Source organism: Oncorhynchus mykiss, chromosome 17 (assembly GCF_013265735.2).
Source record: "Oncorhynchus mykiss isolate Arlee chromosome 17, USDA_OmykA_1.1, whole genome shotgun sequence".
Taxonomy (NCBI): domain Eukaryota; kingdom Metazoa; phylum Chordata; class Actinopteri; order Salmoniformes; family Salmonidae; genus Oncorhynchus; species Oncorhynchus mykiss.
Genome location: NC_048581.1, coordinates 22,466,694 through 22,576,249, shown reverse-complemented (window position 1 = coordinate 22,576,249; position 109,556 = coordinate 22,466,694). Strand labels below are relative to the sequence as shown.

At 44.1% G+C, this 109,556-nt stretch overlaps 5 protein-coding genes across 7 annotated transcripts; 3 read left to right on the top strand and 2 right to left on the bottom strand.

The window, feature by feature from the left end:
• Positions 1 to 3,970: 3,970 nt before the first annotated feature.
• On the top strand, positions 3,971 to 20,196 carry LOC110493486 (germ cell-specific gene 1-like protein). 2 transcript variants are annotated; one of them, XM_036949410.1, is made up of 4 exons: positions 3,971 to 4,619; positions 9,758 to 9,805; positions 18,217 to 18,328; positions 19,192 to 20,196. In XM_036949410.1, the coding sequence occupies exons 1-4, from the start codon at positions 4,331 to 4,333 to the stop codon at positions 19,484 to 19,486; spliced, it is 744 nt and encodes a 247-aa protein (XP_036805305.1). In that variant the 5' UTR covers positions 3,971 to 4,330; the 3' UTR covers positions 19,487 to 20,196. The 2 variants fall into 2 exon arrangements, with proteins under 2 accessions (XP_036805305.1, XP_036805306.1); XM_036949411.1 differs by lacking the exons at positions 3,971 to 4,619; positions 9,758 to 9,805 and adding an exon at positions 17,240 to 17,506.
• A 702-nt stretch (positions 20,197 to 20,898) lies between these two features.
• LOC110493487 (transmembrane channel-like protein 5) lies at positions 20,899 to 55,350 on the bottom strand. 2 transcript variants are annotated; one of them, XM_021567789.2, is made up of 21 exons: positions 55,097 to 55,350; positions 49,298 to 49,483; positions 48,568 to 48,824; positions 42,790 to 42,867; positions 41,169 to 41,285; positions 40,659 to 40,761; positions 38,525 to 38,606; positions 37,833 to 38,093; positions 37,500 to 37,648; positions 32,123 to 32,267; positions 31,244 to 31,396; positions 29,839 to 30,014; positions 28,268 to 28,343; positions 28,061 to 28,158; positions 27,802 to 27,897; positions 27,423 to 27,498; positions 23,693 to 23,826; positions 23,112 to 23,285; positions 22,500 to 22,578; positions 22,139 to 22,222; positions 20,899 to 21,795 (listed from the first exon to the last, which is right to left on the bottom strand). In XM_021567789.2, the coding sequence occupies exons 2-21, from the start codon at positions 49,372 to 49,374 to the stop codon at positions 21,154 to 21,156; spliced, it is 3,057 nt and encodes a 1,018-aa protein (XP_021423464.2). In that variant the 5' UTR covers positions 49,375 to 49,483; positions 55,097 to 55,350; the 3' UTR covers positions 20,899 to 21,153. The 2 variants fall into 2 exon arrangements, with proteins under 2 accessions (XP_021423464.2, XP_021423463.2); XM_021567788.2 differs by having other exon boundaries at positions 49,298 to 49,476.
• Positions 25,871 to 27,350, bottom strand: LOC118940363 (probable LRR receptor-like serine/threonine-protein kinase At4g36180). Its single transcript, XM_036949409.1, has 2 exons — positions 25,983 to 27,350; positions 25,871 to 25,946 (listed from the first exon to the last, which is right to left on the bottom strand). The coding sequence occupies exons 1-2, from the start codon at positions 27,298 to 27,300 to the stop codon at positions 25,882 to 25,884; spliced, it is 1,383 nt and encodes a 460-aa protein (XP_036805304.1). The 5' UTR covers positions 27,301 to 27,350; the 3' UTR covers positions 25,871 to 25,881.
• A 560-nt stretch (positions 55,351 to 55,910) lies between the features above and the next one.
• LOC110493489 (transmembrane channel-like protein 7) lies at positions 55,911 to 68,995 on the top strand. Its single transcript, XM_021567790.2, is given in 16 exon segments — positions 55,911 to 56,074; positions 56,670 to 56,937; positions 57,492 to 57,640; positions 57,956 to 58,111; positions 60,488 to 60,573; positions 60,706 to 60,851; positions 61,051 to 61,198; positions 61,489 to 61,665; positions 62,829 to 62,974; positions 63,228 to 63,342; positions 64,568 to 64,665; positions 64,751 to 64,934; positions 66,443 to 66,573; positions 66,874 to 67,029; positions 67,216 to 67,294; positions 67,479 to 68,995. Coding segments are annotated over 16 exon segments (2,235 nt in total). The 5' UTR covers positions 55,911 to 56,058; the 3' UTR covers positions 67,659 to 68,995.
• A 166-nt stretch (positions 68,996 to 69,161) lies between these two features.
• Positions 69,162 to 93,312, top strand: nomo (nodal modulator). Its single transcript, XM_036949408.1, has 29 exons — positions 69,162 to 69,408; positions 70,114 to 70,203; positions 71,087 to 71,132; positions 71,216 to 71,316; positions 71,721 to 71,827; positions 72,035 to 72,107; positions 72,337 to 72,489; positions 74,319 to 74,456; positions 74,765 to 74,854; positions 75,003 to 75,108; positions 75,302 to 75,452; positions 75,586 to 75,763; positions 76,091 to 76,232; positions 76,598 to 76,729; positions 77,037 to 77,173; positions 79,208 to 79,295; positions 79,533 to 79,596; positions 79,689 to 79,784; positions 79,966 to 80,267; positions 81,256 to 81,415; positions 81,766 to 81,892; positions 82,200 to 82,313; positions 82,535 to 82,662; positions 82,969 to 83,110; positions 83,338 to 83,532; positions 86,536 to 86,637; positions 90,955 to 91,074; positions 91,362 to 91,454; positions 91,778 to 93,312. The coding sequence occupies exons 1-29, from the start codon at positions 69,253 to 69,255 to the stop codon at positions 91,907 to 91,909; spliced, it is 3,663 nt and encodes a 1,220-aa protein (XP_036805303.1). The 5' UTR covers positions 69,162 to 69,252; the 3' UTR covers positions 91,910 to 93,312.
• The last annotated feature ends 16,244 nt before the right edge of the window (positions 93,313 to 109,556 follow it).

The following is a 109,556-nucleotide window of genomic DNA, read 5'->3' as shown; positions in this document are numbered from 1 at the left end:
ATTCTTATTTACAATGACGGCCTACCCCTGCCACCCAATGGGAATCCCAATCGCAGCCAGATGTGATATAGCCTGGATTCAAACCAGGGACTGTAGTGACGCCTCTTGCACTAAGATGCAGTGCTTTAGATCACTGCGCCACTCGGGAGCCTGGTAATTTACTTCAAAGGGACTTGATCAAATCAGTCGCTTCACTGGGCAGTGAGCAATATGGATCTGCATTCAATATTGGAAAAATAACTAGCACAAAAACATCCCAAAAAAACACAGCAATTTCCACTCTCACACCCAATGTCCCACAGCACATTAAAACCCCATACACAATCCCATCAAAACACAACTGATCAGCGACAACGATGAGAGTCTATAGGGAGGAGGTCAGAAACCTGGCCGTGTGGTGCCAGGACAACAACCTCTCCCTCAACGTGATCAAAGGAGATGATTGTGGACTACAGAAAAAGGAGGACTGAGTACGCCCCCATTCTCATTGACGGGGCTGTAGTGGAACAGTTTGAGAGCTTCAAGTTCCTTGTTGTCCCCAACAAACTAGCATGGTCCAAACACACTAAGACAGTTGTGAAGAGGGCACGACAAAGCCTATCCCCCCTCAGGAAACTAAAAAGATTTGGCATGGGTCCTCAGATCCTCCAGAAGGTTCTACAGCTGCACCATCGAGAGCATCCTGACTGGTTGCATCACTGCCGAGTATGGCAACTGCTCGGCCTCCGACCGCAAGGCACTACAGAGGGTAGTGCGTACGGCCCAGTACAACACTGGAGCCAAGCTTCCTGCCATCCAGGACCTCTGTATCAGGCGGTGTCAGAGGAAGGCCCTAAAAATTGTCAAAGACTCCAGCCACCCTAGTCATAGACTGTTCTCTCTGCTACCACACAGCAAGCGGTACCGGAGCGCCAAGTAGAGGTCCAAGAGGCTTCTTAAACAGCTTCTACCCCCAAGCCATAAGACTCCTGAAGGGATACACAGACCCCTCTTTTACACTGCTGCTACTCTCTGTTTAAAATCAATCCATAGTTAACTCTATCTACATGTACATATTACCTCAACTAACCGGTGCCTCCGCACATTGACTCTGTACTGGTACCCTCTGTACCAGTACAGCAGCATACCACCCTGCATACCACTGCTGGCTTGCTTCTGAAGCTAAGCAGGGTTGGTCCTGGTCAGTTCCTGGGTGGGAGACCAGATGCTGCTGGAAGTGGTGTTGTAGGGCCAGTAGGAGGCACTCTTTCCTCTGGTCTAAAAATGAATAAATCCCAATGCCCCAGGGCACACTGCCCTGTGTAGGGTGCTGTCTTTCGGATGGGACGTTAAGTGGGTGTCCTGACTCTCTGAGGTCATTAAAGATCCCATGGCACGTATTGTAAGAGTAGGGGTGTTAACCCTGGTGTCCTGGCCCTCAAACCATCATGGTCACCTAATAATCCCCAGTTTACAATTGGCTCATTCATCCCCCTCCTCTCCCCTGTAACTATTCCCCAGGTCGTTGCTGCAAATGAGAATGTGTTCTCAGTCAATTTACCTGGTAAAATAACGGATAAATAAAAAATAGCATTGCTTGTTATTTTACTGCTACTGTTGAATTATTTGTTACTTTTATTTTCAATTTTTTTCTTAACATCTTAAAGCATTGTTGGTTTGGGGCTTGTAACTAATCATTTCACTGTAAGTTCTACACCTGTTGTATTTGGCGCATGTGACAAATACAATTTGATTTGAACTCAACAATCAGCCTGTGACAAACAAACACTGTTCTAGAAGCTGATTCTAAAGCGCCCTGCACACCCAGTCAGACAGTTTGATTTCGAGGGTCTGTAAAGTGCAGATTATACTAATCCTTAGTCTCTATCTGTTGAGAGACTAATTCCCCTCCATCTATCAGCTTCAAACGGAAGTCACCAGCATCCAAACACAAGTGAAGCCCCATGTTTATGGCTGTGAACCAAAGGGCAATCTATTCCCTATGTCGCGCACTGCTTTTGACCAGGGCCCATAGGGCTATGTAGGGAATAGGGAGCCATTTGGGATACATATCATATCCGTGCTTACGATGTTGCTCCTCTTAACTCTTTGGAAACACATGTGCTTTAAAAATAAAGGCAGGGCTGGTGGATCCAAAAGATGTCATGCAATGTCATGATCTCTATGCAGTAATCCGCTTGTCATCGACACTCCTGCGTAACATAACGGCGACCATTTAAGCTCTTTTGTGTGTGTGTGTGTGTCCATTTGTTGGGCTATAAATTGCATGGGTATTTAACGTGAGGTCGCAGGGTTGACAGCTGTTGACATGGCTTGAGCATTATTCAACCGAATCGTCATATTTCACTGCCTGATCTCCCCTGCGTCAGTGTATCCATGTTGCAGTGTATTTAAGCTTTGCATGTGTTGATGATTGATATTTGCGTGTCTAGGACATTTTGACCCTTTCTGTCTTTCTTGAAAATGTGTATCAAAGCTTAGAGCCCAAACCTGTAAGAAAGCATTTTTGTCTTGTTTCATGTGCAGTATATGTGAGCGCAATGGAAATATGAATCCGTCCTGACACATACAATTGGCCAATACATGTTCCATTTCAACGTATGTCCTAGACATGTTATGTAAGCAGAATGTATGGAATATGGGTTATACAAAAATGGCCTAGTTGCCTCCTATACAAGGGGAGTAGGGTGACTGACGGGATGAAATACTAACCAAATCAGTTCTGTATGGAAAGAATGACGAGTGCTTTGAACCAGTGGGCGTGGCTAGGACCTACAGTACCTACTAAATATAGGCTATGTACAAACCTGTCACTGACTGTCTAAACATTTCCTCCACCACAGGAGGTTGGTGGCACCTTAATTGGGGAGGACGGGCTCATGGTAATAGCTGGAGTGGAATAGGTGGAATAGTATCAGATATATTAAACACGTGGTTTCCAGGTGTTTTATGCCATTCCATTTGCCATTATGAGCTGTCCTCCCCTCAGCAGCCTCCTGTGTACTCCACCCTAACCCCAATCCACGTTTCCTTCTATTTGTCTGTCTGTTACAACTACTGTAAAGAGTCTATAATACCAAGCTAAGCCTTTTGAAATGTTGAAATAATGCCCCATGAGTACTGCAATCTAGATATCTCCCTCTGCCGTCAGTGGGGATGCTTCATGATCACACATGTATCAGAAGAACTGTTGTGTCCCACCAACGTCATACACACACACACACACACATTTTGGGTGAAGTATCCTGGCTTTCTGTTGTAGCTTATCCAATCGGAGTCTCATGTGAGCGTGCTGTCTCTCAAGCGTAGTAATGAGAAGAGCCGCAGTGCCACCGCCTCTACCAAACCCAGTATCCCAGATTATTGGGAAAACAAATAGCTTATTGGACATTTGTGACAGGCACACGAAAAAAAGGAAGGATGATGCATTATGACGAAAGAAAATCATGTAATACACACATTGGACTTTTTCGTGTCCAATAAGTAATTTGTGTCTATATCACAATATGCTGTGATGGTGTGTTGGCTTTTACACTGTCAGAGGGGAGAGGGAGATCGAGTGAGACGTTTGAGTGATTACCCAGTTGCTGTCGACGTGGCCCTTCAATTAGAACAGAGCCCTCCTTGCAGAACATTATAGATGGACTTTATGGCAACACTTAACTAGTTGACGTCTTAATGGTAACACTGAACAATGGCCACCTATAGATAGTCTTTATGGTAGGCTTGTCTTGTATGTTGTTTAGACTTGATCATTTTGTCATTGCCAATGGAATAGTCCCAAAAGTGCTAATCCTACCCATCTGGCACTCCACCCCAGACAGGCTCATATGAAATATGCTATCAATGAACTGTAATCTCATCATCTCTGAGAGAGGGAAAAAATAGAGAGAGGGAGACTAGAGAGGGAGAGAGAGAGCGGCTCATCACAGATTGAAGGCGAGCATCACCGATACAAATCCCACAGATTTTGTGCGAACAAGCTCTTCAAATCTTTTGACAACGTGACAATCCTTCACCGAATGGATGGGGGTCATTTCAGGGCACTTCGTGTGAAAATTATCTAATGGCTAACGACTCGAACAGATGATAATGGTGGATTGAAGCTAAATTCAAACTCAGATTTTGCCGTCCCTCAAATCGGATAGGGAGAGTAATTTCAATTCAACGGGTTGGAGTGCCAAATTATGTATTTTATTGCCGACATGTTGCACATCAGTTGAAACTTAATTTCGGTGGAGTTTGACCAGTTTTTCATTACCTGTTTTGATTCATATTGGATGGATGGCGAGTGAGTGAGTTATCTAATAAGTGCAGATATCTATGGACAATGAAGACCACTCGCAAGTGCAGGGCACTGCTGTCCGTTAGTATGAATCTTTTAGCACTATTTTTCTCAATAACTGCTTTCATCACAACATACTGGTGCGTCGGCACGCAGCGCGTCCCCAAGCCGAAGTGCACTAAACTTCGCACGCACAACTGCATCGATTATGGAGTGAACGAGACGGACCCCAAAGTAGTGGTGTACAGTTGGGAAACGGGGGACGACCGGTTCCTATTCAGACAGTTCCACACCGGGATCTGGTTCTCCTGTGCGGAGAATATCCATGATGAAGGTGAGGTGATGATGTGTTGTTAAATGACGTTGTCTCGTCTAGTTGTCAATTAATTATAGTGAGGTCTCTGGAGTGTAAAATCTAAAATTATATGGATATTTACAGGAAGGAGGTTTGCAGGTGTGTGTGTGTGTGTGTGTGTGTGTGTGTGTGTGTGTTCAAACTATGCAATCAATACCGGTTTCAAAGCAGGCATTCTTGCCATTCAAAAAGAACACCCTATACATTCAGAAATAGACAAGGGTCTATAAAGGCTTGATTAGATTGTTACACACACACACACACACACACAGTTATGTATAATTGCAGCTATTAAACTCTGCAGTCCTTGCTATAATTCCTTGGTTGTGTCATTATGAGAGCCATTCTCATGTGTCATCATCTTGTGTCACCATAGTAACTAAGCGTCAGTCTCCAGATGGGACACATACATACATATTATCTATAACTGCAAGCTAAGGATATTTACAAAGTTATGAGTTTTTTTAGGGTAATCACCCCCAGTTTATGTAGGCAGACGCCACTAGTCAAAAATGGCATCTTGAATAACGAGTTGTCCTCTCTGGCATGAAGTATTGGATAGCCTAAAGAGCAGTTTATCCCGGCATAAGAATCATTGGAACATGGGATGGGAGTTTCGAGTTACGGTACAGTGAACCCTTGGTAAGAAGTTTTGGGGACATGAGCTTAGTGCTTTTAGAAAGGGTAGTACTTCACCCTAGCATTCTCTCTTCTTACAGGTCTATAGGGTACTAATAATCTACCCTAGCAGTCTCTCTTCTTACAGGTCTATAGGGTACTAATAATCTACCCTAGCAGTCTCTCTTCTTACAGGTCTATAGGGTACTAGTAATCTACCCTAGCAGTCTCTCTTCTTACAGGTCTATAGGGTACTAATAATCTACCCTAGCAGTCTCTCTTCTTACAGGTCTATAGGGTACTAGTAATCTACCCTAGCAGTCTCTCTTCTTACAGGTCTATAGGGTACTAATAATCTACCCTAGCAGTCTCTCTTCTTACAGGTCTATAGGGTACTAATAATCTACCCTAGCAGTCTCTCTTCTTACAGGTCTATAGGGTACTAATAATCTACCCTAGCAGTCTCTCTTCTTACAGGTCTATAGGGTACTAGTAATCTACCCTAGCAGTCTCTCTTCTTACAGGTCTATAGGGTACTAGTAATCTACCCTAGCAGTCTCTCTTCTTACAGGTCTATAGGGTACTAGTAATCTACCCTAGCAGTCTCTCTTCTTACAGGTCTATAGGGTACTAGTAATCTACCCTAGCATTCTCTCTTCTTACAGGTCTATAGGGTACTAGTAATCTACCCTAGCAGTCTCTCTTCTTACAGGTCTATAGGGTACTAGTAATCTACCCTAGCATTCTCTCTTCTTACAGGTCTATAGGGTACTAGTAATCTACCCTAGCATTCTCTCTTCTTACAGGTCTATAGGGTACTAGTAATCTACCCTAGCAGTCTCTCTTCTTACAGGTCTATAGGGTACTAATAATCTACCCTAGCAGTCTCTCTTCTTACAGGTCTATAGGGTACTAGTAATCTACCCTAGCATTCTCTCTTCTTACAGGTCTATAGGGTACTAGTAATCTACCCTAGCATTCTCTCTTCTTACAGGTCTATAGGGTACTAGTAATCTACCCTAGCAGTCTCTCTTCTTACAGGTCTATAGGGTACTAATAATCTACCCTAGCAGTCTCTCTTCTTACAGGTCTATAGGGTACTAGTAATCTACCCTAGCAATCTCTCTTCTTACAGGTCTATAGGGTACTAGTAATCTACCCTAGCAGTCTCTCTTCTTACAGGTCTATAGGGTACTAGTAATCTACCCTAGCAGTCTCTCTTCTTACAGGTCTATAGGGTACTGATAATCTACCCTAGCAGTCTCTCTTCTTACAGGTCTATAGGGTACTAGTAATCTACCCTAGCAGTCTCTCTTCTTACAGGTCTATAGGGTACTAGTAATCTACCCTAGCATTCTCTCTTCTTACAGGTCTATAGGGTACTAGTAATCTACCCTAGCAGTCTCTCTTCTTACAGGTCTATAGGGTACTAATAATCTACCCTAGCAGTCTCTCTTCTTACAGGTCTATAGGGTACTAGTAATCTACCCTAGCATTCTCTCTTCTTACAGGTCTATAGGGTACTAGTAATCTACCCTAGCATTCTCTCTTCTTACAGGTCTATAGGATACTAGTAATCTACCCTAGCAGTCTCTCTTCTTACAGGTCTATAGGGTACTAATAATCTACCCTAGCAGTCTCTCTTCTTACAGGTCTATAGGGTACTAGTAATCTACCCTAGCAGTCTCTCTTCTTACAGGTCTATAGGGTACTAGTAATCTACCCTAGCAGTCTCTCTTCTTACAGGTCTATAGGGTACTAATAATCTACCCTAGCAGTCTCTCTTCTTACAGGTCTATAGGGTACTAGTAATCTACCCTAGCAGTCTCTCTTCTTACAGGTCTATAGGGTACTAGTAATCTACCCTAGCAGTCTCTCTCCCTATAGGTCTATAGGATACTAATAGTCTACCCTAGCAGTCTCTCTCCCTACAGGTCTATAGGGTACTAATAGTCTACCCTAGCAGTCTCTCTCCCTACAGGTCTATAGGGTACTAATAGCCTACCCTAGCTGTCTCTCTCCCTACAGGTCTATACGGTACTAGTAATCTACCCTAGCAGTCACTCTTCTTATAGTTCTATAGGGTACTAGTAATCTACCCTAACAGTCTCTCTCCCTACAGGTCTATAGGGTACTCATAGTCTACAGTAGCAGTCTCTCTCCCTACAGGTCTATAGGGTACTAATAGTCTACAGTAGCAGTCTCTCTCCCTACAGGTCTATAGGGTACTAATAATCTACAGTAGCAGTCTCTCTCCCTACAGGTCTATAGGGTACTGTGAATGTCTGTAACAAGATGTAAAATCGTCACACAGCTTTACTCCTGAGTCTAAACAAATGCACAAGGTGGAAGTGCAACAGCTGGATCCGATGACGTGCCCGCGTAAGCGTGGTTACCATGTTAATGACAACACCATTAAGTCAAAGGTGTCTCTGGAGATTATATACGTAGCTAGATTAGTTACACTGAGTCTGACTCAATCAAGAGCATTTTGCAACATTCCCACCTTTAAAATAGGGGAAATGGCAGCTTTCCCATCTCCAAACATTGGTCTTGACTTCCAGGTTCTCCAACAGTGGTGACATCAGGATCAGAGCCTCTGGTTGGAGACAGTAGACCTGGTCTGGTGATGGCATATTAAAGAGACATTAAGAACAGAAATAAAGCGTCAGAGTTTATGTGAGAATAAATACTGGGAGCGTGTTGTCTCATCAGGCCTGGATCTGGGACTGTGTACACACACACACACACACACACACACACACACACACAAACACACACACACAGTTGAGTTGACTAATGAGGATTACATAACGGCCTTGATGAGTTTTTCCTCTAAACAGCTGTCACCATCTTCCTGATACCTGATTAAGCTTTAGATTTACGACAAATCCAGCAGGCGCAGCGGGCAGCTACAAGCGACAGAGGACGGAAGAATAAATCACGCCTGGAAGAGGGGAGGAAAGGAGGGAGGAAAAAGTGCATCATGTTATCACGTCTTGATCAAGGGACATAAGGTCTTAGGGGGTCCCTGAAGGTCCCAGTAATGTCCAGGAAGAAGAAGTGCTAGAAGGATGTCATTTGGGAAGGATTGAACTGGAATCTCTGTGGGGATGGTCAAGTCATTGACCTCCAGCTGCTTGTACTTGACCACTTTTTATTTATTACCTTTATTTAACCAGGCAAGTCAGTTAAGAACAAATTCTTATTTTCAATGACGGCCTAGGAACAGTGAGTTAACTGCCTGTTCAGGGGCAGAACAACAGATTTGTACCTTGTAAGCTCGGGGGTTTGAACTTGCAACATTCCGGTTACTAGTCCAACGCTCTAACCACTAGGCTATGCCTTTTCTCATGCAAAGGATGCAATGGTTGAACTTTTAACCAAAATAGCTTCTACCGATGCATTAGACTAGGTAGGCAATCAATCAAATGTATTTATAAAGCCCTTTTTACATCAGCCGATGTCACAAAGTGCTGTACAGAAACCCAGCCTAAAACCCCAAACAGCAAGCAATGCAGGTGTAGACGCACGGTGGCTAGGAAAAACTCCCTAGAAAGGCAGGAACCTACGAAGAAATCTAGAGAGGAACCAGGCTCTGAGGGGTGGACAGTCCTCTTCTGGCTGTGCCGGGTGGAGATTATAACAGTACATGGCCAAGATGTTCAAACGTTCATAGATGACCAGCAGGGTCAAATAATAATAATCACAGTGGTTGTGGAGGGGGCAACAGGTCAGCACCTCAGGAGTAAATTTCATTGTGACTCTTGTTTGTTTCTGACCTCTTGATTTGCAGTTTTGCCTCTTGGCTTTGCTCATGCTAAGCACACAATGGCATTTCTTCTTTTAAACCGCCCACAGGGCACTGATGTCATTTCAAAGTCTAGTTTTGATTGACATTTGGTTGAGTTGTCAGCTATTGTGAATTCCCCGTGAGATTAACAAAACATGACATTGGATTTAGGGTCAAAGTTGAAATTCCCTTACATTGATGACTTTCTGCAAATCCAATCAGTTTTCCACACAGATGTTTTGTTGCTGAAATGACCTCGTCGCATTTATTTTTTGTTGTTGAACTTACGTGGGAACAATGTTGATTCAGCCAGTTTTTGTCCAGTGGGTACAATCAAGTAGACCAAATCATCTGAATGACTTGAAGCTTCTATTTAATCTCTATTGTATGCCAAGCTCGCAGTGTGTCTCTTCTTGAACTGTTGAACCTCACCTAAAATAGATTATACGTTACTATCAAGTAGGCTAATAGATACTCTGAATGAGTTGTGGCTAGAAATCAGTGAACTTTACTTCTATTTCACTTATGGGCTTTTCCCTTTTTCTATGCCAAGCACGCAATGTTTCTCTTCTTGAACTTTTGAACTTCCCCAAATTAGGAAAATCAAGTTGTCTAGACACGATACTCTGAGTGAATTGTGGCCCTGAAGAACCCATGCAAGGTATTACAGCTTGATGTGAAACTCAATTTTCTCCATTCGTTCCAGGTGAGAAATGCAGGAGCTTTATCGATCTGGCTCCGGCTTCAGAGAGAGGTGAGTGATCACTGCATATGTCAGGAGGTAAACACATCTACTATAGAGCTGTACATCACCCGTACCAGGGAGATTACTTGTAGAGGGAGAGCAGGGGCAGACTGGGACCAGAAATGGGCCCTGGCATTTCTAACACACCGGCCCATTTTCAGGCCCCCATTATTAGCCAGATAATAATAATTTGTGAAAAGAAAAAAAAAAAGTTTGACAGACCCACTTGACCCACTAGGCAAAAAATGCAAAAATGCCAGACGGCCAATCCACCCCTGGGGACGAGGATATTTTTATGACTACAGCTAGCAAACATTTTCAATTACATGTCTACAGTAGAAAAGAAGCGAATATCGACTTTATTTGTCAACTCCTAATATTGAGCAAATTACACTCCTTGGAGCTAATTACAGTCACTGGAGTATCTACATAGGCTTCTGAAAAGGATACCAGTGCAGCAAGTGCTGATGGTAAGCTTTCTTGACTTGGACATTCACCTTTGCCAACACATGGCTAACCTTTGTTTAACCAGCTAAACAGCTCTTAGTCAAAATAATGAAAAACTATCTACAAAATCTATTCATATTTTTTTGTTGTTGTAATTCTCCTTGCCATTATCATTCCCCTAATGATAAGACAAGACAGCACACGTTTTGCTAACGTATGATGGGGGTCCCTGGGTCGCCGGTTTGCCTGGGAGGGGGTCCCTGGACAAAAAAAGATTGAAGACCCCTGGTCTACAGGGTTGCATAAAGTATAAAAGGATGTTGAGCTATACTCTTGCAGTATGAAGGGGTCTGCATCCTGTCTCAACTGCCATCTTGCACTCAAATGTCATCTTGAGCTGTTCAAATGTTATAACTGTCATGACACCACCAAACAGGAGATGTTTGCAGGGTGCAGTGGCTGTCATGACACCACCATAGAGGAGATGTTTGCAGGGTACAGTGGCTGTCATGACACCACCATAGAGGAGATGTTTGCAGGGTACAGTGGCTGTCATGACACCACCATAGAGGAGATGTTTGCAGGGTACAGTGGCTGTCATGACACCACCATACAGGAGATGTTTGCAGGATGCAATGGCTGTCATGACACCACCATACAGGAGATGTTTGCAGGGTGCAGTGGCTGTCATGGCACCACCATAGAGGAGATGTTTGCAGGGTGCAGTGGCTGTCATGACACCACCATACAGGGGATGTTTGCAGGGTGCAGTGGCTGTCATGACACCACCATACAGGGGATGTTTGCAGGGTGCAGTGGCTGTCATGACACCACCATAGAGGAGATGTTTGCAGGGTACAGTGGCTGAGATCCACCCCCTAGTCGATATGACAAACCACAGATCTTAGGAACCGTTCACTAAGAAATACTTTTACTTGAGAGAGGAGTATACCATAGCCAGATAGCATTAGCTATAAATTATCGTTCAGTTTGCTCTCTAAGACGAGGTTCTACTTCTCGTTCTTGGGTTACCAAAACATTACCTCATCCAATGGCATATATCAATTGTCAATTCGAGATACTCCCATCTCAAATACAACCCACCCCTGGACAAGCTCCCTGAGAAGAGTGAGCCTCTAGGTCATATACTATGAAAGATAAGTTTCAACATCAGAGGGGACATACAATGGTTCCAGACACTGCCTTACTCCTCCCCCCAATGGGAAAAGGAGGGAGTGACTGGAGTACAGACCTTGTGGAGCCCTTAACATGGTTTAACAGATACCCTCACATATGAAGACAAGCCTGACCTCTCCCCTCTCTGGGCCCCAAGTGACTTTTCCCACATAAGCATATTTATGAATGTTGATAAAACATCTTATTTATCAATGTTACCTAACTAATTCTGATTCTGCTACGACACATGACACCACCATAGAGGAGATGTTTGCAGGGTGTAGAGGCTGTCATGACACCACCATAGAGGAGATGTTTGCAGGGTGTAGAGGCTGTCATGACACCACCATAGAGGAGATGTTTGCAGGGTGTAGAGGCTGTCATGACACCACCATACAGGAGATGTTTGCAGGGTGCAGTGGCTGTCATGACACCACCATACAGGAGATGTTTGCAGGGTGCAGTGGCTGTCATGACACCACCATACAGGAGATGTTTGCAGGATGTAGAGGCTGTCATGACACCACCATAGAGATGTTTGCAGGATGCAATGGCTGTCATGACACCACCATACAGGAGATGTTTGCAGGGTGCAGTGGCTGTCATGGCACCACCATAGAGGAGATGTTTGCAGGGTGCAGTGGCTGTCATGACACCACCATACAGGGGATGTTTGCAGGGTGCAGTGGCTGTCATGACACCACCATACAGGGGATGTTTGCAGGGTGCAGTGGCTGTCATGACACCACCATAGAGGAGATGTTTGCAGGGTGCAGTGGCTGTCATGACACCACCATACAGGGGATGTTTGCAGGGTGCAGTGGCTGTCATGACACCACCATAGAGGAGATGTTTGCAGGGTGCAGTGGCTGTCATGACACCACCATAGAGGAGATGTTTGCAGGGTGCAGTGGCTGTCATGACACCACCATACAGGAGATGTTTGCAGGGTGCAGTGGCTGTCATGACACCACCATACAGGAGATGTTTGCAGGGTGCAGTGGCTGTCATGACACCACCATAGAGGAGATGTTTGCAGGGTGCAGTGGCTGTCATGACACCACCATAGAGGAGATGTTTGCAGGGTGCAGTGGCTGTCATGACACCACCATAGAGGAGATGTTTGCAGGGTGCAGTGGCTGTCATGACACCACCATAGAGGAGATGTTTGCAGGGTGCAGTGGCTGTTATGTGTCGTGGTAATTTCCTGTATTACTAAGTGAAAGGAGAGTTTACAAACCACACACAAGTCAGAGTTATACTTCAAACTTCATATTTTAATAATATGAGCTTCACCATAGCCCTGTGACTCTCAGATCAATTCAGTGTCTATAAATGAATTCTGAGAGTGTCAACATAATGGCAACTGAGATCTTTTATAGCAAAGATCCACCCCCTAGTCGATATGACAAACCACAGATCTTAGGAACCGTTCACTAAGAAATACTTTTACTTGAGAGAGGAGTATACCATAGCCAGATAGCATTAGCTATAAATTATCGTTCAGTTTGCTCTCTAAGACGAGGTTCTACTTCTCGTTCTTGGGTTACCAAAACATTACCTCATCCAATGGCATATATCAATTGTCAATTCGAGATACTCCCATCTCAAATACAACCCACCCCTGGACAAGCTCCCTGAGAAGAGTGAGCCTCTAGGTCATATACTATGAAAGATAAGTTTCAACATCAGAGGGGACATACAATGGTTCCAGACACTGCCTTACTCCTCCCCCCAATGGGAAAAGGAGGGAGTGACTGGAGTACAGACCTTGTGGAGCCCTTAACATGGTTTAACAGATACCCTCACATATGAAGACAAGCCTGACCTCTCCCCTCTCTGGGCCCCAAGTGACTTTTCCCACATAAGCATATTTATGAATGTTGATAAAACATCTTATTTATCAATGTTACCTAACTAATTCTGATTCTGCTACGACACATGACACCACCATAGAGGAGATGTTTGCAGGGTGTAGAGGCTGTCATGACACCACCATAGAGGAGATGTTTGCAGGGTGTAGAGGCTGTCATGACACCACCATAGAGGAGATGTTTGCAGGGTGTAGAGGCTGTCATGACACCACCATACAGGAGATGTTTGCAGGGTGCAGTGGCTGTCATGACACCACCATACAGGAGATGTTTGCAGGGTGCAGTGGCTGTCATGACACTACCATACAGGATATGTTTGCAGGGTGTAGAGGCTGTCATGACACCACCATAGAGGAGATGTTTGCAGGGTGTAGAGGCTGTCACATGACACCACCATACAGGAGATGTTTGCAGGGTGTAGAGGCTGACATGACACCACCATAGAAGAGATGTTTGCAGGGTGTAGAGGCTGTCATGACACCACCATAGAGGAGATGTTTGCAGGGTGCAGTGGCTGTCATGGCACCACCATACAGGAGATGTTTGCAGGGTACAATGGCTGTCATGACACCACCATAGAGGAGATATTTGCAGGGTACAGTTGCTGTCATGACACCACCATAGAGGAGATGTTTGCAGGGTGCAGTGGCTGTCATGACACCACCATAGAGGAGATGTTTGCAGGGTGCAGTGGCTGTCATGACACCACCATAGAGGAGATGCTTGCAGGGTGCAGTGGCTGTCATGACGTCACCATAGAGGAGATGTTTGCAGGGTGTAGTGGCTGTCATGACACCACCATAGAGGGGATGTTTGCAGGGTGCAGTGGCTGTCATGACATCACCATAGAGGAGATGTTCGCAGGATATTGGATATTGGATATTATACAGTGCAGATAAAAAAAACAATATGAAGTATTTAGCTGCTACCAATGTTGCAGATTGATGTAATGCATGGAGCAATAGGATTGGTGTAACTTTCTTTGTTAATATATTATAAAGTAAGGAAGGCAGAATAGGTTTAATTGAGCTTCGAAATGAAAAATCCACCAACGTGCTTCTACTGATTGTTGTTAATGAAAATTCTGGAGAAAGTTCTCCTGTGAGACTTATAACTACAGTAAATGCTTTTATGTCAGATCGTATACAGTGCCTTGCGAAAGTATTCGGCCCCCTTGAACTTTGCGACCTTTTGCCACATTTCAGGCTTCAAACATAAAGATATAAAACTGTATTTTTTTGTGAAGCATCAACAACAAGTGGGACACAATCATGAAGTGGAACGACATTTATTGGATATTTCAAACTTTTTTAACAAATCAAAAACTGAAAAATTGGGCGTGCAAAATTATTCAGCCCCCTTAAGTTAATACTTTGTAGCGCCACCTTTTGCTGCGATTACGGCTGTAAGTCGCTTGGGGTATGTCTCTATCAGTTTTGCACATCGAGAGACTGACATTTTTTCCCCATTCCTCCTTGCAAAACAGCTCGAGCTCAGTGAGGTTGGATGGAGAGCATTTGTGAACAGCAGTTTTCAGTTCTTTCCACAGATTCTCGATTGGATTCAGGTCTGGACTTTGACTTGGCCATTCTAACACCTGGATATGTTTATTTTTTAACCATTCCATTGTAGATTTTGCTTTATGTTTTGGATCATTGTCGTGTTGGAAGACAAATCTCCGTCCCAGTCTCAGGTGTTTTGCAGACTCCATCAGGTTTTCTTCCAGAATGGTCCTGTATTTGGCTCCATCCATCTTCCCATCAATTTTAACCATCTTCCCTGTCCCTGCTGAAGAAAAGCAGGCCCAAACCATGATGCTGCCACCACCATGTTTGACAGTGGGGATGGTGTGTTCAGCTGTGTTGCTTTTACGCCAAACATAACGTTTTGCATTGTTGCCAAAAAGTTCAATTTTGGTTTCATCTGACCAGAGCACCTTCTTCCACATGTTTGGTGTGTCTCCCAGGTGGCTTGTGGCAAACTTTAAACGACACTTTTTATGGATATCTTTAAGAAATGGCTTTCTTCTTGCCACTCTTCCATAAAGGCCAGATTTGTGCAATATACAACTGATTGTTGTCCTATGGACAGAGTCTCCCACCTCAGCTGTAGATCTCTGCAGTTCATCCAGAGTGATCATGGGCCTCTTGGCTGCATCTCTGATCAGTCTTCTCCTTGTATGAGCTGAAAGTTTAGAGGGACGGCCAGGTCTTGGTAGATTTGCAGTGGTCTGATACTCCTTCCATTTCAATATTATCGCTTGCACAGTGCTCCTTGGGATGTTTAAAGCTTTTTGTATCCAAATCCGGCTTTAAACTTCTTCACAACAGTATCTCGGACCTGCCTGGTGTGTTCCTTGTTCTTCATGATGCTCTCTGCGCTTTTAACGGACCTCTGAGACTATCACAGTGCAGGTGCATTTATACAGAGACTTGATTACACACAGGTGGATTGTATTTATCATCATTAGTCATTTAGGTCAACATTGGATCATTCAGAGATCCTCACTGAACTTCTGGAGAGAGTTTGCTGCACTGAAAGTAAAGGGGCTGAATAATTTTGCACGCCCAATTTTTCAGTTTTTGATTTGTTAAAAAAGTTTGAAATATCCAATAAATGTTGTTCCACTTCATGATTGTGTCCCACTTGTTGTTGATTTTTCACAAAAAAATACAGTTTTATATATTTATGTTTGAAGCCTGAAATGTGGCAAAAGGTCTCAAAGTTCAAGGGGGCCGAAGACTTTCGCAAGGCACTGTATCTATAGGCTTTGGTCTAGTTCTTACAACTCGTTCTGTATCTCTGGTATACCTTTTCCATATTCATTAAACCTGAACTTTGAGATCACAATAGTTGATTGATTTGTTGACTATATCAGCCTTGATGTACTGGAGGTAAAATAAACTCCCTATTCCAGACGTACGGTGGCTTGTGTTCTCAAACAACCTTGGCATCATCCCCTGTGTTGTCAGGGACACAGGATGTGGGGTTGCTATGGTCACACCCCACTCTGTCAAAGGAGAAGGTTATGATAACAGCTGTGAAATGATCCATGTGCAAATAATGCAGAATGACAACCAATCAAAACAAGATAGAAGCTCTCATACTTCCGCGAGTCATAATGTGTCTCCCCTAGAAAGTGTCTGCGAAACAACTCAATTGAAACAAAACAGAAAAACTACATGGATTGTACTGTAGTTCATATAGCCTACTTTATTTACTACCGTAGCAATAAGTACAACACTTACTACACTCTACTCACAAGAATAGTTAGACAGAAGGCTGTACAGGGTTAATACTGTCTCCAAAGTTAAGTACCACCAAACCGTGTTCCAAAATTCCATTACGATACAAGACACTGTCTCAGTCTTGGGACATTCCTCCCCCAACCCCATCCCCGCCACCGCCACTGACCATCCGTCCTATCCCGTTGAGAGCGTCTCAGGGGAAATACTGGCACCAGCCAATGTTCACTTCCTGCAATGAAGTGTCAAGAAGGATTAATAGCAGACTGGCGAGGTAGGAAGAGATGTCTGACTCCAACCTCCCGTAACGAGACAGTGTGAGGGTTTGACGCTCTGGAAGGTCCGAGAAGATTCCTGATACTTTTTGCGTCAGAGACAAATGACATGAATTGGTTTTGAGTGGCCTGTCGGTCCTGAGATATGTTATCAACAGGTCTGTCGTCAGTATGGATGTCAGATAGGCAGAGACCAAAAACACACAAAAATACAAATGTGTACCTGAGTTTAGGTTAAGTTAGGACACAATCATCAAACATCAGGAATGACTTTTTAGGGAATAAAACGTTTAGTGTCCATGACAGGACTTCAAATAGGCACCTGCCAAATGCAGTCCTATGATTTATGAACGAACAGATGGGTGAAGCATACACGATCAAAGAAATCAACCCTTTTCTCCACAACCATCACACGTCCTTATGAAAATATGATCAGTGATTCAAATTCGACATCATAGCACGGTTGTAGAAAAAATCTCTCACTGATTTCCAATACCCTAACAACTGTTAATGCTCTTGCTTTGTCTGTTGCAGGTGTCCTATGGCTGTCGGTGGTCTCTGAGATGCTGTACATAGTCCTGTTGATAGTGGGTTTCAGCCTGATGTGTCTAGAACTGGTTCACTCCAGCACCAGCAACATGATAGATGGACTGAAACTGAACGCCTTCGCTGCAATCTTCACCGTCCTCTCAGGTACAGAGGGACTGTTGAAAACCACCTCTGCAAGACGGCAAAAACAGATCTGGGACCCAGGCTATTGTTTCGTGTGTAAGGGTCAGGAGTTCTCCCAGGCCTCATGACCTGACCAGGAAAAACTCCATGGCGACCATAGAGCCCAGATGCGTTTTTTCCCTGGCCATATGACGTAATCTATGCAATTCAACAAAAATCTAAGTGTGTCATAAACAGAAAGAACTGTTCATGACACACTTAGATTTTTGTTGAATTGCATAGATTACGTCATATGGCCAGGGAAAAAACGCAGTTGAGTCTGGTCTGGGGAAAACTCCCGGCCCTTTTTATGCCTAATTGGTGGAGCAAAGTAAAGAAATACTTGTATACAGTACTATGCAACTGTTGCCACTAGTAGACATTGAACAAGTCTAACACGGTGGTGAACATGATGAAAAGTGAAGCTAGCAAGGAGAGAAGCTGGTTTTGTAGGTCTTGACTAGGAGATAACCTGCAGCCTCTCCCAATGTAGAAGCATCAGCTATCAGAGAGGGATTTTGAAAAGTCATCCTAGCGGTCACAAGGTCCTAGTGTGTGTGTGTGTGTGTGTGTGTGTGTGTGTGTGTGTGTGTGTGTGTGTGTGTGTGTGTGTGTGTGTGTGTGTGTGTGTGTGTGTGTGCCTACATGTACACTAAACATCTAACTGTATACCGGTATCTGTGTATTTGCAGGGCTCCTGGGTATGGTGGCCCACATGATGTACACACAGGTGTTCCAGGTGACAGTCACCCTGGGCCCTGCAGACTGGAGGCCCTATAACTGGGACTACGGATGGTCCTTCTGGTAGGGAACACACACACACAGACACACACAATCCCACGTCTCCCTTTGTAGCGTCACACTTCTCTAATGAAAACCCCAAAGCTCTCATGTTACCGGGCGGATTAGGCTTTGGTGTCCCAAAGCCCCAATATATATATATGGTCGATGCGATTGGAAAATTGCATAAGGGGATCAAGGGTGAAGTGTAGCCCACAAAGACATATGTACACTGTATGTTCAGACTTTTAATCTTCCAGGCTGAACATCTTAACACTTGTGACATAGCTCTGGATTATAACATGTGCAGTGAGTGAAGATGGGAGCTACAGTGTATAGACTAATGTACAGTAGTGGCCTATTACATTGGGATCTACCCAGATTGACATTCCTACCCTGTTGGGATTGACGGATTGACAATAATCCTGCAAAGCCACGACCCTTCCATTTTTACACGGGAATAATAATATTTACAAAAAGTATGCCAGAAATCCCCAAACTCAAAGTGATTATATGTTTTTCGCAGTGTTTCATAAAAACATCATATTTCCTAGTGTAGTATTTGTCTGAATTACTTGAGCTGTTGTCAAGTGATTGATAACTTCGGTATTTAACGTTTCTTAGCTTTTAAAGCCACTTGTTTCAAGCCATTTGTTTGTTTTAAACCATTTGTTTGTTTTAAAGCCACTTGTCAGTTGTTTTTCATTCAAAGAGCAGCCCTGTGAACTGACCATGAACTGCGAAAGGCCTAAATATGCAGATTGCACCTTCAATTGACTCCTCCTTGCCTTTTCCTCTCTCTGTCCCCATCATTTTCCTCTCCTCTATCTGTTGTCCCTATTTCCTCACTTCTCTCTCTTCCTTCTTTTCCATTTCCTGTTTTCCAGCATGGCCTGGGCATCCTTCACCTGCTGCATGGGTGCATCAGTCACCACCCTCAACTCCTACACCAAGACTGTCATCGAGTTCCGACACAAACGCAAGACCTTCGTGCAGAGCATCCGAAAGGAGCAGGCGCGGCAGGCGTTGGGATACTACCGCGATCACTCCCTGCGCTCCATATCCCAAACCGTGGAGGTGTACACACAGACGCCGTACAGCAGTGGTATTAGGACGCACGTACCGGCCGCGTCGTTAGACCCGAGTGACATATCAGAGACTCTGGGGGAAGACCAGTGCTGAAGGGAGGGATCCCAGCGGGGCAAAACTGGTTACAACTGGTTCCCATGATGTCGCAGTTATGTCATTTTTAACCATTTTCTGGTTGTGCTGATGTTATTTCATCGTCATTTCAACTCGGATGTGTCGAATGTAACTGTGTGAAGTCAGTGCTATCAAATTGTGATCCGTCACCTGTGTTGGGTCTTTTGGGGATTGTGTAGCAACTGAATCCGTTCTGATTGAATTCATCACTGCCTTAATTGAGCCAGGATATTCACTCCCTTGTTCCCAGTTTGGGCGTTGATAGTCATGGAAAGACAGCCGTGTACACACTGATCATACAACTAGATGATCTGACACACAAGGAAAGCCGCAATCAATAACAATAGCGTTTCACCCTGTTTCAGTTAAAAGCTGAGGAATGGAGCTGGAGAAATGTAACCACTCTCAAATTGAGAGACAGAACTATGGATGCAAGGACTGAATATCCATGATATCGACATTATAGTTTTAACCATGTTTTGAGGCTGTGTAGTGTTTGTTTACATTTACTTTGTTTTTCAAACATTGGAGTAAAACAAGCTTCTATTTTGGGTTCTAATGGGGTCAGACAGTTGAACTGATGAGGCATTAATGTTATATTCTTCAATAATTAATTGGTACATATCATTCATTTGTAGGTTCAAAAATGGATGCCCCTTTAAACAAGATTTGTAACAGAATGCCCTCTAATTTTCCTGGGACACCATAGGACTGTTTATGCGATGTTTTTGCATGCTATTAGCCTTACTAAATTTGGAATTAGGAAGGGGGTGACAAACTGCATTTAACTCGTATTTTAAGAATGTGCACCGCAAAATATAGCTATAAGTGTTTGCAGCGTATACAGTGCCTATAACACATAACTATATGAATGTAAATAAATGTCATAAAGTAGAATGGTTTTGATCTGTGAAATCACTGTAAGATGTGTATTATTTTCCTTTTGAAGTTACATATTGTTTGTTGCCTCAGTGGTCTGTTTACTGCACATTACTCAGTATCGGATAAGACAAAAACTGACCACTGGACACCAATGTTACTTGAGTACAATTATGACCAATGACTGTGTATTCTATTTAAAGTACTTTGTGCTTATAGGGATTAAGGATTCTGCAATGAATTACTCAATAAACAAATGTATTCCATAGCAAACTTCAAGAGTGTTTCATTTTGTACAGAAAATATTTGCTGTAGTTTCTTTCATTATGTTCTATATCCGTTTTTACTTTGCTCTGAGAACAATAAGTGTATTCTCAAAGTATATATTTGATATCTATCTACTCAAGTACCTATTCATTGATGAACATCTAGACCAGGTTCAATTCCTACCACTAGAGGACAGTGCTGTTCATGGAAATAATCAACATAGAGTACCATACAATTTTATAGTATTTACAATTTAATACAGATAAGAATATTCCTACATTCATTCATTGACAGTATTTTACAGACTAAGCACATATCATGTATACATACAGTACACAAATATATTAAATATTCAAAAAAAAATTGTACAAAAACAATGTGTTCTTTTATCAAAAGGGAATACATATATCAGATGTATCTTTTCACACCCCATTGGTTACACTCTTTTATGGTCCAATAGAAACAGTCTACACCCCAAGTGGTTCAGTTCTCGGTCATGCTCAGTATCTGTCACCGTACTCCTCCTCTACCTGTTGTCGGGCTAGCATGGCCTGTATCAGAGCACTACCGGTGCCTGACGCATCTGGGTGCTGTGAAGAAGCAGGCGCCCGGTAAAACTCGCTCTCCTCCTCCTCTGCTCTCTGCCTGGCCTGCATGACCTGCATCATCGCACTGGGTGTTGATGACACTGGGTGTTCTGAATGAACTGGCGCCCGGTAAAACTGGTCCTCTTCCTGCTCTGACTCCACCCTCTGCCTGGCTTGCATCACCTGTATCATCGCACTGGGTAACGCGTTTACTGGGTTCTGTGACTGAACTGGCGCCCGGTAAAACTCGTCCTCATTCTGTGACTCCGCCCTTTGCCTGGCTTGCATGGCCTGTATCAGTGCACTGGAGGGCGCAGGTGTTTGGTCTGCAGGAAATGGCACCCCGCGATAACTGGCTACATCCTGGTCCTCTGCGTATTGCCTGGCTAGCATGGCCTGCATCATAGCACTCGATGTCGTGGAGACTGAGTGGCCGGAAGGCATAGGCACACCGAAAGAGCTGCTGCTGTCACCATTCTCTTGCTCCAACCGCTGTCGGGCAATCAGAGCCTGGAGCATGCCAGTGGAGGATTCATTTTCCTGTCTTTTCCTGACCTGATTGAGAGAAAGGGTCATAGTTCAAGTATGACATTTGAAATAACATTGGAGTTTAGGTATTTATTGTAAGTTAGATTGTCTCAAGGTTACGTTAGATAGTCTCAAGGTTAAGTTAGATAGTCTCAAGGTTAAGTTAGATAGTCTCAAGGTTAAATACGATAGTCTCAAGGTTACGTTAGATAGTCTCAAGGATAAATACGATAGTCTCAAGGTTAAGTTAAATAGTCTCAAGGTTAAATACGATAGTCTCAAGGTTACGTTAGATAGTCTCAAGGTTAAATACGATAGTCTCAAGGTTAAATACGATAGTCTCAAGGTCATTTCTCTTTGATCCTCTCACCTGTTTTTTCTTTTTCTGTTTGTTCTGCTTGGATTTCTGAAGGTTCTGTAGCTTCTCCAACAAGAACGCCTTGTCCTTCCCTTCCTAATAAAGGGAGTGAGAGAGAGAAAGAGAGAGAGCGAGAGTGAGAGCGAGACAACCAGAGAGAGAGGGAGTGAAAGAGAGAGATAGTACGTTCTAGACAGTCAATACAATTCATAAAAACAACAAATGAACAACATCAACACTGCACATTCAAATGAAATCAGCTAAATATATTACTCCGGCATTTCAACAACATCATAACGTAGACACAACCACTTCGGACACAACAGCTCTGATGGACGAGACACGTCGGACCAGACAGCTCACCAGAACTCACATTAACAATCTGCTGTCTCAGTAGAATGATAAGCAGCTGGCGTCCCTGAGTGATCTGCCTGAAGATGTAAATGAAGACACTGTGGAAAGGAGGTCAGTCAGTGAGTTTGTATTACAGTATGTGAAAGGGCAAAGTAGGCACACATAAAGTGCCACTAGATTGTATTTGAAGGCTTGATCCGGCAGACAACGCTATAAAAGCTGAATGTATTGCTTGATAGGACTTCAGTATACTGCTTCAAGGCAGGTAGCCTAGCGGTTAAGAGCGTTGGGCCAGTAACCGAAAGGTCGCTGGTTTGAATCACTAAGCTGACTAGGTGAAAAATTGACCGATGTGCCCTTGAGCAAGGCACTTCACCCTAAGTGCTCCTGTAAGTCTATGGATAAGAGTGACTAGCAAAATGTACAAATCAATCTTTTGACAAACAGCTCAAACGATCAATAATTTCTAGGAATCACGATCAAGTTAAGTTTATGACTTAGATGCCTTATATCACGTTTTCAAGACAACTGTCACTTTACCTTAAGACTGTGCTTTAAAACTACTTGCTACCTTCATAAACACAACTTTTACCCAATATAACCACCTCAACATGAACAAAGATGAACTCACAGGATGATGAGGGAGATCAGGAAGTAGAATATCTCACTCCTGATGACGTGCTGGTAGATCCAGACAGTCCACTGAAACGCATCCACCCTGTTCAAATCGTCCATCCAGATCTGTATTGCACTGAAGGTGGTGTTGAGGCCCCTGAAGGGCCCACACTTGTCTGAGGGGGGCAGACTGGGGGAGGGATCAGGGGAGGCATGGCAGTTTGAAATGCTCAGGTCAGAGAAAAGGAGCCAAAGTCAACCAACTTTCAATCATCCAACTTTCAGCACATTTTCAACTTTCTTACTGGAAGGTTTAAGTATAGCGTCATGCTTTTGAATAGCTGCTAATCAAACAGCATGATTCCACGGACTATCTCAGCCCCTAAAATTAAACCAAACTGAATTTTATCAATTAATGGTTATCAATTAATGACAGACTCCAGTTCTTCTGAACAAGCCATATTTATCCAGAACTAGATGGAATCTGAACCACTCCATATATCTACAGGTGTTTGTTTGGCCTTGCCTTAATCTATGACAGCCTTAACATAACATAAGTCCCTAGATTAGCCTTGCCCTGACCGCTTATACACCTACATCCACACGGTGTAGGCCACCATGGACAGAGCCCCCACGAAGGAAGGGAAGAAGAGGATAGCGATGAAGATGGTTTGCATCTGAGCCGCCCTGCCGGCTCGCCTGGGGGGCTGGCAGTTCAGGGTCAGGCTGACCTGGAGGACACAAAGTATAGACCGGGCATTACAGAGCTGGAGAGGGAGATAGAGAGGAGGAGCCTGGTGACGGTGTCTTGGCAACGGCACGATTTGATGAACAGGTAAACAAACAATGACCTTTGACAATAAGGGAGAACTGAGAGTAACAATTAACCTGCACCTTAACCAGGAATAAAGTAATTATTAATTTGTCAGGGAGGTATTTATCAGTATTTTATTTCACCTTCACCTCTCTGGACTTCATGTTACACAATACATGTATGTATCTTCTACTTAACGCAACCACTGTCTCAGATTTCAAAAAGCTTTACCAGAAAAGCACACCATGCAATAATCTGAGTACAGTGCTCAGACAACAAAACAAGCCATACAGATATCCGCCATGTTGTGGAGTCAACAGAAGTCAGAAATAGCATTATAAATATTCACTTACCTTTGATGATCTTCATCAGAATGCACTCCCAGGAATCCCAGTTCCACAATAAATGTTTGATTTGTTCAATAACGTCAATTTATGTCCAAATACCTCCTTTTTAGTTTGCGCGTTTAGTACACAATCCAAACTCACAAGGCGCGGGCAAGTCCAGGCGAAAGTTCAGACGAAAAGTCCTACTACAGTTCGTAGAAACATGTCAAACGATGTATAGAATCAATTTTTAGGATGTTTTTAACATAAATATTCAATAATGTTCCAACAGGAAAATTCCTTTGTCTGTAGAAATGCGATGGATTCAGGTCGCTCTCACACGCGTGATCAGCTCATGTCACTCTGGCAGACGTCTGACTCATTCAGCTCTCATTCCCCCCTCCTTCACAGTAGAAGCATCAAACAAGGTTCTAAAGACTGTTGACATCTAGTGGAAGCCTTAGGAAGTGCAATATGACCCCATAGACACTGTATATTCGATAGGCAATGACTTGAAAAACTACAAACCTCAGATTTCCCACTTCCTGGTTGGATTTTTCTCTCGGGTTTTTGCCTGCCATATGAGTTCTGTTATACTCACAGACATCATTCAAACAGTTTTAGAAACTTCAGAGTGTTTTCTATCCAAATCTACTAATAATATGCATATATTACTGGGCATGGGCAGCATGCAGTTTACTCTGGGCACCTTATTCATCCAAGCTACTCAATAATACTCAATATTTACAATGACGGCCTACCAAAAGGCAAAAGGCCTCCTGCGGGGACGAGGGGCTTGGATTAAAAATAAATATAAATATAGGACAGAACACACATCACAACAAGAGAGACAACACAACACTGCATAAAGAGAGACCTAAGACAACAACAAAGCAAGGCAGCAACACAAGGCACAAGGCAACACAAGGCACACAACATGGTAGCAGCAACATAGTAGCAGTACAAAACATGGTACAAACATTATTGGGCGCAGAACAGCACAAAGGGCAAGAAGGTAGAGACAACATTACATCACGCAAAGCAGCCACAACTGCCAGTAAGAGTGTCCATGATCAAGTCTTTGAATGAAGATATTGAGATAAGACTGTCCAGTTTGAGTGTTTGTTGCAGCTTGTTCCAGTCGCTGGCTGCAGCAAACTGAAAAGAGGAGTGACCCAGGGATGTGTGTGCTTTGGGGACCTTTAACTGGTATCATGTTATTGTATTTGATCAACTAAATCCTTTATTGCAGACACCTTCCACTTGTAGTTTTTTTTCTTCAGATGAATTGATGAACATGTAATGATTTCCCTGTACAGTATATACCACAGGGGAAACAACCTATTTTAATTTCCAGGACACTCATATATGTTTCCTCATTGTATTGGAAAATCCTAGTGACCATCGCTACCATCTATAAATAGAGCTAATTCTATGCCATTCAACCTTGTCATGAAACATTCAGCATCCTCTTCAGAAGAGAGTAACATGAGCCTGGCCCATTCTGCTATGGCATGGTATCTAGGGCAGTGAATCAACACTGTGCTGCGCTAGCAATAACAATTCCTGCTGGGGTCACTTGCCATACTAAAATGTACTCACTTTCTGTACTATAAAATACTTTTTTCACTGTCCTGAATATGTACTCACTGCTTTGGATAAGAAGTGTCTGCTAAGGGGCCTATATTATCTACCGTAATGAACAGGTTACCTTCTTTAGGTAGAAGAACCATACTGAACAGGTTACCTTCTTTAGGTAGAAGAACCATACTGAACAGGTTACCTTCTTTAGGTAGAAGAACCATACTGAACAGGTTACCTTCTTTAGGTAGAAGAACCATACTGAACAGGTTACCTTCTTTAGGTAGAAGAACCATACTGAACAGGTTACCTTCTTTAGGTAGAAGAACCGTACTGAACAGGTTACCTTCTTTAGGTAGAAGAACCATACTGAACAGGTTACCTTCTTTAGGTAGAAGAACCATACTGAACAGGTTACCTTCTTTAGGTAGAAGAACCATACTGAACAGGTTACCTTCTTTAGGTAGAAGAACCATACTGAACATGTTACCTTCTTTAGGTAGAAGAACCGTACTGAACAGGTTACCTTCTTTAGGTAGAAGAACCGTACTGAACAGGTTACTTTCTTTAGGTAGAATAACCATACTGAACAGGTTACCTTCTTTAGGTAGAAGAACCATACTGAACAGGTTACCTTCTTTAGGTAGAAGAACCGTACTGAACAGGTTACCTTCTTTAGGTAGAATAACCATACTGAACAGGTTACCTTCTTTAGGTAGAAGAACCGTACTGAACAGGTTACCTTCTTTAGGTAGAAGAACCGTACTGAACAGGTTACCTTCTTTAGGTAGAAGAACCGTACTGAACAGGTTACCTTCTTTAGGTAGAAGAACCGTACTGAACAGGTTACCTTCTTTAGGTAGAAGAACCATACTGAACAGGTTACCTTCTTTAGGTAGAAGAACCATACTGAACAGGTTACCTTCTTTAGGTAGAAGAACCATACTGAACAGGTTACCTTCTTTAGGTAGAATAACCATACTGAACAGGTTACCTTCTTTAGGTAGAAGAACCATACTGAACAGGTTACCTTCTTTAGGTAGAATAACCATACTGAACAGGTTACCTTCTTTAGGTAGAAGAACCATACTGAACAGGTTACCTTCTTTAGGTAGAAGAACCATACTGAACAGGTTACCTTCTTTAGGTAGAAGAACCGTACTGAACAGGTTACCTTCTTTAGGTAGAAGAACCGTACTGAACAGGTTACCTTCTTTAGGTAGAAGAACCGTACTGAACAGGTTACCTTCTTTAGGTAGAAGAACCGTACTGAACAGGTTACCTTCTTTAGGTAGAAGAACCATACTGAACAGGTTACCTTCTTTAGGTAGAAGAACCATACTGAACAGGTTACCTTCTTTAGGTAGAATAACCATACTGAACAGGTTACCTTCTTTAGGTAGAAGAACCATACTGAACAGGTTACCTTCTTTAGGTAGAAGAACCATACTGAACAGGTTACCTTCTTTAGGTAGAAAAACCATACTGAACAGGTTACCTTCTTTAGGTAGAAGAACCGTACTGAACAGGTTACCTTCTTTAGGTAGAAGAACCACACTGAACAGGTTACCTTCTTAAGGTAGAAGAACCATACTGAACAGGTTACCTTCTTTAGGTAGAAGAGGATGAAGAACTTGATTATCTGTATCACTGGGAGGAGGGGAGAGAAGTAGATTCCGATCCTGCAGACAGAAAAACATGGTTATAAGAATTGACCATATCTCATCCACAGTTGTGTTATGTTTTACTATGAAAATAGATGGAGCTATAGATGAACAGAGATTCGAGTCGAGGACAGCACAGTTCAGTACAGTAGAGTACATTAGAGCACAGTACAGTAGAGTAGAGTACAGTAGAATACAGTACAGTAGAGTACAGTACAGTACAGTAGAGTCCAGTAGAGCACAGTACAGTAGAGTACAGTACAGTAGAATCCAGTAGAGTACAGTACAATAGAGTACAGTGTAATGAAATAACGTCAGTACCATGCCAGGGTCTGTGCATAGATCAGGTCAAGGACATTCCTGGCAACGTCAAACTCTGGAACTCCCAGGCTCTGTATGCATTTAGTCCCAATGACACTGGTGGAGAAAATAACTAACGAGTTACAGAAGAGCATTTTTCACTGAAACTTTCCCTCCAAACAGAAAGATGAGTTACAGTATAGAATTCTACTGCATACTGTAGCATGTTTAGCTTTAAGTGAACACGTTATGGGAAATGTGTTTTGAAAATGCCACTCACTTGCTCAAGAACTCTCCAAAGAAGGATCCTAACATTATGAAGAGGAAGTCCATAATAACCAGTCTGTACAAGGCTTGTCCTACGATGGACTCCCAGCACTAAGACAAACAATTGGAATCACAGTGGTGAATGAACACACAGTACATATCAATGACAATCCCAAAAAATGTTGAAAGCATGAATGTGATTTGGTTTAAAAGGACTTACTGAAAATGTATTGGCCACATCCTTCATCCAGTAGTAGCAGAGAATACCCAGAATGGACATCTTGAGAATGACATTTCTATAAAGGAAAAAGGAATTCAAAACATCATTCAAAACATCAGTCATTGTACAGTATATGACCGTTCTGTTTTTTCCTGATATTGTATTAAGCATATTTAGTCTTTATTTATGCATTACTGTAATATTTAATTAAGGCGTTACTTTAAATTGATCATTGAGCAAATAGATTTGATCAATCGATTTCAATATACTGTACCAGTCAAAGCTTTGGACACACCTACTCCAGGGTTTTTCTTTATTTTTACTATTTTCTACATTGTAGAATCACAGTGAAGACATCAAAACTATGAAATAACACATATGGAATCATGTGGTAACCAAAAAAGTGTTAAACAAATCAAATTGTATCAAGAATATTCATATCCTTGCTTCAGGTCCTGAGCTACTGGCAGTTAGATTTTGTGTATGTCATTTTAGGCAGAAATTGGAAAAAATTGTATGATCCGTTGACATGAAGGTCAGTCAATCTGGAAGATTTCAAGAACTTTCTTCAAGTGCAGTCGCAAAAACCATCAAGCGCTATGATGAAACTGGCTCTCATGAGGACCACCACAGGAAAACAAGACCCAGAGTTTCCTCTGCAACAGAGGACAAGTTCATTAGAGTTACCAGCCTCAGAAATTGCCGCCCAAATCAATTCTTCACAGAGTTCAAGTAACAGACACATCGCAACATCAACTGTTCAGAGGAGACTGCGTGAATCAGACCTTCATGGTTGAATTGCTGCAAACAAATCACTACTAAAGGACACCAATAATAAGAAGAGACGTCCTTGGGCCAAGAAACATGAGCAATGGACATTAAACCGGTGGAAATCTGTCCTTTTGGTCTGATGAGTCCAAATGTGAGATTTTTGGTTCAAACCGCTGTGTTTTGTGAGACGCAGAGTAAGTGAACGGAGGATCTCTGCATGTGTGGTTCCCACTGTGAAGCATGGAGGAGGATTTGTGATGGTGTGGGGGTGCTTTGCTGGTGACACTGTCAGTGATTTATTTAGAATTAAAGGCACACTTAACCAGCATGGCTACCACAGCATTCTGCAGTGATACGCCATCCCATTCTGGTTTGCACTTAGTGGGACTATCATTTTGACCCAAAAACACCTCTAGTCTGTATAAGGGCTATTTGACCAAGAAGGAGAGTGATGGAGCGCTGCATCAGATGACCTGGCCTCCACAATCACCCGACCTCAACCCATTTGAGATGGTTTGGAATGAGTTGGACCGCAGAGTGAAAAGGAAAAGCAGCCAACAAGTGCTCAGCATATTTGGGAACTCCTTCAAGACTGTTGGAAAAGCATTCCCGGTGAAGCTGGTTGAGAGAATGCCAAGAGTGTGCGAAGCTGTCATCAAGGCAAAGGGTGGCAACTTTGAACAATCTAAAATATATTTTGATTTGTTTAACACTTTTTTGGTTACGACATGAGTAGGTGTATCTAAACTTTTGACCGGTAGCGTATGTATTTATTAATGTGTTTTGTATCCATCTCTAACCTGACTATGATGGCATAGACCTGCATGCGAGGGTTGGAGTAGTGCTCTATCTTTTTGAACAGAGAGTAGAAGAGAGGGACGACCAGATTGATCAGGGACACCACAAAGGGGAGGAGGAGAGTAGCGGCCTCCTCCAGGAGAGAGCCGGAAGCTTTGTCCGATGACTGCCTCGTCCGCTGGAAAGATACCATAGTAGGTCAGTTTGTTCTGATCTAAGGACAGTTTTGTGTTTCCCCCATGTTAAAAAGAGGCTTTGGAGAGGGTGAGCTGTTCATAGATCAGTGCCTAGAAGCAACCAGCCTGGAGAAAAGATAAGACACTGAAGTCTGGACAAAATCAATCACAGCTTTAGCAAGATAGTGTCCAGTTTCCATTTGAGATTTACCCCAATGTTTTGCACAAAAGGCTCAGATTTTTCTGTTTCCATCTACGCATGCCGGCACCCATGTCTCACTGGACCATGGCTACGGCTGACCTGCTCTGACTTGGAGCCAAGGCCCTGGGTACTTTTCAGCTGGCATTTACACAACAATGGCTAACTGTGGACTTTAACACCTTGTCACAAAGCAACAGTCTTGATGATGCAGATGTTGTTGATTCTGCTCTCCCCAAGTCTTTATTTAAGTCACACTCCTGATGGAAACACAAACACTTGAGCTTCCATTAACAATAAATCAGTGGTGACACAATGGTGTAGGATAAGTCTTAGGTGCTCCCGAGTGGCGCAGCGGTCTAAGGCACTGCATCTCAGTGTTAGAGACGTCACTACAGGCACCTTGGTTCGAATCCAGGCTGTATCACAACCTGCCGTGATTGGGAGTCCCATAGGGCGGCGCACAATTGGCCCAGCTTCGTCCGGCCTTGGCCGGTGTAGGCTGTCATTGTAAATAAGAAGTTGTGTTTAACTGACTTGCCTAGTTAAATGAAGGTTAAATTGAAAAAAAAAATATTATAATAATTTGGTGGAAGTGTAGCAATGATGTCACACTAACACCGTTATAAAGACCACACCTTGTACAGCCAGGAAAGTAGTATTGTATTGATGCTATATGATTCAGATATGCTCAGGTACACACAGACACAATGACACACTTTGAATTACTGTATACAAGGGTATGTCTTATACCATGGTCATCGACTCTAGTCCCGGAGCTACACATTGTGCAGGCATTTGTTTTAGCCCAGCACTAACACACCTGATTCAACTAATCACCGCCTGGTCTTCATCATACTTAGATGGATCAGGGTCAGCTGATCCCCGGATCATACATTAACAACACAAGCTTTATAAGGAAGCAACGTGCCATCGTGTCACAACGTTTATGTAAGGTCTTCCTTGGGAAAGAGTTCTTCTGACCTCAATGGGACTTCCTGGTTATATGAAAGTTAATAAAATGTACCATACCCATGTGTCATATTGACACAGGAAGTAGACACTGGCGCCACAGCCCAAGGCCATGCCCGTGGAGAGGAGCCAGGTACCCAGGAAGACCCCATAGTGCTTCAGCCTCTCTGTCAGAGGTAGCAGGGCCACCTGGATCTTTTCTGATAAGGACTCCTGGAGGGGAATGGAAACATTATTTCAAAGTTATTTCACAGTTGGTTATCTGAGAGAGATCCTATTTGGGCCCCCTAACAAGTCAGAGAGCAGAGTATTCTATGTATGGAAGAGCAGATCAGTACTGAGTCACAAGTACTGGACATTTATCTAGTCTCTCAAATGTGGGATTTGTTCAGCGATATTACATAATTTCTTGTAACAAAGCTACAGTTATGATTTGGCCATGAGGTCAACAAAGCTCCAGTAATGATATGGCCACGAGGTCAACAAAGCTACAGTAATGATCTAGCCATGAGGTCAACAAAGCTAAAGTAATGATATGGACATGAGGTAAACAAAGCTACAGTAATGATATGGACATGGGGTAAACAAAGCTACAATAATTATATGGCAATGAGATCCACAAAGCTACAGTAATTATATGGCAATGAGATCAACAAAGCTACAGTAATGATCTAGCCATGAGGTCAACAAACCTAAAGTAATGATATGGACATGAGGTCAACAAAGCTACAGTAATGATATGGCAACGAGGTCAACAAAGCTACAGTAATGATATGGCAATGAAGTCAACAAAGCTACAATAATGATACGGCCATGAGTTCAACAAAGCTACAGTAATAGTTTATCAAAAACAGTGACATTAGACGCTTGTAAAAGCCTGATAACCTGCCAGCTCACACAAGATTTGGTTCTGGTTTCCGAGATTACAGTGAAAGTGACCTTGAGTTGGATGCGCAGATTGTTCTTGCGCTGTCGTACGGCTTTCTCGTTAGTCACACTGAAGTCCCAGCTACACAGGAGCTGCCAGGCTCCACCCAAGCCTGAGTCTGCAAGGACATACTTCTTCCTGAACGAGCTGGCCATGCTGCAGAGAGAGAGAGGGGGGAGGTCAACAATCCACAAAAGTGGAGACAAATTTTACCCCAATAACTACTGTGGGATACGAGTCAACAGCAACCTTGGGAAAATCATCTGCATTATGATTGACAGCAGACTCATACATTTCCTCAGTGAAAACAATGTACTGAGCAAATATCAAAATTGGCTTTTTACCAAATGTTTTACAGACAGACCACGTATTCACCCTGCACACCCTAATTGACAAACAAACAAACCAAAACAAAGGCAAAGTCTTCTCATGCTTTGTTGATTGAAAAAAAGCCTTTGACTCAATGTGGCATGAGAGTCTGCTACACAAATATATGGAAAGTGGTGTTGGGGGAAAAACATACGACACTATAAAATCCATGTACACAAACAGTGTGTGCGGTTAAAATTTGCAAAAAACACACACATTTCTTTCCACAGGGCCGTGGGGTGAGACAGGGATGCAGCTTAAGCCCCACCCTCTTCAACATATACATCAACGAATAGGCGAGGGCACTAGAACAGTCCGTAGCTACTAGAATCTGAAGTAAAATGTCTACTGTTTGCTGATGATCTGGTGCTTCTGTCACCAACCAAGGAGGGCCTTCAGCAGCACCTACATCTTCTGCACAGATTCAGCTAGACCTTGGCCCTGACAGTAAATCTCAATAAGACCAAAATAATGGTGTTCCAAAAAAGGTCCAGTCACCAGGACCACACATACAAATTCCATCTAGACAACGTTGCCCTAGATCACACAATAATGTCTGCAGAGCAGAATTAGGCCAATACTCTCTAATTATCAAAATCCAGAAAAGAGCTGTTAAATTCTACAACCACCTAAAAGGAATCGATTCGCAAAGCCATCATCTACAGAGAGATGAAAATGGAGAAGAGTCCCCTATGCAAGCTGGTCCTGGGGCTCTGTTCACAAACACAAACAGACCCCACAGAGCCCCAGGACAGCAACACAATTAGACCCAACCAAATCAAACAAAAAGAGAATTACATTGGAAAAAATTAACAAAACAACAGAGCAAACTAGAATGCTATATGGCCCTAAACAGAGAGTACAGAGTGGCAAAATATCTGACCACTCTGACTGACCCAAACTTAAGGAAAGCTTTGACTATGTACAGACTCAGTGAACATGGCCTTGTTATTGAGAAAGGCCGCCGTAGGCAGACCTGGCTCTCAAGAGAAGACAGGCTATGTGCACACTGCCCACAAAATGAGGTGGAAATTGAGCTTCCTGCCAAATGTATGACCATAGAGACGCATATTTCCTTCAGATTACACAGATCCAGAATTAAAAAACAAACCCAATTTTATTAAACTCCCATATCTACTGGGTGAAATACCACAGTATGCCATCACAGCAGCAATATTTGTGACCTGTTGCCACAAGTAAAGTGCAACCAGTGAAGAACAAATACCATTGTAAATACAACCCATATTTATGTTTATTTATTTTCCCTTTTGTACTTTAACATCGCCACAACACTGTATAATATGACATTTGGAATGTCTTTATTCTTTTGGAACTTATGTGAGTGTAATGTTTACTGTTAATTTTGAATTCAAGATGACGTAGCAGTCAGACGTCTTTGTCTTGTCTCGTATCATGTATATATCTTTTTATATATTTTTCTTCTGATTCTTTAATATTTTTCCTAAACCTCAACTTCAAAATACTCTCCTGCAACCCGCCTCACCCAATGTGGTGTGGATCTGTTTTTTTCTAAAGTATTTATATTCACCTCCGAACTGGAATACCTCAACTGAAGCTAGCTAGCTAACTAGCTTCCAGCTATCAGTCAGCTAACCCTTAGGTCGGAAAGCTCTAGCCAGTTTGTACAACGCGTTTCAAACCAGAGCATACCGGACCTATTTTTCTCTCCATATCCCCAGATTCCTATCGCAAACTCTGAACCCTTTCATTTGGATCATGGCAGCTAGCTAACCGCAACCCGGGTTGACTACTCCTGGCTAACGTTTCCGTCCCGTAGCAAACTAGCCTGGGGCTAGCCCAACACTAGACCCATCTCCCGGCTAGGGCTCCTGGGCTACTCCTGAAGCCCACTCCTCAGCTACAATATCCGGACACCTTCTACTGCCGGTACGGGGCATGGAACCCCCCCCCCCCCCCGCTGTCTTAGCCGTGTCTGAATCCTGGCTTAGGAAAACCACCAAAACCCCTGAAATTTCCATCCCTAAATATAACATTTTCCGCCAAGATAGTACTGCCAAAGGGGGCGGTGATGCAATCTACTGCAGAGAAAGACTGCAGAGTTCTACAGTGGGGCAAAAAAGTATTTAGTCAGCCACCAATTGTGCAAGTTCTCCCACTTAAAAAGATGAGAGAGGCCTGTAATTTTCATCATAGGTACACTTCAACTATGACAGACAAAATGAGAAAGAAAGAAATCCAGAAAATCACATTGTAGGAATTTTAATGAATTTATTTGCAAATTATGGTGGAAAATAAGTATTTGGTCAATAACAAAAGTTAATCTCAATACTTTGTTATATACCCTTTGTTGGCAATGACAGAGGTCAAATGTTTTCTGTAAGTCTTCACAAGGTTTCCACACACTGTTGCTGGTATTTTGGCCCATTCCTCCATGCAGATCTCCTCTAGAGCAGTGATGTTTTGGGGCTGTTGCTGGGCAACACAGACTTTCAACTCCCACCAAATATTTTCTACTCCTTCGTTGCCCGGGCGGTGTGTTTGGGATCATTGTCATGCTGAAAGACCCAGCCACGTTTCATCTTCAATGCTCTTGCTGATGGAAGGAGGTTTTCACTCAAAATCTCACGATACATGGCCCCATTAATTATTTCCTTTACACGGATCAGTCGTCCTGGTCTCTTTGCAGAAAAACAGCCCCAAAGCATGATGTTTCCACCCCCATGCTTCACAGTAGGTATGGGGTTATTTGAATGCAACTCAGCATTCTTTGTCATCCAAACACGACGAGTTGAGTTTTTACAAAAAAGTTATATTTTGGTTTCATCTGACCATTTAACATTCTCCCAATCTTCTTCTGGATCATCCAAATGCTCTCTAGCAAACTTCAGATGGGCCTGGACATGTACTGGCTTAAGCAGGGGGACACGTCTCGCACTGCAGGATTTGAGTCCCTGGCGGCGTAGTGTGTTACTGATGGTAGGCTTTGTTACTTTGGTCCCAGCTCTCTGCAGGTCATTCACTAGGTCCCCCCGTGTGGTTCTGGGATTTTTGCTCACCGTTCTTGTGATCATTTTGACCCCACGGAGTGAGATCTTGCGTGGAGCCCCAGATGGAGGGAGATTATCAGTGGTCTTGTATGTCTTCCATTTCCTAATAATTGCTTCCACAGTTGATTTCTTCAAACCAAGCTGCTTACCTATTGCAGATGCAGTCTTCCCAGCCCGGTGCAGGTCTACAATTTTGTTTCTTGTGTCCTTTGACAGCTATTTGGTCTTGGCCATAGTGGAGTTTGGAGTGTGACTGTTTGAGGTTGTGGACAGGTGTCTTTTATACTGATAACAAGTTCAAACAGGTGCCATTAATACAGGTAACGAGTGGAGGACAGAGGAGCCTCTTAAAGAAGAAGTTACAGGTCTGTGAGAGCCAGAAATATTGCCTGTTTGTAGGTGACCAAATACTTATTTTCCACCATAATTTGCAAATTAATTAATTAAAAATCCTATAATGTGATTTTCTGGATTTTTTTTCTAATTTTGTCTGTCATAGTTGACAGACAAAATGATGAAAATTACAGGCCTCTATCATATTTTTAAGTGGGAGAACTTGCACAATTGGTGGATGACTAAATACTTTTTTGCCCCACTGTATCTTACAATTCAGGTCTGAGCCAAAACAATTCGAGCTTCTACTTCTAAAATTTCACCTTTCCAGAAACATGTCTCTCACCGTTGCCGCTTGCTATAGACCACCCTCTGCCCCCAGCTCTGCCCTGGACACCATATGTGAATTGATTGCCCCCCATCTATCTTGTGCTTCTAGGTGACCTAAACTGGGATATGTGACATGTGCTTCCCATGCCAATAAAGCCATTGAATTGGAATTTTGAGAGAGAGAGAGACAGAGAGACAGAGAGACAGAGAGACAGAGAGACAGAGAGACAGAGAGACAGAGAGACAGAGAGACAGAGAGACAGAGAGACAGAGAGACAGAGAGACAGAGAGACAGAGAGACAGAGAGACAGAGAGACAGAGAGACAGAGAGACAGAGAGACAGAGAGACAGAGACACAGAGAGACAGAGAGACAGAGAGACACAGAGACACAGAGAGACAGAGAGACAGAGAGACAGAGAGACAGAGAGACAGAGAGACAGAGAGACACAGAGAGACAGAGAGACACACAGAGAGACACAGAGAGACACAGAGAGACACAGAGAGACACAGAGAGACACAGAGAGACACAGAGAGACACAGAGAGAGAGAGAGAGAGAGAGAGAGAGAGAGAGAGAGAGAGAGAGAGAGAGAGAGAGAGAGACAGAGAGACAGAGAGAGAGACAGAGAGAGAGACAGAGAGAGAGACAGAGAGAGAGACAGAGAGAGAGACTGATCACCCCAATCCACAAAAGTGGAGACAAATTTGACCCCAATAACTACCGTGGGATGTGTCAACAGCAACCTTGGGGAAATCCTCTGCATTATAATTAACAGCAGACTTGTACACTTGTAAATACAACCAATATTTTATTTATTATTATTTGTATTTATTTTCCCTTTTGTACTTTAACAATTAGCATATCGTTACAACACTATATATATACGTATATATATATGAAATTTGTGATGTCTGTGATGTGTAATGTTTACTGTTCATTTTTATTGTTTATTTCACTTTTGTATATTATCTACTTCACTTGTTTTGGCAATGTTAACATATGTTTCCCATGCCAATAAAGCCCCTTGAATCGAATTGAGAGAGACAGAGAGAAAGAGAGAGAACAAGGGTCCCTTTACTGCACTATTACAACATGAAGGAAAGGTTCAATAAATATCATGAAGGTATGATGTGAATGTCATGTCATTGACATCATACATGTGAGATCAACTGGCTTTGATAAATGATTTACTGGCACTTGAAACCAATGGAGAAGCACATGGAAACCAAAATATGCATGACATAAATGACAGTCCAAAGCAGAGTTAATAGTGGTCAATACAATGTTACTGTTACATGATCACTGTGCAGTCCCATCCCATACTGACCTGTAGATGAGGGCGGCTCCACACAACACCATGTAGGCTGCTACGGTGAAGAAGTAGGCCAGCTGCATGTTGTACTCAGACCGGCCCCCTGTCCCTTGTGTTTTATTACTGTAGCCGCCATAATACATCACTGTGTGGCTGAAATAACCCTGTGGGGAAAATAGATCAAAATAAAACATTTTTACCACACAGTACCTGTTCACTGTATGCTGACTTTACAGTACGGGGAGTCGTATAACACATATGTTGCTCAGATTCGTAGCGTATGCTGCCATGGAATGATTCACTCAAAAGCCTCGACCAGAAGTAGCGTGAATAGTAACAACAACAAACCGCTCCGGTCAGTATCTCTAGCCCTTTGAAGCTGACCCCAGCGGGGATGTCTGGCGTGGGGTGATAGATGAGCTGGGGGATGGTGATGAAACCAAAGTTGACCAGGAAGGAGAAGATGTTGAACATCAGCAGCCATTTTAGGAACTTGAAGTAGGAGAGGACCCCCGTGCCAAATTTACCCCCGACCTCCTTCATGGTACCCCGCCACAGTTCCAGGGTCTGCTTGGCTAAAGTCATGTTAGCACCGCACCTGCGGAACGCCTGAGGGGGAAGACTGGTCTGAGAACAGTGGTGGGGGTCTTGTATGTCACAAATGCACTGTCATAGATTTCATAGCACAGATGTCACAGAATAGGTGTAATTGTCAATAGAGGATGTGGATGATGGAACAGTAATAATGTTTAATGTAAGTAGAAAGTTATTGTATGGCCTGCATGGTGGCAGTCTGTTTCTGCTTTTGCCAATGTTCAAGTGTCGCTGAATGCAGAGACAGAATGTCACCCTGGCAAATTGTATTGCTCATAAAAGGCATAATGATTTAGTGATAGCCAACAACAGGAAGCGTTGCACTTTGCCATAGTCTAATAGGACACTGCTTGTGCAGTACAAGGACACACAGGAAGTAAAGTTGGGCATCAGGACAGGAGGACACACAGAGAGACACAAAGATGTCAGAGAGTCAAACTGCTCACCAGTGAGACAGTCGTTGAGCAGTCCGCAAAGCAGTTCAGTTGCCGGGACTTTTTGAATGATTTCAACGCCAACACTTGGCCCCTAGGAGATAAGAGATCAAACAAACATAAAGATTACAGTCTGATACAGTTATGTAGCGTATGATAATAACATACGCGCATCACAGCGTTATCTCTTCATAAAAATATATGACCTGTCAAAAGTTGCACAGTGCTCTTGGCTGGCTGTGTGGCTGTAAACTTTGGACTTGGCCGATGCGATGCGCTTATGGTAAACACTTCGTCCTTACCTGCATACCGCAAGAAGGTGTGTGTGTGTGTCTGTGTGTGTGACTATTCTCCCCAATGATCTCACATTGCAAGCCTACATAACTGCACACTCGATGCCCAACCTACCCTTGTACATAGTACTTATTTTACTACCCCTGGTAATAAATTAAACTTTCCATAGTAAAACTGAAAGAAAACAGGCACTTTTGGACCTATGACGGTGACATGACAACTATACAGTTGAAGTCTGAAGTTTACATACACCTTAGCCAAATACATTTAAACTCCGTTTTTCACAATTCCTGACATTTAATCATAGTAAAAATTCCCTGTCTTAGGTCAGTTAGGATCACCACTTTATTTTAAGATTGTGAAATGTCAGAATAATTTTTGAGAGAATGATTCATTTCAGATATGATTTCTTTCATCACATTCCCATTGGGTCAGAAGTTTACATACACTCAATTAGTATTTGGTAGCATTGCCTTGAAATTGTTTAACTTGGGTCAAACATTTTGGGTAGCCTTCCACAAGCTTCCCACAATAAGTTGGGTGAATTCTGGCCCATTCCTCCTGACAGAGCTGGTGTAACTAAGTCAGGTTTGTAGGCCTCCTTGCTCGCACACTCTTTTTCAGTTCTGCCCACGCATTTTCTATAGGATTGAGGTCAGGGCTTTGAGATGGCCACTCCAATACCTTAACTTTGTTGTCCTTAAGCCATTTTGCCACAACTTTGGAAGTATGCTTGGGGTCCATTTGGAAGACCCATTTGCGACCAAGCTTTAACTGATGTCTTGAGATGTTGCTTCAATATACCCACATAAATATCCATCCTCATGATGTCATCTATTTTGTGAAGTGCACAAGACCCTCCTGCAGCAAAGCACCCTCACAACATGATGCTGCCACCCCCATGCTTCACGGTTGGGATGGTGTTCTTCGGCTTGCAAACCTACCCCTTTTAACTCCAAACATAACGATGGTCATTATGGCCAAACAGTTCTACTTTTGTTTCATCAGACCAGAGGACATTGCTCCAAAAAGTAAGATCCTTGTCCCCATGTGCAGTTGCAAACCGTAGTCTGGCTTTTTTATGGCGGGTTTGGAGCAGTGTCTTCTTCCTTGCTGACCGGCCTTTCAGGTTATGTTGATATAGGACTCGTTTTACTGTGGATATAGATAGTTTTATACCTGTTTCCTCCAGCATCTTCACAAGGTCTTTTGCTGTTGTTCTGAGATTGATTTGCACTTATCGCACCAAAGTATGTTAATCTCTAGGAGACAGAACACGTCTCCTTCCTGAGAGGTATGACGGCTGCATGGTCCCATGGTGTTTATACTTGCGTACTATTGTTTGTACAGATGAACGTGGTACCTTAAGGAGTTTGGAAATTTCTCCAAGGATGAACCAGACTTATAAAGGCCTACAATTGTTTTTCTGAGGTCTTGGCTGATTTCTTTTGATTTTCCCATGATGTCAAGCAAAGAGGCACTGAGTTTGAAGGTAGGCCTTGAAATACATCCATAGGTCCACCTCCAATTGATTCAAATGATGTCAATTAGCCTATCAGAAGCTTGTAAAGCCATTACATAATTTTCTGGAATTTTCCAAGCTGTTTAATGGCATAGTCAACTTAGTGTATGTAAACTTCTGACCCACTGGAATTGTGATACAGTGAATTATAAGTGAAATAATCTGTCTGTAAACATTTGTTGGAAAAATGACTTGTGTCAAGCACAAAGTAGATGTCCTAACCGACTTGCCAAAACTATAGTTTGCTAACAAGAAATTTGTGGAGTGGTTGAAAGACGAGTTTTAATGAGTCCAACCTAAGTGTATGTAAACTTCCGACTTCAACTAAACCTGATGTGTTTCTTGTCATCAAAGCTCATAGGGAGGTCTCGGATGGCCTTGATTCTGTCCCTCGTTGACATAGCAACCAGCTCTTGGACCAAGTTTTGTTCCTCTGTTGGACAAAGACATGACAAGACAGATCTGTGAGGTTATTATTCATAGTATACCTTTAAAATCAGAGCTGTAATATAATACAAAAAATTATAATATAATAATACATAATATAATGTATAATATATGAGTTTGTCATTGTGATTTAGGATAAGAAGTGATGTAGGGTTAGGATTGAGCTATAAAGTCATTATATAGTAGGAAACGTCTTATACATCAATCAGTGAGTGTATCCAGAATATGACTTCAATGGATAACATTGTCCTGAACCGATTGAAAAGAGAAACATCATATTTCTACAGGGAGAATGGACAGGCATTCTCAACGGTTGTTGTGCCCATAGGAAGGCAATTCTAGTAATTTAATTTCTATGGCTGTGCCCTAGGCTCTCCATTCTTCATCCCTCACCATTTTCCATCTCATTCCTGATGTCGTCCTCAGAAAGGCCCAGATTGCCCAGAGCAGCCTCTCCTACAGGGAATAGACTCATCTTCCTCGACCCCCTGAACCTCATCGAAACATGACCTGGGAGACACGAGGACATCTAATTAAACACAGCTGACAGCCTAGCTATTACTGGGGAATTATGAGCCTAATAACGCGTGTTGAACGAATAGAAAGTCATCCATCATAGGCTTACTATCAGCACTAACAATACGGAGGATATATAATATGTTAAGCTAATAGAAAGCACTACACATCCTATTTATTCATTACAGATCATGTCCACCCATTGACTTGGCAAACACAATTCATTCCCATAATTCCAGTGCAAACAAGTGAACTTACAAAGAACGGCATGCACACACAACTTACAATATATCATGGTTTATTGGTTCACGCACTGACACGGTCCTTGATTGCACAGGGAAGTGGTTTTGGGTGGCTTGAAAGGGGAGACCCCCAATCACATTGCATGGGTGTGTTGTGAGTCAATATTTACAATGTGTAAATAAGCATTAGCCGCTGATGATCAACTTTGATTAAACCAAATGAAATAGAGGTGGTTAACAAAAGGTTTCTAAAAGGTTGTCCCCATAGCAGAACCCTTCTTGGTTCCAGGTAGAACCATTTTAGGTTGCAGGTAGAACCCATTGGGTTCCATGTAGAACCTGAATCCAAAGGGTTCTCCTATATGCAAAGGGTTCTCCTATGGGGACAGCCAAATAACCCTTTTAGGTTCTAGATAGCATATTGTTTTCTAAGACTGTACTATGTTTCACATCCTTTTGCCAAATGCAGTAGCATGACTAGCTGACAATGAAAGAAGATGAATGTGCAAGTAGAGGTACTGGGGAGCAAAGGAGCAAAAAATAAATAACAATATGGAGATGAGGTAGTTGGGTGTGCTATTTACAGATGGGCTGTGTACAGGTGCAATGATCGGTAAGCTGCTCTGACAGCTGATGCTTAAAGTTAGTGAGGGAGATATAAGACTCCAGCTTCAGTGATTTTTGCAATTCGTTCCAGTCACTGGCAGCAGAGAACTGGAAGGCGGCCCAACGAGGAGTTGGCTATGGGGATGACCATAGCAAACACCTAATCATCAGTCCTCGTGATCAGACCGTATTACCTGGATTGTGTTCATTAGGCAACAAATTGAAGAAAACAGACTGAAACAGGGAGGGACTACCTGGACTTGTCCAAAAAGAAATGCTCATTGTAACGTTTCGTTGAAAAATGTTTTGCTACGTTTTGCCCTAATCAATACAGCCCTGTAAACTGTTAGCACCTTAGTTTCCCGATGGTATTTTTCTGCCAACTTCCTTGTGCTGCCTGTTTACCTTTGGGTAATGTTTAAATAGACATTGGATCGTCAAATCATTATCTTAAGGATCTGACCCTTCTTTTCAATTTTCGCCTAAAACGACATACCCAAATCTAACTGCCTGTAGCAAGGATAGTGCAACAACGAACCTCAAAGGTTCTTATGATCAAAGGGACCAACTGAAAGCTAAAGTAGTAAAGTAAGGAAGTAAATATAGAGAGTAATCTACTGTAGGTGCTTTAGAAGTGGTTTGAACAGTACCTGAAGTTGCAGATGGAAGTCGTACAGGAGGCGTTGTGTCATAATGCGTTGCCTGGTCGATCTGGTACCCGCTGTGATCTGAACATCATGGAGAACGAACACTAGATTCATTAATTGCATCCACCTAATTTTCGAACGTTGCTATGGGCACAGCCACACAACGGAAGTGATGGATTCGATTTCTGCTTTACCTACCTAGTGCAGCGTGCACGTGGCACATTTACTAGAGTAAATTATTTGAAGGAGTCAATTTGTAGAGTATAAGAGTCAAGTAAACAAGCGTAAGTGTAATTGTATATGTATTTCATTCAAGTTCTCAAACGTTAGATAGAGCTACTAGTAGTTATGTTGTGATAATTACGTTAACTGTGTTGTGTATGAGATGAAGGCCTCCACAAAGCCAATAACTATAACGATAACTATAATGATAAACTATAGTCTACATAACTATATAACGTTGGTGAGCATCCACACTAGATTAACGTTTCTCGAGTATTGTCCTGCACCTCAATCAACTGATCAACGCATTCTACTGCACACTGCCTGTTAATAAGGTGGTAACACAAGACCATTCACGAGGTCATAAGCACAGATACTGGTTCAGACCATTCACGAGGTCTAACGCACAGATACTGTTTCAGACCATTCACGAGGTCTAACGCACAGATACTGTTTCAGACCAATGCTTTCAGGGTGTGATCATTGTCATAGTGACAACTGCAAATAATACTTCAATGTACATCTAGGCCAAATGAAAAATAATATAGTAACTCGTATTTAAATGTAGCAATTGAACAACAAACGCCGAGCCTGCACATATTTTACAGCATCTCATTGCCTCGTTGCTCAAGTGGTTTGCAAGTGATTTCCATTTTTGTAATGGTTGTCAATTCCTTTGTGTCTTATTTTTCACTGTGCTCATCTAGGCTATGTCCTGTACAACTATTTGCTATGCACCAGTGCAACAATGTTATAATCATAACAGGCCAAACGTGATCAATCACACCAACACACTTTCTCTCTTCAATTTTACCCGAAATTGATTTTCTGTGCTGTAGGCCTGTTTTACTTTCAGCAATTAGTAAAAGCAAGCCTGATTAATTCCCTGAATAGGCTATTAAGAGTAATATTTGTGTTGTGGAGAAATGACCAGGCAGGAGACTGGAGTACAGTTAGTTTTCGTTCAGTCCAAACCCCTCGTGCTCTACAGTTCCCGGCACCCCAGTGCGCATGTGCATTTCCTATTAGGTGTAGTAATGTAACACTGCCGTAATGCATTACTGCTTAGTAACAGCACAGTAACTAATATAAACAGATGTAGATCCCAGATACTACACTCCTCCCCCATAGTGTTTAACTCCCAGAGAACAAGGTAAATATGTTAGGTAACTACTAATGCAATATCTGAACAATGCATTCCTAAACATTTTTCAACTACTGGGTTGAAGCAGACTTTTCAGAGCCCAGCACAAATCCAGGGGATTATTCTGCCCCGAAGATGGAGTTTGTGTCCTAATAACTAACCCAGGTAATGTCCTTTTTCTTTCCTTTTATCTAGGACATATTAAAATGTTTGTTTTACTGTCCGTTACCTCCTTAACCAGCTCAACTCACAGGTCAAGCTTTTGAGGTGCCCTTCGCTGTCGAATAGGATATCTCCGCTCCTCCTGGGCTTCCTGTGGTGGGCCAGGTTCGGGTGGAAGGTCAGGCTCTGTCTCTCCCGTACGTCCACAGTCAGGAGAATAGTCCTGGGGGTCGTTATTGTTCTTGTTCCTCCGGCATGTCTCTGCTGGAGCGTTGGACCGTAGCAGATGATCTACAAGAACGTTGACCTGGCGATGACCAAGGTCCTCTGCGTTGCAAGATCACACCTGAGTTCCACAGGCGCTTGGGGTGTCTGAAATCACGTACCATCACCCTCTCTTCCTCTTTGAATTCTCTGACAGTCTTTGAGTGTCTGTCATGAGCTTTCTTCTACTGTAGCTGGTGCTTTGCCACAGTGCTTGACAAGTCTGGTTTCAACAATGTCAGGCGGGTACGTGGTTGGCGTTTCAGAAACAGTTCAGCTGGTGTACATTCCGTTACTGTGTGTGGGGTGTTACGGTAAGTAAACAGGAACCGCGGAAGCCTTTGGTGGGTGGGCACAGACTGAACCTCGAGTCTAGTCCAGGCCTTCTTAAAGGTTTGCACGGCTCTCTACGCTGCTCTGTTTGATGCCGGATGGTAAGGTGGTGACAGGATGTGCCTTACTCCATTGTTCTTGAGAAACATTTCAAAATCGTTTGACGTGAACGGAGGGCCATTGTCCGATACAAGCTCATTGACTAGTCCAAAGGATGCAAACAGGTGTCTGAGAAGATTGATGGTCTTCTCAGCTGTGGTCAGTTGAGTAGGGAACACTTCCATCCACTTGGAATGGACATCAACGACAACAAGGAAATGTTGCTTGTCAATTTCGGCGTAATCCACATGGATGCGTTCCCAAGGTGTAGCAGCCCAGGACCATGGATGAAGAGGTGCAGCAGCAGGCTTGTTGCGAACAGCTTCACAAGGTGAGCAGTGGCCTACATGCTGTTGAATGTTCTGATCCAGTCCAGGCCACCACAGATAACTGCGAGCGAGTGCTTTCATTCGAGTGATCCCTGGATGTCCCTCGTGCAGGTCAGATAGCAGTCTCCTCTGGAATTTGTGAGGTACCACCACCCTTGATCCCCACAGAACACACCCTTGATCAGTGGACAACTGGCCTTTCTTGTCGATGAATGGACGAAGGTTATCGTCATTTACGAAGGTTGGCCAAATGCCTAATGTTAAGTCCAAGACTTTGGAAAGCACTGGGTCTTTCCTTGTTTCCTCTGCTATGTCAGAAGCAGATATGGGAAATTCATCAATGAGAGAGATCTGGAAGACTGCTCTATCATCTTCACTGTCGGAGTCACTATTGCATGGTAGTCTTGATAGTGCATCGGCATTTGCGTGATCACTGGATCGTCTGTACTCAATCTCGTAGTCGTGGGCTAACAATATCAGAGCCCAACGTTGCATTCGAAGTGCAGCAAGGGTTGGTATAGCTGATTTTGGTCCAAGGATGGCCAACAGAGGCTTGTGATCTGTCAGCAGTTGGAACTTCCTTCCGTAGAGGTATTTGTGAAACTTCTTCACTCCGAATATTATGCTCAGGGCTTCCTTCTCAATTTGAGCATCATTTTTCTCACTTGGTGACAGAGTCCGTGATGCAAATGCAATAGGGTGTTCTTCACCTGACGGTAGAACATGTGAGATGACGGCTCCTACTCCATATGGAGATGCATCACACGCGAGTCTCAGCTTCATCTCTGTGTTGTAGTGGGCAAGCCACTTGCTCTTTAGCAGACGCTGTTTGCAAGTCTTGATTGCTTCTTCCCATTGTGGGGACCAATTCCACTTTGTATCGGCCTGCAGCAGTTGGTGAAGCGGATGCAACAATGTGGACAAGTTTGCTACAAACTTTCCGTAATAGTTCAGGAGCCCCAAAAATTACCTCAGCTCTGAGATATTTGTGGGTGCTGGTGCGTTTACGATTGCTTCCACCTTGCTGTTGGTTGGGTGCAGGCCTTGTGCATCAATCTTGTATCCGAGATACTCCACTGAGTCCTGGAGGAACTCACACTTGCTGTGTTTCATTCTCACTCCATATTTCTCCAGTCTTGACATCACTTTGTCCAGCACTACAAGGTGCTCTCCAATGGTTGTTGCTGACACGAGGATGTCGTCCATGAAGCACACAACATGGTCTATACCGTCCAAGATCTGATCCATTGTGTGTTGGAATATCGCTGGAGCTGTCAAGATTCCATAGGCCAAGCGGTTGAATCTGAATAGCCCTTTGTGTGTATTGATGGTCAGATACTGTTCTGACTCCGGATCCAGCTTCAGTTGCTGATAAGCGAATGCCAGGTCCAGCTTACTGAAAACCTTCCCACCAGCTAGAGTGGCAAACAGATCTTCAGCGTTTGATAGTGGATATTCCTCTGGTAGTATGCAGCGATTTACTGTGACCTTGTAGTCACCGCACATTCTGACGGTCTTGTCTTTCTTTGGGACTACAACAATCGGAGCGGCCCAGTCGCTCCTCGCTACTTTCGTGATTATGTTATTATTCTGTAGGCGTTCCAGTTCCTTCTCTACTGCTTCCTTAAGAGCATAGGGAACCGGACGTGGTTTGTGAAAGATAGGCTTGGTTCCTTCTTGCACTCTGACTTTTGCTGTGAAGTCTTGTATTTCACCGTAGCCATCTTTGAAAAGTTATTTGTGCGTCTCCAGCATGTTAGTGAGTGTAGCCTGACTCACTGGTTTGTCATTTCTGAGACTGAAGATTTCTCCCCAGTTCAACTTGATCTTTTGTAGCCAGTTTCTGCCTAGCAAGTCTAATATGCATCCACTTCTACTTAGGCTATAGGTCTATCTCGAGCCTGTCTGTCTTTGTTCTGTTGTGCAATTACGCACCTGGCTTCTCCACTGACACAGCTATTCCTCTTAAATCTTGAGGAGTCCCAGGAAAAGACAAGAGCACAAAAGCTTTTTGGACCCTTATTTTGACCTTCCTACTAACCGCCTATTAGATGCACGCGTGCACTTGCTTGCTGAATGTAAAATAGGCTACAGAATTAAGAGCGGGGAGTTGGAAAGGAGAAGCCCATATTTTCCTATAGTAGGCCTATCTTAACACCGAGCTACATCCTGACAAAATACACCATATGAGTGGCCTGCTAATGTACATTTCTTGTGCTTCTAAACTGTCGAGAATAGACCTGAACTGATCCAAATGGTTGCATAATCAGGCCTATAGGCTGTAGCGGTTACTTCGGAATGAAACAAAACAGGACGTTTGAGCGGTTATTCAAATGAGCCTACATGACTGCAGTTTACAGCCTATGGACAATAATTGTGTACTCACTTCATAACAATAATACATTCCTCCTTGTACTGTTGTTGTTGCCCAGGTGTGATAATCATTTTGTCTAAAAACGTAGTCCTCTATGCCTAATGAATAATGGAACTTTGCGTGCCCGTGAATCACAGTGCACAACATGGAGGAACGTACTGCTGATTTGCCATTTCATAAACTTGTAACGGACTTTGACAGGTAAATATTTAGCTCTAATTAGTTAGCTAATGCTCTATAGCTCTAATAGTTAGCTAATGCATGGCCCAATATCTAGCTAATATTTAGCTTCTTACTTCAGCTACACATCGCTAGCCTCTCTTTTCCAGCTGTTCCGGTGCGTAACAGGCTATAACAAGCCTCTCTGCAATAGGCGATTCCTCTTCTGGTGAAATCCCAGGAAAGCTATAGGCTACAAAAGCTATTTATACTTTTTTTTAAAGTGGAGCACATATGAATTATGATAAAGCATGAACGTGGAGGAAGTTGTATCACAAGATGTTGGCTCCGAAACAACCTCAAACTTCCTTTATACTGGACTTATGTAAGCATACCAAACGTAACATATTATACTAATTTGAGTGTCACGGATATATATTTACTATGTTACGTCTAGTCTATGCGACCAGGCTGCCATTCCAACAAAATCATGGCCATACTATTCTCTCAGAACCCGGAACCAAATCTTGGAGGAGAGACTAACCTTACTACAGCACAAGAGATCATATTTCTCTGATCTGTTTACAATACAATCTCCCATCAGAAAACGTGTGTACTGCCATTACATCGGTGTGTGGCAGTACATTACTTGTTTCTATTGTCTAATTAATCAATTAAATCAAACATCGACTTACTGAGGTCATGCTGCTGCCATCGTGGGCTCTCCGACCGGGGAGGAAGGAGACCCATGGGAATGCTGTCTCTGCCCCTCCAGCTCCCCTCCTGCCACCCGCCCCAGGGCACTCTCTCCTGGGCATCGTTGTAGCTGGATTGGACCCCTCCTGGGAGCTGCTGAAGATCAGACCTGCCCCTCTCACCCCCGGCTCCATCATCCCTGGGGTAGGGGTTACCATGGGGGTTACTGTGATGGGATTGGGATTTCCTAGAAGGACTTTCGAGAGAAGGACAGAGCAGATAACATTACTGGTGTGTTGTTGTTTAAACCCTGCATCAGTCAGTCCAACACCTTAATCATTACTCATAACGCTGCTGATGGTGTTCTAAGAATCATGCTACAATATTATTATAGACATATGACATCTGTCCTAGACAATAATGTTTTTTTTCTGAGGCGCTATAAAGTGAGTCTTGACGGACAGAGTCTCTCTCTGTCCGTCAACATTTCACTCAGGCCCTCTACCCATTCAGGCCCTCTACCCATTCAGGCCCTCTACCCATTCAGGCCCTCTACCCATTCAGGCCCTCTACCCATTCAGGCCCTCTACCCATTCAGGCCCTCTACTCATTCAGGCCCTCTACTCATTCAGGCCCTCTATTCATTCAGGCCCTCTACCCATGTACCCAGTTAAAGCAGAATTATAACAAACATCCAAACAACACAATCGTACAATTTGACACATATACCTCCTATCTATCTCCAGGGTGTCACTGTCATGATAGGCAGGGTTGTTATATCCTCCAGTGTTATTGTAGTGTGACATATGGATCCTTGGCTTGATCTTCCTCTATAGTGGTTAACCCGGCGGTGATTTCTGTCTGTCCCTCTCTTCTTTCGTCCCCTGGAGGTCTGAAAGGTCCTCCTACTGTATTCTCAGTAAAACAATTAGTGAGAATGAGCTTGCCATTACATAAAATGAGAACTGGAAACGAGACAAACGTGCCACTAGCAACAAGACCCCCTTGGGTATAAAGAAGGGGCAAATACAAGACTTCTGAGACCATACCTCGATGCTATTCCCATCTTCCTTTCACAAATAAAGCTGTGCTATCTAATACACATCACATGTTTTGGATTGAATGGCTGTCTTCAGTAAGTTATTTAACTCCCCTGTCCTATCCCTGTGTATATCATTATTTATTAACACAGGGATATGGTTTCTGTTTTGCCATGGTCTGTGCCTCAGTGCTGCCCTATGGCAGTAAAGTAGGCAAAGTAGAAATAACAAATTCCCGAGCAACAAAGTCTGGAAAGAGATCTGACTAACAAATATGTTGACATGGTAGTTTATTGTGGGAAAAACACAGAAGTTATATGTGACAGTGAATCTTTGTGTTGTCAAATTAAGAGAAATATTGTTATGGTGAGTGAATGAGGACCCAAAAGCGAACTAACTTAAACAGAGCTTCTTTAATAACAAAACATAGGTAGGCTCAGATAGACCGGCAGATTCCGACAGGACAGGACAAGGTTACAGCAAACATGACGATAGTCTGGCTCAGGCATGAAACACAAACAAAAATCCGACAAGGACAGGAACAGAAACAGAGAGAGATATAGGGACCTAATCAGAGGGAAAAAGGGAACAGGTGGGAAACGGGGTGAATGGGTAGTTAGAGGAGACAAGGAACAGCTGGGGGAAAGCGGGGGAGAAAGGTAACCTAATACGACCAGCAGAGGGAGACAGGGTGAAGGGAAAGGACAGAGACAAGACACAACATGACAGTACCCCCCCACTCACCGAGCGCCTCCTGGCGCACTCGAGGAGGAAACCTGGCGGCAACGGAGGAAATCCTCGATCAGCGCACGGTCCAGCACGTCCCGAGAGGGAACCCAACTCCTCTCCTCAGGACCGTACCCCTCCCAATCGACAAGGTACTGGTGACCACGGCCCCGAGGACGCATGTCCAAAATCCTGCGGACCCTGTAGATGGGTGCGCCCTCGACAAGGATGGGGGGGGGGGGGGGGGGGGGGAAGACGAGCGGGGGCGCGAAGAACGGGCTTAATGCAGGAGACGTGGAAGACCGGGTGGACGCGACGAAGGTATCGCGGAAGAAGAAGTCGAACTGCGACAGGATTAATGACCCGAGAAATACGGAACGGACCAATGAACCGCGGGGTCAACTTGCGAGAAGCCGTCTTAAGGGGAAGGTTCTGAGTGGAGAGCCAAACTCTCTGACCGCGACAATATCTAGGACTCTTAGTTCTACGCTTATTAGCAGCCCTCACAGTCTGCGTCCTATAACGGCAAAGTGCAGACCTGACCCTCTTCCAGGTGCGCTCGCAACGTTGGACAAAAGCCTGAGCGGAGGGGACGCTGGACTCGGCGAACTGAGATGAGAACAGCGGAGGCTGGTACCCGAGGCTACTCTGAAAAGGAGATAGCCCGGTCGCAGACGAAGGAAGCGAGTTGTGGGCGTATTCTGCCCAGGGGAGCTGTTCTGACCAAGACGCAGGGTTGCGAAAAGAAAGACTGCGTAAGATGCGACCAATAGTCTGATTGGCCCGTTCTGCTTGACAGTTAGACTGGGGGTGAAAGCCGGAAGAGAGACTGACGGAAGCCCCAATCAAACGGCAAAACTCCCTCCAAAATTGAGACGTGAATTGCGGACCTCTGTCCGAAACGACGTCTGACGGAAGGCCATGAATTCTGAAAACATTCTCGATGATGATTTGTGCCGTCTCTTTAGCAGAAGGAAGCTTAGCAAGGGGAATGAAATGGGCCGCCTTAGAGAACCTATCGACAACCGTAAGAATAACAGTCTTCCCCGCTGACGAAGGCAGTCCGGTGACAAAATCTAAGGCGATGTGAGACCACGGTCGAGAGGGAATAGGAAGCGGCCTGAGACGGCCGGCAGGAGGAGAGTTACCGGACTTAGTCTGCGCGCAGACCGAACAAGCAGCCACGAAACGACGCGTGTCATGCTCCCGGGTGGGCCACCAAAAACGCTGGCGAATGGAAGCAAGCGTACCCCGAACGCCAGGGTGGCCGGCTAACTTGGCAGAGTGAGCCCACTGAAGAACGGCCAGACGAGTAGGAACGGGAACGAAAAGAAGGTTCCTAGGACAAGCGCGCGGCGACGGAGTGTGAGTGAGCGCTTGTTTTACCTGCCTCTCAATTCCCCAGACAGTCAACCCGACAACACGCCCCTCAGGGAGAATCCCCTCGGGGTCAGTGGAGGCTACTGAAGAACTGAAGAGACGAGACAAAGCATCAGGCTTGGTGTTCTTAGAGCCCGGACGATAAGAAATCACGAACTCGAAACGAGCGAAAAACAGCGCCCAACGCGCCTGACGCGCATTAAGTCGTTTGGCAGAACGGATGTACTCAAGGTTCCTATGGTCAGTCCAAACGACAAAAGGAACGGTCGCCCCCTCCAACCACTGTCGCCATTCGCCTAGGGCTAACCGGATGGCGAGCAGTTCGCGGTTACCCACATCATAGTTACGTTCCGACGGCGACAGGCGATGAGAAAAATACGCGCATGGGTGGACCTTGTCGTCAGAGAGGGAGCGCTGAGAAAGAATGGCTCCCACGCCCACCTCTGACGCGTCAACCTCGACAACGAACTGTCTAGAGACGTCAGGTGTAACAAGGATAGGTGCGGATGTAAAACGATTCTTGAGGAGATCAAAAGCTCCCTGGGCGGAAACGGACCACTTAAAGCACGTCTTGACAGAAGTAAGGGCTGTGAGAGGAGCGGCCACCTGACCGAAATTACGGATGAAACGACGATAGAAGTTCGCGAAGCCGAGAAAGCGCTGCAGCTCGACGCGTGACTTAGGGACGGGCCAATCAATGACAGCTTGGACTTTAGCGGGATCCATCTTAATGCCTTCAGCGGAAATAACAGAACCGAGAAATGTGACGGAGGAGGCATGAAAAGTGCACTTCTCAGCCTTCACAAAAAGACAATTCTCTAAAAGGCGCTGGAGGACACGTCGAACGTGCTGAACATGAATCTGGAGTGACGGTGAAAAAATCAGGATATCGTCAAGGTAAACGAAAACAAAGATGTTCAGCATGTCTCTCAGGACATCATTGACTAATGCCTGAAAGACAGCTGGAGCGTTAGCGAGGCCGAAAGGAAGAACCCGGTATTCAAAGTGCCCTAACGGAGTGTTAAACGCCGTCTTCCACTCGTCCCCCTCCCTGATGCGCACGAGATGGTAAGCGTTACGAAGGTCCAACTTAGTGAAAAACCTGGCTCCCTGCAGGATCTCGAAGGCTGAAGACATAAGAGGAAGCGGATAACGATTCTTAACTGTTATGTCATTCAGCCCTCGATAATCTATGCAGGGGCGCAGAGACCCGTCCTTCTTCTTGACAAAAAAAAACCCCGCTCCGGCGGGAGAGGAGGAGGGGACTATGGTACCGGCGTCAAGAGCTACAGACAAATAATCCTCGAGAGCCTTACGTTCGGGAGCCGACAGAGAGTATAGTCTACCCCGGGGGGGAGTGGTTCCCGGAAGGAGATCAATACTACAATCATACGACCGGTGTGGAGGAAGAGAGGTGGCCCTGGACCGACTGAACACCGTGCGCAGATCGTGATATTCCTCCGGCACCCCTGTCAAATCACCAGGCTCCTCCTGTGAAGAAGAGACAGAGGAAACAGGAGGGATAGCAGACATTAAACATTTCACATGACAAGAGACGTTCCAGGAGAGGATAGAATTACTAGACCAATTAATGGAAGGATTATGACAAACTAGCCAGGGATGGCCCAAAACAACAGGTGTAAAAGGTGAACGAAAAATCAAAAAAGAAATGGTTTCGCTATGATTACCAGAAACAGTGAGGGTTAAAGGTAGCGTCTCACGCTGAATCCTGGGGAGAGGACTACCATCCAGGGCGAACAAGGCCGTGGACTCCCTTAACTGTCTGAGAGGAATGTCATGTTCCCGAGCCCAGGTCTCGTCCATAAAACAGCCCTCCGCCCCAGAGTCTATTAAGGCACTGCAGGAAGCTGACGAACCGGTCCAGCGTAGATGGACCGACAAGGTAGTGCAGGATCTTGAAGGAGAGACAGGAGTAGTAGCGCTCACCAGTAGCCCTCCGCTTACTGATGAGCTCTGGCTTTTACTGGACATGAAGTGACAAAATGACCAGCAGAACCGCAATAGAGACAGAGGAGGTTGGTGATTCTCCGTTCCCTCTCCTTAGTCGAGATGCGGATACCTCCCAGCTGCATAGGCTCAGCTCCCGAGCCGGCAGAGGAAGATGGTAGTGATGCGGAGAGGGGGGCAACGGAGAACGCGAGCTCCTTTCCACGAGCTCGGTGACGCAGATCAACCCGTCGCTCAATGCGAATAGCGAGTTCAATCAGGGAATCCACGCTGGAAGGGACCTCCCGGGAGAGAATCTCATCCTTTACCTCTGCGCGGAGACCCTCCAGAAAACGAGCGAGCAAAGCCGGCTCGTTCCAGCCACTGGAGGCAGCAAGAGTGCGAAACTCAATAGAGTAGTCTGTTATGGATCGATTGCCTTGACATAGGGAAGACAGGGCCCTGGAAGCCTCCTCCCCAAAAACAGATCGATCAAAAACCCGTATCATCTCCTCCTTAAAGTCCTGATACTGGTTAGTACACTCAGCCCTTGCCTCCCAGATTGCCGTGCCCCACTCACGAGCCCGTCCAATAAGGAGAGATATGACGTAGGCGACACGAGCAGTGCTCCTGGAGTAAGTGTTGGGCTGGAGAGAAAACACAATATCACACTGGGTGAGGAACGAGCGGCATTCAGTGGGCTCCCCAGAGTAACACGGCGGGTTATTGATTCTGGGCTCCGGAGATTCGAAAGCCCTGGAAGTGGCCGGTGGATCGAGGCGGAGATGGTGAACCTGTTCTGTGAGGTTGGAGACTTGGGTGGCCAGGGTCTCAACGGCATGTCGAGCAGCAGACACTTCCTGCTCGTGTCTGCCTAGCATCGCTCCCTGGATCCCGACGGCTGAGTGGAGAGGATCCGAAGTCGCTGGGTCCATTCTTGGTCGGATTCTTCTGTTATGGTGAGTGAATGAGGACCCAAAAGCGAACTAACTTAAACAGAGCTTCTTTAATAACAAAACATAGGTAGGCTCAGATAGACCGGCAGATTCCGACAGGACAGGACAAGGTTACAGCAAACATGACGATAGTCTGGCTCAGGCATGAAACACAAACAAAAATCCGACAAGGACAGGAACAGAAACAGAGAGAGATATAGGGACCTAATCAGAGGGAAAAAGGGAACAGGTGGGAAACGGGGTGAATGGGTAGTTAGAGGAGACAAGGAACAGCTGGGGGAAAGCGGGGGAGAAAGGTAACCTAATACGACCAGCAGAGGGAGACAGGGTGAAGGGAAAGGACAGAGACAAGACACAACATGACAAATATAACCATGTTCCAAATAATAATAGTATACATTGCTGTTAGATACAGTAACAATTTAAAACTATTGTATCAAACAATTGTTTAAAATAATAAATCCACAGTGTGTAATTACCTGGTTAACGTGCTGCTTATTCAGGGAAATCTGCTGGCTGCTTGAACAGGTTTTGCAGTCCGAGGATGCCTCCCCTTTTCCTTATAATCCAGGTTTGAAGTGCCAACTGTGGTAGCTAGAGTGCATCTCTGAGAGATCTACCTTTGTTGAACTTTATCACTGTGTGTCTGTCAGACTACCCGGAACTGTGCACTTGAAATAAAGGTAAAAGTCCGGTGGTTCTAAATGCCGTATGCAAATCTAATAGGCTGCTATGGTTGGCATAATGACAAGTATTTCCAAATGATTCCCATAGGACGTGAAAATTAATTGTCATTATAAGATATGGGACGGCCAAGGGCTCCACTGTGTTATTACGAATGTGCAATAGGATAGGGAATTGCAATGAAGAGCCATAATGATTCACTTTCGTCTTCCCGACTCTCTATTTAAAACACAATGTCAAACAAAATGTTGAATTCTGTGAATAACAGCATAATAAACGATTCAATTGTTAGTTGGACATTTTTATTATTTAATATTCAAATCATATAACCCCATTTTAAGCGTTAATAATTTTTGATGCTCCATCATTTAAAATGTTTATGGTGGTGGCATTTGAGGACAGTAGAGCGCGACAAATGTTGTTATATAAATATAAAAGCTAGCTAACTAGCTATACAAATAAACGTCAAATTGTTGGTCGGGTCGTTTGTCAGTATTTAATTTTGTTTAAACTCCAGTCATATCCAAAATTAAATAAGCACGATTGTTGTGTATAATTGTGGGAAAGCATGCTATGCCGATCTAGTATTTATACATCTAGCCTCCAGAGTTGCGTCGCTTAAGGATTCTGGAAAGGGAATGCGGCTTTGTTTTCCTTCTGCTGACTGACAGCCAACGTCAGCTAGCTACGCTAGTTAGCTAACAAAGTTGTTAATTAAACTTTCTTTGATATTAAAAGTGCACGAGGACAACTGAAAATGGAGAGAGACTCAGGTAACTAAGCAAACTCAATTTCATATGGACCTTCTCAGCAAGTAAGTTAGTAAATGTTAGTAAACTTTCCTAATGCTAAAAAGCTACCCAGCCAACGTTAGCTAGCTAACGGTAGCTATCTAACTTTTAGCTGAAACTGAGCCAATTGTCGTTGTTATTGAAAGAAAACTTCCCTTACTCTTTGAGTTGTATGACATTAAATAGGAACAGTAACTTGGTTGATGAAGATTTAAGCCCCTGAACAGGCAGTTAACCCACTAGGCCGCCATTGAAAATAAGAATTTGTTCTTAACTGACTTGTCTAGTTAAATAAAGGTAAAATAAAATATGTTTTGATAGATGTAATTATTGAGGTGTGGTTGTTGTAGTTTTTTCAAATGTAGCTGTCTGTTGCAATGACTGTATGGCTACACCACTTCTTGTGCATTCACAGCCAAATAGTTTTGTGAGTTCAACAGTATGATATCAATAAAGTGTATTGCATTCAAGTACTGCTCTTTAAACCCCACATTTTACTTTCACTTTATGAACTTTAACCCCCAGCCTCTTCCCCAAAACATTGTATTTTATTTTTTACTGTATTTCTCTCTGACAGTGTTCCACAATGACCGTCTGGGAGCACCACGTAACCCACTACTGGACCAGCTCCCCAGCTACCAGTCTCTGCTGTACCGCAGAAAGCCCTCCGCCTCGGGTAGTACCAAGCGCCGTGGCAGCTCACGGACCAGGCTGGGCTCCTCCAGCAGTGGGAAATGGGGACAGACCACATTGGCCAGGCAGCATGAGGAGAAACACAGGACTCAGACCCTACAGAGACCAGTCAGGGAACTGCCCAAACCTATGGCGGAGAAACGCAGAGACAAGTCAGATCTCTAATATGTCTTCATGCAGTGTTATACTGCTGTAAAATGTTATATTGTAATGATAATATGAAAAGGGTTGCACTGTGTAATAACATTTATACTATGTAACTGTATAAGTTACAGGACAACAGAGATTTTTATGTTTTTCACTGATTCTTACTGTGTTGGAAGTAATTGGTTATCTGCCTTCATTGCCTTCACTCACTGTAGGGGTCAGCAGTGCATAGTTATTGCTCTGCAGGCAGTGTTTAATTTTCTTGTATCAATTTGAGACATTACTGGATTAGTGAAGAAATGCTCTCTGAATCTCTCCTAGAGATATGGCAATTCTTAGGCCTTAGGCCAATAACAGAGCACACCATTCACTACAAGTAGGCTACAATTTCATGAGCATAACGATTGGGGCTAGATATGGTTATGTTCATGGTTCATTGGGTCTCTTTGTCGAAGCTCTCTTGGTGGATTCTGGTGTGATAGTATTCTTGAAAAAAGCTTAGTATGTTAACATTGACTGACTGATTGATTGCTTAATATATTGACTGATCATCTGACAGGGACCAGCGTTTGGAGCAGGCCAAGGATCTGAGCAGTTGGAGCCAGTGGAGACAAGGCACCAGACGGACCCTGAGGAGGCTAACGGAGGATGGGTTTGAGATGCTCAGCAACCTGGAGCTCTGGAGGGGAGACATCCATGTCATTGAGGGTAAGAGAGTGGTTGCCAGTGACAAAACAACCTGTTACTCCAATTTACTTCTATTGACATCAATACATGATTTATGTCAAAGGCTTAGTTACACAAACAAAGCTCAAAATTGGATTCGTGAGGGACAAAGGCAGAGTTTCCACAGAGATGATGTAATATCGCTGATGAAAATTGGGCAATTAAAAGTTCTCTTGCTCACTTGTGTGTCTTCTGTTGGAAGCATTGAAAGATATGAGTGCGTTGATGTTGATCTCTTTAAGATCCGGGATGGTATCTAAATCACTCATCCTTTCCCTTCTCTGTGTCCCATCACAGGGATGTTTGGCACAGGGATCCTGTCCTACTTCTCCTTCCTGCGTTTCCTGGTGCTGCTCAACTTCGTCATGTTCCTGCTCATGTTCGGCTTCGTCATGCTGCCCATCATCACCGGCCCCCATGCCTCAGGGAACACCACCTTCAACCACGTAGATGGTAACACAGGCCTTTACGTGTTATAGGGTAAAGTAGACCATATTATACATGTAACTGTCAAGATAAAGGAAACACACAGACCCTTTAAACCGCGCCTATGCTCCTTTGAGACCCGTCTGTCAGTCACTTCTAGCCATGGTAGCAAAAATAATAAGCATTTTTATACATGACTCTAAGCACGATGGGATGTTAATTACTGAATTAACTCAGGAACCACACCTGTGTGGAAGTACCTGCTTTCAATAGACTTTGCATCCCTCATTTGCTGAAGTGTTTCCTTTATTTTGGCAGTGACATGTACATCACAGGAGGTTGGTGGCACTTTAATTGGGGAGGACAGGCTTGTGGCAATGGCTTGAGCAGAATGTGTGTAATGGTATCAAATACATGGTTTCCATTGTTTGGTGCTATTCCATTCGCTCAGTTCCAGCTATTATTATGAGCCGTCCTCCCCTCAGCAGCCTGCACTGCTGTACATTAATTCTATAGTATTTATGTAAACTGTAGGTCAGTAAGAGATTAACACCACATTCAACCATGTTGTCATGAAGGTTCAGTTAGAGAGGAGAAATATGGGGCATGTAGCTGTTCTGTGACATCAAGAGCATCAGTCATCTTTACATTAGATTATGAATGTTGTATTGTTAATCTCATCTATGATATACAGTGCCTTGCGAAAGTATTCGGCCCCCTTGAACTTTGCGACCTTTTGCCACATTTCAGGCTTCAAACATAAAGATATAAAACTGTATTTTTTTGTGAAGCATCAACAACAAGTGGGACACAATCATGAAGTGGAAAGACATTTATTGGATATTTCAAACTTTTTTAACAAATCAAAAACTGAAAAATTGGGCGTGCAAAATTATTCAGCCCCTTTACCTTCAGTGCAGCAAACTCTCTCCAGAAGTTCAGTGAGGATCTCTGAATGATCCAATGTTGACCTAAATGACTAATGATGATAAATACAATCCACCTGTGTGTAATCAAGTCTCCGTATAAATGCACCTGCACTGTGATAGTCTCAGAGGTCCGTTAAAAGCGCAGAGAGCATCATGAAGAACAAGGAACACACCAGGCAGGTCCGAGATACTGTTGTGAAGAAGTTTAAAGCCGGATTTGGATACAAAAAGATTTCCCAAGCTTTAAACATCCTAAGGAGCACTGTGCAAGCGATAATATTGAAATGGAAGGAGTATCAGACCACTGCAAATCTACCAAGACCTGGCCGTCCCTCTAAACTTTCAGCTCATACAAGGAGAAGACTGATCAGAGATGCAGCCAAGAGGCCCATGATCACTCTGGATGAACTGCAGAGATCTACAGCTGAGGTGGGAGACTCTGTCCATAGGACAACAATCAGTCGTATATTGCACAAATCCGGCCTTTATGGAAGAGTGGCAAGAAGAAAGCCATTTCTTAAAGATATCCATAAAAAGTGTTGTTTAAAGTTTGCCACAAGCCACCTGGGAGACACACCAAACATGTGGAAGAAGGTGCTCTGGTCAGATGAAACCAAAATTGAACTTTTTGGCAACAATGCAAAATGTTATGTTTGGCGTAAAAGCAACACAGCTCATCACCCTGACACACCATCCCCACTGTCAAACATGGTGGTGGCAGCATCATGGTTTGGGCCTGCTTTTCTTCAGCAGGGACAGGGAAGATGGTTAAAATTGATGGGAAGATGGATGGAGCCAAATACAGGACCATTCTGGAAGAAAACCTGATGGAGTCTGCAAAAGACCTGAGACTGGGACGGAGATTTGTCTTCCAACAAGACAATGATCCAAAACATAAAGCAAAATCTACAATGGAATGGTTCAAAAATAAACATATCCAGGTGTTAGAATGGCCAAGTCAAAGTCCAGACCTGAATCCAATCGAGAATCTGTGGAAAGAACTGAAAACTGCTGTTCACAAATGCTCTCCATCCAACCTCACTGAGCTCGAGCTGTTTTGCAAGGAGGAATGGGAAAAAATGTCAGTCTCTCGATGTGCAAAACTGATAGAGACATACCCCAAGCGACTTACAGCTGTAATCGCAGCAAAAGGTGGCGCTACAAAGTATTAACTTAAGGGGGCTGAATAATTTTGCACGCCCAATTTTTCAGTTTTTGATTTGTTAAAAAAGTTTGAAATATCCAATAAATGTCGTTCCACTTCATGATTGTGTCCCACTTGTTGTTGATTCTTCACAAAAAAATGCAGTTTTATATCTTTATGTTTGAAGCCTGAAATGTGGCAAAAGGTCACAAAGTTCAAGGGGGCCGAATACTTTCGCAAGGCACTGTATATATTTTAAATTCATTGTTAATGGACTTCTAGATAGATGTCTTACCAATATTATATTGTTGCTTCTGTTGTGAACCACAGGCTTTGAGTGCAGTAACTACCCCAGCACCTCTCGCCGTGGCCTGGTGGTTTTCCACCAGCACATCACAGACCTCCTCTCAGGGGCGGTACGGACTACCCTCCTCATATACCACGCCCTCTTATTCATTTAATTCAGTCACTCATTGTACGCCTGCATAGCACTGTAGATGATGTTTTGGGACTAAGAATGACTCCCTTGTTTGTTTCACATCTTAAAGGGCTTTCTGGAGCAGACCTACCTCTTCTATGGTTACTACAAGGTAGAGACCATTCACTTCCCTAAGTTCACCTACAACCTGCCTCTGGCCTACCTGCTGGTCACCATAGCCTACCTCTTCCTCAGTCTCATATGGATAGTCAAAAGGTAAAAAGTGCCCTATCTTACTGTATTTGTCTTGTCAATTATACTAGTCTTTTGGATAAACCGGTCCTCAAAAGGCATCTTCTCAAACATGCACACCCTGTCCAATTGTTTTTCATGGTCATGCAAGTCATATACTGTTATAGAAATACTTACGTTTTTTAGCCATTTCCAAATATGCATTTCTCGTCGTTCCTCAAAGGTCTGCGACTGGCTTCAAGCGTAAACTGGTGCAGGACGAGGATCGCTTCCAGAGCTTCTGCAACAAGATCTTTGCCGGCTGGGACTTCTGTATCGTCAACGACAGCGCAGCCAGGCTCAAGAGGAGCAGTCTTCTTTATGAACTGAAGGTGAGGTGTCAGTAGTCAGTCGATAGTATAGGTTGACTCAAAACAACAGGGAGAAATGTGATTCAACACTATTGTCAAAGTGAATTGAATTCCTCAGTTCACACATTCCAGTTAGAGCCATACAATGTAACAGAACTGTATTGGTTCACTTCTGTTTACCACTCGCTTTTCAACAACTCCTTTCAGAAGAAGCTGTGTTTATTTGTTTATTAATATATACAGTATAAGTGCTTATAACTGCATATAATGGAGATCCTATATTAATTCCTCTGTCCTTTCTATGTCAACAGACTGATTTGGAAGAGGAGCGCATCAAGCAGAAGATGGCAGACAGGACACGGAAGGAGAAGTGTAGGATCTACGTGATCCGACTGATCCTGAATCTGTTTGTGATCGCTGTACTGGCTGCCTGTTTTTACTCCATCTACATAGCCACCAACTTCTCCCAGAAAGCACAGATGACTAAGGTAACTAGGCAAGTCAGTTAAGAACATATTTTTATTTACAATGACGGCCTACCCCGGCCAAACCTGGACGACGCTGGGCCAATTGTGCGCCGCCCTATGGGACTCCCAATTACAGCCAGATGTGATACAGCCTGGATTCGAACCAGGGTGATACACCTTTAAACAGCAATGTTAGTTCAGTTTAGTTTAATTTGATGTGTACTATGGAAGCTTAAAGCTGAATTGCAGCAGCACATACAAGAAAACAAATGTAAATCAATGATCAACATGAAGGCAGTTGAAGCGTGAATGGAGGAGGAGCATCTTGGTTACAGCCAGGGAGGATAGTCGGTCAGAGATGGGTCTGGAGTCTCCTCAGCACACCTTGCTGTCCCTGATGTCCTCAGCCTCTCCTTATGGACTCTGTAGGTAGCTGGTCAATAGACATGCTTATTTTAGATCTGATACATATGTCTAAGTTTAGCACAGGTGTGTCAAACATGCGGCACACGGGTGGTCTGAGTAAAAACTGAAATATATCATTTTATTATAATAGTTTTCCCCCCCGAGGAAAAAAATGATATTAATCGCCATTGAAATGACTAAAACCAAATCTAAACTGTAGAATTGATAATGGACTTACATTTATAGTGTCTTCCCTCCAGCATCCTAAAAGTAATCGAAATGAAAACTAGACAGTCAGGGAGCGTTGACGAGACCGAATGCGGCCCACGGGGAAAAATAGTTTGACACCCCTGGTTTAGCACTATTTTTTTATTTTATTTATCTACGCAAGTCAGTTAAGAGCAAATTCTTATTTACAATGACGGCATAACCCAGACGACGCTGGGCCAATTGTGCGCTGTCCTATGGGACTCCCAATCACGGCCGGTTGTGATACAGCCCAGGATCGAACTAGGGTCTGTAGTGACACCTTGTAGCACTGAGATGCAGTGCCTTAGACCACTGGCCACTCGGGAGCACGATGGTTGTGTTTTTTTTTTTTACGTTTATCGATTTTACAAAAAAACACAAAGAACGACACTGACACGTTCAACAATTTCAAAGGTTGAGGGATGAGCACAATGGCTGTTCTATTGAAATGAATGCTCTCTTCCTCAGTACTGTATACCTAATGGCATGTGTCTTTTCTGTTTTACTTCAAACATGCGTTGTCATAACAGGTGAACTTCATCCTGGACCTGATCTATGAGTATCTGCCTTCCATCGTCATCACCCTGGCCAACTTCATCACCCCCCTCATCTTCTCCCTCATCATCCAGTTGTAAGACTACTCCCCCGCCTTTGAGATCCGCTTCACTCTCATGAGGTAAACAACAGGGCTGGGGTTGTTTTATTTCTATTCAGTCATTACATTTTTCAGTTTACTTCCTGAATTGATATGAAATTTACCCCAACCCTGGCAACCAAGCACTTTCTTCTGTCAAAATGAATGAATGATGCTCTTGATGTTTCACACCGATTCCAGTTTGCATACTGATGTAGCACCCTGGTATTGATGAATAGATTTTTGCATTTTAACACCAACGTAATTTCTTTGTAATGTCATAATCTTTCCACAGGTGTGTGTTCATGCGCCTGACCAGTATCTGTGTGCTTCTCGTCTCCCTCTGGGGTCAGATCACCTCTTGCCAGGAAGGCAACTGTGTCTGCGGGTACAACCACATCCTCTACCCGGTGAGTGGAGGTCAAAGGTTACCGTAGATATACAATACCAGTCAGGTTTCTTTATTTGTACTATTTTCTACATTGTAGAATAATAGTGAAGACATCAAAACTATGAAATAACACATATGGAATCATGTAGTAACCAAAAAAGTGTTAAATACGTTTTAGATTTTATATTATTTAAAGTAGCAACCCTTTGCCTTGATGACAGCTTTGCACTTTTTTGGCATTATCTCAATCAGCTTCACCTGGAATGCTTTTCCAACAGTCTTGAAGGAGTTCCCACATATGCTGAGCACTTGTTGGCTGCTTTTCCTTCACGCTGCGGTCCAACTCATCCCAAACCATCTCAATTGGGTTGAGGTCGGGTGATTGTGGAGGCCAGGTCATCTGATGCAGCACTCCATCACTCTCCTTCTTGGTCAAATAGCCCTTACACAGCCTGGAGGTGTCTGTTACTTGAACTCTGTGAAACATTTATTAGGGCTGCAATTTCTGATGCTGGTAACTCTAATGAACGTATCATATGCAGCAGAGGTAACTCTGGGTCTTCTTTTCCTGTGGCAGTCCTCATGCGAGTCAGTTTCATCATAGCGCTTGATGGTTTTTGCGACTGCACTTGAAGAAACGCTCAAAGTTCTTGAAATGTTCCGTATTGACTGACCTTCATGTCTTAAAGTAATGATGTACTGTCATTTCTCTTTGCTTATTTGAGCTGTTCTTGCCATAATATGTACTTGGTCTTTTATCAAATAGGGCTTTCTTCTGTATACCACCCCTATCTTGTCACAACACAACTGATTGGCTCAAATGCATTAAGAAGGAAAGAAATTCCACAAATTAACTTTTAAGAAGGCACACCTGTTAATTGAAATGCATTCCAGGTGACTACCTCATGAAGCTGGAGGTAGTCACCTGGAATGCAAAAATCTATTCATCCAGCTGGTTGAGAGTGCCAAGAGTGTGCAAACCTGTCATCAAGGCAAAGGGTGGCTGGCTACTTTGAAGAAACTCAAATCTAAAATATATTTTGATTTGTTTAACACTTTTTTGGTTACTACATGATTCCATATGTATTATTTCATAGTTTTGATGTCTTCACTATTATTCTACAATATAGTAAAAATATTGAAAATCCCTGGAATGAGTAGGTGTGTCCAAACTTTTGACTGGTACTGTACATATTGATATTGGACGTTACTATGATCTCATACAATTCTACCTCTGCCTATAGTGTTGGGAGTCTCGCGTGGGCCAGGAGATGTACAAACTCATGATCTTTGATTTCATCATCATCTGTGCCGTCACTGTCTTTGTGGAGTTCCCTAGGAAGTAAGTCATCTTTTCTCTTCTCTCCTCTTCTCTCATCTCCTCTTCTGACAGTTCTCTCCCTCTCCCCCCTCCCCCCTCCCCCCAGACTCATAGTGGACTACTGTGACTGCGGCCTGGCCAAGTGGTGGGGCCAGCAGGAGTTTGCCATCCCCCAGAACGTCCTGGGGATTGTGTATGGCCAAACCATCTGCTGGATCGGGACGTTCTACTGCCCCCTGCTGCCCGCCATCTGCACCATCAAGTACTTCATCATCTTCTACATCAAAAAGGTAACATACCATAGAAATATTAGACAGTATCAATGTACTGGTATAGGTGGGCCGATGGCCATAATTGTAGTTCTATGTAATACAGTACAGTAAAGGCATCAGGAAGGTACATAAACTAAAACAGGAAGCAGCCGTGCTCAGGTCTGTTCAACGCTGGTCCGACCAATCGGATTCCACCCTTCAAGATTGCTTCGATTACGTGGACTGAGATATGTTCCGCATAGCGTCGAACAACAACATTGATGAATATGCTGATTCAGTGAGCGAGTTTATTAGCAAGTGCATCGGTGATGTTGTACCCACAGCGTATATTAAAACATTCCCCAACCAGAAACCGTGTATTGATGGCAGCATTTGCACAAAAATGAAAGCTCAAACCACTGCTTTTAATCAGGGCAAGGTGACCGGAAACATGACCGAATACAAACAGTGTAGCTATTCCTTCCGCAAGGCAATCAAACAAGCTAAGCGTCAGTATAGAGGCGAAGTAGAGTTGCAATTCAACGGCTCAGACATGAGAGGTATGTGGCAGGGTCTACAGTCAATCACAGACTACAAACGAAAAACCAGCCCCGTCGCGGACCACGATGTCTTGCTCCCAGACAAACTAAACAACTTCTTTGCCCGCTTTGAGGACAATACAGTGCCACTGACACAGCCCGCTACTAAAACCTGCAGGCTCTCCTTCACTGCAGCCAACGTGAGTAAAACATTTAAACAGGTTAACCCTCGCAAGGCTGCAGGCCCAGACGGCATCCCCAGCCGCGTCCTCAGAGCATGCGCAGACCAGCTGGCTGGTGTGTTTACGGACATATTCAATCAATCCTTATCCCAGTCTGCTGTTCCCACATGCTTCAAGAGAGCCACCATTGTTCATGTTCCCAAGAAAGCTAAGGTAACTGAGCTAAATGACTACCTTCCCGTAGCACTCACTTCCGTCATCATGAAGTGCTTTGAGAGACTAGTCACGGACCATATCACCTCCACCCTACCTGACACCCTAGACCCACTCCAATTTGCTTACCGCCCCAATAGGTCCACAGACGACGCAATCACACTATATATATTTTTGTGTACATATTCTTATTCATTCCTTTACACTTAGTAGTTGGTGTGAAATTGTTAGGTTAGATTACTTGTTAGATATTACTGGATGGTCGGAACTAGAAGCACAGACATTTCGCTACACTCCCATTAACATCTGCTAACCATGTGTATGTGACAAATAACATTAGATTTGATATGAATGACTGTGTTTTTGGTTGTAGCATATGGTTTTAGCTGGGTCTAAACCTCGGGTTACATACTCTAGGTAACTGATTGAGTTGAGCGATACTGTACCTCATAGGTAAGTGTAGGTCAGGATATTTCCTTATCCTAATTCCTTCACCCAATTGATAGAGAAAAGGAATATCCCATACCTGTGTGCATTATGTTGCCTGAAATGACTGAAAGGGAATTCTCACCCACAAATAGGTTGAGGAATGTATGTATTGTCTACCCTGCAGGTGACCCTGGTGAATAACTGCCGCCCGGCCACCCGTCCGTTCCGAGCCTCCAGCTCCAACTTCTTCTTCCTGGCTGTGCTGCTGATTGGCCTGGCACTGGCCTGTGTACCTGTCACCATTGGCATCGCACAGTGAGTACATGGCTGCAGTTAGCCTACCATGCATGCATCTTTATTTCCATAGATAACCATCAATATGGCTAGTTGCACTGAAACTCACCATGCACCAATCTCATACCCTTTTCACACTGATGAGCCTAACTGAGCTTAGCTTAGCTGTACTGCTCTACTGTTGCTGAAACTGGGCTGGAAAGGAAATATTTGATTTGACAGTACAGTTTGGCTTGGCACCATAGTGTGAAAATAGTATCAATCTGCTCCTAGATCAGTTGTTGGGTACATAAACTAACCCTTCCATTTCTCCCTTGTCAGGATCAGCTGTTCCCAGGCCTGTGGTCCCTTCGTTAACTACACCACATCCTGGGAGGTGCTCCCCCGGACGGTGTCCCAGCTGCCTGCAGGGGCACGCACGTTCCTCCTGGCCATCTCCTCTGAGGCCTTCGCCGTCTCCCTCTTTGTCATCACATGGTACGGGTTTCGGCCAATGATATCACTCCTGTCTACGGTTCATTGTCATTTGATATCCAGGCCGATAGATTGCGGTTTCAGCCAATCAATCAATAAAATATATTTATAAAACCTTCTTTTCATCAACACGTCACAAAGGGCTATCAAAATTCTGCTTTGTTAACCGTTGTCTCTTTCCTCCCTCAGCCTGGCCATGTTTTATGTCATTGCTCTAGCTGGAGCGCACAAGCGAGTGATCAACCAACTGAGGGAGCAGCTAGTCATGGTGAGTAGCTACAGTAACCAGTCTACATGGCTGCACAACTCTATACTGTACAGTAGCTTCATAGGACTTAGCTGTAGGGACAGGATTATTTTCCTGACCAGAAAAAATCTAGGTCCTAGTTATCTGGCATAACATTGTTATAGGGTTAATTTAGGCACTAACCCTCTTCTCCCTGTTCGGCCAGGATGGGCGAGACAAGCGTTTCCTGATCCAGAAGCTGTGTCAGGCCCAGAGGACCTGTGCTATTAGATCTACAGGTTCGGGATTCCAGTCCCACTCCTCAGACAGAGTCAGCCCCAGCTACCGTTCCAACTCTGGGATCTTCCTGGTCCAGCCACCCCCGGACTCTGCTACTCATGTCTGAATTGCTAGGATTAGGCCCTTGAGTTTTAGCTGACTAAAAAACTCAGGGCTCTTGATATTACTTGTAACTGGCTGTCTAAACACTATTACTGGCATACACTATAGGTGCTGGCTTACCAGACATATATTAAGTCTAGACCTGGACTAAAATGCATGCTCAATGGAGAATCTCCATTAAAATAGCTTTTTAGTCCAAGACCAGGCTCGATCTGTGTCTAGGAAACCAGCCCTACCACTGGCAGACACTAGATTTGAGGAACACTATGCAACTGGGGGATTAGCTTTGCCTATCAAGGCTCTTTTGGTTTTGATCCAACGCATGTTGAGATCTGTGAATGTTCAAACGTTTAACAAGCACAGTTTTACAATATTGGACCAATAGTTTGAACTCAAGGCTGGCAAAATAGCTATTTACTGCCTTTTGTGGATAATATCTTGTCCTGTTTGTTGTTTACTATATGTAGCCTACCATAAGCATTACTATATGTGATGTCATGATGATAATTCTGCTGACTATTACCTTTTTCCTTCCAAGAAGGACTCTTAATATGACAATAACCACTATAAAGCTTTGAATTGCCCTTCTAAGTAATACAACAAATCAAAGCTGATCTCATATTGTTCCACTCCAACACCTATAAATACTAAACATTCTTCTTGCACTTTAAATGTGACCTTTCTTGTTTATATTTTAAAGGTATACTGTATTAATTTGTGTAAATTTATATTCCTTAATCTCTTGTTTACTATTTCCATTAACTCTTAAGTTATTAACTTTTAATGACCATGACATGCTACATGTGATTTAATATTTCAAAATGTATTTGAGATCTACTGTCCCAACTTCTGCTACATACCAAACTGAACTAATACTTTTTTACTGTACTCTGTGTCTACTGCCTGTGTTCCATAAAGGGGAAGTGTTGTTTTATCCATTGCAAACCTTTGTTTATGAGTGAACTGTTACATTTGAATCAACTAGTAAGATGTCATTTTGGCAAAAGTTTTATAATTCCAAAATCTGTGTTATTCATTGTTATAAACTGGGTGGTTCAAGCCCTGAATGCTGATTGGCTGACAGCCGTGGTATATCAGACTGTATACCACGGGTTAGACAAACCATGTCTTTTTACTGCTCTAATTACTTTGGTAAACAGTTTATAATAGCAATAAGGCATGTCAAGGGTTTGTGGTATATGGCCAACTCCGCTTTGCGTGGTGCTTAAGAACAGACCTTAGCCGTGGTATATTGGCCATATACCACACCCCCTCGTGCCTTATTGCTTATTGAATTGTGGCTGGAAAAGGTAAATAAATAATGCAAGTATTTAAAACGTATGTTATTTGTTGTCATACTTTGTGTGAATATAACTAGTTTAATTTGTTCAGTAGGGAAACCCAAAAGACAAGATTCTGTTCATATTTGAATAGGCACCCAACATTTTCAAAAGTACATACTTAATCGATGTCACCTCCGCACCAGCAGGTGTCGACGCCTCCAGAATAGGTAGCTACTGCTCCTTCAACAGCGCAGCTTACGGAACCGGAGGCAGCGTGCACTGTCAATTCGGTTGTCCAGAAAAATCTCCTGGCGAATGCTCGGAATAACGGAACCGGCAGACATGGCAGTGTTCTGGATATTATTTGGAATCATCTGCTGCCAGTTTATTACAGTGTCAGCTGATGACATTGTGGTGGCCTGCGGAGGGTTCGTGAAATCCGACGTTGAAATTAATTACTCGCTGATCGAGGTGAGTGCAGAGACGGCCTACTACCTTAGTAGGCGGAGACAGGATATTGCTGGGAGTCTTGAGTGGTGAAAAGACAGTTGAGTTTGAATGAAATAACATTAGCCCCAAGGTGGCTAGTAAGATGGTCTAGCTAACTCTCTGAGTAGCCACACTAATCTCACGAGCCATCTCTGATCTATGTTGCTGGTTTCTCGTGCACAACCATGTCGAAATTCAGAACTTGTTAGCTAACTAGTTAACATAGCATTGTACTAACTAGCTATCCTTACAAAACACATCAGAAACGCAATAACTTGCAGCTATTTAAATGTAGCTAAATGTGTTTCACTGCTTTTAAGTCCTTTCTACGTTTAAAACTCCGAGCGAATGTTTACATAGTTTACGCACTGGCTAGCTAACGTTAGCTAGCTTGCTAAAGTTGACCTGGCTAGTTGCCGGTCCACTTAAACCCCACTGTACTGACGAGGTATTGCACCATCCACACACCATTTACAATAATAGGATTACTGTTTAGTCAAATCATCTCATACTGGACCACCCTCACCCTAATGACTGCCGGTGCAAGTTATTCACGTTAGCTAACTAACTACTTTACCGCAAGAGCCCATACTACTGTCCAACATGCATCGCATGAAATCATGCTTTTGCCTTTTTGGTTGTGTTTGTGCATTGCTAAATACATCTCATCTTTCTTGTCTCTCACAGATTAAAGTGTACACCAAACAAGGGTCTTTGAAATATCAGACGGACTGTGCTCCCATCAATGGATACTTTATGATTCCCCTCTATGACAAGGTAATTAATGTATTGATCCGAGTAGGCAGGCGTTTCCGTACGTTTGATACGGTTTAATTTATTCCATTCCAGACATTACAATGAGCCCGTCCTATAGCTTCTCCCACCAGCCTCCTGTGGTATTGATACATATGAAAATGCAATAGTAGTAGTAGTATGGCATTGGTTTGTCTAAACCTCAGACTGTTTCCCTGGTTACTTCATGGATATCAGTCTGAAAAAAGTCGCTGTAAAAAAGACGCAGTAGTCTCTACAAGACAGAATGTTGAATACAATTCTATTTAATCGTACTTTACCAGTTGTCCGTAATATTGGTCCTTTTGGCGGTATCAGGTGGAGATGGGGTAGCCACAGGAAAGGGCTGTTTACCCAACTTTTTGCGGCAGCGGTTCTGTTGCTTGTATTGCCCACCACCTGATGCATTTCACGTGATGCACAACATCAAACAATAGCCGAATGTAGCTTAATGTTGTCGACCAAAGCACAGTTACCTCGCAATCAGCTGAAAGTGCTTGTGAAATTTGCCAGCTGATTGCGTGGGACAAAGTTCAGTCTGTGCTTCGGCTAAACTCGGCATTGTTGACATATTGTGCAGCGTCACATATGAGTTGAGTCAGCATTGAAAATACAAACCGACATACAGCCCAGCGTACTGAAAGGCAGGTTGATAACACTACTCTGTGGATATTTTGTCTCAGATTACCTACTTTTATAGGGACAAAATCAGTGGACAACAGGCAAAGTACGTTCAAATTAAGTTTATTCAACAGTTTGACTTGTGATGGGACTGTTAGAGCCTACATTTTAGAGACGAGAGAGGAGTCTTCCACTCTCGGATACATAGAGGCAGTTCTGCTAATATTTGACTCTGTCTTATTCACAGGGAGACTTTGTGTTGAAGATTGAGCCGCCTCTTGGGTGGAGCTTTGGTAAGGAGAATTTCATGTGTATTTGTAGCTCTTGTGTATTGCCAGCAGTGCTGTAACATAACACTCTGTCTGTGTTTTTGCAGAGCCCACCAGTGTGGACCTCTATGTGGACGGGGTCAATGATATCTGCACCAAGGAGCAGGACATCAACTTTGTCTTCACTGGCTTCTCTGTCTCTGGAACGGTGAGAGGAACTCTTCTTCAATAACCCTTGTGGGGATGGTGCTGGCCAAAATACATTTACATTTGAGTCATTTAGCAGATGCTCTTCTCCAGAGCAACTTACTGGAGCAATTAGGGTTAAGTGTCTTGCTCAAGGGCACATCAACATCTTTTTTTATCTAGTCAGCCCGGGGATTTGAACCAGCAACCTTTCTGTTACTGGCCCAACGCGCTTAACTGCTAGACTACGTTCCACCCCCCCAAAGACTCAATACATCACTGTTTATTGACTAAACAGAATGGCACAGAGATCTGCCACTTTTTAAAATGGTTGTTTAGTGTTAGTACTTACCGGATAAACAGTATGTGCATTTCTGAAATAATTGTTTACTTTGTTGTGGCGTTAATGTGTTGTGTATGTCCCAGGTGCTAAGTAAAGGCCAACTCCTGGGCCCAGCTGGGGTGGAGATCAGCCTGACCAGGGAGGGAACAGGAGAAAAGCTGCAGACTGTGCTCACTCAGCCTGGAGGAAAGTAAGGGACCGCTCCTCAAACTCTTAACAGCATTACTTTAAACTACAAGGCAATATAACTACCCCTTACAACACAAACAAACACACTGGCTTTTTTTTCCAGTCGTGGCAACTCAAGCCATTCATATCAATGCTAATGCTTTTGTACACATCCGCTGTTGTACAAGCACTAGGCTTCTAACACAGACTGTTTTGGGTCATTTCACAGGTACACCTTCTCCAAAGTACTTCCTGGAAGTTATGACATCATTGCTTCTCATCCGTCCTGGACCTTGGAGCAGGTGAGTTTCTTTCTGCAGGGCTCATGATCTCAAGCCATCTCAAAGTGCAGCTGTAGGTGTTATTGGCACAACTTTAGTTGGATGCAATTGGAACTCAATCCTATTGCACAAGTAATATAAGCAAGCAGAGTAAGAACATAAGTGATTACAGGTAGTGTGAACTATGCAAAAAGAATTAGAGCAAAAACGTCCAAATGCTTCACAATCATTTTGCGTTGTCTTTCCACAGAGCGCTACGTCAGTGCGTGTGTCCAGTGCCAATGCAGCGGCTGCAGAACATCTGGTGGTGGGAGGGTATGATGTCTCTGGGGAGGTCCGGAGTGATGGGGAGCCCATGAAAAAAGTCACCTTCCTCCTCTACTCTGCCACAGTGAAGAAGGAGGTCAAATATATTTGTATTGAATTGAATGGCAAATTGAAAGAGCGGTGGTGTCCAGTCTGCTGTATTTCTGTACATATTGTGATACACTACAGTTATATTTTATCTTTAATGTTGGCTGTCTATGAAGCTGGGCATTTTACCTCATGAATGGTTAAATTATGATATACAGTGAGGGGGGAAAAGTATTTGATCCCCTGCTGATTTTGTATGTTTGCCCACTGACAAAGAAATGATCCGTCTATAATTTTAATGGTAGGTTTATTTGAACAGTGAGAGACGGAACAACAACAAAAAAAATCCAGATAAACGCATGTCAAAAATGTTATAAATTGATTTGCATTTTAATGAGGGAAATAAGTATTTGACCCCTTCTCAATCAGAAAGATTTCTGGCTCCCAGGTGTCTTTTATACAGGTAAAGAGCTCTCCAAGGATGTCAGGGACAAGATTGTAGACTTACACAAGGCTGGAATGGGCTACAAGACCATCGCCAAGCAGCTTGGTGAGAAGGTTACAACAGTTGGTGCTATTATTCGTAATTGGAAGAAACACAAAATAACTGTCAATCTCCCTCGGCCTGGGGCGCCATGCAAGATCTCACCTTGTGGAGTTGCAATGATCATGAGAACGGTGAGGAATCAGCCCAGAACTACACGGGAGGATATTGTCAATGATCTCAAGGCAGCTGGGACCATAGTCCCCAAAAAAACAATTGGTAACACACTACACCGTGAAGGACTGAAATCCTGCAGCGCCTGCAAGGTTCCCCTGCTCAAGAAAGCAAATATACATGCCCTTCTGAAGTTTGCCAATGAACATCTGAATGATTCAGACGACAACTGGGTGAAAGTGTTGTGGTCAGATGAGACCAAAATGGAGCTATTTGGCTTCAACTCAACTCGCTGTGTTTGGAGGAGGAGGAATGCTGCCAATGACCCCAAGAACACCATCCCCACCGTCAAATATGGAGGTGGAAACATTATGCTTTGGGGGTGGTTTTCTGCTAATGGGACAGGACAACTTCACCGCATCAAAGGGACTATGGACGGGGCCATGTACCGTCAAATCTTGGGTGAGAACCTCCTTCCCTCAGCCAGGGCATTGAAAATGGGTCATGGATGGGTTTTCCAGCATGACAATGACCCAAAACACACAGCCAAGGCAACAGGAGTGGCTCAAGAAGAAGCACATTAAGGTCTTGGAGTGGCCTAGCCAGTCTCCAGACCTTAATCCCATAGAAAACCTGTGGAGGGAGCTGAACGTTCGAGTTGCCAAACGTCAGCCTCAACCTTAATGACTTGGAGAAGGTCTGCAAAGAGGAGTGGGACAAAATCCCTCCTGAGATGTGTGCAAACCTGGTGGCCAACTGCAAGAAACGTCTGACCTCTGTGATTGCCAACAAGGGTTTTGCCACCAAGTACTAAGTCATGTTTTGCAGATGCAAATCAATTTATACAATTTTTGACGTGTTTTTCTGGATTTTTGTTGTTGTTATTCTGTCTCTCAATGTTAAAATAAACCTACCATTAAAATTATAGACCAGTCATTTCTTTGTCAGTGGGCAAAAGTACAAAATCAGCAGTGGATCAAATACTTTTTCCCCTCACTGTAGTAACCCAGACGGATACATACAGTTTTTACTCAAAACGGGAATTTCAAGTTTCAGATATATGTAATACTTGTCTTACATCCAGGCTGTATCACAGCGGCGCACAATTGGCCCAGAGTCGTCCGGTGTTGGCCGCCATTGTAAATAAGAATTTGACTTGCCTAGTTAAATTTAAAATATATAAAATTCCCTCTAATATGTCTATTTCTTGTGTTTCCTAGGACGTCAGTGTCTGTAACACAGCCCCAGTGGATGGAGCCGAGTCTGGAGATGACTCCCTGGTCTACCTGTGTAGTGCCCTATCCCGAGAGGACGGCATCTTCTCCTTCCCCTCACTGGCCAGCGGAGACTACACTGTGGTAAGATGGCCGCCACAACACACCCGTGTTGTTCACACTGCACTTATCCCATGGCAAATTAGCCCTGGGCTAAGAAAATGCCTTTTGATGACTACGTATTCAGCACATATCCCTCCCAGTTAATGTGTGTTGCTGAAATAGCACAGTTGGTGTTCTTAGGTTGTCTTTAATGTGTAAAATATCCTTGGGATCTGGAAGGCTCTGTTCAAAAATCTGGAGGGCTCTATACAAAAATAATGTATTATGTACTTAGTCTGGTTTCTTGTCCTTCACTTTGACTATGTTGGACTAATTTGTCTGTGTTTCAGATTCCCTTCTACAGGGGAGAGAGGATCACATTTGATGTGGCACCTTCCAGAATGGACTTCAGGGTGGAGCACAACAGCTTGAAGCTGGAGGTAAGTTTACAGTGCTCCAGCTTCCTGCTTGGCTGCTACTTATGGGTTAAAATTGTACAGCATTGGTCTTTGTCATGTGATTAACAGAGGTTATGGTACTGTACATGACCCTGGAGGTGTCGTGTTTTGTGTTTCTCTCTCTCTGTAGCCCATCTTCCGTGTCATGGGTTTCTCTGTGACCGGCAGGGTTCTCAACAGCCTGGAGGGGGACGGGGTACCTGACGCCACGGTAACCCTCAACAACCAGATCAAAGGTAACCATAGTGACATCCACCACCCCATTTTCTCTTCTATTATCTGTGTTCAAATTCGGAGGAGAAATATCAGAGATGACATTGTTTGGTTAACGTGGAGACATGCTATGTTCATTTGCGTTGGGATTGTCCTTCTGCCGAACCCTTTCTTTCTCTCTCCCTTTTCCTCCCTCTCTTTCTTCCCTTCTAACAGTTCTGACCAAAGAGGACGGCTCCTACCGCCTGGAGAATATGACCACTGGTACCTACACCCTCCGCACGCACAAGGACCTCATGTTTTTTGAGCCAATCACAGTGAAGATAGCTCCCAACACGCCTCAACTCCCTGACATCATCACTGCTGGGTGAGTTTCGACTTTCAATGTGTCCTATTGATGCCCCCATCTATAATCATAACATGCATCTGACATAACAGCTATGTGGTTGTTTTGTTGAAGCATTATAAATTATAAATGTCATTCTCATCCCCCTCTCCAGGTTCAGCGTGTGTGGTCAGATCGCTATCACCCGTCTGCCAGAGAGCATGAAGCAGCAGGGGCGTTACAAGGTGACCCTCACTCCCCTGGGACAGGACAACACCGCCACCCACACCACCGACTCAGACCAGCAGGGGGCCTTCTGCTTCCATGCCAAACCTGGAGACTACAGTGTTACCGTACGTTACAGAAATACAGCTTGTTCTGACTATGAGATTAATTGTCTGTATTTTGGTGGCTTTGGTTGTATTGAGCGAAGTTGCCCTTAGTCCCTTATCTAGGATCAGCTTAGCTGCTCTGAATCATATCCCTATAAGGGTGAAGAAAGCATACTAAAGTGATCTATGATCAGTGTCTATGGGCAACTTCATCCTACTTCCAGTCCTATTTACGTGAGATCAGCTCTTAGCGATGTTACCCTCAAAATACAACTAAACAGGATTTGTCCATTTACCTTGGCTGTACTTAGGCTAACGTTTCATCCTGTCTTCCATCCTTCCCTGCAGGTGTCTCTTCCTGAGGCGGAGGTGAAGGCTGGCCTGGCCCTGCAGCCTGCTGCTCTGGAGGTCTCCCTGGTGGACAGGCCCCTCTCCGACCTCCTCTTCACCCAGTTCATGGCCGCCGTCTCGGGCAGGGTCTACTGTCTGGGTAAGCCTGCCCTGGAGTTCTCTCCCATTAGTCTATGACTCACTCTGAACATTTCCTGTTTAGATGTCAAGTAGGAATAATGCAAGGTTAACAATAACCCCTTAGGGAGAAGTAACTCCTATTCAACAGGGAACAGTAGGGCACATTTTCTGTTGAATGAAAACAGTCATGGTTAAAAGTGCTTTTCTATTAGACAGACTGAGTGTGTTTTGATGCCTAACTGGGTCATTGTCAGGACAAACGCTGAAAACAGTCAATCTGAATACTCTATTAGTCCTAGCATCCTCGTTAGACAGCCAATCAGCGACGGTCTCATTTTCACGGCTTTGCCACTTTGAATAACCTTTGACCTCTTGACCCCCCAGCGAACTGTGATGACCTGTCGGTGACCCTGCAGCCGGTGAGTCGTCAGGGGGAGAGGAGGAGCGTGCTCCTCTCAGGGAGCGGTGACACCTTGGAAATCTCCTTCGACCACGTCCTGCCTGGCAAATACAAAGGTACGGACCTCCTGGGTCGTGTTCATTGGGGAAAAAGGTATTTCAAAATAATATATAATAAAAATAAATTGTTGCTATGGAAAACAAACATGTATTTTTGGACATGATCTTTTTAGTAGCTCCTCGTTTTTTCTGTTATGTGTCTACTGAACAAGTAAGTATGTTTATAGGATGGTCAATGTTGTCAGAGAAGAAATCCATACACTAAAGCCAGGCTGTACTCCAGGTTCTCAGGCTAGGTTATGTATGTCTTGTCCTTATGTCAATATTGTAGCAATGTCTGACGCTCTGCTCTCCTCCCTCCCAGTGAGTATCTCCCATGAGGAGTGGTGCTGGAAGCTCAAGTCAGTGGAGGTGGAGGTGCTGGACTCTGACGTGCTGGGAGTAGAGCTCAGACAGATAGGCTACATCCTCCGCTGCTCCCTGTCCCACGCCATCACACTGGTCAGTAGTAACACAGGGGAGGGCTGTGTGTAGGGGACAGAGAGAGTGTGTCTTTAGGTTTGTTCATATGTGTAGTTGTGTGCATGTGTACTGTTATGTGTTCCTGCATGTATTTCTGTTTATGCTTGTTATACACTACACGGCCGAAAGTATGTATTTGGACACCCCGTAAATTTGGCTATTTCAGCCACACCCGTTGCTGACCAGTGTATAAAATCGAGCACCCAGCCATGCAATCTCCATAGACAAACATTGGCCTTTACTGAAGAGCTCAGTGACTTTCAACGTGGCACAACAAGTCAGTTATTCCAAATCTTTCCTGCTAGAGCTGCCCCGGTCAACTGTAACATGCTGACCACACCGCCCACGTCGTGTGCGTTGCAAAATAAATGTACACGTTATTCAATCAATGCACCCACGCTGCTTACGAGCGTCAATGAGCGTCTTCATAGCCAGGCGCTAAAATAGAACTTGGTTCTTTTTGTGAAGTTTGACGTGCTGCAAGTCCCGCCTCTCCCATCTCCTCATTGGTTTTTAGGAGCATATACCAAACGTGGGTGATTGAAAGACAAACTGAGGTCCACACTCCAGTCCAGTTGGTGGTGTAATGCACCTTAATGTTGATTGCCAGCCGCTATATAAAGTCCGAAGAAGAAGCCTGAGGAGATCGGTTTACCCTTTTATCTGTGGATTAATTGTCGGAGTAGATGACCTTGCGCGTTTCAAGTAAAATTACAAACCAATGTTTATATCCAAGGAGAAATTAGCTAGCAAAAGCAAGCTAGCTAGCTAAATTGCCATGAATGTTTCGTGTGTTTCGACCGGTCCCCAAATGAATCTAGTTGGTTCAGAGTTTGTTTTGATATTTCAACCTGCATATCCTTATCGTGTCTGGTGTGGATGGACAAAATCAACATGCGTGCGTGCGGTCTAGTCCACATGTAAGTCCTGTTATTGTGAAGTGGAAACATCTAGGAGCAACAACGGCTCAGACAGTAGGCCACACAAGGTCACAGAACGAGACCGCAGAGTCCTGATGCGTGTAGCCCTTTTAAATCTGTCCTCTGTTTAAGCACTCACTACCGAGTTCCAAACTGCCTCTGGAAGCAACGTCAGCACAATAAAATGTTCATCGGGAGCGTCATGAAATGGGTTTCCATGGCCGAGCAGCCGCACACAATCCTAAGATCTCCATGTGCAATGACAAGAGTTGACTGGAGTGGTGTAAAGCTCCCCACAATTGGCATTTGGAGCAGTGGAAACGCGTTCTCTGGAGCGATGAATCATGCTTCACCATCTGGCAGTTTGACGGATGAATCTGGGTTTGGTGGATACCAGGAGAACGCTACCAGCCCCAATGCATAGCGCCAACTGTAAAGTTTGTTGGAGGAGGAATAATGGTCTGGGGCTGTTTTTGATGGTTTGGGCTAGGCCCCTTAATTCCAGTGAAGGGAAATGTTCACGCTTCAGCATACAAAAACATTCTAGACAAATCTGTGCTTCCAACTTTGTGGCAACAGTTTGCGGGAGGCCCTTTCCTTTTTCAGCATGACAATGCCCCTGTGCACAAATCGAGGTCCATACAGAAATGGTTTGGCGAGATCGGTGTGGAAGAACTTGACAGCCTGCACAGAGCCCTGACCTCAACCCCATCGAACACCTTTGGGATGAATTGGAACGCTAACTGGCTGCCAGGCCTAATCGCCCAACATCAGTGCCCGACCTCACTAATGCTCTTGTGGCTGATTGGAAGCAAGTCCAGCAGCAATGTTCCAACATCTAGTGGAAAGCCTTCCCAGAAGAGTGGAGGCTGTTGTGGCAGCAAAGGGAGGACCAACTCCATATTAATGCCCACGATTTTGGAATGAGATGTTCGATGAGCAGCTGTGCACATACTGTTGGACAGCTGCTCTGATAAGAAAGAGTATGAGTGAATAGTTCGAGCATAATGGTTCTTAAATAGCTCGTACGTTATTTTACATAATCGTGGTTGCTGGTGTGAAAGTCTAAATGAGTGTGTATGTATCTTGGCAGGAGTTCTTTCAGGACGGCAGCAAGCCTGAGAACGTTGGCGTCTATAACCTCTCCAAGGGGGTCAACCGCTTCTGTCTCTCCAAGCCTGGTGGGAGAAACTCCTCTTCTTTTCACTTGTCTTCGATTCTCTTCAATATCCTTACTGAAAGACCTCTGGAAAATAAAATATGTCTTTGAGACTAACCTAGGGTAATATAGGTTACCGGTAGATACATGAGTAAAATATATATATATTAATAATAATAATAATAATAATAATAATAATAATAATAATATTATATATATAATAATATGCTTATTAATCATCTAATCTTGCCTTTGCCAGGTTTGTACAAAGTGACTCCTCGATCTTGCCACCAATTCGAACAGGACTATTATACCTACGACACGTAAGGGTGTTCTATTGGATCCATTTCTATGTTTTCCTTTTACATAGCCCCACCAAAGTGAATGACTCTACTTGTCTAAATGTGTCCTTCAGGTCAGCCCCCACTATCCTGACCCTGACTGCAGTGAGACATCACATGACTGGCCTAATCACCACTGATAAGATCCTGGATGTCACGGTCACCATCAAGTTAGTCCCCGTCATCTCCAAAAAGTTGGAGATTTACATGCATTTCCAGAATTAACGTTTAAACCTGAAATGACTCTTGTTTTTCTAAATATGACAACAACAACAAAAAAGATTATCACTGTGTTCCTCCTGTAGGTCGTCCATAGTCTAACCTAAATACTGTTTATGTGTCTTCCATCAGATCCTCCATAGAGTCTGAGCCAGCTCTGGTCCTAGGCCCTCTGAGAAGCCTGGAGGAGCAGAGACAGGAGCAGCAGCTGCAGGAGATCGAGCTGCGGCGCCAGGAGAGGGAGAGGCGTGCCCAAGAGGCTGAGGATGGAGGTGACAGCGAGCCCCCCATCCAAGAGAGAGCTGATGAGCTCACCAGCCCCTTTCACTACGAATTTTCTTACTGGGCCAGGGCTGGGGAGAGGATCACTGTGACTCCCTCCTCGAAGGAGCTGCTCTTCTATCCGCCGGAGATTGAGGCTACTATCACTGGAGGTTGGAGTTCACTTCCTTGTTATCCTCTTCTTTTGTGTTATGTTATTGTGTGTGTGTGTGTTTGGTCTGTGGTGTCTGTCTGCATATCTCTCTGTGTGGTGTGTAGTGGAAATTCTAACCAAAGGGGAAAGAGGCTGTAGATTCTTCAAACAACAATTATATTTAATAAGATTTGCAAAAAATGGATCAGTCAACAATCCACACAACAGTGCAGAGTTAAAAGCCCAACGAACAGAGTTGGCTCTCTGCTGTTATAGAAAGTACAACCTCTTGTCTACATGGCAGTTTAGCAGATGTGTGTAAACAGGGGCGGAACATAGTGTGTACAAGGCGATTGGTTTGTCCTTGCAGATTTTAAGATGGCTCGAGGTTGATAGCTCGAGGGCTCAAACGTCTAACTGCATTTATCACAGCTCACAGATAGTAAAAACATGGGATGTCTCACATGCTGGGGTCACACCCAAACGGATCTTAGCTATATGGGGCGGCAGGGTAGCCTAGTGGTTGGACTAGTAACCGGAAGGTTGCAAGTTCAAACCCCCAAGCTGACAAGGTACAAAGCTGTTGTTCTGCCCTTGGACTAGCAGTTAACCCACTGTTCCTAGGCCGTCATTGAAAATAAGAATTTGTTCTTAACTGACTTGCCTAGTTAAATAAAAAAAAATACGCCCAGTCTTGTGACTGAGTAACACAGACACATTTGTATCAGGTTACAAGAAAAAAACACTTAACATATGGCAAGAGACAATTCTCTTAAGTAGTATCACACGGGATAGCATAACTCATTTAGTCATTTTCCACCACAGGTGTATAACCTGTTTTTGTCTGTCTCTACATTTACATATGGTAACTCCCTATTCTCTGCCCCTACCAGCACCCATCCACAGAGATCTGTCCAGGGCGTGTGGTGGACATCACCGGCCATGAAGCTGTGTCTGTGTCCAGCAGTAATCTAAATACCTTCTCTTATTCTGTCCCCTTCTCACAGAGTCTTGTCCAGGGCGTGTGGTGGACATCGCGGGGCGCGCTGGTCTGTTCCTGGGGGGCCAAGTGACTCCAGAACTGCAGGGGGTGGAGATCTCCATCACCGAGAGAGGAGCCAAGGCCCCCCTCATCACCGTCGCCACCAATGAGAACGGGGCTTACAGGTATACATGACTATCCCCTAACCATAACCTCGGTCACTGCTGTGTTAGCCGTAAGGCTAGCATGGCCTACTCACCCTTGCCCTAGGCATCAGGCAAAACATCTTGCAAGCTGGGGTTTCTTGTTCAAATCATGCTCTTGTTGTTTTTTTAACAATACATTTGACCACTTTGCGTCTTAATCTAGCCACTTGAAATGTCCACCATGTTACATAGTTGTTGCTTTAGATTAGCTTGAGGCAGGTTTTCTCATGGTGTTTGATAAATGCTCCTTGATTGTGACATTTGTCGGAAACGTACTGTAATACAAGTCAATCTAAATGACTCTCTAATGGTTGTTTCTCCCTCCCCAGTGTTGGTCCCCTGCACAGTGACCGTCACTATGACGTCAGTGCCAGTAAGGAGGGCTTCATCCTCAGCACTGTAGAGGGAACCCAGGGAGACTTCAAGGCTTTCGCTCTGGCTGGAGTCACCTTCAAGGTACAGAACACACATACTACTAGCGAGCTCAGTGGAAAGAACAGGCCATTTATTAGCTTTTGTCTTGTTGGCAAAACAGTTTTTTGTTTAATCAGTAACATTATCCCTCTTTCGGTCGGGTGATGGTTGTTTAATAAATAGTTGATGGGTCTGTTCTGCGAATGTATTGCCCTTCAACAGTGTTCTTTTGGAATTTTGCCTTGGTGTCGAACTGCAACTTAAATATAGTTTTGGCTGCGGCAGGGTTTGTGTAGTCTTATGCAGTGTGTTCATTGTCATATCTCCTATCTTTCTCTGTGTGTCGTAGATCAAGTCAGAGGATGGTCACGCTCTGTCTGGAGTCCTGCTGTCTCTCAGTGGAGGATCGTTCAGATCCAACCTGCTCACCCAGGACACTGGTGTCCTCACCTTCAACAACTTGGTAAGGACCTTGATGTTGACTGAACTCAACACCTACTTCATCCCTGTATTATCCTCCTCCTGAATGATTGACTATTAAACACACCGGGCTACTAGGTGGAAGTCAATATTCTGTGTGATGTGAACTGGTGCTGATTGGATGGGTGCAGCAACACTGCAGGGGGGATTTATTGGTTGCATCTCATCTGTTCTTCCTTTCTATCCCTCCATCCCTCCCCTCAGAGCCCAGGCCAGTACTACTTCAAGCCCATGATGAAGGAGTTCAGGTTTGAGCCAGCCTCTCAGATGATCACCGTCGAGGAGGGACAGAACCTCAGCATCGACATCACCGGATTCAAAACCGCATACAGGTACTAGAAACGGGCCAATCAAATCCATCTTTATCTTTGTAGTACTTTTCATAGAAAGTGAGTGAAACCCAATGAGCTTTAAACTAACTGCAAAAATGTACTAAACAAGGCAGAATGATGTTCAATTTCCCCCCCCCCAGCCATCACTAGCCACTTCTTTTTATTGTAACAAATCTTATTCAGGCCTGTTCTTGCTGACTTACTTGACAAGGAGCTTAACAGTCCCATCCCCAAAATGGCGGTGTGTGTAGTTATTTGTCTGTCCTATCGATCCCCAAAATGGCTGATTTACTGCCTCCTTTCTAGCTGCTACGGGGCAGTTCAGTCCCTGAGTGGAGATGCTGAGAGGGATGTGTCAGTGGAGGCAGTGGGACAGGCAGAGTGTAGTATCTACAGCGAGGAGACAGTCACTGACGAGGAGGGACGCTTCAGGCTCAGGGGCCTGCTGGTGAGTCGGGCCTTTTTCAGTCTTCATAAGGGCTACATAAAGCAGTTATAAAGCCTGTATACAAGCACATAAAGTATTTATGAAGCTGACGTAACGATACAACACATTTGTAAGAGTTACTTTGTGCAGAATGAGTCATTGCGTTTGATACCCCCAAACACTGCTGTTGCAATTGCTAATAGCTCTGCTATTATTTTTGTGTTGCTAACTTTGAGCTTCTCTCACAGCCTGGCTGTAGATACCTGATCCAGCTGAGAGCACAGGGCAACGACCACATCGAGAGAGCCCTGCCTCAGCACCGCTCCATAGAGGTTGGGAGCACCGACATCGTGGGAGTCAACATCATCGCCTTCAGGCAGATCAACCAGTTTGACCTGAGTGGGAACATCATCACCTCATCAGAACACCTACCCACCCTCTCTGTAAGATCCCTTCACTACAATACCAATAAACCCCCACCAGAACACCTGCCCACCCTCTCTGTAAGATCCCTTCACTACAATACCAATAAACCCCCACCAGAACACCTGCCCACCCTCTCTGTAAGATCCCCTCACTACAATACCCATAAACCCCCACCAGAACACCTGCCCGCCCTCTCTGTAAGATCCCTTCACTACAATACCCGTAAACCCTCACCAGAACACCTGCCCACCCTCTCTGTAAGATCCCTTCACTACAATACCCATAAACCCTCACCAGAACACCTGCCCACCCTCTCTGTAAGATCCCTTCACTATAATACCCATAAACCCCCACCAGAACACCTGCCCACCCTCTCTGTAAGATCCCCTCACTACAATACCCATAAACCCCCACCAGAACACCTGCCCACCCTCTCTGTAAGATCCCCTCACTACAATACCCGTAAACCCCCACCAGAACACCTGCCCACCCTCTCTGTAAGATCCCCTCACTACAATACCCATAAACCCCCACCAGAACACCTGCCCACCCTCTCTGTAAGATCCCCTCACTACAATACCCGTAAACCCCCACCAGAACACCTGCCCACCCTCTCTGTAAGATCCCCTCACTACAATACCCGTAAACCCTCACCAGAACACCTGCCCACCCTCTCTGTAAGATCCCCTCACTACAATACCCATAAAACCTCACCAGAACACCTGCCCACCCTCTCTGTAAGATCCCTTCACTACAATACCCATAAACCCTCACCAGAACACCTACCCACCCTCTCTGTAAGATCCCCTCACTACAATACCCATGAACCCTCACCAGAACACCTGCCCACCCTCTCTGTAAGATCCCCTCACTACATTACCCTTAAAACCTCACCAGAACACCTGCACACCCTCTCTGTAAGATCCCTTCACTACAATACCCATAAACCCTCACCAGAACACCTGCCCACCCTCTCTGTAAGATCCCCTCACTACAATACCCATAAACCCTCACCAGAACACCTGCCCACCCTCTCTGTAAGATCCCTTCACTACAATACCCGTAAACCCTCACCAGAACACCTGCCCACCCTCTCTGTAAGATCCCTTCACTACAATACCCATAAACCCCCACCAGAACACCTGCCCACCCTCTCTGTAAGATCCCCTCACTACAATACCCATAAACCCTCACCAGAATACCTGCCCACCCTCTCTGTAAGATCCCCTCACTTCAATACCTGTAAACCCTCACCAGAACACCTGCCCACCCTCTCTGTAAGATCCCTTCACTACAATACCCATAAAACCTCACCAGAACACCTGCCCACCCTCTCTGTAAGATCCCTTCACTACAATACCCATAAACCCTCACCAGAACACCTGCCCACCCTCTCTGTAAGATCCCTTCACTACAATACCCGTAAACCCTCACCAGAACACCTGCCCACCCTCTCTGTAAGATCCCTTCACTACAATACCCATAAACCCTCACCAGAACACCTGCCCACCCTCTCTGTAAGATCCCCTCACTACAATACCCGTAAACCCCCACCAGAACACCTGCCCACCCTCTCTGTAAGATCCCCTCACTACAATACCCGTAAACCCCCACCAGAACACCTGCCCACCCTCTCTGTAAGATCCCCTCACTACAATACCCATAAACGCTCACCAGAACACCTGCCCACCCTCTCTGTAAGATCCCCTCACTACAATACCCGTAAACCCCCACCAGAACACCTGCCCACCCTCTCTGTAAGATCCCTTCACTACAATACCCATAAACCCTCACCAGAACACCTGCCCACCCTCTCTGTAAGATCCCCTCACTACAATACCCATAAACGCTCACCAGAACACCTGCCCACCCTCTCTGTAAGATCCCCTCACTACAATACCCGTAAACCCCCACCAGAACACCTGCCCACCCTCTCTGTAAGATCCCCTCACTACAATACCCGTAAACCCCCACCAGAACACCTGCCCACCCTCTCTGTAAGATCCCCTCACTACAATACCCATAAACGCTCACCAGAACACCTGCCCACCCTCTCTGTAAGATCCCCTCACTACAATACCCGTAAACCCCCACCAGAACACCTGCCCACCCTCTCTGTAAGATCCCTTCACTACAATACCCATAAACCCTCACCAGAACACCTGCCCACCCTCTCTGTAAGATCCCCTCACTACAATACCCATAAACGCTCACCAGAACACCTGCCCACCCTCTCTGTAAGATCCCCTCACTACAATACCCATAAACGCTCACCAGAACACCTGCCCACCCTCTCTGTAAGATCCCCTCACTACATTACCCTTAAAACCTCACCAGAACACCTGCCCACCCTCTCTGTAAGATCCCTTCACTACAATACCCGTAAACCCTCACCAGAACACCTGCCCACCCTCTCTGTAAGATCCCTTCACTACAATACCCGTAAACCCTCACCAGACCACCTGCCCACCCTCTCTGTAAGATCCCTTCACTACAATACCCATAAACCCTCACCAGAACACCTGCCCACCCTCTCTGTAAGATCCCCTCACTACAATACCCATAAACGCTCACCAGAACACCTGCCCACCCTCTCTGTAAGATCCCCTCACTACAATACCCATAAACCCTCACCAGAACACCTGCCCACCCTCTCTGTAAGATCCCTTCACTACAATACCCATAAACCCTCACCAGAACACCTGCCCACCCTCTCTGTAAGATCCCCTCACTACAATACCCATAAAACCTCACCAGAACACCTGCCCACCCTCTCTGTAAGATCCCTTCACTACAATACCCATAAACCCTCACCAGAACACCTGCCCACCCTCTCTGTAAGATCCCCTCACTACAATACCCATAAAACCTCACCAGAACACCTGCCCACCCTCTCTGTAACATCCCTTCACTACAATACCCGTAAGAGGACTAATGCTAAAATGGGTTATATCCATCTAGAGTCCTCTATTTAATTCTATGGCTCCATATAATTGTATTTCTCCTCCTGTCCCGTGCAGGTGAAGCTGTATAAGAGTGACAACCTTGACAACCCCATCAACAGTGTGTCTTTGGGACAGTCCCTCTTCTTTCACTTCCCGCCTCTGGACAGGGATGGAGAGGTATGGACGTGCTATTAGTATGTAAGGTGGTATAAGGCGGGCTAGAAATGTGTGTAGCTGATAGCCAAGGAAGCATCATTACTGCCTTCCAGAGACCTGAAGCGCTGCTGTACCCAACCCAGAAATGGCTCTTCTGGGTCAGTGGTATTACTTAAATCAAATCACAACTTAATTAAGTTGTATTTAACAAAGTCGTAATACGCTTCCCAGAAACGAAAAAGAATCTAAATAATAACAATATTTTATCAATTAAAGCAGAAGACAACAGAGAAATCGAGAACAAAATGAATCTGTTTATTTTGGGATTGTCAGTTTAACAATGTACAACATATAGAAATACATTTTCTTAATTAAGTTGTTGTTTTTTCAGGATATAACAGTGAATAGTAAAGGTCTTCACTCTATGAAAATTCACTATATATATTTTTTTCTTAGAGTAATACCAGCTCAGATTTCATCATGTGATACATTCATCTACACTGTAGATGAATGTATCGATAGAGAAATAAAAACGTTTTTTTTGTATAGAATACACTTGGGTGGCCGCCTAAGTGTGTTTTCGGGCCGCCTGTGTCAAAACAATTACAAGTAAAGTACTTTTCAGGATGGAAAAACGTTTTTGGTGTAAACTTAAATTACTTAAACCAGATATGTAGAAAAGATAATGGACCATTCTATTTTTATAATATAATCTTTGAGAACTAACAATCACCAAAATAAAAGCTAGACAGTCGGGGAGAATCTAAAATTCAAAAAATGATGCATTGAAGAGTATTTTTGATGACGCATGGGGCCCCCATTGATTTTCTTATGACATTGATTTTCTTATGATTCAATCCGTTTTAAAACGGCTACATTTTTCACTGCCAACAACACGAGGGCCTCTAAAATGTTGGTTGGTGAACGTACCATTGGTTCCGGCCCCACCGAACCCACCACCTAAGCTCCATTTTGATCCAGAAAAAAAGAACTGTTAATTACTTACATTGATTTCTATACTACAGATGACAAACTTAACTACTGTGTCTTTACAAACCAATCACAAGCATATTATGGCTTCACTATACTGAACTAAATATAACATGTAAAGTGTTGGTCCCGTGTTTCATGACCTGAAGTAATAGAGAGCCCAAAATGTTCCCGTACGCAGAAATAGCTCATTTAGTTCAATTTATTTGCACAAATGTATTTCCATCCCTGTTAATGAACATTTCTCCTTTTGCCAAGATAATCCATCCACCTGACAGGTGTGGCATATCAAGAAGTTGATTAAACAGCATGATCATTCGAGAGAAAAAGGAAGGAAGAATTTGTGTGGACTTTACATGTTAAAGTAGACACTGGTGTTATGGTATTAATAATCCACTTTCTCACAAATCCCTAGATATTTCACGTCACACCCAAAGTCATTCAATGCATTTAGAGGAATATGTTGTACGCCTCCATACATCATAGCACAGTCCCAACTTCTGAATCCGGTTCAGACCACCACCGCCGTTGTCAGTGCTGTGCCGTCAACCCGTTTCCAGGTCCCTTCCGTCTCTCCGTCAGTCAGACCAATCCAGATGCATTGGTCAAATACCTGTTCCTCTTGGCTGTTTATGGTCACCAGGTCTCTCTGCCTCTGTAGGTCGGCTGTATAAATGTGATAGATGATCCCAGCCAGTAGGAGAAGACCCAGCAGCCCCAGACACGCTGTAGCAACAACAAAGGGTCTCCTCCATGAGCTCTCAGAACCTGAGAGTTCAGGTTGTGGTGTGCTCCCTGGGGTAGACACGTGTCAAGACAAGTGTCTGAAGTTTCATAATTGCGCTGTCTATAGACCTCTTCATAGGCGTTGGCTCCATTACCAAACAGGTCCTCTGAGTGTTCAGGCTGTTTCATAGTAGGGCTGTTCGTAGACATCGTCATAGACGTCGGCCCCATTATCTTCATTGGTAAAAGTGGCCCGGGACATCTCCATGGTCTACCTCTGTCTCTGAGAGCTGTCAAGTGAGTATATGAAGATGTATATGGAGGGAAAATGGAAAACAAAGGCTAGCTGTAACAATTTAAATATCATCTGTGTCAGCCCCAAGCAAATTTAGAGAGTTTCCCGAACTCCTGCTCCTTCCTTTTCACCTTTCTGCAGATGTGTACCCTCTGTTTACTACATCACCAAAGGTATGTGGACACCTTCTTGTCAAACATCTCATTCCAAAATCATGAGCATTAATATGGAGTTGGTCCTCCCTTTGCTGCTACAACAGCCTCCACTCTTCTGGGAAGGCTTTCCACTAGATGTTGGAACATTGCTGCAGGGACTTGCTTCCATTCAACCACAAGAGCATTAGTGAGGTTGGGCGAATAGGCCTGGCTCGCAGTCGGCGTTCCAATTCATCTCAAAGGTTGAGGTCAGGGTTCTATGCAGGCCAGTCAAGTTCTTCCACACCGATCTCGACAAACGATTTCTGTATGGACCTTGCTTTGTGCAAGGTGGTATTGTCATGCTGAAACAGGAAAGGACCTTCCCCAAACTGTTGCCACAAATTTGAAAGCACAGAATCGTATAGAATGTCATTGTATGCTGTAGCGTTAAGATTTCCCTTCACTGAAATTAAGGGGCCTAGCTCAAAACAAGAAAAACAGCCCCAGATTATTATTCCTCCTCCACCAAACTTTACAGTTTGCACTATGCATTGGGGCAGGTAGTGTTCTCTTGGCATCCGCCAAACCCAGATTCATCCGCCGTACTGCCAGATGGGGAAGCGTGATTCATCACTCCAGAGAACGCGTTTCCCCTGCTCCAGAGTCCAATTGTGGCGAGCTTTACACCACTCCAGCCGACGCTCGGCATTGGGCATGGAGATCTTAGGATTGTGTGCGGCTGCTCGTCCATGGAAGCCCATTTCATGACGCTCCCGCCGAACAGTTATTGTGCTGACTTGGCGGTCCTGTTCTGTAAACTTGTGTAGCCTACCACTTTGTGGCTGAGCCGTTGTTGCTCCTAGACGTTTCCACTTCACAATAACAGCACTTACGGTTTTCCAGGGCAGAAAGTTGACGAACTGACTTGTTTGGAAATTGGCATTCTGTGATGGTGCCATGTTGAAAGTTACTGAGCTCTTCAGTAAGGCTATTCTACGGTCTATGTTTGTCTATGGAGATTGCATGGCTCTGTGCTCTATTTTATACAACTGTCAGCAACGGGTGTGGCTGAAATAGCCGAATTCCCAAATTTGGGGGTGTCCACATAATTTTGTGTGTATATAGTGTACATCAACATGTTCAGGAGGTCCAGGTCTACAAACATGGGTCATTATCATATTCATAACATTGATTTTACACCACAGACTACAGGTTGGGTATGCTTGACCAGTGAGGATGGGGAACGGCTGGGGCTCTCTTACTCTCTTAATGAACCTGATTGGCCGAGAAGTTTTAACTTTTAAAAACTGTTTTTCAAATGTTTTTCCAGACTTACAAACCGTCATGGTGCAGCAGCTCCCCCCTCCCCCGTAGAAATGAAACCTAACGGGTCATAAAAAAGCAATGCAAAATAGTGATGGAATGATGGTCTCTCCAAGTGTATTAACCAACAGTAACGGATTTTAGTTCGCCCCCCTTCTAAACCCCACCCCACCCCCACTTGATCAGTGGTTGAGAAATGCCAGCGTAGGTGAGGAAAAGTTTCAAACAAAGCACAGTAGATTGAAATAAATGTTCTCATTTCCTTTTTTTAATCATTGATATGGGTTCTTTTTGGCTTGCAATGCTTTTTGACTTGTTTTTGTTTACAATATGTCTTTTTTTCCCTCTAAATTTCATTTTACGACTCATGAAAAATAACTCAATTGATCTTCTTTTTGATCAAATGTGATGCCATATATATATATATATATATATATGTGTATGTGTGTATATATATGTGTATGTATATATATATATGTGTATGTATGTGTGTAACCTGAAAACTGTTATCGGTAGAGAGGTTTGAATCTCTCTTTATTGGTCCATTAACTTAAACTTCACCCATGTAAATCCTGCTGATTTTAGAATGTCTTGTGTAAATTGTTCTTTCAACCAGCAACTAACTTTCAGAAAATTACACTGCTCACATCTGTCACACTTATACAGTGTTAGTTTCATCAGCTGTTGTACAATATGATAGAAAAATGATTTTTGACAGCACTGGGCCTTTAATGGTTGCTATTCGCCTGATAATAGAAAGTAGTGTAGGTTTATCCAGAGGTTCTGGGTCAGTGGAATTAACATTACAGAGTATGTTGTCATCACCATAAATATACTTTTTGTTGTGTGTCCTCTCCCCCAATACAGACCTATGTGTTGATGCTGCACTCCACACTGTCTCGCTCCCAGTACGACTTCTCTCTGCCCCAAGTCTCCTTCACCTCTACAGGCTACCATAAGCACATCACTTTGACCTTCAACCCCAATGTAAGTTCACAGTACCTACTCTGCCAGGGCTGAATCCTCCGGCTAGAAGTTCTCCGCAGCCACAGATCTAAGATCAGCTGATCCTGTCCGCATTCTAACCTTATCCATTATGTGGGAAAGCACAAAACAGATTTTAGATCAGCGTCTGCAGGCAACTTCATCCTAGTTTGGAAACAACTAATGTAATACATTTAGAATATTCTCATTACAGTGATTTAAAAAAAGAGCCTGCATTGTGTGTCTTCTGAATAACGAATGAGAACCCAATGTGATGTTCTTCATCACAGCGTAAAGTTCCTGACCAGGACGTAGCCCAGGGCTCCTACATAGCTCTACCCCTCACTCTACTGCTCCTGCTGGCAGCCTACAACCATGAGAAGGTACACTGCCTCCACTCTTATTGCCTAGCCATGTATCATGTATCCAATGTACTGTAATTGAGTGGTCTGGTAAATGTTCAAGCAGACTTCCTATTGCCTTTGTATTATGGCATAAGTGTGTGTGTGTGTGTGTGTTTTTATATATATATATATATATATACACACACACACACACACACACACACACACACACACACACACACACACTTTGTATTGAAAAAAACAACATTCTATTGGTTTCTGGGATCTTCATGGCATTTTAGTACACGGAAGACAATATAAAGTGGCATCTCACCCTTTTTTAACGCCCTGTCTCTCCCCAGGTGATCCCCCTGCTGCTGCAGCTGGTGAGCCGTCTGCAGGGGGTGCGCAGCCTGAGCCAGGCCGGTGGGGACAACGCTGCCCTGGACGAGGCCAAACGCCAGGCCAAGAGACAGAAGACCCGACGTACATGATCCACAGACCTAACATCTGGCATGTAAACTACCGCAACAGGAACCACAGACATGCTGTGTCTGAAATGGCACCCTGTTCCATGTATAGTGCACTACTTTTGACCAGAACCCTATGAGAGTAGTGCACTATGTAGGGGATAGGGCCATTTCAGTCGCAGCCATACTGTACCATAGCATACTTTACCATACTATACCCATAGCTAACCTGGCTCATTGGACTGATGTTACCAGCATGGGTTCTATGGAAGGGTCTATGGAAGACTGGCTGTGTAGTTCTGTTCTGTGGGACTCCTTCGTTTTATAGAACACTCATCAGAAATATTATGAAGAATCCATTTTGTCGATATGTATATGAGCCATTATTGCTTCTTTTTTTTCAGTTTTTTTTGTACATTTGTAATGAATGAAATGTCAATTGAGAAAAGAAAAAAAAACACTATGGAGGTCTTAAGGTCTTAATAAGGGAGGTGGTTATGTCAATGTGGGTTCCATGGGGATTTTGGGGTTCAGGGTCACGCTTTGTGGTAACGATGCATCATGAAAGCTTCGTTATTAAAGTGACAAACTGTTCATGACGAGTTATTTACTATGACGTGCAGTGGCATTCATTTTAATCACATCCAATTCAGCCAACTGTTCAAGTCACTGCATGTGTCATAAGGAGGGCCAGGAGTTGTTTTTCCTGACCACATGACCTGACCAGATGTTGGACTATAAATGGTTCCTGGTCAGATCACATGGTCTGAATAAACTCCTAGCCCTAGTATGGAATGGTTTGTCATAATGGTCCTGAATTGTTATGTCATGTTTCTGTAATGAGTTCTACAGGCTGTGGTAGTTTGAAGCATGGTGGGTTTTATGTGTTGGTGTGTCAGTTTGCTCAGGGAGAATGGGTGGGTTGAGGGTGGGGGGGGGGGGCTAAAGGTTTGAAAGGGTTAGGGTTAATCATTACAGTAACAAGATAAGAAAATAAGATTTTGGGTAGGGAGCTGTAGGGGTATAACTAACTATATGTTAGTGATAATTATTAATTTATTAACGTTTTATTTGTCTGATGTGAATGATGAGCAGTTTGGTAGCAAATGTATTTTACGGTGTGTTTGATTTTTTTGAGAAAATAAACGTTCTGATTCCAAAGTATGCAAGCTATCTGAAGGCAAAGGCAACCAGTGTAACTGTATCAGACAAGTATCTACTACGTACGAGGAGATATTTTCTCAACAAATTCTGTGACGAATCCCAACTTTCACTTTAGAAGTCAAATCTTTACAGGTTTTCCCATTGACATCATTGCATGACTAAGGGAAAACTCACTTGTACGTTTAGGATTTGCAGTACAATGTTTGTCTTGACCTCACGTTGCCTTAAGCTAAAATAAAATATGTGATCATCTTAAATAATTACTGAAGAAAATGTAATTGGTTCATCCAAGTTTCTCCTCATGTGGTAATATTAATGCTGAATGTGAAATGGAACCACCTGAACCAATCTCTTGTTGTACATGGTATGCTATTCTCCTGTTCTTCTTAGTTAGTTATGGACAATTTTTTAAGAAAAAGATGAACAGGCCAATGGCTATTTACTGAGTTGAAACAAATTCCAATTAGGTTATGGTTGCCGGAGAGAGTCGGGTTGAAGAGTCTGATCTGTGTGAAATTAATGATAAATCTAATCTGACTTGGGAAAATGTGCTCCTGTTTGGCTCAGTTGGTAGAGCTGTGTGCAACTGTCCTGGGTTCGATTCCCCCTGGAGCCATGCAACAAATGTATGTGGCTTTGGACAGAAGCGACTGCTAACGGTTAGAGCGTTGGGCCACTAACCAAACGGTCGCCTGGTCGAATACCCTAGCTGACAAGATGAAAAATCTGTCTGCGCCCTTAAGCAAGGTACTTAACCCTAATTTGCCTCAGGGGCGCCATGCTACTATAGCTGACCCTGTAAAACAACACATTTCACTGCACCTACCAAATTGTTGTATACCCTGAGTGTACAAAACATCAGGAACATCTTCCTAATATTAAGTTGCACCCCTTTTTCCCTCAGAATAGCCCCAATGTTGTCGTAGTATGGACTCTACAAGGTGTCAAGTGTTGTACAGGGATGCTGGCCCATGTTGACTCCAATGCTTCCCACAGTTGTGTCAAGTTGGCTGGATATCTTTTGGGTGGTGGAACCATTCTTGATACACATGAGAAACAGTTGAGTGTGAAACCAGCTGCGTTGCTGTTCTTGACTCAAACCGGTAGCTTGGCACCTTCTACCATACCCTGTTCAAAGGCACTTAAATATTTTGTCTTTCCCATTCACCCTCTGAATGGCACACATACCAATTAGGTTATGGTTGAACATTGAAGTTACTCTACAATACTAACCTAAATGACAGAGTGAAAAGAACAGGTACAGCATGTGTTCGTTCCATCCCCACCATGACCAGCCTTATCCCTGGCCCCTGCACTGTTGACCTCTCCCCCATGTCTCAAGGCTTAAAAATCCCGAATTAACCTGTTTCCTCCACTTTTACTACACTAATTGAAGTGGATTTAACAAGTGACATCAATAAGAGATCATAGCTTTCACCTGGTCAGTCTGTCATAGAAAGATGTTCCTAATGCTTGTACACTCGGGTGTGTATATACGTTGTGTTGTGGGGGTGTTGTGTCATGACCATGTCTCCGGGGGGCAGTGTTGGGTAAGGAAACGATTGATCGATACAGTCAAGGCTTCTTTTCTACAGTATGAGAATCATGTCCTACTCACTGTTTATCATCTATGCATAGTCACTTTACCCTTAACTACATGTACATATTACCTCAATTGCCTTGACTAACCCTTACCACCGGACATTGACTCGGTGGTAAGGGTTAGTATATAGCCTCGTTATTATATATATATTTTTACTTGCGTTTATTTAGCAAATATTTTCTTAGTCTTCATTCTTGGTTAAGGGCTTGTAAATAAGCATTGTACGGTAAGGCTGTTGTATTCGGCGCATGTGACAAATCACATTTGATTTGATTTAATCAATACACCCTGTCACTACAAAAATACAGGCTTCCTTCCTAACTCTGTTGACAGAGAGGAAGGAAACCACTCAGGGATGTCACCATGAGACCAATGGTGATTTTTAAACCAGTTACAGAATTTAATGGCTGTGATAGGAGAAAACTGAGGATGGATCAACAACATTGAAGTTACTCTACAATACTAACCTAAATGACAGAGTGAAAAGAACAGGTACAGCATGTGTTCGTTCCATTCCCACCATGACCAGCCTTATCCCTGGCCCCTGCACTGTTGACCTCTCCCCCAAGCTTACAGCTTCCACACTGAGGGTAGAGCTGATAGCCCTCAGCCAGACCTGGCTTCAAATAGCATCCAACATTTTTCAAATGCTGCCCGGCCCAATGAAACCAATGGAATAGCCCCAGAAGTCAGAATAGCCCCAGAAGTCAAAGTACATAAAATATTTTGAATACTATTTGGACCCAGGTCTGTCTGATGGTCCTCAGCCTGTGAAAATGATGGCTGGTGTCTGAGAGCTCTCTCATTGCTCCCCTCCGTCCCAGTCTACATTCCAAATGGCATCCTATTCCCGATTATAGTACACTACTTTTGATCAGAACCCATAGGCTTGCCCATAGGGCACTGGTCAAAATAATGCAATATGTAGGTAACAGGGTTCCATTTGGGATGTAACTCCAGTCTGCAGGGCTGTAATGGTTTGGTGGATTAAACTGCTCTCCTCTCTGGACTACTGTAATTCCCCTCTGAAATACAGCCTATTAGTCACCGTGGGCAACTCCACTCCCTCTCTGTCCCTCTGTGTCTCAACTGACATCATATTCCCTTTATAGTACACTACTTTTGACCCAGGGCCATAGGGTTCTGGTCAAAAGTAGTGCACTAAATAGGTAATAGACTGCTTTTTGGGGCGCAGACTCTGTCTGTGTCAGAGCAGGAGAGGAGATACAAAAATCATCCCTAGGTTAGTGCTGAGAGGAAGCATGCTGGTGGGAGCGGTGGGATCTGGTGATGTCATCGTGTCATGTAAGTCTGCAGCAGCCCAGAGTAGGACACGAGCTAAACACTGTTTCAATTCTGCTATGGTTTTTGTTTCTTTAAATAACTAGCAAATATCCTCGATGGAAAATTGCATGTTGTATCTGTTTACCTTTTTACCTGTACCTGTACCTGTCTGTACCTGTCTGTGTCAGAGCAGGAGAGGAGATACAAAAATCATCCCTGGGTTAGTGCTGAGAGGAAGCATGTTGGTGGGAGAGATGGGAGCCGATGATGTCATCGTGCCATGGAAGTCCAGTTCTGTTCTGCACAGTGTGGTTTTATTACTCTGATTAAGCTATCAAATAGTCTGGGTGGATAACGACACTGCGTATTAAAGAAGAGTAGCATTTATCACCGTTTGCTCTTCATCTATTTACATATAGAATTGCATGATGGTGACACTTTTCAAATTGCACCGGGTAATTTTGAACATCTGTCTCTCCCATTACATCGTTGTTTTTGCCAAAGTGCTACACGACGTGCATGCCTCAGACGACCCCTACTCACACACGCACGCGCACACACACACACACACACACACACACACACACACACACACACACACACAGAAACCAGCCCTGTTTGCCTCAGACGACCGCTATACCCACTGCCAGCCAGCATTCGGTGCTCTGTCACACTCTGCCTCACACCCTCCTACACAAACACACACACACCACCTACTGCCATCCAAAACCCAGTCACCAGCTGCCTCTCTCTCTCACTGACTCACTCAGTCCCAGTCAGTCACAACACGTTCACCCAGACACAAGTCATCGCAGGGAAAGGGAGGGGGACACAAAACACAGTGACACATTAATACCAAACCAGACACTTGACGAGAGAGCCGTGGAGAACTGAGTGGAGTGAAGTGGAGACATTAGTAGCATCCCAAATGCATCCCAAATGGCACCCTGTTCCCTACAATAGCACTATGGACTCTGGTCAGAAGTAGTGGACTATATTGGGAATAGGGTGCCATTTGGAATGAATATTAAATATTCATAGAAGGATGATGACAGACAGACATGACTTGTAGAGGGGTTGATCAGGGGAGGAAGGGTAATTGTATCACCAGCCTCTGATATCGAGATGGCGCCGACAGAGATGGTCGCCTCGCTTCAAGTCCTTAGGAAACTATGCAGTATTTTGTTTTTTTATGTATTATTTCTTACATTGTTAGCCCAGAAAATCGTAACTGTTATTACACACAGCCGGGAAGAACTATTGGATACAAGAGCGACATCAACTTACCAGCATTACGACCAGGAATACGACTTTCCCAATGCGGATCCTTTGTTCGGACCTCCACCCTGGACATTGGATCTAATCCCAGAGGCCGACCCAAAACAATGTTGTCGCCGCAGAAGGAGCGGCCTCCTGGTTAGACTTAGAAGACGAGCACACAACCCACCTTTTCCGAGCATGTTAGTTGCCAATGTCCAGGCTCTTGTCAGCAAGGTGGACGAAATTAGGGCACGAGTTGCCTTCCAGAGAGACATCAGAGATTGTAACATTCTCTGTTTCACGGAAACATGGCTCAATCAGGATATGTTGTCAGAGTCGGTACAGCCACTGTGTTTCTTCATGCATTTTGCAGACAGAAACAAACCTCTCTCTGGTAAGAAGAAGGGTGGGGGTGTATGCCTCATGATTAACGGCTCATGGTGTAACAATAACAACATACAGGAACTTAAGTAATTTTGTTTACCTGTCCTAGAATTCCTTATACTCAAATGCCGACCGCATTATCTCCCAAGAGAATTCTCTTTGATTATAGTCACAGCCGTGTATACCCCCCAAGCAGATACCTTGACTGCCCAGAAAGAAATACACTGGACTCTATGTAAACTGGAAACCATATATCCTGAGACTGCATTTATTGTAGCTGGGGATTTTAACAAATCTAATTTTAGAACAAGACTACCTAAATTCAACCAGTACATTGACTGTTGTACCGGCTTGAGCAAAACACTGGTCCACTGCTACTCTAACTTCCACGATGTATACAAGGCCCTTCCTTTGACAAATCCGACCACGAGTCCATCTTGCGTCCTACAGGCAGAAACTCAAACAGGATGTACCCGTGACTAGAACCAGTCAACGCTGGTCTGACCAATCGGAATCCACACTTCAAGATTGTTTTGATCACATGGACTGGAAAATGGGAAATGGAGTTGCAATTCAATGGCCCAGGCACGAGACGTATATGGCAGGGTCTACAGGCAATTACGGACTACAAAAAGAAAACCAGCAACATCACGGCCAACAACGTCTTGCTTCCAGAAAAGCTAAACACCTCCTTTGCCCGCTTTGAGGATAATACACTGCCACCGATGTGGCCCGCTACCAAGGACTGTGGGCCCCCCTCTCCTTCTCTGTGGCCAAAGTGAGTAAGACATTTAAACGTGTTAACCCTCGCAAGGCTGCTGGCCAAGATGACATCCCTAGCCGTGTCCTCAGAGCATGCGCAGACCAGCTGGCTGGTGTGTTTACAGACATATTCAATCACTCCCTATCCCAGTCTGCTGTCCCCACATGCTACAAGATGGCCAACATTGTTCCTGTACCAAAGATGGAAAAGATAACTGAACTAAATGACAATCACCCCGTAGCACTCACTTCTGTCATCAGGAAGTGCTTTGAGAGACTAGTCAAGGATCATATCACCTCCACCTTACCTGCCACCCTAGACCCACTTCATTTTGTATGCACCAACAGGTCCAATGACGATGCAATCGCCATCACATTGCACACTGCCCTATTCCATCTGAACAAGAGGAATACCTACAGGGTATGTAAGAATGCTGTTCATTGACTACAGCTCAGCATTCAACACCACAGTACCCTCCAAGCTCTTCATTAAGCTTAAGGCCCTGGGTCTCAACCCCGCCCTGTGCAATTGGGTCCTGGACTTTATTTTTTATTTTTTTATTATTATTATTTTTTTTACCCCTTTTTCTTCCCAATTTCGTGGTAACCAATTGTTGTAGTAGCTACTATCTTGTCTCATCGCTACAACTCCCGTACGGGCTCGGGAGAGACAAAGGTTGAAAGTCATGCGTCCTCCGATACACAACCCAACCAAGCCGCACTGCTTCTTAACACAGCGCGCATCCAACCCGGAAGCCAGCCGCACCAATGTGTCGGAGGAAACACCGTGCACCTGGCCACCTTGGTTAGCGCACACTGCGCCCAGCCCGCCACAGGAGTCGCTGGTGCGCGATGAGACAAGGACACCCCTACCGACCAAGCCCTCCCCTAACCCGGGCGACGCTAGGCCAATTGTGCGTCGCCCCACGGACCTCCCGGTCGCGGCCGGTTACAACAGAGCCTGGGCGCGAACCCAGGGACTCTGATGGCACAGCTGGCGCTGCAGTACAGCGCCCTTAACCACTGCGCCACCCGGGAGGCCCGGGTCCTGGACTTTCTGACGGGCTGCCCCAGGTGGTGAAGGTAGGAAACAACATCTCCACATCGCTGATCCTCAACACTGGGGCCCCACAAGGGTGCATGCTCAGCCCTCTCCTGTACTCCCTGTTCACCCATGACTGTGTGGCCATGCACGCCTCCAATTCAATCATCAAGATTGCAGACGACACAACAGTAGTGGGCTTGATTACCAACAACGATGAGACTGCCTACAGGGAGGAGGTGTGGGCCCTCGGAGTGTGGTGTCAGGAAAACAACCTCTCACTCAACATCAACAAAACAAAGTAGATGATTGTGGACTTCAGGAAACAGGCAGAGGGCGCACCCCTATATCCATATCGACGGGACAGTAGTGGAGAAACTGAAATGGTCCCCCCACACAGACAGTGTGGTGAAGAAGGCGCAACAGTGTCTCTTCAACCTCAGGAGGCTGAAGATATTTGGCTTGTCACCTAAATCCCTCACAAACTTTTACAGATGCACAATCGAGAGCATCCTGTCAGGCTGGATCACCGCCTGATACAGAAACTGCACCACCCTCAACCGCAAGGCTCTCCAGAGGGTAGTGCGGTCTGCACAAAGCATCACCGGGGGCAAACTACCTGCCCTCCAGGACAACTACAGCACCCGAAGTCACAGGAAGGCCAAAAAGATCATCAAGGACAACAACCACCCGAGCCACTGCCTGTTCACTCCGCTATCATCCAGAAGGCGAGGTCAGTACAGGTGCATCAAAGCAGGGACCAAGAGACTGAAAAACAGCTTCTATCTCAAGGCCATCAGAGAGCTAAACAGCCATCACTAACATAGAGAGGCTGTTGCCAACATACAGACCCAAATCACTGGACACTAATAAATTGATCACGAGTCACTTTAAATAATGCCACTTTAATAATGTTTACATATCCTACGTTACTCATCTCATATGTGTCATGACGTTGCAGTCTTTGGTTACAGCAAGCCCCATCCCCCTCTTCCTGCCTCCCCCTTGCCTCCTTCAACTAGGCTGCTGTGGTCCGAGAGAGGTCGTAAATTCCTGAGGAGAAGACCCTGCCTCATGGACACACATATAGAGAGAGAGAGTGAAGTTTCATAGAGAACAAAGGAATTTCTTCCACCTCACAGAACTTGAGGTCCGAACAACATTTACCTTCCGGAGAAGGTATAAAAGATCGGTGAAGAATCCAGCTACGAACTGGTCCGTTTGTTACAACTTGGGGAGCTCGTGGGAGACGGCGTGGCCACATTACCATAACTGCTGTTTATATAATAGCCTCAGATATGAGGTTTACATCTAATTGTTGTATAAGATGAATGAGTGAGTATGACACTGTTTGTAAAATTGTGTAATGTGATTTTGGACTGTTTAATGAAGGAAACTCCAATTATTCCATTTTGAGTTGAACTAAATCAGAGCACCGCCCATGAGCCCAGTTAGGGTCAGGCATCCTGGGACAGCCCCCTTTCTGCAATTCTGAATAAAACCCCAATTTTGAGAAATTCTCAATAGACCATGTTTCTCTCAATCATGGGAGGACAAAGGTTGCAGTCCATTGCTGAATCGTTTAACCATACCACGTGGTTAAACTCTTAGACTATCGATACCGACAGAATAAGAACAAGTCTTTGATATTAATTACTCGTCTGCAGCAAGGAATTCGGTATCATTGAACGCGAAGAACGACAACCGCCGAAAAATACATTCTACAACAACATGAATGAATGTCACTCTGAACTATCCACTATAACTACGACAGAGAGATGGACAGTTCTACAAAATAAACAAACTTTTCAACAGCGATCAAGACGACACACTGAGCATATATATATTGATTGATTGCAATTGTTCCCGAATGAGTGAGCGTTCATGTGTAAAGGATTAGCATTTCAATTGTTATAATTATTAACTCTGTAGTGACTTCTTAGTCGACCCCCACTTCCCCTTTTGTCTAACAAGCCGCCATGCCGGTTTAGCCCACTAGGGCACATTCTCCTATCATTTCTTGTAACCATATTTACTTTGTTGTTTTGTTTATGCATTTCTGTGAATTACTTAGTTGGTAATAAATAAATGATTTAAGACAATTGATGTATGGATGACTCATAGTGAAGACTGGGTTCGGGCAGATAACCAACAATTTACGACGTTTGGAATGAGACTAACGTGAGGTAAAGTAAATAATTCATTAATCAGAAGACTATTTGATCAGATATAAAATATCTGAAAAGTTATTTTAGGAAATAACTTTGTCATCTGAATATTTTCCTTGGTGCCCCGACTTCCTAGTTAATTACTGTTACATGATTAATAAGTTTGATCGCGTAATACTAATTACAGAGAATCTTTGATAAAAACTAAGTCTTCAATTTAATGATAGTAAAGACATGACATATGTATATACTGTATTTCATACCATCTATTGCATCTTGCCTATGCCGCTCAGCCATTGCTCATCCATATATTTATATGTGCATATTCTTATTCCATCCCTTTATGTTTGTGTGTATAATGTAGTTCTTGTGGATTTGTTATAAGCATTTTGCTACACTCACAATAACATCTGCTAACCATGTGTATGTGACCAATAAGATTTGATTCAATTTTTATTTAACCATGTCTACGTGACAAATAACATTTGATTTGATTTGGTATCTACCGCAAGGCTGACTGGATGGCATGCTAGAGTCAGAGGAGGGCAGAAAGAGAGTGTGTGTGTGTGTGTGTGCGTGCGTGCGTGCATGCGCGTGTCCCTCTGTCCGCCCGTCTGTGCGTGCGCTCACTCGTTTGTGTTTGTGTGTGTGTATATGTGTGTGTGTCTATATATGTGTCATGACGTTGGCCTGGGGGTAGGTTTATGACAGTCATAAATACCTCTTCCCCCCTTTTTCTTCTCTCTACCCTACTGATGTTACATTTGCAAAACCCTTGGTTAACATAGAGATACTGGGAACATCAGAAGGTGGGGGGAAATGAACTATATTCTGGTAATCCGACCAATGGAACATATGCGGTGGTACTTAATGAATATGATGTCAGTTCGGTTGTCATCTGAGACAATCTCATCAATGATAAGATGACAAACTCTACAGTGGAAAGTCTACACATCAGAGTTATCGGATTCACATGGAATTGTTGTTCAATTTAAATGTTTGAATATGAAATTATTCGTGATGGGATGAAATGTGATTTTAGCTTCTAAAATGTGAGATGTGGGTTTTCATAAGATAGGGCTGCTCAATCAGTGGCCTGCCCCTGTGAAGGGACATGGGCTATAAAACCTTTCAAACACGCCCTCCTCTCCCTTCCTATATAAGCCCTTGACGACAATATAACCTTCTGTTCCGAGGATGTCGGACGTCGGTCCGATGTCAGAATGGTTCAGATAATAACTACAGAATGAAGCAAACATCAGCGTGAGCTTTGGTTGCGAATGGTATGAACTTTGAACTCTTATTCACTACAGAAGTGATACCTCCTAGCCGTTGAGTTAGCAACAGCAGATGCAAACGCAGGTTAGGAAGGAACAGACAGAGTATCCCTTCTACCACACAACAACGTTACTACAACGTACCCAATTGACAACCAGAGACATTCTTCAAAGGACTCGGTTGGGCAACACGGCCTTCCATCTACCACCAACCTACCGAAGCGCTGCTCAGTGTAAATATTTATTGCATTTTCCTTTTCCAAATGGGCGGTATTTTAGAATGCATAAGATACTGTATTTGTATGTCATTGGACACTGTGCTATCTAACCTCCAAACAAGCTTCAATGCCATACAACACTCCTTCCGTGGCCTCCGACTGCTCTTAAACGCTAGTAAAACCAAATGCATGCTTTTCAACCGATCGCTGCCTGCACCCGCATGCCCGCCTAGCATCACCACCCTGGATGGTTCCGACCTAGAATATGTGGACATCTATAAGTACCTAGGTGTCTGGCTAGACTGCAAACTCTCCTTCCAGACTCATATCAAACATCTCCAATCGAAAATCAAATCAAGAGTCGGCTTTCTATTCCGCAACAAAGCCTCCTTCACTCACGCCGCCAAGCTTACCCTAGTAAAACTGACTATCCTACCGATCCTCGACTTCGGCGATGTCATCTACAAAATGGCTTCCAACACTCTACTCAGCAAACTGGATGCAGTCTATCACAGTGCCATCCGTTTTGTCACTAAAGCACCTTATACCACCCACCACTGCGACTTGTATGCTCTAGTCGGTTGGCCCTCGCTACATATTCGTCGCCAGACCCACTGGCTCCAGGTCATCTACAAGTCCATGCTAGGTAAAGCTCCGCCTTATCTCAGCTCACTGGTCACGATGGCAACACCCATCCGTAGCACGCGCTCCAGCAGGTGTATCTCACTGATCATCCCTAAAGCCAACACCTCATTTGGCCGCCTTTCGTTCCAGTACTCTGCTGCCTGTGACTGGAACGAATTGCAAAAATCGCTGAAGTTGGAGACTTTTATCTCCCTCACCAACTTCAAACATCAGCTATCTGAGCAGCTAACCGATCGCTGCAGCTGTACATAGTCTATTGGTAAATAGCCCACCCATTTTCACCTACCTCATCCCCATACTGTTTTTATTTATTTACTTTTCTGCTCTTTTGCACACCAATATCTCTACCTGTACATGACCATCTGATCATTTATCACTCCAGTGTTAATCTGCAAAATTGTAATTATTCGCCTACCTCATGCCTTTTGCACACATTGTATATAGACTCCCCCTTTGTTTTCTACTGTGTTATTGACTTGTTAATTGTTTACTCCATGTGTAACTCTGTGTTGTCTGCTCATACTGCTATGCTTTATCTTGGCCAGGTCGCAGTTGCAAATGAGAACTTGTTCTCAACTAGCCTACCTGGTTAAATAAAGGTGAAAAATAAAATAAAATACATTTACGATAGCACAGCTTTGGCCTTTGTTCCTCAGTCTTCCCGCTCCTTCACTCAAACCAGACCCTTTTCTTTTGTGTAACAAGCTGTCATATCTGTTCCGCCCGCTAGGGACGTTTTCCTTTATGAGGTAATTTGTAATCAAGTTATGATTTAATTATGTGTATGTGTAATTCTGTGTGATTAGTTAAGTATTTAGTAAATAAATTATTAAACCCAATTTTGCATTGCAGATTCAAAATGTTAGCCAGGGTTCGTGCAGATAACCAAGAATTTACAACAATGAGACTGAATTAAGATGACGATTAATATTGACTGCTATTGATGTAAAATATTACTAGGTCTTTAAGAGTTTATTCAGAAGATAACAGCTCTATAAATATTATTTTGTGGTGCCCGACTCTAGTTAATTAAATTTACATGATTAGCTCAATCAGGTAATATTAATTACGGAGAAATTATTTTATAGAATATCATGTCATATCACTTAATCCGGCATAGCCAAAGACACGACATATGTATGTATGTGTGTGTGTGTACATATGGGTGTACGTGTGTATATGTGTTTCTGCAGATGAGACAGAGCTAAGTGTCAGTCCAGATCAAGGGTAGTAGGAAATGTGTCCTGTCACCCAGATGAAACCCAAAGCCTTTCTTTCCATGACTGTTGTGGTTATGTCATTACTTCTAGCAGACATTGCCTGTATATAGTGCACTACTTTTAACAACGGCTCTGGTCAAAAGTAGTGCACTATATAGGGAATAGAGCGCCATTTGGGATGCAGACAGCTGTGGCCGACAGCTTCCTGGTGTTACTGTACACTGTGTGGTTTCTGTTGTGCATCGCTCATCCTTAGGATAAACAAGTTCCTTTCCCATGTTTGACTTCATCAGTTTCAGAAGGTAATCGGAGATGTAGTCTTATCTAGCTGTCTTAAGATGAATGCACTAACTGGACAAGAGGGTCTGCTGAGTGACTAAAATGTAAATGTAACATGTACATATGAGCTAAGCGACAGGAGATGAATGGAGGAAGGACACTGTTCAGTGTGATGTCTGGATATCATTTCTTTGCTCTCTGACAGTTTTTGTTGGGAAATTCAGATGGGCGGCCTAGCTGGGATTAAAATTAAGCTTATCCCTGTCAGAGTCCCCCTGCTAGAGCCTATATAGCCAGACAGCATCCATTTTATACTGATTCTTCTCTCTCTCTCCCCCCCCCTCCCCGCGTGTCGACTCATCCATTTGAGCCACCACACTCTTCCCCTCCTACCCACACAAAACCATGCAGGCCCATCATCCTCTCTGTTTGAGAGAGTCAGGCTGTTCCTTAGCCTACTGTGTCAGGTGAAAGAACCATCTGCACACCCCACTCTCCTCCTCCTCATCACACTCTCACCCAATTATCTCTCCTCCGGCATGGCTGACCCCGACCGTCACACCCAGCCACGGGGCCACACCACCCTGCCTCGCCGGCTCAGCATCCGAGCTTCGCCTCACCGTTCCTGGGGTCAGCCAGGTGAGCGTTCCCCCTCTCTCCATCCCTCCAACCCTCCATTCTGCCCATCATGCTCTGCTAACTAAACCCCGCTCCCTGGCCCAGCCCGGTCGGATCAGATAAGGTTTCAGTCCCCTCTCTCTTTCTTTCTTTCTTTCTGTGTGTGCGTGCGTGCGTGCGTGCGTGGACACAGCTTAAGCCTCATGCTTCTCTCTCCCCAGAACACTGGCTAGATGGATGTAATCTGTATGGTCAGCAGGGCCTGGCTAGCTTGCTGGCTGACTGTCTGTCATTGTATAGTTGGTTGGCCTGACAAACAGCAGAGACAGAGAGACAGAGGTGTGTGGCTATGTTCATCAAGTTGGATGAGTCCTTGAGCAAAGTCAGGACAGTAGTACATTGCCCTGCAGGCAGAGCCCTGAGGAATCAAACAGTAAGACCCCACGCTTGATGTGTCTATGAGCCTGGAATACCAAACTCAGAGGCTGTTTACACAGGCAACCTAATTCTGATATTTTGACCAATCAGATCAGCTCTTTTGGCATTACTTGGGCAAAATATCAGAATTGGGCTACCTGTGTAAACTCAGACATAGACACACCATGGTATAGAATATTTTGGGCCATATAGGGTAAAAATCCATTTATACTACATAGTAAATCTACTGAGCAATACATGATATAGCCTCAGAAATAGTGACAAATTATTTGGCCTTGGAGAGTGGACACCTTGGCCCCGTGGATCCTGGCCTTGGAGAGTGGACACCTTGGCCCTGTGGATCCTGGCCTTGGAGAGTGGACACCTTGGCCCCGTGGATCCTGGCCTTGGAGAGTGGACACCTTGGCCCCGTGGATCCTGGCCTTGGAGAGTGGACAACATGGCCCTGTGGATCCTGGCCTTGGAGAGTGGACACCTTGGCCCCGTGGATCCTGGCCTTGGAGAGTGGACAACATGGCCCTGTGGATCCTGGCCTTGGAGAGTGGACAACATGGCCCTGTGGATCCTGGCCTTGGAGAGTGGACACCTTGGCCCTGTGGATCCTGGCCTTGGAGAGTGGACACCTTGGCCCTGTGGATCCTGGTCTTGGAGAGTGGACAACATGGCCCTGTGGATCCTGGCCTTGGAGAATGGACAACATGGCCCTGTGGATCCTGGCCTTGGAGAGTGGACAACATGGCCCTGTGGATCCTGGCCTTGGAGAGTGGACAACATGGCCCTGTGGATCCTGGCCTTGGAGAGTGGACAACATGGCCCTGTGGATCCTGGCTGTAGAGAGCTCCATAAGTACAATTTCCTTACATTTTAGCAGCCATTGTTGCAATGGTAACTGATGAGGTGGAATCCACCTTTGTACAGTCATTTTCTTAGCAGCTGTGGTTCCTGCCAATGACACTCTCCGTAAGCGTTCTGACAAGTGCCAATCAGAGTCATCAGAAAGCAACATCATTATTGGATCTAATGGCAGTATTTTATAAGTACAGAGATGACATCGTTGACTTTCCCCCAGAATTCAACCACCCCCGGGCTTTTCCACAGCACATGAGGAAAAGTACCAAGGTCCCCTGTGGTGCAGAACTCACATAATGCCGATGGACTAATACCCATGTCATGAGATGTTAGATTGGTTCTATTGCAAATGTTTTAATTCATTAATTGGTGGTTGGGGTTTCTAGTTGATCCAAATATACTTTTCCATACTGTATCTCAATTTATTTGTCTGTCAGCAAGTGTAAAATATTTTCCCCACACAGTGGATAGAGTTAATGGTTTTTGTGCTGATAGAATTAATTGCCTATAGATATTAGAAACAACAGTTTGACCAATGGGTGTACTGCGAGTTCTGCTCCCCAGGGAACCCCATAGGCTCGCACGGATAGGCGGAGTTGAAGGTAAAGACAAAATTATGAACCTGGGACATTAAAACACAGGCAGATTTCCTGGAAACAGAGGAGTCCATTCACATTGTATATGTCTTTGAAACTATAAATACCCTTCTTAGACCAAGAATCTGATATAAATGGTTTCTCACACGCTATGAATTCTTTATTACGCCATATTGGAGAGTATGAATTCCATTTAAGATTAGATCTCATAAGCTTCTCTGTAGCTTTCCAGACCGTCACTGAGTATGCTAAGGGGTCCAAACAATAATGCACATTTTTTTTAGGAGTCAATCCAGAAAATAATTTGTATTTTAATCTAATTGGAGAAACTATTGACTCTTCTATAGCATGCGAAGAAACAGAATCCTCTGGGTCTAACCAGGTCTCCAGGAAATGAATTTGGAATGATAGGAGATACACTTTTAGATTTGCAACTGCAAGTCCAGCTGATGCTTTTGTTCTCTGCAGTGTTGCATCTTTCATCACTTTCTCCCCCAAATGAACTTCTTCATGACAGAGTCAAGTTTAGACCAATAGTCTATAGGAGGAGTCAGTGGTAACATGGAACTCAGAAAATTGATACGAGGGAGGACATTCATTTTAATAATTGAGATTCTAGCATGCAAAGAAGTGGCCATAGCAGACCATCTTTTTATAATGTATTTTTGGATCTTTTGAAAGGTTTCTAAGTAGTTCTTCCTGCAGGTAGTGTGAATAGAGGGGGTTATGGTGATGCCTAAGTAGCTGATTTGTTTCTTCGCTGGGATCATGGGTGGTGGTTGCACGCTTCACATAGCTGAGTTAAGAGGTAGTGGAACTGATTTGAACCAGTTGATCTTGTAAACAGACAAAATAGACATTATTGGCTGGAGGGATATCTGAGCGTCAGCGACGTAGAGCAGTATGTGATCTGCATACAGAGAAATTGCTTGTTCAATTTGATGTATGCTTTGTGCCAGCGGTTCAAGAGGGGCAACCTTGTTAAAAATCCTGGTTGAATGATGAATGGGTAGTGCCAGTAGATATAACAGAAGAAGGATTCACATACATGGTACAGATCCTATGGATGAATCTAGCCCCAAAACCAAAATGTTCAAGAACAAGCCATAAATATTCCCACTCTAAGCGGTCAAAGGCTTTCTCTGCACCTAGTGATAACACAGCACATGGGGTATCCAGATTGGTCGCCTCGGCAACCGCATGAAACAGGCGGCGCATGTTCTCGGGTGCTTGACGACCCTTAATTAACACGGTTTGGTCAGGATGTATGTGCTTGTTAATGACTTTCTCTAGGCGCATGGCTAGAACTTGTTTCATTTTGAATATGCTTTATTTTTTAGATTTACCCTTGTAGCAGTAGAAATATCATTTTAAACAAATAGGAGAATAGGTAAATTAGCATTATTTTACATTTAGGAGGACTCATTCAGGGTCCCCAGTAATTTACACTGAATAGAATGTAGTCAAACACAATAACATTATTCCATTGAACACAAGTCACTCAAACAGTAGCCTACCGCCGGATAATCAAAACAGGCTATCATGCTTCATAATACAATTCTCTAATACTAGTCATATGTTACTGTGATTGGAGATAATCAAATTAGAAAAAAAGACAAGCATTTAGGCCTCATCTCCTCTCTCTCGCTCTCATTCTCTCTCCTATCTCTCTTTCTTCTCTCTCTCACACACACACACACACACACACACACACACACACACACACAGAGAGAGAGAGAGACTCGCCCTTCACAGCCCAGTGAGTGTGGGTGTATGATGGGTAATGATGATATTGTGAGACGCAGCGACACATTGTGGTGATTATGATTAGATGTGTATACCTTTTCTGATTGATTGAATTAAT

What these genes read in the sequence shown, in the direction of transcription:
- nomo (XM_036949408.1), top strand. Translation starts at nt 69,253, where the DNA reads ATGCTCGGAATAACGGAACCGGCAGACATGGCAGTGTTCTGGATATTA. An exon ending in GCTTCTCTGTCTCTGGAACG is followed by an intron (nt 71,317 to 71,720) that starts GTGAGAGGAACT and finishes TGTATGTCCCAG; the next exon opens with GTGCTAAGTAAAGGCCAACT. An exon ending in TCCTCACCTTCAACAACTTG is followed by an intron (nt 82,314 to 82,534) that starts GTAAGGACCTTG and finishes CCCTCCCCTCAG; the next exon opens with AGCCCAGGCCAGTACTACTT.
- LOC110493486 (XM_036949410.1), top strand. Translation starts at nt 4,331, where the DNA reads ATGAAGACCACTCGCAAGTGCAGGGCACTGCTGTCCGTTAGTATGAAT. An exon ending in GGCTCCGGCTTCAGAGAGAG is followed by an intron (nt 9,806 to 18,216) that starts GTGAGTGATCAC and finishes GTGTATTTGCAG; the next exon opens with GGCTCCTGGGTATGGTGGCC. An exon ending in GACTACGGATGGTCCTTCTG is followed by an intron (nt 18,329 to 19,191) that starts GTAGGGAACACA and finishes CCTGTTTTCCAG; the next exon opens with CATGGCCTGGGCATCCTTCA.
- LOC110493487 (XM_021567789.2), bottom strand. Translation starts at nt 49,374, where the DNA reads ATGTCACACTACAATAACACTGGAGGATATAACAACCCTGCCTATCAT. An exon ending in ATGGCAGCAGCATGACCTCA is followed by an intron (nt 42,868 to 48,567) that starts GTAAGTCGATGT and finishes CATGATGTTCAG; the next exon opens with ATCACAGCGGGTACCAGATC. An exon ending in GGAGCCGCCCTCATCTACAG is followed by an intron (nt 32,268 to 37,499) that starts GTCAGTATGGGA and finishes CTCTCTCTGCAG; the next exon opens with CATGGCCAGCTCGTTCAGGA.
- LOC118940363 (XM_036949409.1), bottom strand. Translation starts at nt 27,300, where the DNA reads ATGGTTTTTCTACCTAAAGAAGGTAACCTGTTCAGTATGGTTCTTCTA. An exon ending in GGTTCTTCTACCTAAAGAAG is followed by an intron (nt 25,947 to 25,982) that starts GTAACCTGTTCA and finishes TACCTAAAGAAG; the next exon opens with GTAACCTGTTCATTACGGTA.